We start from the raw sequence: 140817 nt of genomic DNA, 5'->3' as shown, positions 1-140817 counted from the left end.
TTGATAAGGCAACTGAGGCACAGAGGTTTAGAAACTTGCCCAAGGTCACACAGGTGATTTATCCTGGCATTTGGCTCCAGAATCAGAGTCACTTTTTTCTATTGGCTGGTCACAGACCTGGAAAATTACAGCCATTCCTACAAGCATTCACAGATGCATGGAGCCCCATAGGAACACAGCCCTTCCAGATGGCAGACCCACACAGAACTCCCTTGTGTAAGAGAGACAAACATAGTCCTGGCCAGCGGGACTCAGTGGTTAGAGCATCGGCCCACGCACCAATGGGTCATGGGCTCGATTCCCGGTCAAGGGCATGTACCTGGGTTGCAGGTTCTCCACCCCAACCATGTGAGAGGCAACTAACTGATGTGGCTCTCTCACATTGATGTTTCTCTCTGTCTCTCTCTCCCCCTCTCCCTCCCACCCTCCCCCCTCCTTTCTCTTTTCTACCCTTCCCCCTTCCTTCCAAAAATGTATAAAAGACACAAACTTATACCACCTCTGGGGTCCCCACATGGTTACCACAATGATTTTAAATCAGCCGAAGAGGAGCTCCAAATCCCGCATGTCTGGAATGGGGTAGGGATCAGACACTGTCAGCCACTGAGGAGGAGGCGGAGGGCTCTGTGGGCTGAGGAAGAGCCGTGGCGGATCCGACACCATGGACAACAGGCAGCAGGGTCAGCTCTCAGGGCTTTGCACTCTAGACCTGAAGGGGACCAGGGCCCGGGCCTAAGCCTGACCCTCTGGGCACCAGTATGTTGAGGGGGTTGGAGGACGTGGGGTGAGGGTGTGGGGCACAGCGTGTGGCATCTGCATGGCCCCAGGCAGTGAGCGGGCCACGCTGCATGTGACCACACTCATGTGGCTGCCTCAGGAGAAAGAGATGGGGAGAAGTAAAAAAAGAAAAGACAGAGATTGAGAGACACAGGAAGACATAAACACAGAGAGACAAAGAGAATGCCAGTGTGATGTGCTGGTTGGTATACCGACTCTTAAAGGAAAAACAAGAGGCCCTGATTTGTAGCCTTTGCTGATTTCCACGGTGTCAATATTCCCACCATGGCTGATTGCAGGTTACTGAAGTGACTTCCTGAACGCCGGGCTGGAAAGAGCTTGGCAGATTCAGCTCCCCAGAGCCAGCACTAACCCGCTCCAGCACGTCATGCCAGAAGAAACAAAGAGAAACAGAGACAGAAATGAAAAGTAGAGAGACAGAGACAGAAAAGGGAAAGGGACCTTTGGAAAGCAATCCGGCTCCCTAGGAGTCTGGGAGGCAATGACCATCCGTTTACAAATGCGATTTTACTGAACACCTATTCAGTGCCTGGTGTCGATCCAAGCAATTCCCACGCGTGACCTCACTCAGTGACCCCAGGAAGTGGCTTTTATTATCACCCCTGTTTTGCAGAGAGGGACTTGATTCTGTTCGTAAATATGCCTCTTGGACATCTGGTTGACAGGAGTCAGTTACCAGAGGCTCAGCTCGGCCAAAATCAGGTTGTGGATGTCAGAGCTGAGGTCTGACTTTCAGCATTTCCTCTGTGCGGCCCTACCCAACGGCGGGACCTTGGATGAGTGACATGTGCCCTCCGAACCTCAGGTTTCGCACCTGTCCCGTCCGTGCGGTTGTTGGGAAGGCTTGAAGAAATGTGCCTGCCGCCCAGTGTGCAGTGGCTAAGTGAGGCTGAGAGCCACCAGCTTCCAAGCTGAGTGCCCCCAGGGACCACTCATCAGGCCACCTCCCACCACCCCACCGTGTGTGCAGGGCGAAGTGACTTGCTCGAGGTCAAACAGCCGGACAGGGGATTCAAAGCCAGGGCTATAAATCCAGGTCCAGAGTTCTGTTCCTGGAACTGTGGCTGTGTCCTCCAAAGACTGAGCAGGAGAACGTCATCATTCCTTCCCAGCCCCTGGCCAACTGCACATACCACCCCCTGCCATATCATATGGCAGCTGGCCACCCAGCCCGGAGCTTGCCTCCCTCCCACCCTTACTCCTGGACATAGGAGCCGAGGCCTACACATCCTTTCTTGCGGGCCACGCTTCCCAAAGCCAGGTCAGGGCTGTGATATAGAGCCAGGATATCCTGTTCTTTCCTCCCAACCCCCCATCCCCTGCCAAGTATCTGTAGGATCTGAAGACAAGTTTAGGGGCAAATTCTCCCCGGCCTGACAGCTAGCTTGAGACGTTAGGCAAGTCAGCCAGTTCACCTTCCTGAGCTGCAGTTTCTTTGCCTAGAAAATAGGAATAGAAATCGCTACCTCATGAGGTTGCTTCTGAACATCAAGTGAGGTCGAGCCCCTGCAAGCACCTCCAGGTTGGGGGAGGAGGAGTAGCAGGGCTGAGGAGAAGGAGAGGTTCCCAGGGGGAGGGGGAGGCCTGAGCTGGCACAGCTGCCTGGGGGATTTCACCAAAAGGGAACTGGGCCTTTGGGCAGCCCAGGAAACCACCATCCTGCAAGAGTTCCGGCTTCTCCTCAGGCCTCAGGGCTCTGGGCTCTCAGCCCCACGGCACCCCCTTTGTCACCGGTCACCTAGACCTGACCCCCCCTGACTTTCATCCCTCGCTGATACCCTCCACCCCTCCTGCTCCAGTGCCCTTGCTGAGCCCTGATCTCCTTCACTGAGGCCTTCACCTCTCCCTGAACCTCCAACCATCTCACACCGGTTTTTTTTGAGGCCCTTACATTCTCCACCCATGAACAGCCAGGGGTGGAGAAGACATACCGCAATCTGAGGCTGCTACCCTGGTGTGGGGAGTACAGTGGGGGAAGGATGGGGCAGGGGAGGGGAGGGGAACCTATCTTTGCTACACTCGCTTTACCCTCCATATGGTCCTGAGGGTGTCAGCTGAATTTTTTCCACTTCTTGTGGGTAAAAGTGGTTTTTCATCTGTTGCTGAAAACACATCCATCAGCCTCTAAAGCAGTGGTCTTTAGGGACTCCGGTTTCTTGGGTGGCTCGGAGGAAGCGGAAGGAATGAGTCTACGTTCCACAGTGTGGCCAGACAGGAAAGGCCCTGGCCCCCCCTTCCCTGGCTCTGGAGCCCCCCTACCCAGCCTCTCAAGGTCTGGCAACTTCCTTTTCCACATCAGCCCCAGGTGGCTGCAGAGACACCCGAATACCCACACAGATGCTTACATGCTGATGCTCATTCACTCAAAGCCCAAACCTTACACACACTCTCACACTTCATGCCCACCCTCGCACCCCCCCTCACGCCTCCCCCTCATGCCCCCCCCTCATGCCCCCCTGGGAATCAGGAGCCAGCCACAAAGCCCATGGAGCCCAAGCCTTCTTCCCCCCTCCCCCTTGCACACATTCCAGAGGGGCAAGTCGGTTCACCTTCCCGAGCCACAGTTTCTTTGCCTAGAAAATAGGGATAGAAATCCGGATTTGGTAGGAGAGGGGGGAACTCAGCCCTCTGGCTACTTCCTTCATCAGGGACAAGACTCCCCGGACTCTGGGTCCCTCATGCTGGCCCTGTCAGTCACTGACTCCCAAACCGCCGTCCTCTCGTCTGTGAGGTGGGAACACAGCCTCGCTCTCCCAGCACAACCACAGATGGAAGGAGGCCAGGGACCATGGGAATCGGGGACAGACCTCAAACATTCATGTATTTGTTAGATGTCAGCTATGTGCTGGTCCCTGGAGGCCCTGTCAGGCTTCGGGTGCCCCTACATGCTTTTGAGAAGGTGAAGGGAGGCTCCGGGTCCGTGATAAATCACTCTGAACCCTGCCAGGACACTTAGCAAACACTGCTTTCTGCACCCGATGCTCCTGACTGGGGCTGGGAGGGCGGTGGGGGCTGGCAGGGGCAGAGGTGATGTCCGCATAGGTCACAGGAGGAAAATGCGGCCAGAGAAGCCTCATAACCAGCGTGAAGTCACACAGCAATCAAGGGCCCCGTCTGGTCACGTCCCAGAAACTGCAGACCACCCACCCTGGGGTCCCTGAGCACCGATCACCGTCATCTCACTCCTCTGGCCCTACACCTCCCAGGTCCTCCCGGACGAGGACCCAAAACAGGGGCAAAGCCCTGGTTGCTGCGGCTCAGTTGGCTGGAACTCCTCCCGTATATCAAAAGGTGGTGGGTTCGATTCCAGTCAGGGCACACACCGGGTTGCGGTGTCCCCCGGCCGGGTACCAGAGGCAATCGGTAGATATTGCTTCTCTCTCTCTCTTTCTCTCTCTCTCTCTCTCTCTCTCTCTCTCTCTCTCTCTCTCTCTCTCTCCCCCTACCCCACCCCCACACCCTCTGCCCTCCTCTGTCTCCATCTCCTTCTTTTTCTCTCGTTCAAATCAATGAAAGAAAAAAATGAGGGCGAAGCGGGGAGCAAAGTGGGCTGCGAGGGCACCGCGCTACAGCAGCCAAGCGCGGGGCTGAGCGTCTCCACCCTCTCGTTGCCATGGAGACAGCCCCTCCCAGCGATCGCGGTCAAAGGCAGGATTTCCGTCGGGGCGGCCAGCAATTCCCGGATCCCGAGAAGAACGTGGAGCGAGACCGCCGCTCCGGGCAGGGAGGGGGCACCCAGAGAGGCCCATCCCTGCCGAGGGCGGGGACTTCCCCAGGAAGCGGGGCCCACACCTCCAGCGCCCAGAAGGAGTCCCCTGCCTCCGAGGCCCGCCCACCGGTGCGGTGCGGGGCGGAGGGTCCCGGGGCTGGTTCGCGAGCGCCTCCGCTCCCTCTTGGCTGCGGGCTTCGCCCCACTTCTGCCAAGGCCAGCTGGGGGGACTTAATGGCCCTCCGACTGCACCCCACATTCCGGTCCTCCGGAGGTGGCTGTCCTACCACCTCCCGCAGACTCCTCCACCTGCTCCTCCCGGACCCGCCGGGTCCCCTCGCTCAGGCCCCGCAGCTTCTCCCCAGACTCACGTCCAGGTCCCCCCGGTTTCTCCCCGCCCCGTCGGTCGGAGGTCCGCCGGCCCCTCGCCCCCCCTTCAGCCCTGTTCCCAAAGCCTGTCAGCCGCACTCCACAGGTTCCTTCCGTTCTCAGACCTTTCTAGGGGCGCTGCTTCCCCAGACCCCCTAGACCCCTCCCCATCAGTCTTACTCTGGGTTTTCCTCCTGAGGTCCTTTTCGGGGTGCGGCCCCCTGGCCCTCCACTCCTGGCTCTCAGTTCCCTCAGCTGCCCTCCCTAAATTCAGGCTCCCCCCTCCCCCCCTTCCTCCTGGGCCACCCGAGGGCGGGGGCGGGGCACGCAGCCCCTCCAGCCGCACCTGACCACCGCCTACCTGGTTCCAGCGGGCCGCTTCCGACGGACCCCAGGTGAGTGCGCGGGGCTCCCGGCAGCCCGAGTGTCTACGGGGTGGGGGTAACGGAGGGGCTGTGGCCTCTGACCGCCGCCCCCTCAGGGCAGAGAGGAGGAAGCCGCCTCGGACTTCTCTTATTGCAGCCGCAGCGGCGAGACGAGACGGCGGTGGCGGCGGCGGGGAGAGCTCACAGTCCCGCCCCAGCACCAAGCCAGCTGCCCGCCGCGGGGAGGGGCCCTCAAATCCCAGGCCCGCCCGCCCCCACTTCCCGCCCCCCCTGGCGACCGAGGGTCGGCCCAGCCCCGTCCCTGCACCCCAGCTCCTCTCCGCAGACCCCAACTTCCAGCGCAGCCTTCCCAACGGCTCCCTCCAAAGGGGCAGGTTCCTCCCTCCAGAAGCACCTGCTCTTTTAGAATCGCTGCGTTTGAGGTTCAGAGGGGCTTCCTTCTGTCACTGAAGCCCCCCACCCCCTCCTCTGCCAATACCTCTTGCAGCCCGGGACAGGCCTTACCCAAATTCTCACCGCCAGTTGACCTCTGGCTGCTGCACAGGCGCCATGCAGATCTGGTCACCAAGCCTTGCCGCCCCCCTTCCTCGGCTGCCACCCCATCCCCAGAACACTCGGCACCGTCTTAGGGTGACAACTGGTTCTTAGAATGTGGGGTGTACAACGTGTTTTCCTCAAGGGCAAGGACTGGTCCTGGCTCTTGTCCATGCCCCCAGTGCCCAGGCAGGGTCTGGCACAGGCTCTTCAGGCATGGAAATGCATGAATTATCCAGGAACAAAGGAATTCTCAGGTGCACAGATGAAAGCCCAATGAAAAAACAAATAATCGAAGGTAAGAATTAAAGAAGGAACTGGCCCTGGCCGGGTAACTTGGTTAGAGCGTCGTCCCAATATGCCAAGGGTTTGGGGTTGATCTCTGGTCAGGGCACATACAAGAAGCAACCAGTGAATGCATAAACAAGTGGAACAACACGTTGATATTTTCTCTCTCTCTCCTCCCTTTCTAAAATCAATAAAAAATAAATAAGAAAGAATCAAAGAATGAATGAAGAAATTCAAGAATCAATGACTAAATAAGCAAATAGACAGAGAAGCAAAACTGCTTCTTCTTTAAAAATACAAACTGGGCCCGGCCGGCATGGCTCAGTGGTTGAATGTCAACCTATGAACCAGGATGTCATGGTTCAATTCCCAGTCAGGGCACATGCCCAGGTTGCAGGCTCAATCCCCAGTGTGGGGCGTGCAGGAGGCAGCCGATCAATGATTCTCTCTCATCATTGATGTTTCTATCTCTCTCTCCCTCTTCCTTCTTCTATGAAATCAATTTTAAAAATTAAAAATATCTACACTAATAAAAGAGAAACATGGTAATTGGCGTACGACCGCTACCCTTTTCATTGGCTAATCAGCGAGATATGCAAATTAACTGTCAGCCAAGATGGCCGGCTGGCAGCCAGGCAGCTTGAAACTAACATGAGGCTTGCTTGCCTCAGTGAAGGAGGACTCCAACGTTCCCCTCCTGCGGCTGCAGGCCTCTGAGCCTGCAGTTTCAAACATTGTAACAGATACTGCCGGACTTCAGCCAGCAGATTCGCAACATTGTATGCAAAGGCCAGAAACCTACTTTCAGCCAGAGGCCTAAGAGCTGGAGCCAAGCCTCAAGCTAAAGCTGGCCCAGAATAAAAAAAGAAAAAAAGGAGCAGTTGGGAGCTTCAGTCACTCACAGCCTGAAAACAGCCCTCAGCCCTTCACCCGGATTGGCCAGGCACCCCAGTGGGGACCCCCCACCCTGATCCAGGACACCCTTCAGGGCAAACCAGCTGGCCCCACCCATGCACCAGGCCTCTACCCTATATAGTAAAAGGGTAATATGCCTCCCGGCACCGGGATCAGCGTGACGGGGGCAGCGCCCAAACCCCCTGATCGCCCTGCGGCTCTGTGTGTGACAGGGGGCGGGGCCACAACCTCCCTATCCATCCTGCTCTGTTCGTGACAGGGGAAGGCGCCCCAACCCCCTGAGCAGCCCTGCTTTGTGCCTGATAGGGGGGAGCTCCCCAACCCCCCCCCCCCCACGGGCCCTGCTCTATGTGTGACGGGTAGAGCCATAACCTCCCCATCGGCCCTGCCCTGAGTGTGAGAGTGGCGGCGCCCCAACCCCCTGATCGGCCCTGCTCTGTGGGTGATAGAGGGCGGTGCCCCAACCCCCAGATGGGCCCTGCTCTGTGTGTGACAGGGGGCGGTGCCCCAACTCCCCTATCGCTCCTACTCTGTGCATGACGGGGCAGCGCCCAACCCCCTGATTGGCCCTGCTCTGTGCGTGACAGGGTACAGAGCCCCAATCCCCCTGATGGGCCCTGCTCTGTGCGTGACAGGGTACAGAGCCCCAATCCCCCTGATGGGCCCTGCTCTGTGCGTGACAGGGGGTGGCGCTGCAACCTCCCCATCGACCCTGCCTTGAGTGTGACAGGGGACGGTGCCCCACCCCCCCAATTGGCCGTACCCTGATCGTGACTGAGGGTGGCATCACAACCTCCCAATCTCCCTGCTCTGTGCATGACGGGGCGGCGCCCCAACTCCCCAATCGGCCCTGCTCTGAGCCCGACCAGGGGCTGCACCTAGGGATTGGGCCTGCTCTCTGCCACCCGAGGGGTCCCAGACTACGAGAGGGCACAGGCCGGGCTGAGGGACCCCCCCACCCCCGAGCGCACAAATTTTTGTGCACCGGGCCTCTAGTATATATATATAAACTGGGCCCAGCCAGGGTGACTCAGCAGTTGAGCATTGACCTAGGAACCAAGAGGTCACTGGTTCATTCCCTGTCAGGCATAGGCTCAAATTTCCAGCTTGATCCCCAGTAGGGGGCATGCAGGAGGCAGCTGAGGCCTTGATGTTTCTATCTCTCTATCCCTCTCCCTTCCTCTCTCTCTGAAAAAATAAATTAAAACCTACATTTTTTAAAAAGTACAAATTGGGCCCTAACCGGTTTGGCTCAGTGGATAGAGTGTCGGCCTGCGGACTGAAAGGTCCCAGGTTTGATTCCGGCCATGGGCATGTACCTTGGTTGTAGGCACATCCCTAGTAGGAGGTGTGCAGGAGGCAGCTGATTGATATTTCTCTCTCATTGATGTTTCTAACTCTCTATCCCTCTCCTTTCCTTTCTGAAAAATCAATTAAAAAATATATTTAAATAAAAAGTACAAATTGGACCAAATTGCCCTGGCCGGTAGCACAGTTAGTTGCAGCATCGTCCCAATGTGCCAAGGTTAGGTATTCAATCCTGGGTCATAAGTGCATCAATAGGTGGAACAACAAAAAATCGATGTTTCTCTCTCTCTAAAATAAATAAATAAGTTTGAACCAACTTGCTTAAAACTCTCTAGTGACTTACCTCCCACTTTACTTGCATAATAAAAATAAAATAAAATAATAAAAAAGAATAAAATCTAAACTCCTTGCCATGGCCTCTCAGGTCTGTGTGCCTACCCACCTCTCCAGTGCCACTGAGCCATCTTCCTTTTCAGCCACTGGAATCGTTTCCAGTTCCCAGAATACCTTGAATGTTTGCCTCAGGGCCTTCTGTTCCCTCATCCTAAGATACTCTTCTTTGCTCCTCACAGTACTGGCTCCTTCCTAGTCTTTGCCTGGAGTGCCACCTCCTCAGGGAAGCCTTCCCTGACCACCCCAACGAAGGAAGTCTGCCCATTCTTGTTCTTGGCCCTCAGTTTGTCTCCTTCATGGCAGTTGTCCTGACCTAGAATTGTGTATTCTTCAGTTCATTGTTTATTGTCTCTGGATCTCTCCACCAGACCAGGGCTCTGACCTCCAGAAACCTGGCATCACTCTGGACAGAGCTTCTGACTCTTATTTATCCATTTAGAATAACCTGGTGGTTAGGAACATGGACTCGGCCTCTTTCTAGCTCCACGACCCTGAACTAATTATTTTACCTTTCTGTGTTTCAGTTTCTTCGTCTGTTAAAATAGGGATAATAGTTGCCGAAACCGGTTTGGCTCAGTGGATAGAGCGTCGGCCTGTGGACTGAAGGGTCCCAGGTTCGATTCCAGTCAAGGGCATGTACCTGGGTTGCGGGCACATCCCCAGTAGGAGATGTGCAGGAGGCGGCTGATCGATGTTTCTCTCCCATCGATGTTTCTAACTCTCTATCTCTCTCTCCCTTCCTCTCTGTAAAAAATCAATAAAATATATTTAAAAAAAAATAGGGATAATAGTTGACCCCACTTCACAGGAATCTTAGGAGACATCAGTGAGCTGTTAGACTAGTGCTTGGCACCTAGTAAGTGCCATATAAGTGTTTGCTATCCTTCATTCATTCAGTGAAACCTCAAGCCTTCGCTGTCACTCCTCTGTGCCAGGTTGGGTACTGGGGGCTCAGATAGGAATCGGGTCCAGTCCGTGTCCTCGATGTGGCACTCACTCTTTATATGGTACAGGTGATGGTGGGCACAGGGCAAGGAGGCCACAGGACGGGCCTCCACTACCCTTTCAACCTCCATGCTTACATGCTTGTTTAAATCAATTTTGAAAACTGATACCAAAACCAAAATTCAAAGCCCAGCAAGCTGGCTGAGACCTTCCACCCCATTTCCCATCTAGCCATTACTCTCCTGCTCTCACTTCTGTTTTTTTTTTAAACATAAACACTAGAGGCCTGGTGCACAAATTCATGCCCTGGTGGGTTCCCTCAGCCTGGCCTGCAAGGATCGGGCTGAAACCAGCAGTCCAACATCCCCCAAGGGGTCCTGGATTGTGAGAGGGTGCAGGCCAGGCTAAGGGACCCCTAGTATGCATATAAAATCTTTGGTTGCCCTATCCAGTTTGGCTCAATGGCTAGAGCCTCGGCCTGCGGACTGATGGGTCCCGGGTTCGATTCTGCTCAAGGGCACATGTCCAGGTTGCAGGCTCGATCCCCAGTAGGGGGCGTGCAGGAGGCAGCCAATCAATGATTCACTCTCATCATTGATGTTAATCTCTTTCTGCTCTCCCCCCTCCTCTCTTCCCTCTGAGATTCATCAGTCTGTTCCATGTTTCCATGCCTGTTTGTGGAGCATTTGCCCCCTGGTGGTCTTTGCATGTCATAGCTACCTTCAAATGGTCGAACGGTCGGACACTTAGCATATTAGCCATATATATATATATATATATATATATATATATATATATATATATTTTTTTTTTCTTAATAGAGAATGGAAGGGGGAGACAGAGAGAAAGAAACATTGATGTGAGAGAGACACATTGATTTGGTTGCCTCCCACATGTGCCCCAACGAGAGCTGGGAATCGAGCCTTCAACCAAGGTACATGCCCTTGACCAGAATCAAACCCGGACCCTTCAGTCTGCCGGCTGACGCTTTATCCACTAAGCCAAACCGGCTAGGGCTCACTTCTGTTTTTAACCAGGCTAATTTCTGTCCTCACTCCCTATAGTCCTCCTTCGACAGGACCCTGCACTGCTCGCCTCCCTCTGCTCTGGCATACTCACCTGGAAAGCCTAGGCCTGCAGCAATCCAACCAGCCACCTTCTCTGGGTGTGGAGGAGAAAACTGCCTGCATGCAGACATGGTCACAGCTCCCCGCCTCAGCAGGACACCTGCCATGCCCTGGTCCGTGTGGCTCCGCTGGTGGAAGTGTCGTCCTGTACTCCAAAGGCTGCTGTTCAATTCCCAGTCAGGGCACATCACCTGGGCTTCAGGTGTGATCCTCAGTGGGGATCACATCATTGATGTGAAGTAAGGGAGGCAACAGATCGATGCTTCTCTCTCTCTCTCTCCCTCTGGTGAGGATTTTTAAAAGCACACTAGTCAGGCTCAACAATCCTCCAGGGCAGTTTCTTTCTTTCTTTTTAAATGTTTTCATTGATTTTTAGAGAGAGAAGAGAGGGATAGAGAGATAGAAACATCGATGAGAGGGGATCATCACCAATCGTACACGGCCCCCCCCTTGAGGATCGAGCCCACAACTGGCCAGGTTTTGTTTTTTTTCAGGGCAGTTTCTTAGTAAGTTGGCCGTCTGTGTCTGCCCAGATGACCAGCTCACACCCTTCCTTCTGTCCCCTAAATTCCCACCTCTTCTCCTCATCCCCTACTAGCACTCCAAATCCTCTCACCTTTTGTGGACTTCACACCTTCTGTAACTCCCTCTCCTGCACTACCCTTTCCATAGAATTAGTCCCTCAGCATTCAAACAGGTTCTAAATATTTTCATTTAAAGAGAAAAAACAAAAACCTTCCCTTAGAGAATGAAGCATTTATTGTGCCTTTTTGGGAGGAACTGTAGTTAGGTTCATTTCTAGTTGATGAGGGAAAGTTTTGGGTGGTTTTTTGTTTTGTTTTGGTTTGGTTTTGGTTTTCTTGTAGAAAAATGCTAGCTAACCCACTAGAAGGAATGTGAGAACTAGAAAAACTCCATTTTGCAGCCCCAGTTAGATCATTGATTTAGGCAAAAATCACCAATGTACCTACCATAGATTGGGTGGGTCAAACAACAAACATTTATTACTCACGGGAATAAGTTCCGGAAGCTAGAAGTCCCAGGTCAAGTTCTGGCCGCGCTGGTTTCTCTGCCTGGCTTGTGGAAGACACCTTCTCGGTGGCAGAGAACCAACTCTCTGCTGTCTCTTCTCATAAGGACACCTGTCTGGTTAGATCAGAGCGCCACCTGCATGGCCTTATTTAACCGTAATTATTTCCAGAAGGGCCCTATCTCAAACACAGTCATCTGGGGAGTTCAGGCTTCAATATAAATTTTGGGGGCAACATGATTCCATGCACAGCAGACACCAAAACCACTAGGTGAAATGGTTTTTGTTTGTTTTTAAATATATTTTTATTGATTTTGGAGAGGGTCAGAGAGATAGAAACATCCATGATGAGACAGAATCATGGATCGGGTGCCTCCTGCAAACCCCTCCTGGGGATGGAGCCTGCAACCTGGGCATGTGCCCTTGACCAGAATCAAACCTGGGACCCTTTAGTCCACAGGCCGACGCTCTATCCATTGAGCCAAACCAGCCAGGGCGAGGTGAAAGGTGTTAAAGACCAGAACTGCACCCGGTGCTGAAGGAGCACTGCCCGCTGATCTGGTATTTGCCAAGAGGCTCTCTCTCTCCTTTCCCACAGAGAGATGAGCTGTAACTGGTGTCAGCAAATTATGGGTCAGCAATGGCCCTCTGCCTGTTTCTGTGCAGCCCGTGAGCCAAAATGGTTTTTACGTTTTCAAATGGTTCAAAGAATCAATGGAAGAATAATATTGAGTGACAGCCCTAGCTGATTTGGCTCAGTAAATAGAGTGTCAGCCCGTGGACTGAAGGTCGATTCCAGTCAAGGCCAGGTACCTCGGCTGCAGGCTCTGGCCCAGTCGGGGTGCATGCAGGGTTGGGGATAACCAATTGATGCGTCTCTCTCACATCAATGTTTCTCTCTCTGTCTCTCCCCCTCCCTTCCACTCTCTCTAAAAAAAGAAGAAAAAAAAATCAATGGAAAAATATCCTCAGGTGAGGATTAACAAAAAAACATATTGAGTGACAATATGAAAATTATGTTTATCCAAATTTCAGTGTCCATAAATAAAGTTGTATTGAAACACAGCCACGCTCCGTTTACATATTGCCTATGGCTGCTGCTACAATGACAGAGCCAAGTAGTTGCATCACAGACCATATGATCTGCAAAGCTAAGAATATTTACTTCTGGCCATTTACAGAAGTTTGCCAACCCCTGCTCTCGACCTAACTTCCCGGGACAAGAGACCCCGGGTTTAGAGGAGTGAGGTGAGTGACACTCTGAGGGAACCTTCAGGCTCACCTTCATGTGGAACATTCTAGAAGACAACTGGCCGGGGCACTTCAAAAGGTTGTCATTTTAAAAAAAATAAGAGGCAGAACGGGAATGACCCTGCTCTACTGAAAGACATCACCACCAAATGCCATATGTGCCGTAAGCCTTGGTTAGATATTTCTGAGGGAAAACCCCAGCTATCACTGTGTGTATTAGTCAGTGTGTTTTTTTCTCTCCCTCCTTAAACTTTCAACTCCTCTAGGCAGGGATTTTGTTGCTTAATCTGCCTAGCACTTTGCGAGCACCTGGCACCTGGGTGCTGTTTGAAAACAGGAATGAAAGGAGGAATAACCTTTGCTTGGGGGGAGGGCTGACTAACCAGAGGAGGCTCTGAGGGGTAAGTCGGAGATTGACCGCAGGTGAGGTCTGTGCTAGCGTTCCCCTCCCCCACCCCTCCGCCTCGGTGGCTCTGGGGCCGGGGCTGCCACTCATTCTGGGATCCCAGACAGCAGAACGACCAGCAGGCGGAGGCCCAGGCCGGCAGAATGTCAGCTCAGGAGCAGGAAGAACTGCAGCCATCAGAGCAACTGAGCAGCAGAATGGCTGGTCTCAGGAGGCGAGCAAGCAGAGAGCCGCAAGGACTGACCTCATGTGTGGGCAGGGGGCATGGGCCTCCGTGGTGATGCACATCGCAAGCCCCACCACCAACCCTTTTCCCAGAGGTTCCCCCACCTCCTGCCCTCCCCCCTTTTGTGTGCCTAGGCTGTCTTTGAGGCCAGTAGTATTTTCTCTGAACCTTGAGCATTTCTTGTCTGCACCACAAGGGGGTCTTTGTCAGTCTTTTCCTATTACGGGCAGGCAAGACGTCACCTGCGTAAGAGGCAGGGCCTCTGTGGGTGTGACCTTGAGCAGATGTCAGCCCATCTCTGTTTCCTGATCTGTATAAGGACAGAGCAGGACAAGATGCCCTAGGACCGTGGTCGGCAAACTCATTAGTCAACAGAGCCAAATATCAACAGTACGATTGAAATTTCTTTTGAGAACCAAATTTTTAAAACTTAAACTATATAGGTAGGTACATTGTTATTAACTTAATTAGGGCACTGGCTCACTCAACTCGTGCATGAATCGCGCGCCCCCGCCCCAGCTGCGTATCCCACGCCCACCTGCACCGTGTCCCGTCGCCGCCCGACAGACACCCCACTTCTTCTAATGCCACTTCAAAATAGACTCGCCCAGGCCGAATACCGACTTCTGCGCATGGGCCACGAAGTTTCAATCGCACCTTATGTGCGCGCCTGCATGTGGTATTTTGTGGAAGAGCCACGCTCAAGGGGCCAAAGAGCCGCATGTGGCTCGCGAGCCACGGTTTGCCGACCACAGCCCTAGGAGGCCTGTTCAATCTCCAGGTGTCTTGCTTGGAGTCCAGTTCTCATGCCCTCTATCAGACTGGGGACTCCTGGAGAACAGGTTGGTACAAGCTGAGCGACGCAGCCCCTCCCCACCCCCGCCCCCTCCAGGACCCCTAATAACAGACCAGGCTCATTTACCCACAGCACAGGAGCCAGGGGGCGGGAGGTGAAGGTGGAAGAGGATTGTAGTGATGCTCTGACATCTTTCCTTGTCAAAGGCAGTGTGATCTAAATGTAGGCCCCACAAGTTGCTAACTTCATTGTCTTAGGCAAGTGACTTCACAACTCTAGGCTTTAGTTTCCACGTCAATAAAACCAGAACAGTAATATTTGTCTCCCAGAATGAGGAGTGAAGGAAATGCTGGCTTTAAAAGTACCTTGTACATCGCAGGTGGACAAAAAAATGGTCAGGAGCCAGAGAGGGAGGTCTGATAAGGAGTTCTGTTTAAATTTTATTACTATTATTTGTTGTTGTTGTTGTTGGTCCTCACCTGAGGATATTTTTCCATTGACTTTTAGGGAGAGTGGAAGAGAGAGGGCCGAAACCGGTTTGGCTCAGTGGATAAAGCGTCGGCTTGCGGACTGAAAGGTCCCAGGTTCGATTCCAGTCAAGGGCATGTACTTGGGTTGCGGGGATGTGCAGGAGGCAGCTGACCAATGTTTCTCTCTCATCGATGTTTCTGGCTCTCTATCTCTCTCCCTTTCTCTCTGTGAAAAATCAATAAAATATATTTAAAAAAAAAAAAAGAGAGAAGGAAAAATAGAGAGAAACATCAATGCGAGAGAAACACATCGATTGGTTGCCTCCTGCATGGGCCCTGGTAAAGGCTCGGGCCGGGGAGAAGACTGCAACTAAGGTATGTGCCCTTGGCTGGAATCAAACCTGGGACCCTTTGGTCTGCAGGCCAATGCTCTATCTACTGAGCCAAACTGGCTAGAGCTAATCAGGAGTTTTAGACTCTTTCCCATCATCAAACTGCGGCTCGCGAGCCACATGCAGCTCTTTGGCCCCTTGAGCGTGGCTCTTCCACAAAATACCACGTGCTGGCGCGCACGTACAGTGCGATTGAAACTTCGTGGCCCATGCACAGAAGTCGGTATTTTGTGGAAGAGCCACACTCAAGGGGCCAAAGAGCTGCATGTGGCTCGCGAGCCGCAGTTTGCTGACCACTGAACTAGGGTATGGAGTGATGATGGGAAAGAGTCTAAAACTCCTGATTAGCTCTAGCCAGTTTGGCTCAGTAGATAGAGCATTGGCCTGCAGACCAAAGGGTCCCAGGAATATTATGGAGGTAAAGTCTTCTGGGGGAGCCTGGATTATTTCAGAGGGAACAGGATTACTTCAGAGGAGGCTGGAGTCTTTTGCAGGGTGGGCTACCATATTTCAGAGGTGGGCGAGAATGGTGCTGGGTTGGTGTGTGGCCTTGGAGGCTGCCCAGAGAGCCCCCTTTCACCCTGAGTCTTCAGTCCAAGGATTCTGGGGTGGGGATGGGGGTCTCTGGGAATCCAGTCTCATGCTCTCTCCTGCCCCCAGGGCAGGTCCTCACCCTCCAGGTAAGCCATAAGCAGTCCTTCTGTATGGGCTACAAGGTGGTGCAGTGACCATGGCCTTGGGGGCCAATGACTCCTGTTGCCACCAAGGAGAAGCCGGCCCTGGTGCAACATCCTGCCTGAGTTCTGGGGCTTCCAGATAAGGGTCAGGTCACCTTGGCCCTCCCCCTGCTTCTGGGAGGACCCCCTTTCCTTTCCCAGCAGCCCTCTCCCAAGAATGGACGCCCAGGGAGCATTGCCAGCACAGAGCCCTGTGCTCCCAGGGGTCTCTCTGCAGTCTAGCTGCAGTCCCTCCTGCTTCCGTGGGGGCTTGCTTTCTCCTGAGTGTGGGCGCCCTGTTGGGGAGGGGGGCCTACTCTGCCTTAGTGGTTCCTGGTAACTGCTGCAGCCTGTGTGATCCGAGGCCCTTGGGGGCCAGGAGTGCTCAGGGTTGGAGAGGGTGTCAGTAGGTGGTGGGCGGAAGAGCATGTGCCAACTCTGGGTGGCCTCAGGCCCCCAGGGTACAATTCCTGTTTGTTCCACCATGCACAGCGTTAGCTACCTAAGGGGCTGTCACTTCAACAAGTACCAGCTGCACTATGCCAGCTTCTCCAGTTGCTGCCCACATGACACGTCCCATCTTCCAACAGGTGAGTGACCCCAGCAGCTCTCACTCTACACCGGACAGAGCCCCAGACACCTCCCTGCCAGAGCACCAGCACTTCTGCCTCTGGTGCCCACACCCCACCAACACGGCCTGTGCAGTGAGGCGGCCCAATGCTGTGGTTTCTCACTCAGTGTCAGGCCTGGGGCCCGTATCTCCCCTCTCTGATTGGACTGTGTCTCCATCGGACTGGGGACTATCCCCTCCCCGTCCTCCTTCAGGGAGGAAGACTGAAGCTTCCTGGGAATGGAGAGACCCTGGGTGGGGGCAGCAGTCCCCCAGGCCTTATTAGTATGAGTGGAGGGAACACAAATATTGTCTCTGAGACAGCGAGGCCAGCCTGCCCTAGCGTATGCCCAGGGCTGGAGGCCCTACCGGAGGAGGGAATGAAGGAGGGGAGGAGGGGACATCCTTTATTAAGCACTTACTGTATACCAGGCCCTATTCTAGACATTCCCTGTGAAGTAGAGTCATTCCTCCTGTTATAGGGGTCGGGAAACAGGCCAAAGAGCTCCAGACTTGCCCAAGTTCACACAGCTAGTGAATGAGTGAAAGAGCTGTGGTTTGGCCCAGGTCCTACCCGAACTGACTAACCCCACCTTCCCTGGGCAACTCCTGACTCCCCCATCTACTGTCTGGGTGACGTTGGACAAGTACTAGGCCTCAGTCTCTTCATCTGTAAAATGGGTATGTTAATAAAATCGATGTTATGTGATGAACAGAGATAATGTGTGTGAATTGCCTGCTGTGTGATATTACTGAACACAGTAAATGTGAGATAATACCAACCTCTGGAACATATGGAAGAGGCATAGCCCTGCCCCGAGTTTGAAGAAAGAGACACAGCTCTACCCTCAGAATCCCCCCAGTCTGGAGGAGAGAAAAAGTAAAATGGCAGCAATCACCTCACTTATACCTTCACCAGGGCCAGGGGAAGGGCGAGGGCATTAAGCAATGGACCACAAGCTAGAAAATGGGACAGGTTAATTCGGAAAGACTCTCCAGGTCAGTCTGATTGTCCCTATTTTACAGAGAGGGAAACTGAGGCTCAGGAGCCGGAGCCACTTGTCCAAGAATGTAGTGACTCAATTGCTGAGCAGGGCCAAGGCCCTGCCCTGTCTATCCAGCCCCCTCTGGCCCAGGATTGGAGCGGATGTGATATTCCAGGGGTCCCTGTACCCCCCACCCTCAGATGCGCTTGCATACAAGACAGCCTGAGGCGCAGCACATCTGGCGAAGCCCACAGCAGACTTCTTGGGACCTGGCAAAGGCCCGGTGCTGGGTCTCCAGCCTCTTCTCGCACTATAGCCAGCCGCAGGAGAGGAGCTACAGAGGCAAGGAGGCAAGGAGGACTGCGCAGCTTCCAGCTCCAGGTCCCCCTTGTTGTGGAGGGAATTCCTCCACAACCTCAGACGGGCTGGCACGGGCTCTGCTCCCCCACAGGCTCAGCACCTCAAATTCGCCATGTGTTCTCTTCCTGCATCCTCACAACCACCCTGCCCCTCATGTGATGATCCCCTCTGTTCAGGGGAGGAAGCTGAGGTTTGGAGTGGGAGGGCTTGCCCTAGGGCCGCGGTCGGCAAACTCATTAGTCAACAGAGCCAAATATCAACAGTACAACGACTGAAATTCCTTTTGAGAGTCAAATTTTTTTTTTTAATATATTTTATTGATTTTCCACAGAGAGGAAGGGAGAGAGATAGAGAGTTAGAAACATCAATCAGCTGCCTCCTGCACATCTCCCACTGGGGATGTGCCCGCAACCCAGGTACATGCCCCTGACCGGAATCGAACCTGGGACCTTTCAGTCCGCAAGCCGACGCTCCATCCACTGAGCCAAACCGGTTTTGGCAAGAGAGTCAAATTTTTTAAATTTAAACTATATAGGTAGGTACAGTGTTATTAACTTAATTAGGGTACTCCTAAGCTGGCCTTTGCTAAAAAACGTCCTCAATCTGATTGAGGTACATTCGCTGAGGTCGACCCCTTCCAACTCTCCCATCCACACCCGTCTTGTATTCTTGTTTCAGATAGACGAGTGTGGATGGGAGAGTTGGAAGGGGTAGACCTCAGCAAACGTACCTCAAAACAATGTACCTCCCCCGCGCTGGGTATGCCCGCCTGCGCAGCGTCTCCCGTTGCCCGACCGACCGACACCCCCCCACTTCTTCTAACGCCGCTTCTTCTGCGCATGGGCCACGAAGTTTCAATCGCACTGTACGTGCGCCCGCACGTGGTATTTTGTGGAAGAGCCACACTCAAGGGGCCAAAGAGCCGCATGAGGCTTGCGAGCCGCGGTTTGAGGACGCGGCCCTAGGTCATGCTGGAAGGACCTGGCAGGGTGAGATTGAAAAGCAGGGCCTGTTGGCTCAACCCCAAGTCCTTACTCCTATCCTGCCTTCTTTTAGGCATCAGTCCCCATCCTAACTTTTGTCTTCTCCCTGGCAGGACTAGAGAGGGTGTGCCTTCCCCAAGGCCACCCAGCAGAGCAGCAGGCAGGTGGGGTCCCAGCTCCACCCTGTCCCCCAATACCCAGTTGCTTGGACTTTATTTTATAAGCATCTGCTTTATATCTGCCTTTCCCACTGCACCCATGAGAGCCTGACCCAGAGCTGGCATCCCTCAGTGTTGATTAAATTGAAACATGTTATTGAGTATTTGCAATGAGCCACGTATTATGTTAAGGGCTTTATATACAACTAGAGGCCTGGTACACAAATTCATGCACGGGTGGGGTCCGGCCGGCCCCACCCCCTGGTCGAACTCCCGCTTGAACTACCAGTTGAACTCCTGGTCGAGGGGACAATTTGCATATTAGCCTTTTATTATATAGGATAAACTCATTTAATCTTCACAATGACCATATAAGTAGGGTACTATTAGCCCCATTTTATAGACAGGGAAAGCAAGATTAGAGAATGTAAGAGCACTTAGGAGGTGCTGGCAATAGTAGGCTCCTAACTTTTACTCTGAAAGCCTGAGTGAATGGATGGATGAATTAAAAAGGGAGAGGTGGGCCCTAGCCGGTTTGGCTCAGTGGATAGAAGGGCCCCGGGTTCAATTCTGGTCAAGGGCACATGCCCGGGTTGTGGGTTTGATCCCCTAAGAAATGGGGGGTGTGCAGGAGGCAGCTGATCAATTATTCTCTCTCATCATTGATGTTTCTATCTCTCTCTCCCTCTCCCTTCCTCTCTGAAATCAATAAAAATATACTTAACCAGTTAACTGCCACGATATTTTTAATTTAATTAAAAAAGGTCCGTCGCCTGCGTCTATAGAGGCTTATGGCATACAAATGGTTAAAAAAAAGAAAAAGAAGGGAGAGGGGGGATCGAGGTGGTCAAGGTCACAGGTGTTCATTTTCCCCCTCATCCAGCTTCATTAACTACCACAACAGCTCCCACCACACCTTGGGTCTGGCCCCCAACAACCTGATGGACCAGGTGCTGGCGGCCCTTGGAGGCCTGCTGAGATCCTCTGAGCTAACGAAAGGAGAAATCTTTCCTGCTGAGCAGCTGGCCAGCGTGCTCTGCCTGAGGGCCTGGACTGAAGACTCCATGGCGAGGGCCCACCCCGAGTCCCTGACAAGCAGTGAAAGCTGATGGGAAGAGCTGGCCAACCCCCTGCCAGCAGCCCTCAGGCCCTGAAAGGAAACTTTCTTTATTGCAGCAAGAACGGTGTCAGTTAGACTGAAGAAGGGACTTACTGACAGAGCGGGGACAAGCCTGGAATTCCTTGCCAGAGTCAGGAAATGACACAGTGGTCCCTGTGGGTAGCCCCCCAGGCTGAGCTCTGGGAAAGGAGTTAGCCAGAGCGAGGCCAGACCACAGTTCCCACAGCTCCTGCACAGGGGAACCATTGTCTAACAGAAGAGACAAGTCACAGCCCAGGTCAGCAGCTGAGTATAAGGGTCACTTGGAGATGAGAGGGTACAATTGGGTGAGAAATGAGGTCCTGAGAGAAGGCACCCATATGGTCACAGGGGAGGTGTTCCTGGTGGGGGTGGGATAAGAAAAGAGAGGAGATGTCCAAGAGAAGGGAAAGGAAGGGAAGGGAAGGGAAGAGAAGGGAAGGGCGTGCCAGGCACCATGCTAAGCACCTTACATGTATTATCTCATTTCATCCATTCATTCAACAGATATTTATTGAACGTGCCAGGCTCTGTGCTAAGGACTGCAGATACAGCTGTGAACAAGACAGACACAGTCCCTCCCCATTGGAACTCAGAAGTGGGAGGAGACGACAGGTATCTCAAGGGGCTACATGCTGTGAAGAAAAGTAAAGCAGAGAAGGGGATAGAGCCTGTGGCAATAGGGATCGAATTGCTTTTGTTTTAGGTGAGAGAGGCCTCTGCAGCAGTGATATTTAGCAGAGACCTGAATGAAGGGAGGGAACAGCCAGTGCAAAGGCCCTGCGGTGGGAGTGTGCCCGGCAGGCTCTAGGAACAGCAAGGCCACCTTCAGGCTAGAGGAGCGTGCATGAGGGGGAATGAGCCAAGAGCTGTGCAGAGAGATGCTCACCTTCTGGTGGGTGTCTGTCAGCACAGTAAGGACATTTGATTTTGTTATAAATGTGATGGGAAACCACTGGAGGGTTTTGAGCAGGAACAGTAATATGATTTGTGTTTTTAAATAATTTTTAAATAGATAATATATTTATATGGTTTAGAAAGAAAAAATATATGGCTCTGCAGAATCTTTCTCCCATCTGTCCCTCATCTCCTAATCCCGTCTCTTCTACCAACCACATGTATCAATTTCTTGGTTGTCTAAGATTTCTTTATGCAAACACAGGCATATATTTAGTTAATATTTATATAGCACCTGCTATGTCTCAGGCCTTGTTCTAAACTTCTAAGTTATTTAAAAGATTAACTCATTTAATCCTTATAACCTCAACTCTACGAGGTAAGTACTGTGATCCCTATTTTATGGATGAGGAAACTAGGGCACAGAGAAGCTAAGTAACTTGCCCAAGATTGCACAGCTTCTGAGTAGCTGTATTAGTTCCCTAGAGCTGCCATAGCAATTGCCACAACCTGGGTGGTTTCCAACAACAGACATGTATGCTCTCACAGTTCTGGAGAAGTCCAGAACTGAGGTGTGGGCAGGGTTTGTTCCTTTAAGAGGCCCTTGGGAGAATCTGTTCCATGCCTCTGTCCTAGATTCAGGTGGTGGCCAGCAATCCTTGGCTTGTAGGTGCACCACTCCAACCTCTGCCTCTCCCTTCATATGGCATTCTCTACCGCGTGTCTGACTCTGTGACCAAATTTTCCTCCTCTTGTAAGGACAGCAGTCGTATTGGATTTCGGGCCCACCTCACGTATGAGCTCATGTAAACTGATTACATCTCCAAAGGCCCTATTTCCAAATAAGGTCACGTCCACAGGTTCCAGGTAGACATGAATTTTGACGGGACACTATTCAACCCAGCGTAGTACCCGAATGTGTACTAATATTTGAACTCAGGCAACCTGGGTCTGAGTTTGCGCTCTTTTTGTTGTTATTGTTAATCCTCACCCAAGGATACTTTTTCCCATGGATTTTTAGAGAGAGTGGAAGGAAAGAGAGGGGGAGAGAAAGAGAAACATCCGTGTGAGAGAGTCACATGGATGGATTGGTTACCTCCTGCACACGCTCTGACGGGGCCTGGGATCGAACCTGTGACCCTTCGGTTTGCAGGCCGATGCTCTAACCACTTAGCACACCAGCCAAGGCTGAGTTTGTGCTCTTAATCACTGGTTATGTTGCCATCAGTAAGATTATGAATATATGAATATATTATGAATATATGTATAATTCCCCCTTTTCTGACAAAAGGTGAACTATCATACGCCGCTCTGCACCTTGCTTTTAAAATCTAATATTTACAGAACTTTTCCAGTCAGGACACACAGATCTCCCCCCTTCTTTGCCACAGTTGCATAGTATTCTGTTTAATGGCCAGACTGTGCTCTATCTAACCTAATCCCTTACTAATGGACAGTTGAGTTGTTTCCAGCCTTTTGCTATTGCAAACGGTGCTGCAGAGAACAACTTCATAGAAACCTCATTCCTCACTTGTGCAAGAATATATGAAGGATAGGGTGGGAGTGGCCGGGGAGAGGTCAATGGGGGAAAGGAGACATATGTAATACTTTAAACAATAAAGAATTTAAATTTTTTTAAAAAAAGAATATATGAAGGATAAATTCCCAGAAGTAGAATATCTGGATGCTTTCATAATTTTGATAGATTTTGCCAAAATGCTATTTTGGGGACTTAATACCAATTTATATTCACATATATGAGAGTACTCTGTGAGAACATGTGTGAGAATACTGTTTCCTTACAGAAATGCCCACAGAGCCTGGCTGGTGTGGCTCAGTGGTTGAGCATCAACCTAAGAACCAAGAGGTCATGGTTCAATTCCCAGTCAGGGCACATGCCCAGGTTGCGGGCTCCATCCCCAGTGTGGGGTGTGAGGAGGCAGCCGATCAATGATTCTCTCTAATCATTGATGTTTGTATCTCTCTCTCCATCTCCCTTCCTCTCTGTAATCAATAAAATTTTAAAAATAATGCACACAGAGTGTATTATTAAACTTTTGGACTTTTTACCAGACTGGTAAGAAATGGTATCCCAGAGGGTTTTCCTGATTTTCATTTCTTTCCAGTGACTTTGAGCTCCTTTTAAATATGCTTAGCAGACATTTGTACTTACTTTTCTGGAGACGGTCAGTTCAGATCCTATGCCTGTTCCCATTAGATTGTTGTTCCTTTTAATGAATTTCCAAGTCTTTTTAATAATTTTTTTATAGGTGACCCTTTATCTGTGATCTGAGTTGCTAATATTTTCCTCTAGTTTGTCATTTGTCTTATGATTTGATTTATAGTGTTTACCCATGCAAAAGTTTTTGATTTGTATATGATTGACTTTATCAGTCTTTTAAAATGGCTCTTTGGCTTTTGTGACATAGTTAGACTTTCCCCACTAAGAATGATAGATTCTCCCTTTTTTTCTGTTGCTTATTGATTTTATGATTTTATTTTGATTTTTTTGAACATGTAAGTCTTTGATCCCTTTGGAGCTTATCTTGGTCCTCAATGTGAAGTACAGGTCTGACCCCCAGCCCTCACCCCAGTTGCTACCTAGCTGTCCTAACACTGTGCATTAGGAGTCCATTCTCCACTTTGAGTCTATTCTCCATCTTTATCAAAACTATCAAATACTATATCTCTGTACAATTGGGTCTATTTCTGGAATTCTATTCCAGTCCATTGGTCTGTTTGTCTCTTCCTGCACCCAAATCGAGTTGTTTTAATTATTGAGGCTTTAAGTATGATTATCTGTAGTAGTAAGATTATTAGTATTGTCTTTTCTTTTTTCAGTTTCCTTGTATTCCTCTCCTCTCTCTCTCTCTCTCTCTCTCTCTCTCTCTCTCTCTCTCCTGGGAACCCATGGAGTTCTCATGGGATTTACACTGCTATAGGGGAACAGACATACAAATAATTACATCACTTGGTAGTGTCAAGAAAAAAATAGTAAAGCAGATAAAAGGACAGAAGGCAGGAATGGAGTATTTAGATGGGCAGCCAGGGGAGGCCTCTGGATAAGGTGGAGACACCTGAGTGGAGAGAGGGAGGCCACATGGATACCTGGGGGAAGACATTCCTAGCAGCACCAAGGGCAAACGCAAAGGCCTGAGGCAGGAGCATGCTTGGCATGTTGAAAACCAGCAAGGCAGCCAGTGTGGCTGGAGTGGCGTGTTCAGAGGGGAGAGTGGGAGGCGATGAGCAGATCATGCAGGCCCTGCAGGTCACAGCAAGGACGCTGGCTTTTCCTTTGAGACGGGAAGCCGTGGGAGGGGGCTGAGCAGAAGAGTGGCATGTTCTGAGCTCTGTTTTAACAACATGGCTCAGCCTGCAGTGTGGAAAGCAGACTGTACCGGTGCGGGCCGTGGCAGGGAGGGACACAGGATTTGGGGTGAGTGAATGAATTGGAACTTGGTTTCCTTGTCCGTCTCCCTGCTACCTGTAACTTTGCAAGGACAGGACTTATTCGGCGATCTATGCAGAGTAGGCATGGTAAACATTTGCGGGAGGAAAAGGAGGGAGGACGTATAGGAAGAGGCAGGAGAGGCAGAGTGCCCGGGGAATGGCTCTGCAAAGGCCACAGAGAGTAAAAGGAACAGACGTGAGGAGAGAGGGATGGAGGTGGAGAGGGGCTGAAGCTGGGGAAACCGGGCCCCCCAACCCGGCGCCCACCCTACCCAGGATCTGTGACCCGCATCAAGGACGAGGCTATGTGCAGTTTACGCTGGATTCCGCCCCCACAGGGACCCTGGAGGGGACCTTTATTCCTTAGGTTCAAGGGTGAGGTGGCTGAGAGTGAGCAGCTTTCCTGAAATCTGGCACATGAGGCCCTGGGGAGGGATATATGCCCCCTTCACAGGTGACAAATTGAAGTCCCAAGAAGGGAAGGAACCGAGCCAAGGTCATACAGCAAACAAGTGGCCACGCTCTCAGGAGCTTGGTGTCTATAAGACAGCTCCTTGGCCATGACCTGATTTTGATCTGGGTCCCTCTGCAGTTTGGGGAATGACCAACAGCAAAAGGAAGGATGGCTCCTGGCATTCAGGCAGCCCTTAGCTGCTGCCCAGGTACAGCTGCTGAGGCCCCAGTGGGGGTGGCACCCAGATGTGAGGAACAGGAGCCATGGGACCCTTCAGGACCTTCGGGGAGGGCAGGTGGAAAGAGGCACCAAGTTGAGGGGCAGAGGAAAGAATTTGGGGTTTTTAAAGTATATTTTTATTGATTTCAGAGAGGAAGGGAGAGAGAGAAATAGAAACATCAATGATGAGAATCACTGATTGGCTGCCTCCTGCACGCCCCCTACTGGAGTCTGCAACCCAGGCATGTGCCCTTGATCAGAATCGAACCCAGGACCCTTCAGTGTGCAGGCCGACGCTCTATCCACTGAGCAAAATCGGCTAGGGCAAGAGGTTGGGTTTTGAAGTTCAGCCTAGTTTTGCCCCTAACCCACTGTGTGACTTCAGGTAAATAGCATCCGTCCAGAAACCTCAGTTTGTGCGTCTGTAAAATGGGAACAGTGTCTCCCACCTTACAGGGCTGACCTGGGGGTTGAATGAGGCAGTAAGAATCCAGTGCTTCCTCCCTGGCTGCCCCCAACCCACACTAGGTTGCTGGCCTCTCTGTCCCCAGAGGTGACTGGCTGCTCGTAGGTGAAGATGCATATGAGCTATGATGGTGTCTCAAGTGCCAGGCCTGCAGGTGGACCCAGGCTGTGAGAGGTCTGGCCAGAGCTGCTGCCGAGGGGCTCTGTCAGGGCCCGGTGAGTCTGCATGCGCCCTCAGGACAGGTGAATGGATCCTGGCTCTGCACCAAGGCCTCACAGTACTCTCTCACTCTGGGCCTCAGTTCCAGGGAGTCTCCTGAGCATTGGTTGGGGAGATCCTTCTAAAGGGCAGATGGAATAGGCTCTTTCAAAAGCAGTAAGTTCCCTGCCTTTGAGGCAGCGGTTCTCAACCTGTGGGTCGCGACCCCTTTGGGGGTCGAACGACCCTTTCACAGAGGTCGCCTAAGACCATCAGAAAACATATTGAATATATAATTACATATTGTTTTTGTGACTAATCACTGTGCTTTAATTATGTTCAATTTGTAACAATGAAAATACATCCTGCATATCAGATATTTACATGATGATTCATAACAGTAGCAAAATGACAGTTATGAAGTAGCAACGAAAATAATTTTATGGGTCACCACCACATGAGGAACTGTATTAAAGGGTTGAGGCATTAGGAAAGTTGAGAACCACTGCTCTGAGGTATGTAAGCAGACTGACAAGCACTGAGCAAGGATTCGATCACTCACTTATTCGATAAACTCCTATTGAGAACATATCTTGGGCCAGGCCCTGTGCCCATCACTGGGGGACACAGTGGTAAGGCACCCTTACTGTCCCACAGCGTACATTCTGATAGGGGTGAGAGACATCAAATCGTGGTGAGAAGCTGTGTCCTTCATATAGGAAGGACGGATCAAGGGGCCCCTCCCCCCCACCTCTGGGAGGAAGTGATTTCTAAACTGAGATTTGAAGGACAAGTGCGTTAAGTAGGGAAGAGAAGAGTGTTTAGGGAGAGAACAGCAGGTACAAAAGCCCAGGGCAGGAAAGCGCCCTGCGTTTTCAAGTAGTTGAAAGGTCAGCATGGACGGAGGGTAGGAAGCAAGAAGGGCAGTGGTTGAGCTGGGCGGACAGAGTCGAGAGTCACAAGTCCTCACCTGAACAGGGACCCGTCTTAAGGGGCAGGATCAGCTCTGTCCCATCATGGTCAAAGATGAGGAATTGCCCTAGCCCCGTGGTCGGCAAACTGCGGCTCGAGAGCCACATGTGGCTCTTTGGCCCCTTGAGTGTGGCTCTTCCTAAGCCTTAGAAGTACCCTAATTAATTTAATAACAATGTACCTACCAATATAGTTTAAGTTTTAAAAATTTGGCTCTCAAAAGAAATTTCAGTCGTTGTACTGTTGATATTTGGCTCTGTTGACTAATGAGTTTGCGGACCACTGCCCTAGCCGGTTTGGCTCAGTGGATAGAGCACGGCCTGTGGACCAAAGGGTCCCGGGTTTGATTCTGGTCAAGGGCACCTACCTTGGTTGCAGGCTCCTCCCCGACCTGGGCCCTGGTTGGGATGTGTACAGGAGACAACCAATGGATGTGTTTCTCTCACATCGATATTTCTATCTCTCTCTCGCTCTCTAAAAGATCAATGAAAAAATATCCTCAGTGAAGATTAACAACAACAAGAACAAAAAGATGAGGAGTTGGTCGGGTACAAGAGGATGGGCAGGAAGGGAACTGTCTGTGTAAACCCCTGGAGGAGAGGGAATGGGCTGAAAGCAGCTCTGAGGAGCCTGGCTGGGGGGGTGGGGGTTGGCTGATGAGCGACCCTGTGAGTCTTGCTGAGTAGCCTGCTGGCCACAGGGAGACAGAGGAGAGTGACCCAGCCTTGGGGGAACAGCAAGGAACGGACAGGTTGCCTGGGCCACCCGTTAGGAAACCTTTGCAGGCCCAAGACCCTCCAGAGCCTCTGGGAGCCCAGCCGCCTTAGGCACCACCTCATTGGAACCTGCAGGGAGGACAGGAAGCTCATCTGTCAGAGGAACCGCAGGGAAGGGAAACCAGGAAGTGCGGTCTGGTCTCCGCTCATCACCGACTCAAGGAGTCTCGTTCCCAGGACCTTGGGCCTGAAAGGATGGGGGAAGTGAGGTTCAGTGAAACTGCTCCAGGCCACACAGCAAACCAGCGGCGGGGAGGAAAGAAACCACCGCCTCCTGGGCACCCGGGATGTGCCAGTCCGGCACCCGGCACTTGACACATCACATCATTTAATGCGGGTACCACTTAACGTTGCAGACGAGCAGACGGAGGTCCAGAGACATGACTCCTGTCCAGGGTCCCACGGCGCCAGGACTCGGAACCAGATCTGCGCACTCCTGTCCCGAAACTCCTCTGGGTCTGAGTTGGGGGCGTGGGGAAGAGGTGGAGCGTGTCCAGGAGAGAGGGGGTGGGGGGTGGGGCGGGGCTGTGTTCCCGGGACTTTCCTCGCTGAGGTCAGAGGCCCCAAACAGCCTCGCTCCAGTGAGCACCCCAGGCTAGGTCACATTTTCTCAGCCGCGAGCGTCCCCTCTGCGGCCTCATCTCCCAGCAGAACCGGGTGAGCCTCGCCACGCTCCGTGCCCGGCCACGTGAACGTGCCCCCGGGCGCCCGGACGCGGCACAGCCTCGAGGCCATCTGTGGGGACACCCCGCTGCGTTCCTCTTCGACTCCTTCCCGTTTACCGGGTGCAACCCCCGCGCCCGCCCATCAAAAAAGCAGAAGCTGCCGAAACCGGTTTGGCTCAGTGGATAGAGCGTCCGCCTGCGGACTGAAAGGTCCCAGGTTCGATTCCGGTCAGGGGCATGTACCTGGGTTGCGGGCACATCCCCAGTGGGAGATGTGCAGGAGGCAGCTGATCGATGTTCCTCTCATCGATGTTTCTAACTCTCTATCTCTCTCCCTTCCTCTCTGTGAAAAATCAATAAAATATATTAAAAAAAAAAAAAAGCAGAAGCTGACTCCGGACACACCTTCCTCCGTGACGTCATGCAACTGGCCCCGGAAGCCCCGCCCAGTGGCCGCGTATGGGAAAAGCCAAGGGGGAACCTAGGGGTGGAGGGGGAGCTCTTGAAGGGGGAAAATATCTGTGAATCACCCATATTATTACCGGCATGCAGGGTGAATAGATTCCTAATTTTAAATGTATGTATTCACTCAATCACGCCTCCGCCACCCACTGTTCATCTATCTGTCCGTGCACTTATCCAAAGTTATTAGGCGCCTTCGGTATGCGAGGCGCTGTGCTGGGTGCGGGCAATACATCACCGTGAGCACTGAGTGAATCTAGAAAGCCTAACAGTAGCAAATGCTTGCATCAATCATGCTTCTGTTATAATTGTGATCAATTCTGGGAACCCAAGGAACAGGCTGCTGGAATAACCGAGTGTTTAATTTATTTATGTATATACTTATTTATTTATTTTTCATTGATTTGAGAGAGAGAGACAGAGAGAAACATTGATGTGTTGTTCCAGTCATTGGTTCATTCCTGTATGTGCCCTGATGGAGACCAAACCCTCAATCTTGGCGTATCAAGACGACACTCGAACCAGCTGAACTACCAGTCCGGGACCCAGAGTGTTTAATTTAGATCGGGGCTCAGGTCTCTGGAGAAGTTACATTCGAGCTGAGTCCTAAAACAAGAGTGCTCTCGGCAAAGGAAAGAGCTTGTGGAAAGGCACTGGGATTTGCAGGCACTGGAGGGTTCTGGGAAGGAAAGGAGGCCAGCCAGCATGGCTGGGAAAGCGTTGGGAGAGGGGAAGCAAGGCGAAAGAAGACTCTGGAGGTTTGAGCAGATTATTCAAGACCTTGAAGGCCAGAGTAAGCAAGTAAAATTTTATTCTAAATGTAATGGGCAGCCACAGGGGGGCGGGGGGGTGGGGAGTGCTTTAAGCAGGGTGGGAGGGTCACTTGATCTACTTTGTTTTACGATCTACCTTGGTTTTCTGTGGAGATTGACAAGAGTGGACACAGGGGGCAGGAGTAGACATAGGGAGACCCATTAGGACAGTGGTTCTCAGCCTTCTGGCCCATTAAAACAGTTCCTCATGTTTATACCCCCAACCATAAAATTATTTTCGTTGCTACTTCATAACTGTAATGTTGCTACTGTTATGAATCGTAATGTAAATATCTGATATGCAGGATGGTCTTAGGCGACCCCTGTGAAAGGGTCATTCGACCACCAAAGGGGTCGCGACCCACAGGTTGAGAATCACTGCATTAGGAGGACCTTGTAGGTGGCCTCCAGCCTGAGGGTATCAAACTAGATGAAGAAACTAGATGAGGAGAGGGGGGCCATGTGGGCAGACAGTCATGCGCAGACTAAAAAAAATAATTAGAAGCTAGAATCTACTGGCTGGCTGGTTATGGGATTGAATGTGGGAGTTGGGTGAGGCAGAGGGAGATTAAGATTAAGTCGTTCCTTTATTGAACAATTATTTATAGAGCCCCCCTGGCCAGACACTGCTCTAGAGAGACTATCTGGGTTCAAATCCTGGCCATCAATTGCTAGCTGTTTGCCTTAGGGAAATTATTTAGCCTCTCTCTGCCTTGATCTCTTCATCTGTAAACTGAGGATCCTAAGAACACCCAAGGAGCCCTGGCCAGGTAGCTCAGCTGGTTGGAGCATCATCCTGATACACCAAGGTTGCTGGTTTGATCCCTGGTCAGGGCACATACAAGAATCAACCAATGAATGCATAAGTAAGTGTAATAACAAATCAATCTCTCTAAGAATCAATCATTAAATTTTTTTTAAAAGAACACCCAGCCCTAGCCAGTTTGGCTCAGTGGATAGAACATCAGCCTATGGACTGAAGAGTCCCAGTTTTGATTCCTGTCAAGGGCACATGTCCAGGTTACGAGCTGGATCCCCAGTGGGGAGCATGCAAGAGGCAGCCAATCAATGGTTCTCTATCATTGATGTTTCTATCTCTCTCTCTCTCTCTCCCTCCCCCTTCCTCTCTGAAATCAATTTAAAAATATTTTTTTAAAAAAAGAACACCCAAGAAGATTGTTGTAAGGATTAAAAGAGCTAATATATGTAAAACCTTGGATCTGGGTGCTTAGAGCTGAGTTCTGAGGTTGAGGACTTGGACTTGGACTTGGACTTGGAGCTGGGTGCTTGGGTGTGATTCTTAGAGTAACCAAGCTCCATTTCTTCACTGGCCTTTCACAGAAAATTAAAACAGGGTGATATACTACAGCAGTGGTTCCCACACTTGTCTGCACATTAGAATCACCTGGAGATTTTTTTTTTTAATTCCAAAGCCCAGGCTGCACCCCAGACCAATTACATCACAGTCTCTGGGGGGGGCACAGGTTTTGAAGCCTCCAGGTAAGTTCAAGGTGCAGATAAGTTTGGGAACTACTGCAGCAGAGAGCAGCAAGGAGACTACTTTAAAGTAGGTAGTCAGGGAGGGCTTCTCTGAGGAGGTGACATATGAGTGAAAACCAACAAGTGACGTAGGAGCTGTTATTGGAGGGTCATGAGGGAAAGCCTTTGAGGAAATGTCTGGCCTAGGTATCTGCATGCTGGACGATGCCTTTGCCGAAAGTGAGGAAGCTTGAGGGAGTAATGGGCTTGACTTGATGGGTTCCAAGAGAATGGGTGAGTAATCATGGTTGAGCGAAGACTCTCTTCTTCTTCATCAGACTGGTTCCTGGGGCCACTGAACCATACTGCTGCTCCTGGTAAGTTATGGGTGCTTTGTCCTTCTCCTCTTGAAGGAGGCAGCAAGGGCTGCCCACTGGCCAGACAGAGGCTGGGCAGAGGCCCAGATGGAGTCATGCATGAAGGCTCAAGGGTGGTGAGCCCCAAATCAAGCCCTGTTTTCTCTGCCTAGAGCTGGTTTCTAGAAGTCTCCCTGGCCTTGACCTGCTTCTGTCCCTGTTGGGGAGAGCTGGTTCTCCATCAGGTGGGGGTGTGAGTGAATGAGGATGGGTACTTCCCTGGACAAGCAGGTATATGCAAATAGAACAAAAGCAGTAAAATTGTACCAATTTGGATTTTGTGATTATTCATCATGGTTGGGCTGGCATTTCCCTTAGTGCTGGTTACAGGGAAAGAGAGTCCAGTAAATATATCCTGGGAAAATAATTTGGAACCAACTCTCTTACAGGGCCACTCTCCTGTGCAATGGAAGAGCCACTGGGCCCCTGCCAAGCTCTGCCTGGGCACTGGACACCTCACTGGGAGCCGGTGCTTGGAGCTGGGAACTTGGGGCTGGGTTCTGAGGATGGATGGGGACTTGGACTTGGGTACTTGGGGCTAGGTACTTGGGCTTGCTTCTTGGAGTAACCAAGGCTCCATTTCTTTCTCTCTTTTTATGCATGCATTGTATGAACCCTGCCCGGGGATCGAACCCACAACCTGGGCATATTGGGACGATGCTCCTACCAACTGACCGACCTGGCCAGGGCATGGCTCCATTGCTTTACTGGCCTATACAAATGAGCCTGCCTAACCTGACTCCCCTCTCTGTGGCCTCACAGCACCTGAGGAGGGTGTGCCCTTGCCTGTCTGGGCTGCCTGCTCCATGGAGACTCCAGAGAGAAGGGAACTAGAAGGGACTCTGGCTATCATTGTGGGGCCTTCCTGGGATTCCCTTCCTCCCACCCCCCATCCCCCTCTGCACACCCCTCAGCCAGAAAGCCCCTGCTTCCTAATCCTCGCCCCTCCCCCACGGCCATCTGCTGAAAGGAAGTGGCTCTTCAGTTCTTCACAGGAAGCCACAGGCCTCCTCTGCTTCAGCTCCCTCCCACTGCCGCTGACCAAGCCCTCTGCAGGCCCAGGTCCTCTCCCAGGCTGGGTCCAGGGACGCCCTGCTCCTAGCATTACCCTCTGCTGCGCAGCCAAGTGTCGTATGCGTGTGAAGTGCTTCCCTCATTTCGTGATCATCCCTGTGGCTCAGGCCTGGCAGCACAGGCGGTGGCCCCGCAGGTGAGACCTGATCGCAGAGGGTCCGGAATGCCGTGCTCAGGAGTGTGGAGATCCCCGAGAGGAGAGGGCACACCCTGCAGTGCCTCCGGATTGGCCGCTCTCGTGGGCTTCCGGAGCTCCTGCGCAGACGGGGGCAGGGTTGGACTCATTCCAGCTCGAGCATCCGTGTTAGGGCCTGACCCAGGGAGGGCTGCGCTGCGCAAGGATGGTGCAGGCTGCGGAGGAGTCCAGGGTGGGACTGCACTGTCACCTGGTGGCCACACCAGCACATAGCACCATGGAAGTGTGGGAGGCCTGCCAGGATGGGCAGTGAGCTGACTTTCAAGGGTCTTAGGGGCCAGGGAGGACCTTAAAGAGTAAAAGAAGCCCAGCCGGCGGGCGTGGCTCAGTGGTTGAGCCTCGACCTGTGAACCCAGGTGACAGTTGGATTCCTGGCGGGGGCTGCAAGCTCAATCCTCAATGTGGGTCGTGCAGGAGGCAGTTGATCAATGATTCTCTCTCGTCATTTATGTTTCTCTCTTTCCCTCTCCCTTCCTCTCTGAAATCAATGAAAATATGTTTTTTAAAAAATAATAATAGCCAAGACCGGTTTGGCTCAGTGGATAGAGCGTCGGCCTGCGGACTGAGAGGTCCCGGGTTCGATTCCAGTCGGGGGCATGTGCCTGGGTTGCGGGCATATCCCCAGTGGGGGATGTGCAGGAGGCAGCTGATCGATGTTTCTCTCTCATCGATGTTTCTGGCTCTCTATCTCTCTCCCTTCCTCTCTGTAAAAAATCAATAAAATATATTAAAAAAATAATAATAATAAAATAAATCACTAGATAAAGGGGTCTTATTGAAGAGCATGACAGCTCTAGTCCTGGCCGGTGTGGTTGGAAGGTAGGGTTTCAGGTTCGGGTCCCCTGGTGGGGCGCTTACGGAAGGCCAGGCAGCCAGTGCTCTTCTCTCTCACATGATCTCTCTCTTCTCACCCTTCTTCCTCCCTTCCCCTCTCCGGAGTTTGTCCTCGGGTGAGGATTAAAACAGAATACAAACAACAACAAAAAACAGCCCAGTGGGCGGGCTCAGTGTTTGAGCGTAGTCCCATGAACCAGGAGGGAGGTCACAGTTGGTTCCATGGTTGGTTCCGTTCATTCCAGGGTCAGGGCATATGGCCGCCTTGTGGGCTCCATCCCCAGTGGAGATGTGTAGGAGGCAGCCTATCAATGTTTCTATCTCTTTATCCTTCTCCCTTCCTCTCTCTAAAATCAATAAATACTTTAAAAAAAAAAAAAAGAGCATGTCAGCTCTAACTTGAGCACTCAAGAAAGGCATTCTAGGTCTAGATGAGAGTCCAACTCTTGCCCTCCTCTGTTTTATAGTCTAGGAGAGCGATCTCAACCTCTTTCATCTCACACAGAAAGTGATTAATAACATTCTGCGGCACACCAAAAATTATTTTTTGCTGAAATATATATTTTTTTGCTGATCTGACAAAAAATTAGGTATAATTTTGAATCAGTCACATCAGACGGCTATTGGCGTGTTGGCTGTTGTCATTTTTAAAAAAAATTTGACAATCTGAGAGATAAAAGGTCAGTACCCCTGACTAAAGAGTCAGGTTTTGCATGTCTTAAAAATTCTTGCAACACATCCATGTGCCGTGGCACACAGTTTGAAAATTGCTGGTCGAGGACATAGAGGCCCAGGGAGAAATGATGACGACAGAGGACCTCAGCATTGTTTTCCATCAAGTCAGCCACACAGATGGATCTATTTTCAGACTTGTCTCGGGGTGTGGTCCCAGAGTGCCCTGCTAGTTTCTAGTCACCCTCATTTGTGACCAAACATGGCCTTTCTCAGCACCATCGCCCACCTTAGTCCCAAAGTTGGCAACCAGATTGCTTTTGTCAGCTTCAAAAATAAAATCTACTCTCCGAGGGCTGGGATCTGACAGGGCCAGGGGGGTTCAGAAGGATGTGCTTCAGGCTCAGCAGTTTTAGAGGAGGAAGTGTCCTGGAGAATATGATATCCAACCCCACTGGTTTGCAAAAACAAGGAAGAAGCTGGGACCCAGGGAGGATAAGTAACCTGCCTGAGGCACCCCACCTGGAGCTGGGCCAAGACGCCGCTGTGTGTCTTTCTGAAGGCCATTGCCAAGGAGGAGTCTAAAAGTGCATTAGCATCTCCTGACTTGTTGCATTAGTGAATTCTGGCTGCGTTCATCCTTCTGCCTCATACTTTGTAGACAAGGTGACTGTGGGCTGTGAAGGCTGACAAGGGCCACGGGAGGTGAAAGGAGATGGGGATGAGGGGGTGGTGACAGGGAGAGAGAAGGGGGGTCACAGATGCTTTTGAGGGCTCTCAGTTTGTGCACTGTGGGCTCCAAGTAGGCAGGAACTGGGTCTCTACCACTGTAGTGTCCTCAGCATTTGGCACGGTGCCTAGCACAGACTGAGTGCCCAGTAAATGTCTGGAGAACGAAGGCAAGGAGTTACCTGCACAGGCCCAAAGAGACCCTGGAGTAGGTGGAACCTCCCCATAAAGATGGGTCATTTCAATGTCATTCAGCCTGAGAACTGCTGAGGCCTCCGATCTAAAATGTGGGGGCAGAGTTGTCCATCTTCCTTTAGCCGTGATGCTATTCAAGGGAATAAGATGCCAAGGGAATACGTGGAGGACACTTGGGAGAAAGACAGAACAGAGTCTGTGAGCCCCCGAAAATAAATCCTGACTCCAAAGTTAAATTACCTAATTCCTAGTAGGCATTCGGCTATTTCCTCTTTGCTTTATGCAAGTCCTAATCATAATAGTCACCGACATTAACAGAGCGCTCACTATGTGCCAGGCACCATGCTAGACTCTCTTTGTTCACTAGTTCATCTAATTTCATAACAAAACCCCCGTGAGGTAGGTGTTATTACCATTCAGTTTATAAAGTAGGAAGCTGAGTCAAGGAGCAGTGAAGAAACCCGCGCGAGGGCACAGGGGCAGGAACTGAACCAAGGTCTGCAGGACCCCAGAGGAACATTCCTGACTGCTATGCTCCACGGCCTCCTCTGAAACTCATCTGTGTCAGAGCAGACTGAGTAAAAGGGAAGGGGCCTGTGTTTACTTGGACCCCAGTGTTAAAGGGGGTGCAGGACCTCCTCTCCTAGGTCTGCATGTGGTGACAGTGGGTATTATCAAGGGAACCCCAAGGAAAGAACCAGAATTCCAGTCACTCCTTCCCATGAAGATTGGGGAAGGTTTAGGGACAGGTAGATGGAAGTGGAGGTTCAATTCTGCTCACATATATTGAGCACCAACTGTATGCCAGGTCTATTCCGGACACTAGGGGGAAAGGGTAACTTAGATACAGTGCCCTCCCTAAAGGGGCTGAAGGACACTGTCTCTGGGATCTCATCCCTCTAGACAAACTAGGGTGCAATTCATAGGCCTCAGCACAGTGTGATGCTTGAGACCGTACCTCCTTCTGTGGGCAGAAGTCCACTGTATCGCTCCCCCCACCTCCCATGGATGGCTCTAGCCAAGGCAGGACTCTGCTCAGGCTTGTATGGTGGCAGGTCCGGGGACTCAGCCCAGTTTCTGCTCTTGGATACAAGCCATGGAGACAGTATTTGAGGTGCAGGAGGGTGCCTGTCCCACCTATGCAACTCTTCCACAAACAGTGCTCTCCGGTGGTCTGGGGCAAGCCGGCTGAGGCAACCATCGGCCGAGGTGGCATTGGACCTGGGGACAGGAGGAAGCAGGATGGTGCTCTTCTCCACCCGTCCATACACATTCTTAACGGAAGAACTTGTGGATTAGAAATGAGGACAGCTGGCTTGGCCCTTTTGTGAATCACCAGGTATTGTGACTCCCATGTGGCTACTTCCCAGGGGTGCAGATCTCCCTGGAGCGTGGGCTGGCATTGAGGCTGGTGCCCACTCATAGACCAGGACCACAGCGTTTTTCTCTTTTTCCATTATTGATAGAACCAGCCCTACCTTGACTGACATTTGATTTCTAAGGTCTCTTGGCCCTCCCCTGCCTAGGTCCTTGCACTCTGCCCCCAAACTTCAAATCTCCCCACGGGCTTGGGTTGGCCTTCCCTTCCCACTCAGAGGCATATCCTCCAGATGTGAATTGCTCAACCTATCCCAGATTCCCTGAGGGAAGGGAGGCCTTGCTGAGCCCTCCAAAAGCTGCTGCTAACACACTTTCTTCAAAGAAAAAATCTGGCCCTCTATTCTCCACCAGAGGTAGACCACTCTGGTGCTGCTCAGAGAACAGATCTGGTTTCTACGTTTCTGCCAAATCAGAGAAGGAGCTGGAAGCTTCTCTCACTGAGACTTAACTGAGCTCTGCCTCCCTGGTCCCCGGCGACATCCAGCCTGAGCATTCACAGTGTGATGGGGCAGCAGACAGCTCTGCTGGGAAGGAGTCTCAGGGTAGGGATGTCTGAGCTCTGGCTTATGAGCTTCAGAAGGACATTCTAGGCAGAAAGGACAGCACATGCCAAGGTCCAGGGACAAAATCAGCTGGGGGTGTTTCAGGAGCTGTGGTTGGCTTTAGGGAGAAGGGAGGGTGGGGTGTGTGGATGAGGCAGACCAGACCCAGATCTTGTTGGGCTTCTCCTAGGAAGAATGACTCACAAGACAAAGTGTTTTCCGAGAGAAGTTTATTCTCTTTTTCACCTGGTCGTTGACGAGTGTCACAGAGAGAGCTATGGGCTTCACCTGGAAGAAGTAGGGTGGGGGATGGGTGTCCTGGAAGCTGCTCACTCCTCCTCCTCCTCCTCTGTCCCCTTGTTGTCTATCTGCTTGTGGACAGCATAGCCTACAGCGGCACCAACGTTGGCCATGAGGGCACTGCCACCACCCGTAGCCCCTGTAAAGCAAGTATAGCCAGGTCACGCGCAGCCCAGGCATCAGGCCTGGGAATCCAAGTCTGGAAACCAATGGTCAAGTCCAACCTCTTCATTTTCAGATGGAGAAATGGTGGCCCTGAGAGGGAAGAGGACTTCTGCAAAGTGAGTATTATTTTTACCACCTCCCAACTCACCACCTCAAATCAGAGCTGTGTTTCAGAGATGAAAAAAAGTCAAAATAACAACTCATTCTCCTCATGGCTTCCGTGATATTAACAATGCTAACAGCAGCCACCTTTGTGGAGACCTCTCTGTGGGTGCTGGAGGGCTCACAAGTAAGAGAGGACAGCCATCTCATAACACTGGACTGTTGCTAGCCCTGCCCAAGCCCCTTACTTCCCACTGCTGGGGTATGGCCTGGCCTGTGTTCCCCGCTGCCCTCCTGAGACGGGCTCTGTTCCTCTGGGCTGGTCCATTGGGCTTTGTCATCCAGAACTGAGAGAAGATGGAGGGCTCAGAAAGGCAGAGTTTGTCAGGAGTGTTTTTTTCTCTAGGATTTTGACGGGGGGTGGGGGGGAGAAAGAGAGAGAGAGAGAGAGAGAGAGAGAGAGAGAGAGAGAGAGAGAGAAGGGTGAAGGAGAGAGAGGGGGAAAGAAAGAGAGATTCATAGAGATAGACATGAATGCCAAATTTTTAGAAGGATCATCCTGAGCTCTGTATCAATCCCCTTCATGGTGTTCAAGAAACCCAAGTCAAGACCAGAACTGGTGTGAGATTGAAGTGAGCTGCTCCCCTCTGGGTGTTTGAGAATGAGCAAATTCATAAAATGTTACACTGAGGAAGACTGTCCTGGTTAGCAGATGAGGAAAACAGGCTTGCTGTGAAAGCCACCAATCAGACTGTCTGGGCTTGAATCCTGGCTCCAGTGCAAGCCAGCTGGGAGCAAATGACTGAATCAGTCGGTGCCTCAATTCACCCACTGTACGAGGGGGCTTATAAGAACACGCACTTCAGAGAGCTGAGCTGGCCTGTGGAAAGGACTCGGAATAGTAAAGAGAGACGACCTGTGGCCCTGGTGTCTGCTCCAGGGCCTGGCCCCCAACTCACCCAAACTCTGCAGCGTGGCCACCAGCCCTCCAGCGGGCACGCCGCCCCCGTTCGCTACGGCGGAACAGCTCATCAGCCAGGAGGCCACCGAGTGGGCAGCGATACCGGTGCTCGTGAAGCCCAGAGCGGGCAGCCCGAAGGCCAGGACTCCTGGAGGAAGAGGAGACAGTGAGGGAGCACCCGGGGCTGGGGTCGCCCCACCTTGTCAAGCTCCCACCTTCCAGACCCACCTGCTCCGATCGCCATGTAGGGCAGCGCGCCCCAGATTCCGGAGTCGCTGTCTTCCGAGTCTTTCCTTTTGCCTGTGGGGAGAGCGGACAAAGTGGAGTGCAGTGGGGAGCAGAGTCCCCTACTCTGTGCCTGATGCCCACAACACCCACAGAGCTGGGGACCACCATCCTCCTATTTCGGAGAGCCTCACTAAAGGGAAGAGACTTTTCTAAGGCGTCGTGCCTGGCGCATAACTGGCATTGAATAAATGTTAGAATGGAGGAATGGACCGATTAGGGATTCGAATCTGGGGCTCTGGCCACGACAAGCCTGAGCTGTCCATTGTAATAGCTCCTCTCATTCAGAGGCACGCCTGAACCTCTAAACCAGCGGTTCTCAACCTGTGGGTCGCGACCCCTTTGGGGGTCGATCGACCCTTTCAGAGGGGTCGCCTAAGACCACCGGAAAACACAGATACAGTGGGGCCTTGACTTACGAGTGTCCCGACTAACGAGTGTTTTGAGATACCAGCTGCCTCTCAGCCGATTTTTTGCATTGAGTTGATAATTGAGTTAACGAGCTCAGTCTCAGAAGGAATTAAACTCGTAAGTCAAGGCCCCATTGTATAATTACATATTGTTTTTGTGATTCATCACTATGCTTTAATTATGTTCAATTTGTAACAATGAAAATACATCCTGCATATCAGATATTTACATGACAATTCATAACAGTAGCAAAATTACAGTTATGAAGGAGCAACGAAAATAATTTTATGGTTGGGGGTCACCACCACATGAGGAACTGTATTAAAGGGTCACGGCATTAGGAAGGTTGAGAACCATTGCTCTAAACCAAGGATCCTGAAACTTTCCGCTTCTTTCTCCGGAGATCTTGCCCTGCCCCAGGATCCTTACCTGCCTCCACCGGCCCGCAGGCGTAGAGCAGCAGGTAGCACAACAAGAGCGATACCACCTTCTGCCGCATGGTGGCAGCTTTGTCGCTGGACCTGGGGATGGGGAGAGGAAAGAGATGATCCAGAGCCATTTTAAGCCAAACCCTCCAGGCTGTCATCCTTTCCGACTGGAGGAAGAGTCCATACAAAGCAGCGAAGTGCTCTGGACTGAGCCCAGGACCCCTCTCAGGTGCTGCGGGATTTTCGTTTCTTCGTGGCAACAGGAGCAGTGATGTTCCTGCCTCACCCGCTGGTCCTGAGAATCGGTGAGGGAATCCTGTTCTGGTTAGGTGCCTGGCACGTGGCGCATGCTCAATGATGTCAGCTAGTATCCTTGCCGTGGTTTCTGTTCTTGACTTTGTCCTCACTGCCTGCCTGACCTCGGGCAGGATACTAGCACCTTTTCTGGGTCTCGATTTACTTATCCTAAGATGGGTTATTAATAGAGCCTATTTTAGAGGGTGGCTGAGTTAGAAACTATTCATCACTATTCCCTAGCACTTAGAACATTATGTCACACAGAATTTTCTGGGGGGGGGGGGGAAGGTTGTGGATCAATTTATTTTTCCAATGCATTGAATAGTTATAGGCACCCAACACTGTCCTCACACCAGCTTCATTTTTCAGAAAGCAAGCACAGAGTAAGGTTAAGGAGGTTGCCCAAGGCCACACCGTAAACTATGCAATCTAGACACACACTCATGACTGTTGGAATTCAAAACCTACGTTCATTATTCCACAAAATAGGAAAATATACGTGCCCCCAAATTCACCTGTAATGCACTTTTTGTCAGTTCAATGCAATTTTCTTGAATCAAAAGCAAGTAAACATTGCCCAGCTGGTGTGGTTCAGTGGTTGAGCATCAACTCATGAACCAGGAAGTCATGATTGGATTCCTGGTCAAGGCACATGGTCGGGTTTCAGGCTCGATCCCCAGTGGGGGCTATGCAGGAGGCAGCCTATCAATGATTCTCTCGCATCACTGATGTTTCTCTCTCTCTCTCCCTCTCCCTTCCTCTCTCTGAAATCAATAAAAAACATATTTAAACAAATAATCAAACAAACTCCCCCCCCCCCCTTGTATTGAGCTAGGCGCCTACTCAGCCCTTTATGGCACAAGGTCATTTATACCCGTAACAACCACGTGTTATAGATAAGAAAACTGAAACTCAGAGAATTTAATATTCCCATGCCTGCCCAGCAGGGAGAGGCAGAATCCCAACATTACTGATGTCCAAGCCCACATTTTTAACCATTCCAGATGACTCTATCAGCCACGATGAACTCACTGTCACATTCGATCCTGCAACAAAAGGGGTTTCTGAAATCATGCAGGCAAGGTGGCTTGATTATCCTTTTGGAGCTGAGGAACTAAAGCTCAAAAAGGCGAAATGACAGAGCTAAGCCACAGATTGCTGAAAGGGCATCTGTTATGGTCAGTTTCATGCCTCTTGAAGTTTTGTACCTAAACGCCCCAACCATCCCCTCAGACCAGTCTTAGCCCAGGGCAGTAAAAGAGACTCAGCCTCCCTGAGGAATGGGCACCCTGGCTTTCTGGGCAGCCTGGCAAAAGGTGACCACTTGACACCCATGCCTCTTAGTTTCTGGGTTTACCTTGGAGGAGAGAAGAGAAGGAATCTTCCTGCCCAGAGCCTGCAGATGAGAGCAGCAGTGAGGTATAGCAGCAGCTCTTCCGGGCTGCAGGCTGGCTTTTATCATCACATTCCAATTACACCCCCCTTTCCTAATAGCCAATCCCTGTCAGAGTTTCCATTTCCTACACTCTGCAGAGTTTCCTTTTCTCCTCCGTCTCCTGCCAGTAACACCCTCTCTGCTGGCAGCAAAATGTGATTCTAGCTGGAGGCTTTGAACAGCTAAGAGTATTCAAAGGTCATGCTACAGTGCTTAGTGAAGCCCAACCACTAGTTCCTCTTGGGGCCCAGAGGCCCTTCACAATTAAATTCAGTCTATAATAATAAAAGCGTAATATGCTAATTAGACCAGATGTCCTTCTGGACAACCTTCCAGAAGCCCGGGTCCTGGGTGCAAGAGGGAAGCCAGTGCTGGCAGGGGGAAGGAAGGCCTACTCTTGAATGAATTTCGTGCATGGGGCCTCTAGGTAATAATGATGCCTACCATTTATTGAGTGCCGGCTACATGCCAGGATCTGTGCAGAGTGCTCTATGTACAGGATCTTTCCAATCCCACAATAGTTTCGTGAAGTACATATATTGTTTTTTAAACATTATTTTAAATCCTAATTGTGAGTTTATTTTATCCTATAACTAGTTCAGATTTTCACATGATTAAGGATTTGTCATGGCTACCAGAACAGGACTTGGGCTGCAGAGTCCCTGCAGACATCTCCTTCCACAGCCCCTCAAGTCTTGGTTTAATCCACATAGTTATCAGCTTTAGTTGAGAGCTCTTCGAGATGGCCATTTTCTTGGCTTGCAGCTTTGAAAGAAGCATCGTGAGAATCATTCCCCTCTGATAACCTAAGAAGGAGATTTGGAGCCAGGATGCATTTCAGGAGCACTTTAATGCTGAAAGTAATTTATTTCTTGTGGAGTTTTGACATTCCCTTCAGTCTGGCCAGATGAGTCAGAAGAAGGACTCTGTTGAGGCATTCCTGGCAGGCATTTCTTCTTCAAGGCCTCCTTTTCAAGGGGTTTTGTGTTCTTCTGCATGGCTATGGTCTTCTTTGTGGAACTAGCTACAGGTATCAGTGGTTCTTCTTTTGCTTTAGTGATTTTCCTGTAATGATAAGCCAGTGGGGTCACTGGGCTGAACCTTCTCCACCTCTACCAAGTGCCTGGGCAAGGCACTTTCCAAAGCACCTCTTCAGATAGTCAGTTTGCATCTTGTGAGAAAGTTCCAGTCCTGATTCTGCCATTTATTAGCTGTGTGGTCTTCAGCAAGTCACCAGTCTCTGTGAGCCTTGGTTTTCTCGTCTACCCTCATGTGTGTTCTCTCCTCTACAATATACTGTTTATAATCCTCATTTTGCAGAGGAGATTAAAGCTTGTGGAAATGAAGTCATTCTATACCATTGTTCTCTCAAGCTGGCTAATCTGGAATGCTGAATAATCTGGAATGGTTAAAAATGTGGGCTTCCCTGGTCTTACGGTATACCTAGCAGCAGCCAGCTTGAGAGAACAACGGTATAGAACAGGGGTTCTCAACCTGTGGGTCGCGACCCCTTTGGGGGTCGAAAGACCCTTTCACAGGGGTGGCCTAAGACCATTGGAAAACACATATATAATTACATATTGTTTTTGTGATTAATCACTATGCTTTAATTATGTCCAATTTGTAACAATGAAAATACATCCTGCATATCAGATATTTACATGACGATTCATAACAGTAGCAAAATTAGTTATGAAGTAGCAACGAAAATAATTTTATGGTTGGGGGTCACCACAACATGAGGAACTGTATTAAAGGGTCGCAGCATTAGGAAGGTTGAGCACACTGGTATAGAATGACTTCATTTCCACAAACTTTAATCTTCTCTGCCATAAAATGGGTGCTCTGGCCTTGGGCAATGGATTGAATGTTCTTTAAGCCTTTGCATGGTGATACTTGCAGGAGCACTATAGGTAAGAAATATAAGTTCTAATGAGGATGAATCATTGCCTTCTCCAATGTGGAAGAGAGCTGATACAAATGACCTGCCAGGAGCCCAGAAGGTCATGGTTCAATTCCTGGTCGGGGCACATGCCAGGGTTGTGGTCTCAATCCCCAGTAGGAGGTCTGCAGGAGGCAGTTGATCAATGATGCTCTCTCCTCACTGATATTTCTCTCTTTTTCTTTCTCTCTCTCTCTTTCTCTCTCTCTCTCGCTCTCTCTCTCTCTCTCTCCTTCTCCCTTCCTCTCTGAAATTAATAAAAATATATTTTAAAAATAAATAAGTAAGTAAATAACCTGTCATTAGGTGGCTGGCTGCTCTCCCTGACCAATGTTGCTAAACTGCTGCCTGCTGCTAGCTGGTTAGCTATTTGTTGGCAATTACTAGATCAGCCTTGGCAAGAGAGAGCCCAACTTGTTGGATCCTTGCAACCATAGCCACTCTTTATATATATATATATATATATATATATATATATATATATATATATATATATATAATTTATTGGGATGACATTGGTTAATTAAACTATTTGGTTTCAGGTGTATAATTCTATAATACATCATCTTTGTATTTTGTCTTCACCACCTCAAGTCATTTATCCCACCTTTACCCTCCTGACTCTCCCTGGCCCGCTTTCCCTCTGGTCATCACCATACTGTTGTCTGTGTGCATGACTTTTGTTTTGCTTTATCCCTGCACCTTTTTCACCCAGCCCTCCAAGTCAGCTCCCCTCTGACAGCTGTCAGTCTGTTATCTGGATCTAGGAGTCTGTTTCTGTTTTGTTAATTTATTTTGTTCATTAGATTCCACATGTAAGTGAAATCATATTGTATTTGTCTTTCTCTGACTGGCTTATTTCACTTAGCATAATACTATCCAGGTCGATCCATGCTGTTGCAAAGGGTAAGATTCCCTTCTTTTTTTACGGCCAGGTAGTATTCCAAAAAGTGTACCACAGTTTGTTTGTTTTTTATCTACTCATCTACTGATGGGCATTTGGGCTGCTTCCAAATCTTGGCTATTGTAAATAACGCTGCGGTGAACATAAGGGGACATACATTCTTTCTGATTGGTGATTCGGGTTTCTTCAGATATATTCCCAGAAGTCGAATCTCTGGGTCATAAAGCAGTTCCATTTTTTTTTTAACTTCATGGTTCAAAGTATTACAAATGTCCCCTTCTCTCCTCCCCCCCTCACCCCCCACACACACACCCCTCCAACCCCTACCCCAGGCCTTCTCTGCACTATGGCACTATCGTTTGTCCATGGGCTATGCATATGTGCTTATAAGTTCTTTGTTTCATTTCATAGCCACTGTTTTATGGGTCTTTTGCAAAACGATAGAGTGACTAAGTTTAAAGGCTGGCTGACATCCACAGGATGGAATATCTGACCATCTGGCTGAGAGGTTCCTCCTGCAGTAGATGCTCTTTGGTGAGCATAAATGTTAACACAAAAATCTGCATGCTTTGTGCCCACTCCTACAGCTCCATCCACGTGCCCCTTACCCAGACCTCATTGTCTGCAAATTCCAATCTTGCTCTTTCCATGCCCTTGACCAACTAACCAAGTTGCCACTTATCAGAAATTAATGTGTATCTGAATCTCAGTCCATATCTTCCTCTATACAAAGGGTATTCTGCCCCCTGGGAGGATTTAGCACTGTCCTTCAGGGCTGCCTCCGACTGGGGCCATAATAGAGCGGTCCATTTCCAGATGGTGCCAAAATATCTCACTGACCTATCTGTGAAATGGGTTCAACTCCTTTCCTTCTTTATCCGTTGTTTACAGGGAACCCTCCATGAGGCCATAGGTATGGGTTACAGGAGAGGGGTCAGATCAACAGATTTAAATGTAGGCGCCGTGGGAGTCTGAGCTGCCTGTTCATTTGACTTACTCATGCCTCTGGACTCTTTGAGCCCAGCCCTGAATGTACCACTTCCATCATATTGGATTGCTGCTGTGCCTGTCTGATAACATCTAGCTTAAGACATATAGTCACCTGGCATCTAGTGGTCAGATGCTCAGTCACTACTGGGCCCAGTGACACATCGGGATCTTTTTGTTCAAATGGACCATGGTGAGTATGGCCTTACTTCAGAATTCGAGGGCTCCTCACTGCAACCCTTCAGAGCTTTCAGAGGCTCCCTACAGAATGTTTATCCAGGTGGATTCTTCCAGCAACCTTGTATCTGCAGGATAACATCATCCAAAGTGTCAGCAGAGCCTGTTTTATGGTTTGAACCTGCTGTACAGCCCTTTCTGGCTCTGGGCACTACTCACAATTGGCAGCCTTCGAGGTCACCCAATAGAGGATTAGAGAAGTAGTTCTAAGTGTGTGTATTCTGCCTCCAAAATCCGAAGAGGCCCACCAAACACTGTGCCTCTTTTTAAGTGGTGAGATGTTTGAAGAGAGATAACTTGTCCTGCTGTGCTCCAAACCACTGAAGTCCTAAAAAGTTCCCAATGTGGCAGGACCAGGAATCTTCATGTAATTTATCTTCTACTCCCTGGCAAACGTGGTGCTTTTACACTTCCTATTCATGTACAAGAGTATGATGTCATTAAGGTGGTGGACCAGCATGTTGTTCTGTGGAAAGTCACAGCAGCAATCAAGGTCCCTGAAGGCTACATTTTAAGAGAGCTGGAAAGTTAACAAAGCACAGAGGGGAGAGAATGCAGGTGCTATTATCGTGCCACTGTGAAGTAAAAGCAAACTGCCTTTCATTGTCCCTTCTCATGGACATTAAGAAGAAAGCATTTGTGGCCCTGGCCGGTGTACACGGGAAAGTTGTGGGTTCGATTCTGGTCAGGGCACATACCTAGGTTGCAGGTTCCATCCCGTTTGGAGTGTATACCATCACACTGAGGATTAAGTTTCAACATATAAATTTTGGAGGACATATAAACATTCAGTCCATTGTGATTATATAAGAGGAAAATAAACTTCTGTCTTGGTAAAGCCACGGAATAATTGTTCGTTCTCTTTGCTACAGCAGCCTAGCCTTACCCTAGGTGGCAAACCCCGTGGTGATCTCCATGCCCAACATAGTCCAGGAGCAGCAGAGAGGAGCAGTAACTCCTGGGGTTGAGGGTGGCACAGGGAGCAGTGGCACATTTTCTCCAATGGCCTTGAGCAGAGCACATGTTGATGGCAGATATGAAGAGGCCTTGTGATCTAGATGAGAAGGACACAGCAAACCACATGGACAGATGACTTGACACCAGATGGGAAAGAGGATGTCACTATGGACAAAGACTAGATATTCCATGACCCCTCCCCAAAGACTAGACATAGTCATAGAAATTCAATTCAGTTATGTGTCAAATATACCTCAAAAAGGCTGTGGAATTATTTTTTAAAAGTAATTAAATTCAAGTATTTAAAGTTTTATTTTTGAGTTTGTGGACCAGTAATTCAGAGATCATTTTTATCAACTCCCCCCTCTCCCACCCTGGACTTACACCATCCTCTGTAACATGAAGATTTTCTGAATAGGAGGCATGCGATGACATTTCGGGAGAGCTGACCCAATTGAGCTGTGTCCCCTCTCTGGATTTCCATGATACCCTGAGCACAGCACAGTTTATTCATCCTTTTTTGTTAGTTTGTGAATCCTCACCCAAGGATATTTTTCCACTGGTTTCTAGAGAGAGTGGAAGGGAAAGGAAGAGACAGAGAAACATCGATGAGAGAGAAACACATCAATTGGTTGCCTCCTGCATATACCCCGACCAGGGCCAGGGAACCTGCAACCAAGGTGCGTGCCCTTGCCCAGAATCAAACCTGGACCCTTCAGCCAAACTGGTTGGACCCCACTGAGCGAACCCGGCTAGGGCTAGTCATCCATTATTCTGTTAATAGTTATTTCCCTTTGCTCCTTCTTTTGCTACTGTGAATAATACTGCTGGCCTGCCCGACATGGCTCAGTGGTTGAGCGTCGACCTATGAACCAGGTGGTCAGGGTTCGATTTCCGGTCAGGGCACATGACCAGTAAGGGAGCATGCAGGAAGCAGCCAATCAATGATTCTCTCTCATCATTGATGTTTTTCTCTCTCCCTCTCCCTTCTCTCTGAAATCAATAAAAATATTTTAAAAATAATAATACTGCTGGAAATATTCTCTTCTATGGCTCCCTCAGGGGCATACCCAACTGCTATTGCCAGAGAGATGTGGGAAGACTACATAAGAGAAGAAGGGACATGTTTTGACAGGGCAAATATTCAGCAAACACAGGTGTGTGTTCCACTCAGTTCAGGAAACATCAGTCACTGTCCTCACTTTAGTCTCCCAACCAATAGCTAATGACACTGTTGACTAAGTCTCCTGCTCTTCTCTTGGCCTCTAGGAAAACACTCTTCCCTCTCTGCACTCTCTTGCTCATAGCTCCTCTGCAAGCATCTCCAGAGAAGGAGACATCCAACTGCTGGATGAACTTTCCCTTGAATCAGGAAGGGGCACTGCTCTCCTTCTTCTATGGACTTCTAAGGTAATATCATCCAATCCCAGGGCATTCAATAGCACATATATACTGATAATTTCCCCAAAACTCTATCTTCATCTTAGATCTCTCTTCTAAGCATAAACAGAGTCCCGCTGTCCACATAATGTCTCTTCCTAGATATCCATAAGCATCTAGAACTTAATATGTCAAAAATAAGCTCTTGGTGCCCAGCCGCTGTGGTTGTTGGTTCTATTCTCGATCAGGACACATGCCTGGGTTGTGGGCTTGATCCACAGTAGGGGGCGTGCAGGAGGCAACTGACCCATGATGTTTCTCTCTCTTTGGTGTTTCTCTCTCTCTCTCCCTTCCTCTCTAACATATTTTTTAAAAAAACACAAAAATCTCTTGGTGCCTTGGCCACACACCAAAGGGTTGAGGGTTCAATTCCCAGTCAAGGGCACGTAAGTGGGTTTCAAGTTCACCAGGTCAGTTAGGGCACATGGGGGAGGCAACTAATCGATGTGTCCTTCTCATATTGATCTCTCTTTCACTCTCCCCTCCTTCCTTTTTGCTCTCTCTAAAAATCAATGGGAAAAAATAGAGTGAGGATTAACAAAAATAAATAAATTCTTGGTTTTGTCTCTGAAACCTGTCCTAGTCTTTCCTTTTGCTGGAAATACCACCATCCACATAGGTGGGCACATTGACCATTATTTCTTCCTTTCCCTTATCACTTCCTAAATCTAATCCATCCCTAAGTCCTCTTGGATCCATCTCTAAAACATCTTTGTATCGTGCCAGCACAGCCAAGGGTTCAGTGAGCCTGAGGAAGGTGGTGAATGATTAAAGAAAAGACAGACAAAGAGACTATAGCTGGGGCTGGGTGGACCTCTTGTGCCTGGCTGAGGCCACAGAGAAGGATCCAGCCGGCAAACCAAGGCTTTATTTTATTTTATTTTTATTTTTTACCCCATTTGCCCCCCCTCCACCCAACCCCTGCCCTATCCCGGACCTTCCCCATGCTTTTTTTTTTTTTTCACCAAAAATTTTGGTTGCCTCCCCCCCAAAAAAAATTGGAAGAGAGAGAGAGAACCAAGGCTTTATTTTATAGTCAGAGAAAAACAAGGTAATGGTCAACATAGTTACAATGTTCTTGTGAGTTTCACTTGTTTTGGCAGCACTTGCTGCACCTCCGACAGCCCATTAGCTACCCCGGAAGGAACTAGGAGGCAGCCATAAGGTCAAGCTTAATTATGCTAAGAGGGCTCTGCCCTCCAAGCTGGGACTTGTTTGTGGCTCTGCCACAGGTCAATCCGAAGCTTAACTCTAGAGCCGCTCCCTACATATCTTGAATCTGTTCACCTCTCTCCACTGCAACCTTTTTTTTTTTTTAAATATATTTTATTGATTTTTTACAGAGAGGAAGGGAGAGGGATAGAAAGCTAGAAACATCGACGAGAAAGAAACACTGATCAGCTGCCTCCTGCACATCTCCCACTGGGGATGTGCCCGCAACCAAGGTACACGCCCTTGACCGGAATCGAACCCGGGACCCTTCAGTCCGCAGGCCAACGCTCTATCCACTGAGCCAAACCGGTCAGAGCTCCACTGCAACCTTTTAATCATCTCACCTGGACAGCTGCAGTAGCTTCCTCAGTGGTCTGTGCACTTATGCCAGCCCACTATAGTCTGTTCTCCTCATAGAAGCCAGACAAATCTTTTTTTATATATAACAAAGGTGGAAATTTATTGAAGAACAAATACAGACTCCCACGTGGGGAGGGGGAAAGAGTCCCCCAGACAAATCTTTTAAAACTACAAATCTGTCACTTATCTGCTTAAAAACGTTGGCTTCTTTCCCATTATACTTCATACATTGTACTTTGGAAGGAAAAAAACTCTACATCCATATCAGGTTCTACAGGCTCCGTACATCTGGCCCCTGCCAACCTCTCCACTCATCCTCTGTCCCCTAGCTATACTGGCCTCTCCTCCTTTTCTTGAACATGCCAAGCTCTGTTATAACTCAAGGTCTTTACCTTTCGCTCTATTTAGAACATTCTTGGCTAAGTCATATGGCTAAGTCCTTCTGGACCTTCAGGTTTGGGTACCTCCTCAGAAAAATTTTCCCTGACCTTCTCTACCTAAGTGATTTCCCCTACCCCGTTCCAACATTGTCCTCTGTCCCTGTGGCATGTCTTTCCATTCATAGTCCTTACTATTTGGCTGTCTCTGACACTAGGCTGTTGGCTTCACAAGGGCAAGGATCACATCTGTTTCACACACCAGTGTATCCTTAGTGCCTAAGCTTGAGTCTAGCACAAAGTAAACACTCAATATAGTTTTGTTGAAAGAATGGATTAATTAGCAAATTAATTCATCATCAACACTCAGAGCCTAAAGAAGGTGGAGGGGCGGAACTTGTGAGAGGATACAGAGGTTGATGTTCCAGATATGGTCCTTCTATTCCATGATGCCATAACCTGATTTATGAAAAATAAGTAAGTAATGCACTGGAGATCAGAACTGGAACAGAGAGAGGCCGATACCCCAGTGTAGGGTATGTATGTAATTAGAAAGAAGGCTGTGTTTACATGATCCAGGGCACCAGCATCTCCCTAAAAGAAAGTTTCTTCTTGTATTAATGAATGTTTATCTAAAAACCAAGTTCCATGTACTGTTTCTTGTTTGTTTTTAACGTGTTCATAGTTATAGAGCTTCTAAGTCAGTGGTTCTCAACCTTGGCTGCACATTAGAATCACCTGGGAATCTTTTTTTAAAATCCTGATTTCTGGGCCTCATCCTCTGGAAATTCTGTTTCTTTGTTATGGGGTGGGGCCACAACATTAGTAACGAAACAATTTCCGGAGGATGAGGCCCAGAAATCAGGATTTTAAAAAGATTCCCAGGTGATTCTAATGTGCAGCCAAGGTTGAGAACCACTGTTCTAAGTGCTAGAGCTAGGATTCAAAGCTAGGTGGTCTGGCTCCTGAACCTATAACCTTTTTCTTTTCCACTAATTTGAACTGAAATTCAAATAACATAAAGTTAACCATTTTGAAGTAAACAATTCAGTGGCACCTAGTACATCCACAATGTTGTATAACTACCACCTCTATCTAGTTCCAAAACATTTCCATCACTCCAAAGTAGAACCCCTTAACCATTAAGCAGTTTACCCATCACCCTCCATGTACTGTTTTTGATCCTCATAGACCCAGTTGTACAATTGTGGAAAGTGAGGCTCTGAGTTTAGTGATAGGTCCAAAGTCACACAGCTAGTAAGTGTGGAGTAGTGATTTTGAACCTTAATTTTCTGACTCCAGAGCATCAACCGTTGATTAATACACATCTTTGGGCAAACTCACAAGAAGGGGGCTGGACTTGGGTTTTAAAGAGAGTGAATTTTGTTGGGGCAGGAATCTAGAAGTCGTTAAGTGCACACTCAATTGTAAGAAATTGAGCTGGCCTTAGCTGGTTTGGCTCAGTGGATAGTGTCGGCCTGCGAACTGAAGGGTCCCAGGTTTGATTCTAGTCAAGGGCACATGCCTGGGTTGCAGGCTCAATCCCCAGTAGGGGGCGTGCAGAAGGCAGCCAATCGATTCTCTCTCATCATTGATGTTTCTCTCTCTCCCTTCTTCTCTAAAATCAATAAAAATATACTTTAAAAAAGAAAGAAAGAAATGAGTTGAGGTAAACTAGTACTGCACAGGCCACCAGCAAAGCAAACAGTAATGTAAGCCCAAAAGCAACTCTAGGGCGGGGACATGGAAGGTCAGCCTTACAAGCTTGGCAAAAGCCTCAAGAACAATAGTTGGCTAATTCCCGGGCAGCCCCTAAAAGGGCCAAGCTGGGCGCTGAAGAGCAGCAGAGTCGCCAGGAGGGTGTGGCTTGCCTTCCGCAGCCTGCCAGGCCCAGCCACGAAACCCCAGGTGCCGAGAGAAGCTGGGTGCAACTGGAGAGCACAGGGTAGGAGGCAGCCGCAGGCCAGTGCACCCACTCTGAGGGGTCCTCCAGGGCGAGAGGACCCCAAGGAAGGCCTCGCCTTGTATTTGTCTTCCCCCTCCCGGAGGGGCTGTCACCACCCTGCATCCCTCTTCCTCCACATAGGGGTGTCCTCTCTGGGATTTCCCCCTTCCTCCCTAGAGTTCTTCCATTTTAGGGGTCCCAGACAGAGAGCACCCCTCTAAGTTGCCTCTCATGGTTTCCCTTTACCCCTCGAGTGACAGTGCTACGGGCCTCTCCTGCCCCGATGATGGAGGGATTCTCACACAAGCCCCGCCTTTTTCCAGCTCGGCGGTGCGGAAGTTCTACAGCAACAACGTGCCGCGTTCGGCCCGACGGTGCCCCTGGGGCTCCCGCAGAGCAGTTCCAGGGGAAACAAAACAGCACAACTTCGCGGAGGTATCGCGAGAGGCGCGGAGGAGGCCGCGGCCCCGGCGCCGGCCCCGGAGAGGAGGAGCGAGGGCGGGAACAAAGCGTGAAGGGGGCGGAGCCTGGGCGCTTCCGAGGTCGAGGCGGCGGACGGTCCCTCCCAGCCGCGTCCCCGCGTGACTGTGCTTTTACATAATCAAGGCCGCGCGCGTCATAAGTGGCGTACTCCAGTCCAGACCCAATCAGAGTCGTCGGGAGCTCCGTGTCCCGCCCCTTCGTGCTTGATGGATGTCGGAACGACCAGTGAACAGGCGCCCAGCGTCGCCGCGCCCGCCCAGGTCCGGCCGCACCCGCCCGTCCGCCCGCCTGCCGCAGCCCGCAGCCTGCCGCCGTTGCCGCCGCCGCCGCCTCCGTTGCCTCTGCCCGGTTGTGCCTCAGACTGTCAGATAAAGCGGCGGACTGAGCCGGCGGGGCTTCGAGCACGGCCCGGGCCGGACATGGCGGCGCTCTACGCCTGCACCAAGTGCCACCAGCGCTTTCCCTTCGAGGCGCTGTCTCAGGGGCAGCAGCTGTGCAAGGTGCGCGGGCCGGGGCGGCGCCTGGGACTGGGACGCTGGAGGCGCGGGCCGGAGCTCCCTGTTCTGCGGGGACGCCCGGCGGGGCCCCCCGCTCAGGGCGTGGCGGGCTCGCCTAGCTGAGGAGCCGCACCCTTCCCGCTGGGGGCTGGCGGGGCGAGTGGGGGAGTCCCAGCCCCGGCCCAGGCCCCCTTGGCGGCGTGTCCGGCTGCTTAGCAACCGCGCGGTGTTCTCGGACCCGGGGAGGGCGGGGGAGTGGACAGCGGGTCCTCTGCTTGGCCCCAGCCAGCCGCGCTGGCGACCCTTCTTGGGCTGGCGGGCCCCCCGCCGTGGTCTGCCGCCCGGTTGCCGGCTGGGGGACCCCCTGCCCCGCCCGGGACCCAACTCCAGAGCTCGGTGCTGCCTGAGAAGAGTGCCTCGAACTCGGGCGCCTCCCGGACACTTGTCAGCTAGTCTCAGAGTCGGAGGCGGAGAGGATTTTAGAAAAGGCCCGCCCACAGTCAAGCGCAGGAAGCCCAAGGGTGATGGTCTCAACATCCAGTTGCTGGCCTCGGGCCTCATCCTAACCAGCTGGGGGTCAGTTTTTACCCCTGAAGGTTTACGTTCCCTTTTTTTCGTTGACGTTGCTTCATCCTGCTTTACCTCTGTAAGGGGAGAGAAGAGCTGTGAGGCCACAGATAAAAGTCGCCAAGCTGGCTTCCAAAATGACATTATTAGACAGCAGTTTTATATACGTAAGCAGTGATGAATTTAATGCAGCACTTGCATTTCACAAGTGGACCTGCTCAAAAATCACACAGCGGTAGCGGCAGCACGAGGCCAGAGCCCAGGGCTCCTGACTCCAGCCTTCGGCTTATTCATACGTACCTTTGTTTTACAGTTTATGACCACAGAGCAGTTCCGTGTAAAGGCCGGCTTACCGCCCATATCCCCGCAGGACAGTGATGCCGGTGTGGCAGAGGGGAAACATGAGGCCCGGCGGGTTTCAGTGACTCACGGAAGCACCGTGGCTGCGCGGGGTACTGAAGGCTGTTTCCATTTCTGACCGCCTATTAAAATTACATCCTCATTTCGTTGCAGGAATGTCGGATTGCACACCCTGTTGTGAAGTGCACCTACTGTAGGACTGAGTACCAGCAGGAGAGGTACCGTTTTTGTTGACCGTGAAAAACGTTCATAGGCTTTTTTTCCTCTTAAAACTTGTAATCAATTTCGCTTTACACAGATTCTGCAGTTTTTTGTTCCTCTCCATGGGCATCTTTAGTAAAAGGCGAAAGATTTAGCTCTGGCTGGGTGGATTAGCTGTTGGGGGCCTTGTCCTGTACACCAAAAGGTGGGGGCTTTGATTCCCAGCCCTGATGGCAACCAGTGGATGTGTGTCTCTCACATCGCCGTTCCTCTCTCTTTGTCTCTTCTCTTCCTTTTCACTCTCTCTAAAAATCAGTGAGGAAAAATATCCTCTGGTGAGGATTGATTTAAAAAACAATAAAAAAAACATATCCTCAGGCGAGGATTTTTTTTAAAAAGGCAAAAGATTTATGTGATCTGAAGGGAAAACAGTATGATTCTGCAGTTTTTTTTTTATTATATTTTTATTGATTTCAGAGAGAGAGAAACATCAGTGATGAGAGAGGATCATTGATCGACTGCCGCCTGCATGCCCCCCACTGGGGATCAAGCCCACAACCCGAGCATGTGTCCTTTGTGGGAATCCAATCTGGGACCCTTCAGTCTACTGGCCCACACTCTATCCACTGAGCCAACTGGCTAGCACTGTAGTTTTTTTATTATAACACGTTGATGGGTATCAAATACACACGTTCCCTAGTTATGTCTAATTTTGATGGCTTAAAAAAAATTTTTTTTAAGAAAACATTTTTGTTGACTCTTAGAAAGAGAGGGAGGTAAAAGGAGAGAGAAACACAATGTGAGAGTGAAACATGTCATGGATTAGCTACCTCCTGCACCCTCTACCTGGGCATGTTCCCTGACTGGGAATCCAACTGGCAACCTTTCAGTAAACCAGAGGGCATCCAACCAACTGAGCCACCTAGTTAGGCTTAAATTTTTTTAAAAAATATATTTTATTGATTTTTTACAGAGAGGAAGGGAGAGGGATAGAGAGTTAGAAACATCGATGAGAGAGAAACATCGATCAGCTGCCTCCTGCACATCCCCTACTGGGGATGTGCCCGCAACCAAGGTACATGCCCTTGACCAGAATCGAACCTGGGACCCTTCAGTCCCCAGGCCGACGCTCTATCCACGGACCCAAACCGGCCAGGCGGCTTAAATTTTTTTAAGTAAACTTTTGTTCAGATCCTTGATCATTTTCTATTGTGGTTATAATCTTTATGACACTCGGAAACCACAGGAGTTCAACATGAGCCTTATGCTCCAGTATGTCTATATACAGAGTTGGAAGAATTTATGAGCCAAAAGAAGATACTTTTGGAAATGTGGCAATCCTGGAAGAGGATTTGTTAGCCCTATTCACATTTGAAACTTTTTTTTTAAAGTGTGAAAAACATGTAGGTACTTAGGTATGAATAAACACATCTTTGTGGGGGAGGTGCTTTTCTATAGCAGTAAAGTGCTTTGTGGTTTATTAGTTTAGTAAGTTCAACCTTTGTGGAACTGCGCGTGTAAGTAACAGTGCCTTAAGCATGGTGGGGCCTATTTGCTAGCTCACACATGGAAACATACAGAATATACTCTAGAAGCTTTAATTTTTAGCTTTTATATTTAGGTTTAGGTTTCGTGTGTGGGGTAAGATAAGAAGTATGACCCTTAATTCATACCATACATAAATGTTAATTCAAGATGGATCATGGAAATAGTTTCACTTTGCATATTTTCTAAGATGTTAGGAACACTTGTATATATTGATAATATATCCCACCTCTTCAATAATAAATCTAAGTATATACCAAAATATTTAGCATCACAGACTTACTGATGCCAATCCTTTTTTTAGAAGTCTCTCAATGTACTTCGCTTCTTGTACTGCCTTCGTAAAATTGCAGAAAGTTGCCCTGGAAAATATTTTTTTTGAATATCTCGTTTTAATTTAAATGTTTTCTACTTTGAGGTTTTTCTTTTGTCTGTTTTAACGTTATGGTCACTTTCATAGGAACTGTATGGTAAAATAATCATAAATAGTGAATAGGCTGGATTTGCTATATTATAATTTGTGTGATTTTATTTTTATCTCCAGAATATTGTTTAAACTGTTCTTGCACACCAATCACTTGTTTGTACATCCCTTTTTGAAGCGTTAGACTTTATTTAAAGATGATTTTTTCCCCCAAGGCGGTTCATCAGTTCAGGCATTTAGGTAATATTATGTATGAACTCTGGCAAAGGACATTTTTATTTCTGTCAGTCTTTGGCTCTTAGACAAATTGGAAATATTGACAAAATATTTGGTTAGAGCCCTGACTGGTTTGGCTCAATGGATAGAGCGTCGGCCTGCGGACTGAAGGGTCCCAGGTTCGATTCTGGCCAAGGGGGCATGTACCTTGTTTGCGGGCACATCCTCAGTGGGGTGTGTGCAGGAGGCAGCTGATCGATGTTTCTCTCTCATCGATGTTTCTAACTCTCTATCTCTCTCCCTTTCTCTCTGTAAAAAATCAATAAAATATTTTAAAAAATATATTTGGGCCCTAACCGGTTTGGCTCAGTGGATAGAGCAGCCGTGGGCAAACTGCGGCCCGTGGGCCGGATCCGGCTCAGTGGATAGAGTGTCGGCCTGTGGACTGAAGGGTCCCGGGTTCGATTCCGGTCAAGGGCATGTACCTTGGTTGCGGGCACATCCCCAGGAGGGGGTGTGCAAGAGGCAGCTGATCAATGTTTCTAACTCTCTATCCCTCTCCTTTCCTCTCTGTAAAAAAAAAAAAAAATTTGGTTATAGTATCTATATCCCCACATCTGGGATTTTTATATTCTTTTACTTATAGAGAGGAGCATAGATAAAGAAAAGTCAACGTGGATACAATTTCTGAGTTTCTATTTCAAACAGATATATTTAATATTAACCTCAAATTTTTCAACTATTCATCTGAACTAAGGAGAATTAATTTATTTTCTGCTAGTCCAATTCAGTCTAACATAACATTCCTTTTAAAAAGTATATTTTATTTTTTTTCTTATTAACTTGGGAGAGAGAAACATCAATGTGATCGGCTGCCTCCTGCACGCACCACAGTAGGGGATCGAACCTGAAACCTGGATATGTGCCCTGACTGGGAATCAAGCCCGCCACCTTTTTGGTGTATGGGATGACACTCCAACTGAGCCACACCAGCCAGGGCTCTTTGGTTGATTCTTTTTTTAAATATGTTTTTATTGATTTCAGAGAGAGGAAGGGAGAGGGCTAGAGAGAGAAAAACATCAATGATGAGAATCATTGATTGGCTGCCTCCTGCATGCCCCCTACTGGGGATTAAACCCACAACCCGGGCATGTACCCTGGCTGGGAATCGAACCATGACCTCCAGGTTCATGGGTCTATGCTCAATTACTGAGCCACACCAGCCTGGCCTTTGGTTGATTCTTGTATGTATCCTGACTGGGGTCAAACCCACAACCTTGGTATATCAGGATGATACTCTAACCAACTGAGTTACCCAGCCAGGGCTTTAACATTATATTCTTTTGAGGTTCCTCTCCATATCTGATAATTTTACTTAGAGATGTCATAATCAGAAATAACTCACTATTTTAAACCAAAGCCTCATTTATCTGAGTTAATAAAATTAATAACTACAAAATAATTAAAAGAGCTATTGGCCAGATACTCAACCTTCAGATAACCAGATGTCCAGACTATATTTCACCTTGGCACAAAGCAATGAGCAAATTCCTTGGGCTTAAGGAGGAATCAGTGTTCAGATGTCCTAACTAAAATAACTTTTTTCTTATAGAAGCCTTGTGTCTCTTTCTTCCTTTACAGTAAAACCAGTACAATATGCAAGAAATGTGCTCAGAACGTGCAGTTATATGGAACGGTAAGTAGTTTTCTGTGTACCTAACAGTAAGTGCTCAGGTCTCTTGGAACCTTACATTCTGTGGACTATTAATGTAATTACTATATTTTTATTGGAAGAACTAGTTATGTGTAAATACTTTCTCATAAAAATATATCTAGTGTTTGAATTTTCAAACTCAGCTAATACTCAGTTTTGAGGAGTTCTGTATTTATAGTCACTGTTTAGGATTGTGATTATAATTTTCCCGGAGGGTACAGCAACCAGTATGGAGAAGGAGAAAGATGGATTCCATGACTTGACCTCTTTGTTTGGTAGCAGTCAACTATTCTTTTTTACCCCCATTGATTTTCAGAGAGAGAGTGGAAGAGAGGTGGGGAGGGTGGGGAGAGAGAGAGAAAGAGAGAAACATCGATGTGAGAGAGACACATAGATTGGTTGTCTCCTGCACGTGCCTGGACTGGGACCAGGGATCACACCTGCAACCCAGGTAACTGTCCTCGACTGGAATCAAACCCAAGACCGTTGGTGCACAGGCCAACATTCTAACCACTGAACCAAGCCAGCCATTGATGAGTGATATTTTTTCCTCTCAGGGTGAGGGGTTCAGGATACTATGGTCTTCCAGGCGTTTCTTCCAACGTGTTTATACAATGACTAGAGGCCCAATGCACGAAACTCGTGCAAGGGCCTTGGCCCTGGCCCACCACCACCGCAGCTGGGGGCCTCTCCCACCTCTGTCTCGGCCCCACCTACCGCAGCATTGTCCGGAAGGAAGGAAGGACATCCGATCTAATTAACATAGTATGCTTTTATTATTATAAAGGCAAAGAGGCCTTTTCCAGAAAATTGGAAGTACTTGCTGGTTTCTTCAAAGAGCTGGTTCTGTTGAATTTCTCAAAGAAGTCCCAGCATTGACACTAATGAGTTTTTGGTTTTTTTTTCATTTATTTATTTTAAAATTAATAGTCCTTCACATAAAAACACTTTACATAGTGTTAGGAATTGGACTGCACTTGATCCATCAATATAAAAGGAAACTTGGGAAGTTTTACCATGACTATGTAATACGAATAATTGCTTTAAAAAAGGCATTGGTATTTTATAATATACTTACTTGACTCTGTTTTTTCCTCTTTTAGCCCAAACCGTGTCAGTATTGCAATATAATTGCAGCATTTATTGGCAACAAATGCCAGCGCTGCACAAATTCAGAGAAGAAGTATGGACCGCCATATTCTTGTGAACAGTGCAAGCAGCAGTGTGCATTTGACAGGAAAGATGACAGAAAGAAGGTAAATCTCTGTGTTTTTCTTTTTCTTTCAGAGACATGAAGGTGAGCCAATTGTGTTAAAAAGACCTATAACAGAAATAATGTATGATAGAATTGTGCACCTGAAACATATATAACTTTATTAACCAATGCCACCCCACTAAATTCATTAAAAAAAAGAAATAACAGAGAAAGGTTTCCCACTTCCACTCCTAGTTCTGTTATTGACCTTGAAGAAGATACTCAGCCTTTGTTTACTTCATTATCAAATGTCTAACATCTCATGAGTTAGTATCTCATGAGAACCTGAATTATAGTGGTCAATATCCCACATAAGTGAACTGGTGATTGGCAGAATTCTATAGAACTCTGTAAAGGAGAGATTGTGACTCAAGAGAGTCGTACTAACAGTTTTATTGTCTGGCTATTTATTTATTTTTACTCCTCACCTGAAGATATGTTTGTTTTTATTATTATTATTGGTTTGGGAGAGAGAGAGGAAGGAAGAGAGAGAGAGAGAGAGAGAGAGAGAGAGAGAGAGAGAGAGAGAAAGAGAAAGAGAGAGAGAACATCGATGTAAGAGAGAAATATTGATCGGTTGCCTCTCTTACGTGCCCAACTGGGGACCGCACCTGCAACTTGGGTATGTGCCCTGACTAGGAATCAAACCTGCCACCTTCTGGTGTATGGGACGACACTCCAACCAACTGAGCCACACTGGCCAGGCTTACTGTCTGGCTCTTTAATTGTTTCTATCTGTTGAAGTTAAGGATCACAAGAATATGACATAAAGGGAAGCTATATGTGAAATGATGGTATTTTGGTGGAATCAAATGGCACATAGTGTGTGTGTTTGTTTTTCTGTTTAAAGCCCCCCAGTGAGTTCCAGTTGCACTTAAAATAAAACCCAAACTCCTTCCATGGTTTACAAGGCCTATATCTGACTCTCAGTCTAAGCTGCCATCACACTCACCACTTCTTACCTTGTTCCAGCCATACTGGCCACCTTTTAGTCCATCAGACATGCCAGTCTCATTTTCACCTTTGCCTGATACACCCTTAACTGGTTTCTTATGTCACATCTCAGCTCATCAGCTGCCACTTCCTTACAAAGACCTTTTACTAATTCCCTCAGTCACTCTTTATCATATTACCCTGCTTTATTGTCTTATAGCATGTAACATTATGATAAATTATCTCATATGCTTAAATGTTTGTCCACACCCACTAGAATGTGAAGTCTTTTTTAAAAAATATATTTTCATTGATTTCAAAGAGGAAGGGAGAGGGGGAGAGATAGAAACATTAATGATGAGAGAGAATCATTGATTGGCTGCCTCTTGCATGCCCCATACCGGGATCAAACCCACAACCCAGGCATGTGCCCGACTGTGAATTGAACCATGACCTCCTGGTTCATAGGCCGACACTCAACCACTGAGCCACACCAGCTGGGCATAGAATGTGAGGTCTTTATCTTTCTTGTTCTCTGCTATATTTTCTGCATTCTGGCATATAGTATGTGTGTGCTCTCTTTCTTTCTGTGTGTGTGTTTGTGTGTGTGTGTGTGTGTGTGTGTGTGTATAGATGGAGATAGATAGATTTTGATAAGATTTTACATTATTGAAAACTATCTCCTCTCCCTTTTAATTGTCTTACCTAGCAAGGCCAAAATATTAATATGTATCTTCTAGCTTAGTTATTTATTGAGAAAAATTATGGTTCTCTTTTTCTACTTTTTAAAAAGTGACTAAACTGATTGTTTAATGAAGTGTAATTGACATACAAAATTATATAAGTCATAGGTGTATAACAATGATTTGAAATTTGTGTATATTGTGAAATGATCACAATAAGTCTAGTTAACATTCATCACTGTTGATAATTACAGAATTTTTTTTCTTGTGATGAGAACTTTTAAGATCTACTTTCCTAGCAACTTTCAAATGTACAATACAGTATTATTAACTATAGTCACCATGCTGTACATTACATTCCCAGGTAGGGGCTACATTTAAGTCAACATAGGCCATGATAAAAAGTTTAGATTTTATATTATATACGATGAGAAACCATTAGATTTTAAAGAGAGAAGAGATATAATCAGATTTACATTTAAGAAGCCCTCTTTTCAAAATAAGTCAGTTGGGGAGAAAGATAAATATCACATGATCTCACTCATTTGTGGAATATAATGAACAACATAAACTGATGAACAAAAACAGATCCAGAGTCAGAGAAGCATCGATCAGATCGTCAAACCTCAGAGGGAAGGCAGGGGAGGGTGGGGATAAGGGGGAGAGATCAACCAAAGGACTTGTATGCATGCATATAAGCATAACCAATGGACACAGACACCAGGGGGGTGAGGGCAATGGAGGGGATAAGGACACATATGTAATACCTTAATCAATAAAGAAAAAAAAAAAGAAGAAGCCCTCTTTGGTAGCTAGGTGGAAATGGTTTTATAAGAGCCTAAGAGTGGAATTAGCTCAATTTGGATGGCTCTTGCAGTTGTGAGAGAGAAGAATAGCTTTCCTTGGGTAGAAACAGTGAAATGGAATAGATTCAAACTCATGGACTGCTAATGGGTTAGAGGGTGGGTGCAAATTGGATTTTGCTAACAAGACAATATTTTAGATAAATGATGGTATGACCTACCCATATTCAAGATGGGGCAAGAGATCTAGTTTCAGGAATAAAAACATGAAAATTAAAATTCCATAAATATCAGCCCACTCCCTCCCTACCCTGATGCATTCCAACCAGCTCTGTTGCCCTGTCACCAGCACTAGGCTGTCCCACAACCCGATTTTTTAGTTAATGCTGCACAGAGGCACCCCAGCTTCAGAGGATTTTGGAAGCCCTTCTGCTTTCCTAGCCCGGTGCTCTTCTCCCTGCTGCAGAGCAGTTTCTGCTCAAAGGGACTAACTTTTTCTAATTCTGAGTGCTACTACCAGGGACTGGGGCCCTCGAATCTACTCATTTATTGGTCTTTTTCTGGAGATATTCTATCTGAGAAAAGATATATAGCATACCATTTTGTGAGCCATTTATAAGGTATTAAAACTGAAATGTAAATTTTGTTTTATCTCCTGTCTTCTCTCTGCTGAATTTTCCTAACAAGCACCAGGGAGTTATTTGTATCTTTTTAAATTCTTGGAACTTTCCTCTGGTCTCTGTTTGTTGAAGAAAACCCAACAAAAAGATACATAAAATTAGCAACTCATATTTATTAAGCAATTTTTTATGCGCCTGGCACCATGCTTTACACACATTATGTCACTAATCCAGCAGCCCTCTGAAGTAGGTACTATTACCCCCCATTTTACAGATGAAGAAATTGAGCCCCAGAGAGCTCAAGTGACTTGCCTGAGTTCACACAGCTCATTAATGGCAGAGCTGGAACTCAGCTCAAAGGTTCTAGCTCCTTATGTTCGTGTTCTCTCATATCCATGTACATGGTTTCATCTTCTTTATCTTTGTCTCCTTGTCTTCCAGGTAGACGGGAAGTTGCTGTGCTGGCTGTGTACACTCTCATACAAACGGGTCCTTCAGAAGACCAAAGAGCAGAGGAAGCACCTGAGCAGCTCTTCCCGCGCCAGCCACCAGGAGAAGGAGCAGTACAGTCGATTGAGTAGTGGCAGCCATTATAACAGGTAACCCCCTGATGCATAAGATAGGCCTAGAGGTGCTGATAGGTCAGATGGAATCGCACACAATTAGTCATAGAAGATATCATTATGTATACATTTTTCTTGGTGTTTTTTTTTTTTCTCTCTCTCTATTACTAGCCTCTGGAGGAATCTCCTTTGTCATATTTTACAATTCATATGTTTTCCAAGAACCACGGTGACTTCTATGAGGTGTCAGAATTTTCTGACTTGGTTTGTATTGTGCCTGAAGAGTTTGTGAACTTAATCCGCTTTCACATGTAATGTTCTCCTCACCCTTAGAGTGGATTATTTCCCTGGAAGATTGGTCCTTCCACTTTCTGAAGGATGCAGCTGTTTGGCCAGGAGGCTGATAGTTGTTCTAGGTTTTTCCTGGTAGTGTTGTGAAGAGTTCTGGCTCTGGATTGAATCATGGCTTTTCCAGGTTCTCTACATGAGAACTTGGACAAGTTTTTCTTTTGTAGAATGAGATAAATAATAGCATTATCGCATGGAGTTGTTATGAAGATAAATTATATAGTTCATGCATAGTGATTAGTTTTATAACTGGCATATAGGAAGCTTTTGATATATTTTAGTTACTCCTGTTTATTATTACTAGTATGATTTTATTTATTCATCTAGCAAACATTAAGCACTCTTATGGGCCAGGGACTCTGCTAGGAATGCAGAGATGAATAAAAGAATCATGCTGCTCACCAAAAGAATGCAGTCTGGTAGGGAAGGCAGACCTGTAATCAAACCATTGCAGTATAGTTCTGTGGAAGCATGGAAACATTAATTCCACAGTGGAAACGTCACGATACAGGCCTGAGAGGCAGTGGTAAATGACTGCCTTAGGAAGGCTGGAGAAGAGCTGGTGGTGGAGCTTTATCGTAGGATGTCAGAATCGTCAGATAAGCAATGGGCAGAGGCGTTCTAGGCTGAGGGAATAGCATTTACACAAAGACCTAGAGGATGTGGAACTCTGGGGAATTGAAAATCCTTTTATGTTATTGGAGCTTATGTTAGGAGCTGGGAAATGGGAGGAAAAGGGATTCTGCCGATCTGGTAAGGAACATGAACTGAATCATGGAGTCAATAAAAAAATTAACCCTGATTATTATGGAGAATACATTAAAGGAAAAAAAGACTGGGGGCTAGTTAAGGTTTCTTTTGGTTTGTTTTTGTAAAGTCCAGGTGAGAGATGTTAATACAAGAACCTCACTGAGGCCCTGGTCACTGTGGCTCAGTTGGTTGAGTGTCGCATTCACCCAGTTTCCTGGTTCTACAGCCCCAATAGATGTCTGTCTGTCTGTCTGTCTGTCTCTCTCTCTCTCTCCCTCCCTCCCTCCCCTCCTCCCTCCCCCCTCTTTCTGTTTCCCTTCTACCCTCCCTCCCTTCTCCCTTCCTCTCTCTCTAAAATCAGTAAAAACATATCTTTTTTTAAAAACAGAACACAGACTTCACTGAGGCAGTGGCTCCAAAGAGGCAGATTCAGGAAGATACTTTAGAGCAGGGGTGGGAAATGTCCAATCCCATCATTTGGTCTGGCCCTGCCAAGGCAAGAGGGGTGAGTTAATTAAATGTTTGACCAAATATAGCAAGCTAATTTTTAAGTTGATAATTTTGTATGGCCCACAAATGATGTTATAAGTACCCAAATGGCCCTTGGCAGAAAAAAGGTTCCTCACCCCTGCTTTAGAGGGAGAGTTAGATGATTTGATGAACATATAAATGGGCAGGAACTGGGTGAGTAAAGGATAATTCTCAGGTTTCTTAGATTCTTAACTTACAGAGAGTATAGGAAGGGGAGAAGAGAAGTTCCGTTTTGAAAGTTGAATTTGTTGAAGCATCAAAAAGAATTATTTAGTGGGAATTTAGCCTAGAACTCAGAAGAGAGGTTAGGATATGGCCATACACTTGTCAGTGAGACTAGAGGTTATTTAAAATGCAGATTCCTGTGGTCCCACCCCAGGGTTTAATTTATAGGGTCTAGGATAGAATTCAGGCATCTGCATTGTTTTATAAATAGCCCAGATGATTCTGTGCAGGTGATCTGAGGGACACTGTTTCCAACGGTTATGAGAGCAGTTTTTGATGTAACTCATTTTGGAGGCTGAGAACAGAACTCTAGAAGCATTCAAGAAGGGTGGGCCGAATATATTTCATATCCAAAATATGTAAACATACAACTCAATAGCCAAGAAGAAAAAAAGAATACAATTTAAAAATGGATAAAGGACCTGGATAGACATTTTTTCAATGAAGACATATAAATGGCCAATAGATACATGAAAAAGTGCTAAATATCACTAATTGTCAGGGGAGTGCAAATCAAAACCACATTGAGATATCACCTCACACCTGTTAGGATGGTTATTATTAAAAAATACAAGAGAACAAATGTTGGTCTGATTGTAGAGAAATAGGAACCTTATACACTGTTATTGGGAATGTAAATTGGTACAGCCACTGTGGCAAAAAATGTGGTTCCTCAAAAAATTGAAAATAGAACTACCATATGATCCAGCAGTCACTTCTGGGTACAGATCCAAAGGAAATAAAATCAGTATCTCAGAGAGATACCTGCATCTCCAATTCATTGCAGCATTTTACACAATAGCAAAGATATCCAAACAACTTCAGTGTTTTTCAACAGATGAGTGGATAAAGAAAATGTGGTATATTTATGGAACATTATCTATATACTAGAGGCCCAGTGCACGAAATTTGTGCACTTGGGGCAGGGGGGTGTCCCTCAGCTCGGCCTGCACCCTCTCGCAGTCTGGGACCCCTGAGGGCCAGATCCCCCCGGGGATCAGACGTCAGCCAGCAGCCAGACATCCCTCTCAGAGTCTGAGGCTCTCACAGTCTGGGACCCCTCTTTCCTTACCGCCCACCTACAGCAGAGATGGGAGAGGCTCCCACCACCGCTGTTGGCACTCGCCAGCCATGAGCCTGGCTTCTGGCTAAGCGGTGCTCCCCCTGTGGGAGGGCACTGACCACCAGGGGGCAGGTCCTGCATTGAGCATCTGCCCCCTGGTGGTCAGTGTGCATCATAGCGACCACTCATTCTGCCATTTGGTCAATTTGCATATTAGGGTTTTATTACATAGGAATAAAAGTCAAGCGACCTACCGAATGACTGGAACAACCAGAATGACCAGTCGCTATGATGTGCACTGTCAGGGGGCCAACCAGCCTGATCAGGGGCCCCAATCAGCCCCTCTCAACCTCCCATGGCCCCTCCCGTGGCCCCTCCCCCTGCCGGTGCCGCCCCAGTTGCGCCCCCCCCCCCAATTGGGGGTGGTGACTGCTGGCCAACCTCCCACAGGCCATCCCCCCCCCCCCAGGCCTAGCCCCTACCTGTGCACAAATTTGTGCACCAGGCTTCTAGTTCAGCCATAAAAAGGAAGGAAATCCTGCCATTTGTGAGAGCATGGATGAACCTGGAAGGCATTGTGCTAAGTGAAAAAAGAGAAAGACAAAGAAAGTATGGCACCACTTTATGTGGAATCTTTTATTAAAAACCAATTTCATTGAAACAGAATAGAATGGTGTTTGCTAGGTGCTGGAGGAGTGGGAAATGAGGAGATATAGGTCAAAGGGTACAAACTTTTAGTTATAAGAAGAATAAGTTCTGAGGATCTGATATATAGCAGTGACTATAATTAATATGGTATTATACACTTGAAAGTTGCTGAAAGTAAATCTTAAGCATTTTCATCATAAAAAAAATAAAGTTAACAATGTGAGGTTATGGATGTATTAATTATCTTGATCTTGGTAATCATTCCATAATGTATATGTATATCAAAATGTCACATTGTACATTTTACATATACACAATTACATTTGTCAGTTATTCCTTAATACAGTTGGGGGGATAAAAGTATGGCATGGTCAGTGGTGTCAGATATTGGAAAGAGAGCAAGTAAGAAAGGGTCTCACGTATCCTTTAAGCTCAGCAATGGTGGACAACTGTTAAAGCAAAAGGGTTGCAAACCAGTTTTAGAGGATGAACTCACTACTTACAGCTAAAACTGATTTTTAGCGTTATTGTGGGATTCAAGACACCAGTAGATTCACAGAGACATAATGAAGAAAAATGAGTTCAAATATGTCAACCTGGTGTCTAGTCCCAGCTTTACTGTTAACTAGCTATATTCTTAGGTAGCTCAATAACATTGATGAGCCTCAGTTTCTGCAAAGTAGAAGTAATATCTTGTATATACCTCACAGCATATGAAACATTCAATGTAAAAGTACTTTTTAAACTGTAAGATAGATTTATACTTATTAAAGTTTTATTGACTGTTCTCCGTAATTAATAAGGCAGGTATTAATTTTATATTTAATTGAGGCAAAGAATTTTGGGGGCCTATGGAAACCAACCACCCATACATCCAGAACCTATGAAATCAACACCTTGGTGAATTTTGATAATCAAGAACAAATAACTCTTGCAAAGAAGAGCTATATTATTATTGGTCCCATTTGGCACTTTCATTGTGATATTTTATTATTTTTTTATTTCTAACGTGTATCTCTCTGTTTTTGCCATTAAAAGCCAGAAAACACTTTCTACGTCTTCAATTCAAAATGAAATCCCAAAGAAAAAGCCCAAGTTTGAGTCAATTACAACCAATGGAGACAGGTGAGCCAATTGGAGTGTGTGTGCATGCTTCCATTTGAAATGCATACACAGTTCCTGAAACAGGAATATATTTTAGGGTGTGCTTGGAGCTAATGTATGGTTTTCAGTGAACCTCTTAGGGTCACTACACCAGCCACTTGATATCTTATAAATAAGCAGTACTGATATTTATTTATAAATCTAACCTTGTTATTAAGTAATAGGCAGGAACATATAACTGGATTTAATAGCAGTTAAATTCTGCAACCCACAAATAACTCACCACACTAATTCTAAGACGTCACCAGTGGGATGCCTTTCATTATGATCTGTGCCTATGGCCTCCTCCAGGCAGGATAGAAGACAGCCTTGAGAGGCAGAGCAGAGACAAGTTGGAGTTAAGGTAGTGTTATTCAGTCTAAGGGATGATCCATGCTTCCTTAGCCTACAGAGAGACAGTGCAATGCAGATGCAAGATCAGGAGAGACGGGGATGCATTTCAATATTTTTGTTTCATTTTAAGCCTGTCTAAATGTATATTTTTATGCCTTTCATCCCTCCTTCTCAACGATACTTTCTTTTACAAACTCCACTGTCCTAATACCTAGAGTGTCCCATCTGTGTTGGTGCAGTGGATTGCTTCCCAACAGAGTATTAGACCCAACCATTTTTTTTGTTTCTCCATGGGCCCAGCATCCTGAAGTGTTACCAACTAATATACTGTTCCCTGAATCCTTGAAATTATTTCCATTCTTGTCCCAATCTCAGCTCTCCCTTCCAGCCAGTGGTGGATTTGGGAACAGACCAGCATATAGGATTACCAGGGCTGAATTTTGCTTATTTAATGGGGTACAAAGTGTCTGTGAAGTTTACTCTTTCTTATTACCTCTGCAAGGTATCTTTTTAACAACTAGCATCATTGATTTTAAACTTCTCAGATAGTGTTAGTGGGAGGAATCTGTTGAAAACCCATGTTGAGATTGACTTGGGAGTTTGCCACTTCTTAGTTCCTTTCCTAACTAAATGTCCAGAATTCATGCCCTGGCCAGGTGGCTTGTTTGCTTGGAACATCATCCCAATGTCCCGAGATTGTGGGTTCGATCCCTGGTTGGAGCACATGCAGGAACCAACCAATGAATGCATGAATAAGTGGAACAACAACAACAAAAGTCACAGAATTCTTGATAATGGAAGTGTCAGTTAACCCACCAGTTGTAGTGTAGGGAAAATTGGCTTCCTTCCTATTAAATTCATCTTCTTTTTATCATTTTTTTAAAAGGACTGACTGTTCATTCCTGAGATGGAATGCAGCAGCTTCTTAGCAGCTGTACCACATCACAGTGCTTTGGGGCAGAAAACAGAATCAAAAGAGGAGCTCTCTGGGGAGCATTAAAGAAAATGCATGTGCTTAAACTTCTTGATCATTGGTCCGGTTTCTAGGGAAATTATCTAATCACAAAAAAATGATGATTTTCACCCATAAATAATTGGGGCTCCTCAGTGAACCTGAAACAGAATAGGTTTGCTCTTGTGAAATGGCATTTATTGTAGTCCTGAATGTGAGAGGAAATGCTGCAGGAATGCTGTGGGTTGTAGCTTGGCTATCTGATGATCAAGGTACCTTGCCTGCGCAGTTTAGCAAATGCTGTTGAGTCTGACGTGGGTGGACATTGTGCTTAATGCTGGGAATTCAGATAGTGGCTCCTCCCTTGAGCTTGAAGTCAGTGGCCTACAGTGTGTTCTCAGGTAGAAAAAAAATTTCCTGAGCATTTATCTCTGTCTGTTGGGACCTTGCTGCCAGGTGTATCTTCAATTTGACTCAAACTCATAAAAATTAAGAGGGGAAAAAGAAAAAAGTTTATCCATCCAAGTTATGATTTTTTTCTATCCATTTTTCTACTCAGCTTTTCCCCAGACCTGGCTCTGGACTCACCAGGCACTGACCACTTTGTCATCATTGCCCAACTGAAGGAAGAAGTGGCCACTCTAAAGAAGATGCTGCATCAAAAAGATCAAATGATTTTAGAGAAGGAGAAGAAGGTATGATTTAATTAGTGCCTCTCAGGCCAGAATGATGACAGGGTAAGCTATGTGGACTAGGGCACGATGCTAACTCTATTTAACTGTTCTTAGTTGGGTACTTAACATGGATGCTTTGAGAGAGAGCCAGTGGCAAGGTTGGGATATCCTGGGGAGAGGTTTGTTGTCTGCCAAGGTAACTCATGGCATGGTATCACTGTAATGGATCCATCTCATTCAAGTGGGTTTAGAAAGTTGATTTTCTCAGCATTTGGAGGGAGCTTTCATTTCTCAGGGAGAACTTGTGTTAACCAGGCTTACAGAGAAAATGTATAAAACCACAGTGCTTCCTCTTAATTTACAATACGGCATGTAACTGGATATTATTTTTCTCAGTATGAGCTTCCTTGGAAGGTTGTAATGAGAAAGTGCTAAATGAACATGGAATTGGGATAGGAGGAGGTAGTTATGTAATTGGAATTTTTAATGCTCTCAGGCTAAGAGAACCTGATGCCTCCATCTCTGTTATTGGGATGGCATGTCCGTGGGACAGTAATACTCACAATATGTGGGCGAGGTCTCCCTTCTCCCTGGACAGTGTTCAGGTAGGCCTTCCTTTATGACTCTTGTGTCACTTCGCTTCCATTGCTGACAACCCCCTTCCTGAGTGACCCACTTATTAAGCACACTGTGCTCGCTTTGGCAGCACATACACTAAAATTGGAACGATACAGAGAAGATCCGCATGGCCCTGTGCAAGGATGACACGCATATTCATGAAGCGTTCCATATTTGAGAAAAACAAAACATTAATATCTTCAGTAAAGTCTTATTCTGTTGTCCTATGAGTCATCCTTCCTCTTTAAGGGGACTTTTTCCATCCTTGTTCTGATTTGTGTCTAATATTTATTTTCACATTCTTAGAGAGTATCTAATTTTTGCCTTAATATATTAATGAAAATAATAGTAGCTAACTTCTGTTGGATGCTTACTATGGGCCTGACTCTATTCTAAGTACTTTATACATATTAACTAATGTATCTTCATAACAACCCTTTAAGGTAGGAATTATTATTATCATCTTATTTTTTAAATGAAGACTTTTAAAATTTTCATTTATTGATTTGAGAGACAGAAAGAGAAGTATTGATTTGTTGGTCCACTTATTCGTTGTTCCACTTAATGGTTGATTCTTGTGTGTACCCTGACAGGGGATCAAACCTGCAGCCTTGGCTAATTAGGCTGACACTCTAACCAACTGAGCTACCCGGCCAGGGCTATTATCATTATCATTTTATAGATGAAGAGTGCCTCCAATATTTTTTCTCTTAGGGTTCCAATTCCTTCAACTAGCTGTTTTTCTCCTGAGCTGTATATTATCTTGTGCCGGGTTTGGAATGCTGTTACTCATTCCAGGAGCTAACACAGACATTTATAACATTAAAACCTTCACATGCAGCCGAAACCGGTTTGGCTCAGTGGATAGAGCGTCGGCCTGCGGACTGAAAGGTCCCAGGTTCGATTCCGGTCAAGGGCATGTACCTGGGTTGCGGGCATATCCCCAGTAGGAGATGTGCAGGAGGCAGCTGATCGATGTTTCTCTCTCATTGATGTTTCTAACTCTCTATCTCTCTCCCTTCCTCTCTGTAAAAAATCAATAAAATATATTTAAAAAAAAAAAAAAACTTCACATGCAGTCTTTCAATCTAATTTCTACCTCATTTTACAGATGAGAAAATGGACCTAAAGAAAGTAAATGATGTGTCTGATTCACATAACTAAGTAAATGGCAGAGCAAAGGAATGAACTCAAGTCATTACCACTATACCGTTCTTTCTACTGTGCTGTGCTTTCTTCTTCCAGTAAGATGGAGATTCATGGGAGAAACCAATATTCTCCCACTTTACCACATGACTGTCAGATGAAAGTAGACTCAAGTATATTTTCTTCATGGACTAGATCAGAATGGCACATAAAAGGATTTTTGCAAAATAGAGACAAAATGAACACTTGTTTCTACTGCTTTGCAAAGTTAGGGTTTAAAAGGAGCAAAAAACAAATAGTAGCTTGTTCCCTAAAACTTTCAGGATCAAAGTCACACTCCTTGGCTTGGAATGCAGGCTCTTTCATGTCCTGCCTCCCTATCTCTAGCCTCATTTCCTGTCATTCCCCATGCACATCAGCCATTAGAACAAGCTCTCAGTTATCTCATTCTCTCTGCCTATGCCCTTGCTGTACCCTTTGCTTAGGTACCCTTCTCCTTTGCTCATGTTCCAGTTGCTGCTTACACCTCAAAACGCATCTTACACCTGATTTATCTGATTTAAGTAGCTTTTCTCTGTGCTTCTTGAATTGCATAGTCAACAGAAGAAGGCCTGGGGTTTGAATTTTAGCTCTGTTACTTGCTAGCCTATATGATCTTGGCTATGTTACCTAGCCCTTTCTAAGCCTTAGTTTCCCATCTATAAAATGGGAAGAAGAATATTACTCCCCACAGGGTTATCATAGTATTGAATGAAGTGATTCATCAGTTTTATTGGAGCAGGGTAAAAATTCAGTACACGGAAGCAGCTATTATTCTCATGGATATTCTCAAGTCATCAGTCAGCCTGGCCAGTGTGGTTCGGTGGTTGAGCATGGACCCAAGAACCAAGAGTTCACTGGTTCCATTCATGGTCCGGGCACATGCCTGGGTTGCGGACTTGATCCCCAGTAGGGGGGGATGCAGGAGGCAGCCAGTCGATGTCTTTCTCTCGAAGTTTCTATCTATCCCTCTCCCTTCCTCCTTCTCTAAAATCAGTGAAAACATATTTTAAGAAAAGGCGTCAAAGTGTATTATAATCACTAATTTTTTTGAAGGTATACATGAAATTTTTCAAACCTGCTAGTGGTTAAGTGTCAGAAATGCTACTACAGGATTTTATGTCATTTTCAGGAAATTCTTAGAAAAATAGGATATGGAATTCTCTGGCTTTGATTTAGGTATGGATCTTCAGGAAAGCCCTGGACTTTATTAATTTGGGGTACTATTTAGTTCTCTGGTAATGAAACATTTTTTATTGCGCAGAAATTTATTCTGGTTACTTTGCCTTTTCCCTCAGATCACAGAGTTGAAGGCTGATTTTCAATACCAAGAATCTCAGATGAGAGCCAAAATGAACCAAATGGAGAAAACCCACAAAGAAGTCACAGAACAATTGCAGGTGATGACTGCTCATTTTATGTAGTAACTCGTGTGTTTAATTGATTACATTTTAAGTGATCATCTCTTAGATTTATTTTTTTTCCAAGTATTGACAAGTCTAATCCACCTTATACATGTCTTCTATTGTTTCGTTCTTAGATGTGTTCTGATCTTTCCCCCTCAAAAACAGGAATTAATAAATATTTTCTTTGAATTTGGGATAAAGTAAATGTGATTCCAAATTTCTGAATTATAAATTCTGTTTATCCAGCACATTAGGGCACTCCATGGTTTGTTTGTGTTGCATAAAACATCCTTTTGTAACGGTGGATCCCAGGAGATTGAAGTATCTTGATTAACCTCCAGCAAATATCTTCTTTCCCCCAAATATAGCTCTAGAGCTTGCTGTTGTTTTCTCTAAAATATGTTCATCTCTTGCCCTAGCCAGTTTGGCTCACTGGATAGAGCATCGGCCTGCGAACTGAAAGGTCCCAGGTTCGATTCCGGTCAAGGGCACATGCCTGGGTTGTGGGCTCGATCCCGGTGGGGGACTTGCAGGAGGCAGCCGATCCATGATTCTCTCTCACCATGGATGTTTCTATCTCTCTCTCTCCCTCTTCCTTCCTCTCTGAAGTCAATAAAATATCTTTTAAAAAATAATAAAATATGTTCATCTCTTTCTGACCATCTACATCTGCCTGCATCTGCATGAAAAGTGTATCCTATCCTGTTAAAACATCCTTCTTGCACTGTTTTTTTGTTTGTTTGTTTAAGGCCAAAAACAGAGAGCTTCTGAAGCAAGCAGCTGCCTTGTCCAAGAGCAAGAAGTTGGAGAAGTCAGGAGCTATAACCTCTCCGTGAGAGACCACAAGGAGGTCCCCAGCAACAGCAAATGGATTCCTGGGTTAGGGTTGGCGACTTGGGAACTGCAAGTTTTCTTAAGAAATCTCTATTTTATTACAGTTAGCCTTTGTGTGATTGCAGTGGGCTGAATGGAAACACCTGTTTTTCACTGTGTTATGATTGCATGCTTGAATGTTTGGAGTTTCAGGCTCTTTTTCTCTCACTCTCACACTCCCAATCCTCTCTCCTCCCTTTCCCCCACCTTCTCACAGTACTACTAGCTCTGTCTCTCTCTGTACTGCTTTTTTCTTCTTCTTCTTCTTTTTTATGGTGGTTACTGCTCAGTGTTATGTGCAGAATGATTTTTTTTGTCCGTTGTTGAATCCTGCCATACCCATGAACAAATAGTTTGGCATTAATTTCATATCACTGCCACCCTCTGAACTTTGAAAACTGCCACCTTAAGACTTGGTATAATGGATGAAGCTTTCTCTCTCCAATAAACCTTTTGCTTCAGGGTATACCCTTGGGTTTATTTCCAGGTATATTACGTATGAACTTTGTACTATGTATAGCCAGAATTTTATTTATTTAAAAAAAAAAAGAAATTTTCTTGGCAAAGGAATAATGGTAGCCTAGCTTGTTCTTCTTGTAAAAGTGATGCCTCTTTTTTTAAAAAAGTCCTACTCTAGCTTTTAGTAAAAGAATCAAATCTTTTCTTTCTTGTTATCTTGGAGTCTTAAAAACTGATTGTTAAGGTGAAACAATTCAGTGCATAAGAATGGAGTTAAGTGCCTTTTGGAGGATTTCTTGGAAGAGCATTTAAGAAGATACTTAGGGTGGTAGCAGAGATTTGAATGGTCTGTCTTTGTAAGTAAGGGCAGAAAGAAAGGTTGTCCAGGTTGTACTGGACACTTCCCTCCCCTACCCCTTTCCTGATCGTTTTTATGTGACTGTTTTAAATTCTCACACTGCCACTTCTTTTAACAAAAAACCAAAAACCCTTACTTGGTTAGATCAGTTGTCATACTTGGCCATTGTCAGAGAACATTTTTTTTTACATGAGCAGATTCAAAATGGGATAATATTTAAACTACAGAGCTTTTTGGGGGGTCAGTACAGCTGCTCAAGTATGAACTCTGAGTCTGGTTGAAAGAAATGATATCACTGTAACTTCTCCCCTCCTCACCTTCTCCAGCCTGTATACTCCCTATTTTTAACATAAATGCATTGAAAACAGGTGCTGTTCTCAGAAGCAGTTTGGTCTTAGCCAGAATTGTTCATGTCCTATTCTCTCTTCTTGACCCAATAAACAGGCACATGGTTTTACTTTTCTAGGAGAGGGGATAAGTTTGCATTTCTAGCCTTACTCTCAGATCCTCTATATGATGTTTGTGAAAGAAATTAGAGACATGTAGTGTGCCATGATACAGTAAAACCAGTTATCTTGGAATCATTAACGCAGAGGGGTACTTGAGTTAGAGGAAATCATGAGGGCAGAGGACATTTGTACCTCAGGCTACCAATATTGTAGCAGGAAGTTCAACTTACTAGGCATTTCCTAGAAGCAAACACTTACCAGTGTGATAGCATTCTCACAAGGGGACCCAGGCATATAAGGGGCAGATGTGGGAATGGGAGGCTTCCTTCTGATAAGAGAAACAATAGGCTCTGCTGTTTCTATATCACTCTAGGAAGGGTTGTAATGTTTCCCTCCAAGCAAGGGAAAAGGCAGTGCTAAATAGTTTTCTAACTTTTTGAATGAGAAACTTTTAGGTAAAGACAAACTGTCAGATAATATTTTTCAAATGCACATATGTTGACTGTGGGGAAAAGATTGTAAAAAAAAGTTACAGTCTGGTTTTTGTTTAATTTTAAAGACTTGAGAAATTCTGTTACATGAAGTGACAATATAAAAGCATATTTTATACTAAATCTTTTTTTAAGATCTTGGCACTTATATAAAGCAAATTCACGCATTTTCTAACTTTCTACAAGTTCTAAAAAGGGAAGGAAGAAACCTCAGTCTTGCAATTTTGGTTTTTAAAAATCATGACACTGTTTTACCATGAAATTGAGTAGCTAACTTTTGGTAACACCTTTTGTTTATTTGTATGTTTGTGATAATGGACATTTTAAAACAGGAATGTTTTGGTTTGTACAGACTTTGACAAATGTGCATTAATAAAAATTCATATTGAGTCAAGTATAATCATTGGTGTGGCTTTTTTTCTCATTTATTTTTTGCTGGTTCACCAGTAAATCCTATTATTCCCTTCAACTTAGAAAACAGTCAGTTTTGACCGGTGGCTGTGGCACAGCAGTTGAGGACCTAGGAACCAAATGGTTGCCATTTGATTCCCTTTCAATTACCAGTCAGAGCACCATGCCCTGGTTGTGGGCTTGATCCCTAGTAGGCAGCCCATCTCTATGATGTTCCTCTCTCATCGATGTTTCTATCTATTCCTCTCCCTCCCCTCTCTCTAAAAACCAATAAAAAACCATATATAGCCCTAGCTAGTTTGGCTCAGCAGATAGAGCATCCACTTGTGGACCAAAGGGTCCCGGGTTTGATTCCAGTCAAGGGCACATACGTTGGTTGCAGGCTCCTCCCTAGCCTGGGCCCTGGTCAGGGCTTGTGCAGGGGGTAACCAATCGATGTGCTGCTTTCACATCGATGTTTCTGTCTTTCCCTAAAAATCAATGGAAAAATGTCCTCAGGTGAGGATTAATACACACACCCATATGTAAAAAAAAAACAGTTTGTCTTGCTTGTCAACCTAAAATATTTGAAGTCTGCCCTGTCCAGTGTGGCTCAGTTGGTTGAGCATCATCCCACACACTGAGGGGTTGCTGGTTCAATTTCTGGTCAGGGCACGTTTCGGTTGCAGGGGGCAGCCTCTCATCGATGTTTCTCTCTTACTCTCCCTTTCCCTCCCTCTCTAAAAAATATATTTAAAAACAAATTTAAAAGCCTAACTATGCTAATAGAGAGTTTCACGTCCATCAGAGAATAGCTCATTCTCTTTCTTTTGTGACTTTATCCAGTTTAAGTGCTTGCTTTGTTATAAGCACTGTGCTAGGCAATGAGTATACAGCAGTGAAGAACATCCACAAAGTGACTGACCTCATGTGGCTTCCATTTAAGTGGGATATTGCACAGCTCCATTGTTCCTTGATTTTATATTTTATCCTTATTCAAAATATAATATAGGAGGAGCTTACGGTATGAGTGAAAGGTTTTTGAGATACCATCTTAAGGAGAAGAATGTGTTAGTTTGAAACCTTGGTGTTAGTTTAATAACAGGTACCTTTCAGATATTATCACTTACATCCTAGTCATTCTATTTTATAGACTCCATGACAACTTATTTTCTCTAAAGAAGTTTAAGATAGTCTTATTTTGTAGGTGCTATGGTCTGAATGTTTGTGTTCTCCCCAAAATTCATGTCAAAATCCTAACCCAAACATGATAGTATCAGGAGGTGGGGGTGCGTAGGCTCTGCCTTCATGAACGGAATTAGTGCCTTTATGAAGGAGGCTCCAGAGAGAGATTCCTTTGAAGCTCTATTACGTGAGGTCACAGCCAGGAGGAGCTGGCTGTGAACTGGAAAGAGGGCCCTTATTATAAAGCAACCACGCTAACATCTTGATCCTGGACTTCGCAGCCTCCAGAACTGGAAGAAATTTCTGTTGTTTATAAGCTACTCAGTCTGTGATTTTTGTTACAGCAGCCCCAACAGACGAAGACTGTGGGCTATGTTTATGACCACCTTTATTGTGTAAATCATCTTAATTTATACATTTATTCAGCCTTACACATTTATTTAGCAATAAAAAAGACCAAACCCCTGACCAGTGTGGTTCAATTGGCTGGAGTATCGTCTCATGTACCAAAGGGTTGTGGGTTCCATTCCCGGTCAGGGCACATACCCAAGTTGCCATTTGATCCCCAGTTGGGGCACGTGCAGGAGGCAACCAACCAATCTCCTCTCTCTCTCTTTCTTCTTCTACCTTCTTCTCTCTCTAAAATAAATACATACATGCACATATCCTGGAGGACTAAATGTCATACAGCTACTGATATATGCAACATTATAGATAAATCTCAAAAACATGTAAATTGAAACAAGCCAAACTCTGAAGAGTACACGAAATATGATTGCATCACTATGAAGTCCAAGAACAGGCAAAACTAATGTGTAAGATAAAAATAAAAAAGTGATTTCTGGGGGTAAGTGGAATTGATTAGAAAGGAGCATAGCTCAAAAAAACTTTCTGGGGAGGGGTGGCGGGCCGCGGCGGCGGGCGGAGGTGGGGGCCCGGCGGAGCTCCCGGAGCCAGCCTCCTCCGGGGCGCGGAACCCGGCGGCCCCGCCTCCGCCGGAGCTCCCGGTGGGGGCGTCCCCGGCCCGGCCCGATCCTCCGCTCCGGGGCTCGGTCGCGGCCCGAGAGTCCCCGCCGGCTCCTTTCTCCTGACCGCGGCCCCGCTGCGCGAGCCCGGGCTAAGGCGGCCCAGCGGAGGCTCCGAGAGAAAAGGGAAATTGCAAAGTTCCTATAGTCAGCTTGACAGCATCATTGTCTAGGAATCAAGAATCAACATTGGTTATTTCCTAAGATTAAACCTTGAAAGCCCACTCGGAGGCTGCACAGCCTTCTGCACACTTGAACATGAAGAATGGCCTTCTTCAGCTAAATCATCAGAAGTGGTGAGAAGGAGAAGGGACCCCTACCCGGCCAGACTCATCCAAATGAAATCAGTCTTTTTTAAGAGCAAGCTGCGCGAAGATGGCCAGATCTCCATGCTCTGCTCGCACCAGCACTGAGCAGCCCCGTCCAGGCCTGCCAGCCACCTGTATGCAGGTGGTGCCATGAACAAGGGCACCTGGCTGAGGCAGCCAATGGGAGCTGACATCCTGCTGAGCTCCACTCACCAAGCAGACTGGACTGGTGCATGGTGTCTGCCCAGGCAATGCGGCTCCTTCTGATTTGCGCCAAGGCACCCTGTACGGGTTAGGAGCAACTAGGACCCTCCCACCCCCATACACCAGTCCTAGCCAGGATTATATTCCTTACTTCAGATAGATTAAAGGTTCTCTTGAACATTTTAGGATTATTGTAAAAGATGAAATATTTGACACAATTGAAATTGAATTGGTAAAGGTCCAAATATTACCATGTATATGAATTATGTATCTATATATTTATATATGCACACACTTATAGTATGTTGATACTTCTATGCATCAGAAGTTAGCACAACTTAAATTTGGTAAATGTTTAAAATAAAATTATTCGGGTTATTGCAAAAAAAAACAACTTTCTGGGGTGATGATGAAAATTTTCTATATCTTGGTTTGGGTGGCGGTAACATGGGTATAGACAAGTGTCAAAATTCTCTGAACACTTAATATCTGTGCATTCTATTGTATGTCAATTACAACAACAGTTAATACAGAAAAGTACTGCTTAATCCTAAAAATTGCTATTTTGAACATTCCTATACTTGGTTTTTGAAACACATATACGTTGACTTTATAGTTAGGTGTAGAATTGCGGGGCCATAAACTATGTATGAATTAGCTCTGCAACATAATAGCTGTATGACATTGGGCAAGTACGTCCTAGAACCTCTAGAGAGAACCAGTTTCCTTATCTGTAACCAAGGAGCTAATCTCATCTTGATGGGTGCCAACCATGAAAACTGTTTTTATCAATTAACAAAAGGACATAATGCTGAGAAACTTATTCTTTAAAATCACAGAGTTCAAGAAAACTTGCAAATTGAAATATCAGGCAGAATGGAACATTCTTGCTTGGAGGATCTGAGTTATTTTGACACAGAGAAGCAGCCTCAATTTCCAACCCGGATGCAAAGCTTCAGATAAGGAGTTTCCAGATACAACATTCCATATTTATCTTCACCTTGTAGTTTCCAAGGAAACAGATCTGAGTCCTCTTATCAGCTCAGGCCTGATGAGAATATCTTTACAAATAACCTGGTATGCTTTGAGGCTATCCTGAAACAATTCTTTTAAATTTTACCTACACTCCATTCCCCCCCCAAATCCTAGAATAACTATCTCTTACTGTGCTTGATGTGATGCTCCGAGATTCCTCTGGTGTGCGGTCTCCCTTACAGCATTCAGTTAATAAACCTAACTTTGTCAGACCACAGGTGATCTTTATCTCATGGGCTTTATCTTGGGTATTACTGATAAATGTTTGTAAAATTTGTTCACATCGCCTGAGAAAGCATTTAAGAAACTGTGATTATTTTTTATTATTCATGTGTAAATTCGGTATATGTTCACTTGACATCTAGTATTTGCAAGGTAAAAATGTATTGCTATGAATGAATACACAAGGCTTTGGCCAGGGAGCTCAGCTGGTTAGAGCATCACACTGAGAAGGAAAGGTTGCAGATGGTTAGGGCACACACAAGAAGCCATTTTCTCTTCCATTCTCTCTAAAAATCAAGTCAAATAAAAAGTGGCTATCCATCTGTGTCCTGTGCTATCCTTTCTTTTCTTTTTCAAAATTTGATTTTAAAGAGAAAGAGAGAAAGGGAGGCCGAGAGAGAAACATTGATTTGTTGTTCCACTTACTTATGAATTCATTGGTTGCTTCTTGTATGTGCCCTGACTCGGGGTCAAACTTACAACCTCGGTGTATGGGGACGATCCTCTAACCAACTGAGCTATTCAGCCAGGGCAATAACCACTTTTTATTTTATTTTTTTGTTAAGCCTCACCTGGGGATATTTTTCCATTGATTTGAGAGAGAGTGGACGGGAGGGAGAGAGACACACAGTGAGAAACATTGATGTGTCTGTGAAAGAGACAGACACAGTGACTGATTGCCTCCCACATGCGCTCCAAGCACTGCAACCGGGGCCCAGGCCGGGGATTGAGCCTGCAACTGAGGCATGTGCTCTTGACCGGAATGGAACCCAAGACCCTTCCGTCTGCAGGCCGGTGCTCTATCCACTGAGCCAAACCAGCTAGGGCCTACTTTTACTTTTAGATGGAGAAAGAAAACAATAACAGCAACCACAGTGTCTTCCATTGCTATGAGAAAAATACCTTTATTACTTCACTTTACAGAGTAAAATGTAAATGAAAACATTCTAAAGGCTCTTTTATAGTTTTAAAAAAGTACAGTTTACTATAAGATGACATAAAACCATGGATTCTAGAAAATGGTAGGGCTTTAACCAGAGTGAGAGTCCCCAAATGTTACTTGTCTCTTTATAGAGAAAGAAATGCTCTTATAAATGTTCCAACAAAAATACAGATAACCCTAGCCGGTTTGGCTTAGTGGATAGAGCATTGGCCTGTGGACTGAAGGGTTCCAGGTTTGATTCCAGTCAAGAACACATGCCTGGGTTGCGAGCTCGAGCTCCAGTAGGGAGCGTGCAGGAGGCAGCTGATCAATGATTCTCATCATTGATGTTTTTATCTCTCTCACTCTCTCCCCTCCTCTCTGAAATCAATAAAAATATATTTTATTTTACTTTATTTTTTTTTATATTTTATTGAGTTTTTTTTACAGAGAGGAAAGGAGAGAGATAGAGAGTTAGAAACGTTGATGAGAGAGAAACATCGACCAGCTGCCTCCTGTACACTCCCCACTGGGGATGTGCCTGCAACCCAGGTACATGCCCTTGACCGGAATCAAACCTGGGACCTTTCAGTCCGCAGGCCGACGCTCTATACACTGAGCCAAACCGGTTTCGGCAATAAAAATATATTTTAAAAAATAGAGATAGACTAGTTTGCAAAAGCTCTAAGGCTGAATGCATTCACCCCTTTGGGGTACCCTCCAGCAAGCAGCTTCCTCTCTTTACCATTCCCCAGAGATTGGAAAGCAGGCTGGGGTGGGGTGGGGTGAACACAGGAAACAAACACTACCAGTTCCCCTTCACTTCTCCCTATCTGGAGCTCCCTATCCCAAATCCTACCCATGTCTTTCCATTTACCATAGTTCACAAAATGCCATCTTCTTTTTTTTTAAGTTTATTATTATTTATTATTGTATTATTTTCCATACAAACAACTGTAAAACTACTTTTGTCCCACCCAGTATAATGGTGATTCAGAGAGGGAGAGAGAGAAACATTAATGATGAGAGAGAATCATTGATCGGCTGCCTCTCACATGCCCCCCCCGCACTGGGGATCAAGCCCACAACCCAGGCATGTGCCCTTGACCAGAATCAAACCTGAGACCCTTCAGTCCTTAGAATGCCATCTTCTATGGGAAGAGGTCATACACTACAAATTACAGAAATGATTTAAACATTTTGAGGGTCTAGTTCTCCAAGAAATCCTGGTTTGGGATACAGACGAAGAGGCTATTTGGATGAGATTTTGAGGAAGACTGAATTTGGGAATATGAGAATGCGTTTTAGGAAAGTAGTGAGATGACAATGGAGTTAGCTTAGTGTTTGGGTTTTACAGTCAAATTAACCTCTGTGGTCTTAATTTTGTCAATTGTAAAAGGGAAAATAATGACGCTTACTTTGTTCAGTTACTTTACTTCAACATTTAAAAAATTAATTGTAGCCGAACCGGTTTGGCTCAGTGGATAGAGCGTCAGCCTGCGGACTCAAGGGTCCTGGGTTCGATTCTGGTCAAGGGCATGTACCTTGGTTGCGGGCACATCCCCAGTGGGGGGCGTGCAGGAGGCAGCTAATCGATGTTTCTCTCTCATCGATGTTTCTAACTCTCTATCCCTCTCCCTTCTTCTCTGTAAAAAATCAATAAAATATATTTAAAAATAAAAAATAAAAAATTAATTGTATAAAAAAATTAATTGTACATTATCTGTTCTGAAGGTAAAAATATAGTTAGAACATGGTCCCTTGCTGTGAAAGAGCTTATGAACAACTGAATTGCAGTGATGATTCACACATAGTATTGCTCGATAAATCTTATATTATTTTATAGTTTTGATTAGAAGAGGGGTGGAAGGAGAAATGAAAGTGGTTTGTAAACCATAAAAGTACTCCAAATACTAACAAAGCCATAGAGGATGGAAGTAGAATGAGGAATTTCAGGAGTTTGGTTAAGGATCCGATTTTCAACGTTGTCTAATACTCCCATATTTGGGCCTGAATTCTCAGAATAGAACAGAAAAGGATGTTAGAGCTGAGGTCATCTGGCACAATTTTATGCTAATCGAAAATTCTTGCCTTCTGTCACCGTGCTCTGCTGAGAAACAACACCGCACCCCCAGCTCCTCCAATCCCAGCTCCAACGACGTGACGTCATCGCCCCGCCAGGCATTCCAGGCCCAGGCTCTTGGTTCTCAACCTTCCTAATGCCGGGACCCTTTAAGTTCTTCATGTTGTGGTGACCTCCAACCATAAAATTATTTTTGTTGCTACTTCATAACTGTAATTTTGCTACTGTTATGAATCGAAATGTAAATATCTGATATGCAGGATGTATTTTCATTGTTACAAACTGAACATAAAGCATAGTGATCAATCACAAAAACAATATGTAATTATATATGTGTTTTCGATGGTCTTAGGCGACCCCTGTGAAAGGTCGCTGGATCCCCAAAGGGGTCCCGACCCACAGGTTGAGAACCGCTGCAAGGGCACTCGCCCAGCCACGCAGGCGCATTGTGGGGCAGGGCGGGGCAGACGCATGCGCACTGCGTGGGGGTGGGGTAAGTGCGCACGCAGCCTCAGCCCCTTCCCCGCCCTTTCTCTTCCCGGTTTCCCAGTCAGCCTGCGGTTGGGTTTGGTGGCTGCTTCCGGTGGGACCGCGGTGCAGGGCGAGTCGGTCTCAGCTCCTCGTCATGTCCTACGGTCCCTTAGACATGTACCGGAACCCGGGGCCCTCGGGGCCCCCGCCTCGGGACTTCAGCAGCATCATCCAGACGTGCAGCGGCAATATTCAGCGGATCAGCCAAGCCAGTGAGCAGGGGGACGAGCTGGGGGGTGGGGGCCATCCCAGGAACAGGCCTGGGGGAGGCTGCTGGGACGCGGAGCCGGGTGCGGCTGCGGCCAAGGCCACACCTGAAACCGTGTCGGGCTTTCCACTCTGGCGATGGCGAGCTGTCATCCCCCAGCCTTGTCAGGCCCGGACTCCCCAAGGGTCCCGAGCCCCAGCTGGAAGGAAGCTCGAGTCTCTTCTTAGAGTTATGCCCTCCTGGTGTTGGGGCCAGAACAGCAGGCTGACAGCCCCAGGGTGGGAGGGTGTGTGTGTGTCACCTGGAGATGCAAGAGTGAGGTGACTGGGCGCAGTGGTCAGCCGAGTATTTCCTGTCATCCGCCTCCACCCCGCCCCCGCCCCCCCACCTCTCTTTCCTCTTTGATCAGTTTGCATCGGTTGTTGTTTACTGATTTAGACTTTAAGTTTACATTCTGCTCAGTTCCAGCTCCTTGGAAATCAGCAGCTTTCAATTAAGGGAAGTGGAGAGTGCTTGTGTTTGGGTGACTTAAAACAGCTCTTCCTTTAATAAATTTGGACATCAGATACAGTGACTTGTATTTGAGGAGGAAGATGACTTCTGTTTTAACGAAGAGAATTCACCGAAAACATTTCAGTTGACATCTGCCTTTTGTAGCAAAAGGTTTGCATATACATTTGTATTTCAAGCCTGTGAGGCAGTTGTTTACAAACCCGATACATAGAGCAGCTCAGGGACTTGGCCACAATCACATAAGTAAGACACGGTAGAGCCCGTGGTGGATTTCAGAATGTCATTGTTCGTCTTAAAACAACATCCCCACAAGTAGGTTCTGAGGGAGACTATCTGAGTGAGTCAAATACTGGCCATTTCTTGTGCCTGGAAATCAGCTCAGAGCTTTATCAATAGGAGGTCATCAGCAGCAACTTTACTTGGAAAATGGTGATCCTCAGCCTTGTTGTTTGTTGTGTTTTTGGGAGCTTGGCTGTACTGTATTAGGCAGAACTAGTTGGTCCTGAGTTACAGTTATTTTCGGTATTAAAGAACAGTCTATCACTTTGCTTTTAAATTTAAATACACCATGTACAATTTGAGAAGTGGGAAGTTTTCGATGGGAAGGGATTGAGACCGGGTGATTTGAAAATGGAAAGAAGAGTAAGTGGCCTGTTTAATCCAGGCATTAAAAAAAAAAATTAACATGACCACTGGCTAGGAAATACAGTACTTTGTGTTGCAATTTCTCTTCGTGAGGGAGCTGTAATACAGGTTAGATCAGAAAATTCTGGTTCAACGATGAAAGTTTTCTGTTGGGGCGAAATCTCATTTTAATGTCTGTGAAATCATTCTACGTTTGAGCATGAGGCTATGTGTTAAATACTATAGGAACTGGCATGGATCCTTTCAAAAGGGTTTCTATGGAGCACATAACTGAAATATAAGGTTGAAAGGGATCACAATTTTAGAAGAGGTATAAATAACATTATGTAGGTATTCCAGGGGGAGAGAGATCTTTTTCAGTTGGGAATGGTGTAGGAAGGCATTATGGCATTTGAGCTAGGTCTGGAAAGGTGATGGAAAGGATTTGAACTTTTTCTTTTTAAAAAAATATATTTTATTGATTCTTTACAGAGTGGAAGGGAGAGGGATAGAGAGTTAGAAACACCGATGAGAGAGAAACATCGATCAGCTGCCTCCTGCACACTCCCCACTGGGTATATGCCCACAACCAAGTTACATGCCCTTGCCTGGAATCGAACCCGGGACCCCTGAGTCCGCAGGCCGATGCTCTATCCACTGAGTCAAGCTGGTCAGGGTGAATTTGAACTTTTGACAGTAAAGAGCGGAAGAGCATCCCAGGAAAGAATAAAATGAGTAAGTCATGGTAGTGGGACAGCATGAGTTGTATATAGAAAAAAGTAAAGTGATTTGGTTTGGCTAGAGTGATGGACTTCAGAAAGTAGTGGAAAATAGGTTTGGAAAGGTAAGTTGGGGTCCAAACAGGAAGGGCTTGAAGTGCTGAATTAGGGGGAGTTGGATTTAATTCTTTAGGAATGTGTAAATTGAATTGGAAGGGAGACACTGGGTTCAGAGACACCATTAGGGGCTGTGACAGTAAAAAGGAAGGAAAGGATAGGAGAGGTTTCTTTGGTGATGGAATTGATAAGGTTTAACTGTTGATTGGGAATTGGGCCCAAGGGACATCGGAGTCAACCATTAATAACATTACTAACTAACATTTAGGTATATACTGGGTGCCAGGCAGTATGAAACATTCTTTACATGCATTATATTAATATTATAACAACCCTGAAATACAGCAGGTCACTGTGAGGCCACTGTGTGGGTTGTTGTAGGTACAGCTAAGGTTGACTGCTCGGTACAGAGGGTTGTTGTTAGTATGTGTGGGGTACAGAAGAAAAACACTTAATTCTGCCTGTTGTGGAATGACGGGTCTGAGCAGGTATTGCTGAGGCAAATATAGGAAAAATAATAATAGCCTCTAAGTTATGAAGAATAGATAACTAATTTATTGATATTGAAGAATAGATCACTAATTTATTGCTAATTTTTTGATATTATTTTGATATTATCCATAAATATTGATATTTATTGATATTATTTTGTCTACAAAAAATAAAAAACAGTTGAACTCTTAAAACTGATTATCATGGAACTCTGTAGGTTTTTCTTTCAAAGTTATTTTCATACTTGCCCTTTGCTTTTTATTTTATTGCCACCCTCTCAAGTTTTCATGATCTCAGCATGTGTATTCCAACGGCATTCTCTCAGTGTCTCTGTTCTCATTCAGGCGCATCCTGATAATGCTATCTGCAGTATATCTAAAATCCTGTTTTCATTATACCACTCACCTTCTCAAGCGCCTGAGTGGCTCTGAATTTTTGCTGCATCAGATCTTAACATTCCTCCTTGCTTTTACCCTCTCTGTCATCTTAACCCAAATTAGCCATATTGTCTTCTTCTCTACACCCTTTGCTGTAGTCAGGCTTTCCTTCTTAACATACCTAATCACTAGCTTTTGCTCATTCTATTCTTCTTTCTTTAATATCTTTTCCTACCTCACTAGCTACCCAAATTATACACATTGGATAGCTAGTGGTACTTAACTCCTGCCACTTGTTAACTAAGCCTTCCTTTGCTTTTGACAGTGAAATCAGAAAGCATGAGCTTTAGGGTCAGTAGGTCTGTGACTGAGTCTCTGCTCCTCTGTGTACTGCTAACCTTGAATAGGTTATTTCCCCTTTTTATCTGTTATTCCATTTTATTTTATTTTTTTTTAAATATATTTTTTATTGATTTTTTACAGAGAGGAAGGGAGAGAGATAGAGAGTTAGAAACATCGATGAGAGAGAAACATCGATCAGCTGCCTTCTGCACATCTCCTACTGGGGATGTGCCCGCAACCGAGGCACATGCCCCTGACTGGAATCGAACCTGGGACCCTTCAGTCCGCAGGCCGACGCTCTATCCACTGAGCCAAACCGGTTTTGGCTGTCATTCCATTTTAAAAATGAATAGTATTGTTAAAATGGGATGTTTGAAAGTGCTTAGTATAGTGTCTGGCACATAGTAGTCATTCAGTAAATGGTAGTATTTTTGGTTTAGTTCCCTGCCCAACTATAGTTTATTAGTTAGATGAGCAGGCTCAGGAGTCAGGCCACCTGTATTTGAATCCTAGATCTGCTTCTTATAAGCTATGTAATATGTTACTTTACCTCTCTTTTTCTCAATTTTCTCATTTATTAAATGGAGTTAATAATATCTACATAAGGCTATGAGGATTAAATCTCATGCGTTTAAAACAGTACCTGCAACATAGTGTTTAGGAAATGTTAGCTATCTTTTATTTTTCTTTGAATTTGCAGGCAATTTGTTTTCACAGTTTCACGCTTGCTTATATTCTGAATTCTTTAATTAATTTATGCTTTTTGACCTTGTCATTCCAACTAGAGAGATCGCTGTTAGTTTTATGGGAATAGAGAGACCATACATTGTACGTTTCTCTTCAATTAGCTACAGTTCCTGGCACAGCAGTGGATATATAATTGGCATTCAATATGTCCCTAGTTGATTTTATTATTGCCAAGTACATTTTTCTTATTCTTGAGTTTGATAATAATAGCCATCTTTAATTGAGTTCTTTTATATGCCAGACACTGTTCTAAATTTAGCTTCATATTATCTCATTTCATTCTCACAACAACCACATGAAAATTCTCTTGTTATTCTCATTTTTAAGGTGAGGAAACTGAGGCACAGAGGAGTGGACTTTATTGCTCAGGATCACGAAGCTAGAAAGTGGTGGAACCAGGAATAACACATAGGCAGTCATAATTTAGTCTTTGCTCATTACATATACTATCACTGTTATGGTAAATGGAAGATCATACCTTTGATATTTAGTATTCATTTTCTGTTTAGTCTGGAGCTGTACTATTGTAATATAGTGGTTTATTTAAAAAATATTTATAGATTTGAGAGAGAGAGAGAGAGAGAGAGAGAGAGAGAGAGAGATACTCGAAGGGAGAGAGAGAGAGAAATATTGCTTTGTTGTTCCACTTATTTATGCATTCATTGGTTGCTTCTTGTATGTGCCCTGACCAGGGATGGAACCTGCAACCTTGGTGTGTCGGGCCGATGCTCTAACCAGTTGAACTATTTGGCCAGGGCTTACAGTTAATTTTTAAAAGTCAGGTCAATTTCACTGAAGCTATATAAAAACAATGTAAACCTAATTTTCAGAATAAGACACAACATGACATCATTTTCATAAGCACCTCATAGGCTAGCATTTTCTTTTTTTTTTTCTTTTTTTTTTAAATACATTTTATTGATTTTTTACAGAGAGGAAGGGAGAGAGATAGAGAGTCAGAAACATCGATGAGAGAGAAACATCGATCAGCTGCCTCCTGCACATCTCCTACTGGGGATGTGCCGCAACCCAGGTACATGCCCTTGACCGGAATCGAACCTGGGACCTTTCAGTCCACAGGCCGACGCTCTATCCACTGAGCCAAACCGGTTTCGGCTAGGCTAGCATTTTCTCATTTGTTGTAAGTAATGTGTTTTTGGTTGAATTTTATTTGTTTTTTTGAAGTATAAATTAGAGCATTAGAGTCTGTCAAATGAAGAGGATCTTACACCCCCCCCACCCCCCGCCATGATGCTTTTGATATGACTAGACTTTGATTTGATTTGGATGGAGATTCAGATTTTGCTTAAAGCTGATATCAGCTAAAAGCACATAAAGAGTGTTCAGTTTAGAGTAGTTCCTAGTGTGGATGTTAGCTGTAATGACAAATAAATTGATTTGCTCTGTAGTCTTTTAAAAGTTTTAGCTAGGACATCCTTTAAAAAATGAAAAGTCACAAAGAAAAAAATGTCAGTGATAGGAGAAATTGAAACCTAGTTTTTTTAAAATATATTTTTTTATTTATTTCAATAAAAGGAAGGGAGAGAGATAGAAACATCAGTGATGAGAGAGAATCATTGATCAGTTGCCTCCTGCATGTCCCACACTGGAGCAAGAGCCCGCAACCCGGGGATATACTCTAACCAGGAATTGAACCTTGACCTCCTGGTTCATAGGTCTATACTCAACCACTGAGCCACACCAGCTGGGTGAAACCTAGTTTTATAAATAACAAAATTGCTTACATGGAACTAGAATGCTTAGAAAAGAGTTTTCTTATTAACCAGGTTGAGCAGAAAACCCTTTTAGATTCAATTCATTTTGATAAAAATCTTTTCAAAAAGTATCACTTTACTTTTTGACATTTTAAATACACTCAAGTGAAAAGAAGTGTATATGTAAACATTCTATTTATTTTTGTGCTTTAGGTTTATTAAGGGACACAATTCTTAGATGTAAAATAAATGGGTCATTGTGACACTATTTTTGAATAAATCCCAGATGGTGGTGGTTATGGAGGGCAGTATGCAAAATATTCTGCTTCTTTAGATTCCAGTAAACTATGGTCCTTATAATTTGAAATTTGGGGTATCTGATACTTGAATCTTGATAAAAACTTTTTTAAAAAATTTAAATTCTTTATTTTGTAAAGTATTACATAAGTCTCCGTTTTCCCCCTTGACTTCTCCCCGGCCGCCCCCACCCCCCAGCACATCCCTGTGCCCATTGGTTGTGCTCATGTGCATGCATACAAGTCCTTTGGTTGATCTCTTACCTCCCGATCCCCCACCTTCCCTCATAGGTTGGACAGTCTGTTCGATGCTTCTATGACTCTGGTTCTATTTTTGTTGATCAGTTTATGTTGTTCATTATATTCCACAAATGAGTAAGATCATGTGATATTTATCTTGATAAAAACTTTTAGGAAGATATCTTTAAAATATATTCATAGGTTGACACTCAACCACTGAGCCACACCAGCCGGGCTAGGAAGAGCTCTTCATATTTAGGAATTTAGAAGGAGTTGATGGAGGCTTGGATTAATTCTGGTGCTTAGCTAGCAAATGATCCTATAAGGTCTCCCTCTCCCATACTTCCCTGACTCCGCTGCCTTCCCCCAACACACACACACAAATTCAGGTAAGCTCAACAAAAGAAGTAAAAAACAATCTACATGAAAAAAGTTCTCAGATGGGAATACAGAAATAACAATTGATTTTTAATGGATTTTCTAAATAAAAATTCCCATTGCTCTCTAGGATAATAAGTTTGGATAGATGATTAATAACTTGATGTTTTGACACATTGCTATAGTTTCTAAGGAGAGTGCTCTGCTTTATAAAGACAGTCAATAAAAGGAGATGTTTCCTTGAACTTTTGTAAGATCTACCTTTATGTGTCATCTAGAGGGATGTGTGTGCGAGTGTGTGGTTATGCAAATACAAAAATGAGAAGAATGTGTTTCCTGCTCTCCAGCAGCATATAATCAACCCAGTCCCATTTGTACACTGGTAGAGCCTCTCTAAGCCAAATTCTGGCTTGCAAAATAATTCCTTGGTTACACAGCATCATTCTGGGACTAGAGCTTTTTTAAATTTTGTTAGAGCGTCTTTGTTATTACTGAATTTTAGCATTGAGCAGTGGTGGAGTACTTAGAGATCATTTAATCCTCAGAGTTGTAAAGATTTCATGAGAAAAACAAATCCACCCACACAAATAAAAAGTACAATGGCAAATAGTAAGTACGCAGTATATGGTAGTTCAACCTGAATGTCATGTACAGTTGGTGAAAAGAGACCCAGCACATGAAATGACTTGAGTGGTGCCACATACCTAGTTAATACCTAGTCAGGTCTGGTTTAGAGTTCAGGTCTCATTGCTAGCTCATGTTCATTCATATCTTCTGCCTTAAAGACTGTCATGATATAAAAGGAAGGCTAACTCAGTTAATCAGTAATTACTTATATACCCACTGAGTGTCACTCTGCTGGACTCTGGTGAGCACACAGGAATATTCTCAAAGGTGGGAGGAAGTTGGGAAAGGAGCAAGTTAGAGAGCAAGGACATTAGCCTATCTAGAGTAGAGAGCTATTAAGTTAGGGAGGTATCAGATAGGCAAGGTGGGGCTAAGTGGAACACTGGGATATGGAGGCCAGCCCTGTGTCACTACAGTCTATTTCTTTTAAGCGTTAGCCTTTTGATAACATAACATGGTACAAAGAATATAACCATTTAAATTAGTCTTGGGTTTGAATTCTGGTTATTATGACACTCTGCTCAAAACCCAGTGGCTTCTCATTTAAAATCCAAAGTCCTTGCACTAGCTTATAAGGCCCTATACCAGCGGTTGGCAAACTGGCCACTTGAGTGTGGCTCTTCCACAAAATACCACGTGCGGGCACGCACATACAGTGCAATTAAAACTTTGTGGCCCATGCCACGGGGCCAAAGAGCCGCATGTGGCTCGTGAGCCGTGGTTTTCCGACCACTGCCCTATACAATCTAGCTCCCCTCTGCCTCTTTGGCCATTCTGTTCTCTTTCTCTAGTCACACTGGCTTCCTCTCTGTTCCTCCATCACACCAAGTGCTCTTGCCTTGGGGACTTTGTACATGATACTCTTTCTGCTAGAAAACTTCTCCCCCAGATACTTACATGGCTGGATCTTTTACATCCTCTAAGATCTTTGCTCAGTGTCACCTGGTCAGAAGTCTTCTCTGACCATCCTATATAAACTGGTACCCACTCCCCACCCCCTGTTATTCTAGCCCTGACCTGAATTTATTTTTCTTTATAGTACTTATAACAACCTGGTATACGCTATTATTTATTCTTTTCCTTAAAATGTAAGTTTATTGAGAGCAAATGTCTTGACTGAACTCTGTACACAATGCCTCCCCCACCCTCCACTTGTTTATGCTGTCTGAGTCCACCACAGCGGGGAAACCCTGGTTTTAGTCTTTCTACCAAGGGACTGGGACCTGCCCAGTTCAGTCAGAACTATGCCAATACTATCCTCATTTGCATCTATACCAACCATTCATAACTGCATGATTTAGGCCAATCAGAACTGTACAATTTGGAAACCTCATTTACGTGAAACAGGCCAAAATGAGAGGTCCCTGGGTCTGGCTGAAAGTTCCAACCTTCTAATCATTTGGTCACTGTGGTGACCAGTCCCACCCAATCTAAGGTTATCTAGAGGCCCCACCCAAGTCACCTCATTAGCATAAACTTGGTGTGCTCAAAGGGGCTCTTTATTAATAACCAAAGACACTCCTATCACTCAGGAAATCCCAAGGGTTTGTGCCAAGAACCAGAAACAAAGATCAAATATACTTTTTACTATATCGAAAATATAGCCCAATAACACATAATAAATGCTCAGTAAATTTGAATGTCTGCTTTCTTTCATAAATTATTTGTTTGGCTAGCCAGCTGATACCTTTAGTGATATCCTGATTCCCATTTAAAAGAAATTGATGTGAAAAATTATAGCTTATATATGTGAAAAATTATAGCTTATATAATGCTGTAATTGATTTTATTTATTTATTTATTTATTTAATTGATTGATTTCAAAGAGATGAAGGAAGAGGGAGCAAGAGATAGAAACATCCATGAGAGAGAAACATTGATCAGCTGCTCCTGCATGCCCCCTTCTATGAATCAAGCCAGCAACAGGGCATGTGCCCTGACTGGAAATTGAATGGGCAATCTCCTGGTGAATGCTCAACCAGCTGAGCCACACCAGCTGGTCATATAATGCTATCTTAGCAGAATGCAGTGATTATAGTGATTACGTCTTCCTATAATCAAGTGAATCCTATATTTCCATTATAAAATTAGTTACATTTTTGCTAGAAAAACATGATCTCAAAATAAGATAAAATCATAACTAAAAGTGCTGTAAACCTGCCCTAGCCAGTTTTTCTCAGTGGTTAGAGCATCAGCCCATTGACTGAAAGATCATGGGTTGGATTCCCAGCCTGAGTCAGGGTACATGTGGGAAGCAGCCAATGGATGTGTCTCTTTCATGTTGATATTTCTCTCTCTCTCCCTCTCCTCCATCCCTTCCACTCTCTCTAAAAATCAATGGAAAAATATCCTCAAGTGAGGATTTTAAAAAAGTGAGGGGAAAAGTGCTATAAACCTATATGTTCTTGACTTTAGAAATTTTGGATTCACACATCCATGATATAGTGATTGTTTTGGCTAGGGAGAAGTAACTTGTGCATATTGCTAAGGACTAGGTTGTTCAATTGCCACTTAGGAGTAGAGTCACCCAGCAACCAATTAGAAGATTTTGCTTAATCATTGTTTCTTATCAGAGTTAGAGACTGTCCACAAAAGAAAGTCCAGCTTGAGAAAAAGTCTTGTAGAAGCGTTTACTTGAGCCAAACTGATGACAATTGCCAGGAAGCAAAATCTCAATGAATTGAGAAAATGCTCCAGGTAATGGCAGTTTTACAGCTCATTATTATTTTTAAGAATGCCCCTAGAGGCTCTAAATGTTTAATTTTCAATGTTCTGGGTAAACCATATTTCTATATATTTAAACTGAATATTTTGGCAGAAGTCACTAATTAATAACAGGTGCCTCAGGGGCTTACAGCTTATTTTATACATTAGAATCAAAGGAGACTTGCGGGTGGGTGGATGGGGGGATTACATGAAGTCCATTGTTGGTAGATTAGAGATGTGGGAGAAAGCAAAGCAGGGAAATCTCTGAAATTGGATAAAAAGTAAAACAAAGAGACACATACTTCTTTTACATTGGTAGGTACACGATAGTTACCAATTACAACACAAAGATGGTGTGTAGACAATAAGATAACAAGGAGGGGTTCTGTGGCCTCATGTTCTGGTGTGATGGCTGTGTCCTGAGGGGTCTGGAAAAGATAACTTTGACATTCCAAAGGTATGTTATTGTAGATGCAAAAAGACAATAGATAGGAGACTTCCCATCAAGATGACTGTAGGTAAATGCGGTCCTCTCATCCTCCCACAGCCACATCAAAATTACAGCTAAACTGCATAATAACCACTATTCAGAACACCTGAAATCTAGCCTAATGGAAGTCCTACAACTAGGGATTTAAAGAAGCCACATTGAGATCGGTAGGAGGGGCAGAGACGCAGAATGGGTTGGTCCCACACGTGTGGTGGGTAATAATCAGGAGGTTTATTTTGGCTGCAGAGGTCCCTCTGAGGAGTGAGGGATCCCAGCCTCACACCAGCCCCTGATCCCAGGGTTCCAGCGCCAGGAAGAGAAATCCCCATAATGTCTGGCTGTAAAAGTCAGCGGGGATTATGGCTGAGTGGGACAGAAGGCTGCTGGAGCCCAAGGCAGTTCCTCTTAAAGGGCCCACACGTGGACTTACTCTGATTTACTCCCTCTGTGTTCCAGCTCCGGAGGCAAGCAGCTTGAAAGGCAGCTGGGACATGAGGGGAGGAACTGAATCGTTTGTTTTCAGGGTAAAAGCTGGGGTGGGGGGGCTTTCTGTCACACAAAAGTGCTGGCAGAGGCCATTGTTCCTTTTCTGAGACCCCCAGAGCTGGCAGGCAGGCACCATATCTAAGTCTGCATCCACCAGGCTCACACTGTTTGCCCCACCCTAGTGATTCTAGAGAGCCTGCCCAACCCAACCTGTGGGGCCCACCCTGGCTTTTTTTTTTTTTTTTTTAAATAGGAATGGCTTGTCTTGGCTCATGCTTTGACTTTCCTAAAATCTCTCAAAAGAGCAGCACATGGTCTCGTGCCCATACTTCATGAAAAGTGGCCCCACACCGAGCACTAGCAGCAGCTGGCCGTGATTCACAGCTTGACCTCACCTGGGTACCTCTAAGCCCAGAACAGGTAGCAGCCATCTGCAGATCACTTTGTAGCTCATGCTGGGTCACTCTAGGGCAGAGATGGCGAACCTATGAACTCATTTTTTTGGTTGATTTTTCTTTGTTAAATGGCATTCAAATATATAAAATAAATATCAAAAATATAAGTCTTTGTTTTACTATGGTTGCAAATATCAAAAAATTTCTATATGTGACACGGCACCAGAGTTAAGTTAGGGTTTTTCAAAATGCTGACACGCCGAGCTCAAAAGGTTCGCCATCACTGCCCTAGGGCCTAGGGCAGTGGTTCTCAACCTTGGCTGCACATTAGAATCACCTGGGAATCTTTTTAAACTCCTGATTTCTGGTCCTCATCCTCCAGAAATTCAGTTTCTTTGTTACTAATGTTGTAGCCCCACCCCATAACAAAGAAACAGAATTTCCGGAGGATGAGGCCCAGAAATCAGGAGTTTAAAAAGATTCCCAGGTGATTCTAATGTGCAGCCAAGGTTGAGAACCACTGCCCTAGGCAGAAAGTAGGTGGCACTGACGTTGGCCTGTACCTTCAGGAGGCCCAGTACACCCAGTGGACAGCTTCAGACCATTTCGAAGCACCACCCAACCACCTCAAGTGACACACTCAAGGGGTGTACTCAGTGGGCACCAAAGCCCCGCTGAAATAAGTCCTGCTCCATGGGGTGGTCCCTGCACAGCTGATCCTGCACAGTGATCAGGGATTGGTAGTCAGTGGTTGCAGCCAATCCTTGCAGCCTACTGGCCTGGGGGTAAACCCCTCCCATCGATGTGCCAATAGCAATCCAAGCTCAACTACAATAGGAGGGTGTACTCAGCCCACATGGGGTGGAGGAGGAGCGCCTGGAGTGCCCAGCTTGGGTGATCAGGGAGGCTGTGGCACTAAGTCCTACACAACACTTGTTACATTAGGCCACTGTATCAAGCCCCAGAGACATGGCAGCTCTACTTAATACATGGAAGCAAACACTGGGAGGCTGCCAAAATGAGGAGACAAAGAAATATGTCCTAAATGAAAGAACAGAACAAAACTCCAGAGGAAAAAGAAATGGAGACAGGCAATCTACTAGATTCAGAGTTCAAAACACTGGTTATAAGGATGCTCAATGAACTTAGAACTTCCACAGCATAAAAAAGGACATGGTAGCAGGACACAAAAGAAATTGAGGGCTCTATTCCCATTGCAGAAATCAATGAGGACGGGTGGGGGTGTTCAGATTCCCAGGCAGGCTGTTGTTAAGAGTGCTCCTTCTTGCCCTAGCTGGTTTGGCTCAATGGGTAGAGCGTCGGCCTGCAGACTGAAGGGTCCCAGGTTCGATTCTGGCCAAGGGCACATGCTTGGATTGCAGGCTCGATCCCTAGTAGGGGGTGTTCGGGAGGCAGCCAATCAATCATTCGCTCATCATTGATGTTTCTATCGCTCTCTTCCTCTCCCTTCCTCTCTAAAATCAATAAAATACATTTTTTAAAAAGTGTTCCTTCTTACTGCTAGATAATCAATTCCTTTGGATCACTGCTGGTTCAGGGCTAGAGGCTTAAACATCCAGGATTCAAACATGATCATTCCTTAGTCTTAGCAAAATATCTAGGAAAAGGTAGAATTATCTAACAAAACCATGTATTTGACTGTAGTTAGCATAGTTGAAAGAACACAGGTATATAACTGAGGTTGACTTTTTTGCCCTTCTACTTATTGTGTACCCTTATATAAGATACTTCTTTATATTTCCTCCCCTGCAAAATGAAGATATATCTGCTTCAGATTTCTTGCTGTGAAAGTAAGATGATGTATACAAAGCTCCTGATATAGTGCCTGGCACACAGAGGTGCTCAGTCAGTGGTAACTTTTTATTAATAATAAATATACATTGCCCAGCCAGTGTGTCTCAGTGGTTGAACGTATTTCCAGTCAGGACACATGCATGGGTTGCAGGTTCAGTCCCCAGTATGGGGCATGCAGGAGGTGGCCGATGGATGATTTTCTCACATCGATGTTTCTAGCTCTCTCCCTTCCTCTCTCTGAAATCAATTTTAAAAATATTTTTTTTAAATATACATTGTCTTTGCTATAAAAAGTGTGCTATAAAAAATTATTGTGTACTAGTGGATTGTAGTTTTTATTGTGAATTGATATTTGGTATTAAGGCCCTTCTAAAGGTGATTACAGCTCTGGCCAGTTTGGCTCAGTGGATAGAGCATCAGCCTGTGGACTGAAGGGTCCCAGGTTCAATTCAGGTCAAGGGCACATGGCCGGGTTGAGGGCTCGATCCCCAGTAGGGGATGTGTAGGAGGCAGCTGATCAGTGATTCTCTCTCATCATTGATGTTTCAATTTCTCTTGCCTTCTCCCTTCCCCTCTGAACTCAATAAAAATAAATAAATAAATACATAAATAAATAAATAGTTATTTCATTTTTATCCAGTACCATGGGAAATCTGGAAGAATTCAGAAGTTCTTTGGGGGTGATGAACAAAACCATCACCCTCTACTTAGAGATGTAGTTACTCTTTAGGACAAAGGTGAACCCCGAAATTTGTTTTTAAAAAAAATACATATTTTGATTTCAGAGAGAAAGGGAGAAGGAGAAAGGGAGAGAAACATCAATGAGAGAGAATTACTGATTGGCTGCCTCATGCACACCCCTTACTGGGGATCAAGCCGCAGCCCAGCATGTGCCCTGACCAATGTGCCCTGACCAGGAATTGAACCGTGACTTCCTGGTTCATAGGTCAATGCTCAACCACCGAGCCATGCTGGCTGGGCAGGACTTTAGTTTTAAAGGGAATGTATATGTATATGCCAAGGTTTTGATCATAGCAAGCTTTCTATTAGTTGCATGTACTTGTTCAGGATATAGAAAGAAACTGGTGATCTTAGATGTAGGGTGCTCATGATGAATCTGTTTTTCTTTAAACAAGTCTTTCTCCCCCTTCTCTGCAGCTGTTCAGCTAAAGAATTTGATGAGCCAACTAGAAACTAAGCAGGACTCCGCCAAGCTACAGGAAAACCTGTGAGTAGCTTCCTAACAAGGCTGGGTTTTGTGAGGGTCCTTCAAGGACACACATAAAGTCATTGGTGCGTGGCTGCTTAGGTGTCAGGCCTATGAAGTCAGAATGAGAGGCAGTGGGACATGAGGTAATAGCTGGATCTAGAAGAGGGGCAACAAAATAAATCAATGGATTGTGATCTTCCTGCCTCTTAAAGTCCTTGATCTCTGGTTCTTTCTTTCCTTGGGCAGTTTAGCAGAACAGCTTAGAAAATAAAGAAGGGAACCCTACTTCTCTTAAACTATATTTTGCCTAAATGAGCCTCCCTGTTGGCAGAGGCCTGATGATCTGCAGAGCTCATTTCATCTAGTTGGATTTCCCAATTATATACATTATTAGGAAAATGTATTCAGAATGATTCCGGGGAAGTCAGAGAATAGTAGACTGGTAGTAGGCACATGTGATTCTTTTTTTAAAAATTTTTTGTATTTAAAAAATTTGATTTCAGAGAGGAAGGGAGAGGGAAAGATAGAAGCATCAGTGAGGAGAGAGAATCATTGATCAGCTATCCCCTACTGGAGAATAAGCCCACAACCTGAGCACGTGCCCTTGACTGGAATCGATCCTGGGACCCTTCAGTCCGCAGGCCGACGCTCTATCCACTGAGCCAAACCAGCTAGGGCTGATTCTTTTGATCATATCCTTCTGAGTACATTTCTGCTTTTAGAAGTTCTCTTCTTGATCTTTAAAAGATATTGAATAATGTTCTTTATTTCCTGTCCTAGACTTTGTGAAATGAGAGAATAACTTACTACATTGAGCGTTTTCCAGGGAGATGTGAAATATCTCTGGATATGTTAGTCCTGTCTGGGATGTTCAGGCTCCTGTGGACTCCCTCTTGTTTTTTATCTTGGAGGCCCCTTTGCAGTGAAAAAAACATTAATAATTAATAGTGTGGTTTCTTTGTCCTCCCTGAAAACCTTTGTAGAAATGGCCAGATGGAGGAAATCATGACTGAGAGGAGCTCTTTTTGTATTTCCACTACTTTTCTTTTTTCTTAAAATATATTTTTATTGATTTCAGAGAAGAAGGGAGAGGGAGAGAGAGATAGAAACATCAGTGCTGAGAGAGAATTATTGATCGGCTGCTTCATGCACATCCCCTACTGGGGATCTAGCCTGCAACCCAGGCATGTGCCATGACCGACTTCTGCGCGTGGGCCACAAAGTTTCATTCGCACTGTACGTGGTATTTTGTGGAAGAGCCACACTCAAGGGGTCAAAGAGTCGCATGTGGCTCGCGAGCCGCAGTTTGCCGACCACTGTCCAAGTTCATAAGTTGACGCTCAACCACTGAGCCACACCGGCTGGGCTATTTCCACTACTTTTCACTTCCACCTAATATATTATATATCCTTGCCTCTTTAATGTCCTTCCCTCTCTACTCCTGATATATGTTTTCACACTATAGGGCTTTTTGTTTTAGAGGGAAGAAGCAGAAAGTCAAGCATAAAGGACTGGTTAGGGAGTCAAAGCTAAAGCTGAAGGAGCATCAGCTTTTAGCAAGAACTTGGGAGTAGATCTTTGGAGCTTGCTCCCTAGGGTAGGAGCTGTGCTTTTAGTGCCATTTCATCCAGCTGCCAGGACTCTGTCTCTAGGCAGTGGACTGTGACAATAGCCGTGCGAACTCCTGGACAACTCATTGAGAGAGTTTTGTGAGAGGGTCCAGCGTGTTAAAACTATTAGATTTAGCTGCGGGGCAGTGGCTCTTCTTACGTTCCTGTCACAACTGCTATATGCTTTTCTTTTCTCCCCAAAGAGTAAAATACCTGATCATCAGATTTCACTGAGTCACGTTCTTTCTACTCGCTAATAGGAGGAAGCCTTGACATGGGTTTGACTGGGTAGTAGTTCTGGAATTTTGTTGTGAACGCAGGCATCTAGGAACCTATTTCTTCGTGTACCCTTTTATTCTCTGCATTGTGAGACACTCGGAGGATAAGCTGATACTACCTATAGCAGCTCGCAAGAAGTGAGAAGATTCTGAAACCTGTCTTTTCTCTCTTAGGCAGCAGTTGCAACACTCGACAAATCAGCTTGCCAAGGAAACAAATGAATTACTGAAGGAACTAGGGTCCTTGCCCCTCCCCTTATCGACCTCAGAACAGGTAGGTATTTTCTGGTTTTTGGTTTTGTTTTTTAATAAAAAAGGAATTTGTTTTAATGGAAATACAGTGTGTGAAACAAAAATAACTTGGCCTTTGGTGCTAGATAGACCTTCTCTAAACCTCAACCTCATTATCAGTAAAATGGGAGTATGTGGCCATTGTGACAAGAAAAAGAATGTGTGCACCAGATCTTGCAAAGTGCCCGGCATTTAGTAGGTACTCAATATGTGGTGGCTGCAGTTACTACTAATAATAACATTAATATACTAATAAAATAGGTTTAGCTGAAGAAGAATCTCAGCGTTTGCATCTTTTTGGGTTTGGGCTAGCAGCTTTACGTTTTCAGGCTTCATCCTAATTTGTTTTGTATCTGGTATCTCTATATTCCAGTCACATGTCTTTTACATTTTGCCTTCACTTTCACGTCCCTTCACAAGTCTTTCATAGGTCTCAGGTTGAGGAAATGCTCAGGAAAAAAAGACTTCTCTTTTCAAGTAATTTTATTCAGTGGCCATTTAAATCCTTAAAAATACACACTTTTAAAAAAAATATATTTTATTGATTTTTTACAGAGAAGAAGGGAGAGGGATAGCGAGTTAGAAACATCGATGAGAGAGAAACATCGATTCAGCTGCCTCTTGAACATCCCCTACTGGGCCTTGACCGGAATCGAACCTGGGACCCTTGAGTCTGCAGGCCGATGCTCAATCCACTGAGCCAAACCAGCTAGGGCGGAAACACACACTTTTTATAGGGATTCATTGTTTCGTTGATCTGCCCTGCCTTTTGTTCACACGTTCATGAAGTCAGATGTGCTCCCTCCATTGTGGCTGGACTCTTACCTGTCATTCATGATCTACCTCAAATTCTCTCTCTTCCAGGGGAAAAACCTTCACCTACCTAAACCTGTTGTGAGTCCGTTCTCTTTTTTAACATTTTTTAAAAAATTACCCATTTTTTTTACATTTTAGGCACTTTTAAATTATATGTATACACACACACACACACACACATTATTTCATAGAGGAAAGGAGAGGGAGAGAGAGATAGAAACATCAATGATGAGAGAGAATCATTGATCTGCTGCTTCCTGCATGCCTCCCACTGGGAATCGAGCCCACAACCCGGCATGTGCCCTTGACTGAAATCGAACTCAGGACCCTCAGTCCACAGGCCAGTGCTCTTTCCACTGAGCCAAACCAGCTAGGGCTGCTTTTAACTTTTATACCTTTCATGGGGGCACTTACCTTATATTATTTTTTTAAAATTTTAGATAAAGGGGGAGAGAGACAGAGAGACAGACATCAATTTGTTGTTCTACTTACAGTGGGGCCTTGACTTACGAGTGTCCCGACTAACGAGTTTTTCGAGATACGAGCTGTCTGTCGGCCGATTTTTTGCTTTGAGTTGCAAGCTAAAATTCGGGTTACGAGCCAGCTTCAGATACCCCACTGCTAGTTGGCGCAGCGAACGTCACAGTGAACGCCACAACATCAGCCCAGCATCACGTGTCTCACTCGTTCACTTTTTGATTTGACATACGAGTAATTTGAGTTACGAGCTCCGTCACAGAACAAATTAAACTCGTAAGTCAAGGCCCCACTGTATTTATACATTAATTGCTTGTTTCTTGTATGTGCCCTGATCAGGAATTGAACCCACAACCTTGGTATATCGGGACGATGCTCTAATCAATTGAGCTACCTGGTCAGGGCTTATTGTTGAACTTTTTAAGTGATGATGTGTTATCTATGATGGCCCTAAATATGAAGTCTACAGGGGTTCTCAGTGAGTTGTGGCTGTTGGAACATAAAATAATATTAGTGTGTTGTTACCATCATTTTGACATAGAGTAGAAATAAGAGTGTGTTGTTGTTACATGAAACTTGTTTCATATATACTAGTATGTATGTATATGATACTGGATCAAGATGTCACAGTCTTACTGTGTGCCTCTAAAGTTTGAAGATCACTAGTTTAATCTGTACCTGACAAGCTATTTAATGAAGTGTATGTTCAGTCTTTAGAGTTTTGGTGCCCCTTGCACAAAAGAGAGGATGCTTTCTCATCCTGCTACAGAGTAGTTAAGATGGAAAATAATCTTCATGTACTCATTCTTTGGTTATCCATATGTGTGCTGTTTTAGTTGTTACTCATGCTGATATTTCAATATGGACAAAGTTCCATCCAATATCTCTAAATTGTTTCAAAATTACCCCTCTTTTCCTCCCAGTTGTGCACTTAGAGAATACACTCTTGTAGATAATCTTAGTAGTAAAAAAGGAGTCTAAGGGTCTGAGGCAAACAGAGCATTGAAAGTACTTAAGAATTAAATAGTAGCCTAAGCGAAATATAATTAGAAAGTCAACTCTGCTAACAAACAAACAAAAAGGATCTAATGTATTCCAAAATCAGATAGAAGTTATTTTTGGATTATGCATGTTAGTGTTCCCTTCCATTATCTTGGATCATAAAACACGAAATAGATCTACAAACATACTGTTTCTAGTGAAATATAATTCCTTGATTTCCTTCCTCCTATTGTGCTGAATACTCTTTTCCTTTCAAGTCTTTGTTCATCTAATTAATCTTAGCCACATTACCCATCTTGTGCTACTGTCCTACGCCTCAAGCCATATACTCTACTTTTCAGTATTTTTTTTTCTTCATATTTATATACTATCATCAGTGATTATTTAGTTGCTAAATCCAATGCCTTTTTGGTTCTTACTCACTTTTCTTCTCTGATTCATTGATCCTCTCGCCCAGCCTGTCTCCACTGAAACCTTCTTCTTCCTTTCATTCTGTCCCTCAGTTCTGGTGAACCTTTTCGGGCTTATTTTCTCTAACCCCAGGTTGCGTCTCGCCTCCTTCTCTGAGTCTGTTGCTTCCTAGAATGGACATGCTCTGCCATCCATTGATCCTGTGATTTTCTCACTCTGCTTTCTCCCTCAGGAGTCCTCTCTACTTTTATAAGCTCCCTGTCATCTTTATGAACATGACCCCCAGATCTTTTTCCAGCCCTAGCCTCTAAGCCTCTATTGCCAACTCCTTTCTGAACTCTCCTCTTCATCTGAAATGTAGTGTGTTGTGTTATATTGAATTCCTCCCATTCCTCCTAAACACCTTAACTAAGCTGATTTACAATATGTATTATCATAGAAAAATTAGTCTTTAGACCTAATATTCCCACTCAACCAGACTTGTCCTGAGGGAAAAAGTACTAAGCGGAAAAAAACAACTATACTCTGGAGCCAAATTTCCTGGATTTAAATTCTACCTGTGCCACTTACTGTGTGTGACCCTGGCAAATTATTAACCAATCTCTGCCTCGGTAAAAGGGGGGACTATAATAGTACCTAACTAAGGTAGGATCTTGTACGGATTAAATGAATTACTATATAAAGTACTTATATCAGTACATGAACATAGTAGGCACTCTGTCAATACGAGCTATCATAAATACTAGCTATCACTTTAGCTTTATTTAGAATATTTAAAAAGTGGGAACAATCTAGAAGGAATGTTTACATAAAATTACTAGATCAGTTTGATGGAATATTATGTAACAAAGACCATAATTGTGAAGAGTATGATAACTTGGAAAGTGTGTATGCTATACTTAAAAGAGTATTTTTGGATAGATTGGGGCATGATGTTTTCCCCCCACTTATTGTTACAATGTTTATGAAAAAATAAAAATCCCAGAAAAAGGAAAAAAAGTTCCTCATCTAAGTTTGCTTTCAGTATTACCATCACTCTCTTCAGTGTGAAATTTGAGTCATTCTTGACTTTCCCCCCTTCCCCCACAGCCACTCACTAAGCCATTATGTTTCTTAAATTTATTTTTTTGTGTTCCCATTACTGACAGAGATGTATCCTCCTAACCTTAAATCTACAATAGACTATTGCAGTAATGTTTTTGGCTTGTTTCTTTTTTTCTGTTCTATCTTGTACAATATCACAGACTAATTTTGTAAGTTACCATTTTGTACCCATTATGTTTCCTGCTCAGAAATCTTTGTTCTTTAGAGATTAAGTCCCAAAATTATTAGCTTGGCACTTAAAACCTGCTGTGGTCAGCCCCTTTCCTGCCTTTCCAATTTCATCTTTTAACTATTGTCGTGAAAAAAATCTTTGCTTCCAGCCTTATAGGTCCTCTTCAGATTCCTACCACGGTGCCTTTGCTCACACTGTCCTCCTGCCTGGCTTTGCCTCGCGAGCCCCTTCTCTCACGCCTTACTCTTTCTTCAGTGACCCCTCCTCTTGAGGCCCTTTTGACTCCTTGAGTTCTTACTGATTATACCTGCCTCTAAACTCCTATAGTACTGATTGGATATAGCAGTTATTTATAATGATTTGTTACTTGTATGTGTACATCCTTTATCTATAAATACATGGTAAGTTGTTGAGATCAGGGATGAATTTTTAAGTTCTCAGCACACAGCAAGTGCTCTCACTATGTGTTTTGTTTTTTTTTTAATATATTTTATTGATTTTTTACAGAGAGGAAGGGAGAGAGATAGAGAGTTAGAAACATCGATGAGAGAGAAACATCGATCAGCTGCCTCCTGCACATCTCCTGCTGGGGATATGCCCGCAACCCAGGTACATGCCCTTGCCGGAATCGAACCTGGGACCCTTCAGTCTGCAGGCCGACACTCTATCCACTGAGCCAAACCAGTTTCGGCCCACTATGTGTTTTTTGAGCCATAGAATCGATACGCTTAGTTAAGGTAGCCTATATTTGTACAAACTAGTTTTCAGATTTAAAACCTCACCATAGTAAAGGAAAATGACCCTAGGGTTTTCAGGGAAGCTGTGAGCTCAGGATAGATGAATACAGTTGTTTTTTTTAAATATATTTTTTATTGATTTTTTTACAGAGAGGAAGGGAGAGAGATAGAGAGTTAGAAACATCGATGAGAGAGAAACATTGATCAGCCGTCTCCTGCACATCTCCCACTGGGGATGTGCCCGCAACCCAGGCACATGCCCTTGACCGGAATCGAACCTGGGACCCTTCAGTTCGCAGGCCGACACTCTATCCACTGAGCCAAACCGGTTTCGGCATGAATACAGTTTTAACACTTTAATAAAAACCAACCCCTGGGTCCATTCTGAGTTCAAAGGCGTTTATTTGGCTTTTGATTATTCAGGGACCCAAAATTCTGAACTGCAGTTCCTTCTGAGATCGCCTTACAAGGTAAATGACACCCAGTTCCCAGGGTTGTCAGAATGAATATTTTCATTCTGATATGGCCTATGGTATTAACCAGGAATTTGAGTTAGCAATGAGCAAATTTATTTATTTAAGGAAGATCCTATTTCATAGTAATTTTCCCAGTAGGAAATCTTTAGGAGGTATAATATACTGCTTTGAGTGGGTATGAAACCAAATGGTTTGAGATTAGTATGAAATTTTAAGTTTTCATTTAATTTCCTTAGCGCCAGCAGAGACTTCAGAAGGAACGCCTCATGAATGACTTCTCTGCAGCCTTGAACAATTTCCAGGCTGTGCAGAGAAAGGTGTCTGAAAAGGAAAAGGAGAGTATTGCCAGAGCAAGAGCTGGATCTCGACTTTCGGTAAGTTTATTCCCCAAAGACCTTTGCAAATTTCAGGATGTTCTTTCCTAAGTTTTTCCCCCTGACCATTAGCCTTTGTTTCTATTTCCCCAAATAATAAATATAGACATTAACTGCTGCAAAATGCCAGATTAGTAAAACCTGTGTAAAAAAAATAATGTGTGCATATGGTCTAAGACTAGAAAGGAATGTTAACAAAGGTTTTAAAAAAATGACAGGTAGGATTATGTACAATTTTCTTTTTTATTATATTGGTCTTTTGTTAAAAACAAAAAAAAAGAAAGAATGAATCTGTTTCTTGGAATATAGTATGGTAGGTTATTTGGACTAGCTTTCTCCTTGAAAAGAATTAACAAATACTAGATTTTATCAACCCAACTTCTCAAAAGTACCTAAGAGCCATGGGTATATTAAGGTCAAAATCTAAGAGAAAGTGAGAACCTGTAGAAGTAAGCAGAGCACTGAAACTGCTTTTGCACTGAGTACATTTACTGAGGATAAACTTCAATTTTTGTTGTTGTTGTTAATCCTCATCTGAGGATATTTTTCCATTGACTTTTTAGAGAGAGAGACAGAGAGAGAAACATTGATTGGTTGCCTCCCGCACACACCCTGACCAGGGCCAGAGATCCTTCTTGCAACCCAGGTTCATGGCCTTGACTGGAATAGAACCTGAGACCCTTCAGTCTATGGGCCAAAACACTAACCACTGAGCAAAGCTGGCCAGGGCTCATTATTTTTAAGCCTCTCTCCTGCCCATGTTCTCTCATCTTGTTTAGTATGCTTTCAGTTCTGAGCACAAACTGGAATGCAGTTTTTTCTTTCTTACCCATTTTCTAGTCAAGACAGATTGCCAGAGCCCTGTGCCATCTTGTAGATCCTGTTGGAGCCAAGGGCTGTTGCTTCTTTACACTTTAGCTAAAGAAAGCTATTGTTTTGTGTGTCTGTGACATGTTTCTGGATAACAGCAGCAATAATGCCCTCTGCTTTCTAGGCGGAAGAGAGGCAAAGAGAGGAGCAGCTCGTCTCATTTGACAGGTAAAGGAATTATTCAGACACCTGCTGGCTACTTGAGATGGGATTCTATTCTTTATACTTTTAACTTTAAAACTCAGTGAAAGGAAAAATAAAGAGAAACGTGAGGAGGTTGATTTATAATCCACCAAATAAAACAATGTCAAAACACGGAATTCCCAAAGATCTTTGAATTATTTAAGGAGTAATATCAAGGTGAATCAAAAATATCAGGAACCCTCCCTAATGTCTATATTTTGAGTAGAGAACCTGGCTCATTAGGAATAAGTATGAAGCCACAAATCTACAGATTAAAGTTCTAAATCATTTTATCTTTAATTGAGATTTACCATTTTCTCACTTAATTCTTCAAAGTTATTAGGTCTCTGTTTACTCATCTCTAAAATGGAGGCAACTCAGTTTCCCTTTTCTTGTTCACACTGAATCAACTACAGTAGGTCCTTCAACACCGTTTTGTTCAACTTTGTTTTTTTTCTGTTTTTGTTGTTGTTGTTTTTAATTTAAATTCTTTATTGTTTAAAGTATTATGTAAGTCTCCTTTTGCCGCCATTGACCACTCCCTGGCCACCCCCTCCCCAACTTTATTTTCTTATAGCCTTGGCGAGATGCCATAGGAACTTAATTTTTGTTTATATCCATTAGCCTATGGTAAAATTGGTTTCATTATATGTCATTTTAAAGTCACAGAACCTATCAACATTGAGTGTTTACTGTAATTCCATAGAAATGTATTTGTACTATTAGTTCAAAACTTAAAATGTTTTGTCATAGATAGATACCTATCTCCCTTCCCTAACCTTGAGATAGGGGTGCTGTATTATTCAGCTTTGTATCTCCAACACATGGAGGAATTTTTTTTCTTAATGTAAGGACAATGTATGATTTATACATACTGGTGAAAACAAATGCTTAATACTGGATTTTCAAAGTGTTGCATATTTAATATAATGTATCACATGCCATTCTTTCAAATATGGTAAAAAAGAGTTACCACATTTCACTAATTTTTTACTTTAGTTTTCTGTTAAGAGGTATTTAACTCAAAGCATAATCTTTTAAAAAAAATATTTTTTTATTGATTTCAGGGAGGAAGGGAGAGGAAGAGAGATAGAAACATCAATGAGAGAGAATCATTGATTGGCTGCCTCCTGCACGCCCCCTACTGGGGATCGAGCCCACAACCTGGGTATGTGCCCTTGACCAGAATCAAACCCGGGACTCTTCTGTCTGCAGGCTGATGCTCTATCCACCGAGCCAAACCAGCTAGGGCTCAAAGCATAATCTTAAGATTTCTGAAAACCAGGAGATGTTTTTCTGTTGGACTGCCAGGTCATTTAGCCTTCCCTTCTCCACCCATTTGGTACCCAAGATACCAACACAGCTTGCACTTTGAGAGTGTCCTGGAAGGGAATGGGCTACTATTCTTCGTTGACTTCAGATCGCTGCCTACTTTCCTTGTCTAGCAAGTCCTAGCAAGATTGCAGAGTGTACCCCTAAATGGAAACAGCAAGGAGTCCCATCCCTCATAATTCTGCTTCATCCCAGTCTTGCCCATGAAAGCTGGGACTTTGTTTTCTTGGTGTTATAAGCGCTTTGCCTCTGGATATGAAAATTGTGGCCCCCGGGCCTTTATATTGATTGATACCAGAGGAGATGGAGCCTGCAGTGTCCTCGGATAGGCCCTGCTGGCAGAAGAGATGCTGTAGCTGTCTCAGGCACACCTTTGAGAGGAGGAATCAACTAGAGTGCTTGTCTCCCTGCAGCCATGAGGAGTGGAACCAGATGCAAAGCCAGGAGGATGAGGTGGCCATCACCGAGCAGGATCTGGAACTTATTAAGGAGAGGGAAACGGCGATTCGGCAGCTGGAGGTGAGAGCCAGGTCATGTTTTTTGTTTGACTTAATGTATCAGTGCTGTATAATCCACTTGCTCCTCCCTGACCTTCATCTGTGGCAGTAGTTGCGAACCCTGACAGCACATTAGAACCACTTGGACTTATTTAAAAAAATCCCCAGCTCTCCTCCCTCACACACCATTTATTAGTTTGGACTATGTGAAACTCCTATTTTTTGTAAGTTAAAAATGGGCAAATATCCACAAGGGGCCCTGGGGGTGGGTTGTGTTTTTTTTTAAATTTTTTGACTTTAGAGACAATGATTTGTTGTTCCACTTATTTGTACATTCATTAGTTGATTCTAGCATATACCCTGGCTGGGGATTGAACCTGTGACCTTGGCATATTGGTACAATGCTCCACCAACTGAGCTAACCAGCCAGGGCATCAGAGATATATATATATTTTTAATTTCCCAGATGATAATATGCATTCAGGGTTGAGACACACTGCCCTGGGTCCCATCAGTGTCTGGTCTTAGATGAGATATTTCATCCTCAAGTTGGATTATTTAATTTCCTTCAAAGATATTGTATCTTTCTTTTTCTCCCCCACTGCTATTGGTTCTCTAACATTAGAAATACTATCATAGCAGGGAGAGAGACATATTGAGCAAAGTAACCTAGTGAATGTAATGGGCACTTCACATTCAACAGAATTAAGTCCAAATTCCTTAGCCCAGCTCGATTTTCATGTCCAGTCATTTCCTATATCTAATATACAATCCCTGTTCTAATCTATACCTATAAAAAGCTAAGTTGACTTACGCCTGCGGAATACACAGAAAGCGCTCGCTGGCGCCAATCGCACACGTGTTTCGAACTATCATTGTCGATTGTGAATTTGGTTGACACTTCTTTATAGAGAAAGGGCGAATAGCGATATTTACAATATTTCTTCTAATTAATTTCCTTTCAGTGTGCATGAATCCATGCACCAGGCCACTAGTGGGAAATAACATACTCTTACGTGTCTCCTGTCTTCTCATACTACACTACACCAAATGTGTAGGTTTTTCCCCACATCAAGCAATTCTGCCACACCAGCTGGATGTCCTACAATCTAACTCAATGCTGACACTATCTACCTGGAGATAGCATCAGATCCCACAGGTTAAGTTTAATCCCACGCTTCAGATACCATTGTCAAGTCCAGGTTGTTATCTGTGCTTCTGACTGACAGGCTCTAAATTGGAGGTTCCTATCACCCCCTCCTTGGTTTTGATTAATTTGCTAGAGTGGCTCACAGAACTCAGGAAAACAAGTTTCTTACTAGATTACTGGTTTATTATAGAAGAATACAACTCAGGAATAGCCAAATGGAAGAGATACATGAGGCCAGCAAGGTATGTGGGAAAGGGTGTGGAGTTTCCATGCTTTCTCCAGGTGTGCATTCTCCCAGGAACACCATGTGTTCACCAACCCAGAGCTCTCAGAACCTATTGTTTAGGATTTCTGTGGAGGCTTCATTTCATGAGCTTGATTGATTAAATGATTGGCCTTTGGGGATTGATTCAGCCTCCAGTACCTCTCCCCGCCCCAGAGTGCAGCTGAGTGTTCCAAACCTCTGATCACAAGGTTGGTTCCCCAGGCAAGCATCCCCCATCCTTAGGGATTATCCAGAAGTCAAGTCTTTAACATAAACTTTGGTGTGGTTGAATAAGGCTTGTTATGAATAACAAGACACCTTTATCTTTTATCACTTAGGAAATTCCAAGGTTTTGGGAGCTCTGTGATGGGAATGGGACAAAGACCAAATATATATATTTATTATAAATAACAATATTGCATCTGTGTTATAGCCAAACTGGGCTATTTGCTCTTTAACTCAGTTACCTTTCCATTTAGATGGCTTCTCTTTTGCTTTAAGGCACAACTCAAGTCCTACCTCTCCTGCAGTCTTTCTCCTCTACACAATGTTCTATACTATTTATTAGTCATTTCCCATATAAAAGCCCTTCTTTTTTATCTTGTTGTGTGCTGATCCCCTCAATTCCTACTTAGCTATTAAGTCCTTTTGTATCCACAGCAACTAGTAGTTTGTCCCAACAAAAGCAAACTCTTAGCAAGTAATTGAGGGTGATAGGAAGAACTATTCTTGTCAAGTTATGATCAGGAAGTCATTGCTTTCAAGGTATCAGTTTTTATTGCAGCGTTCTGAGAGGCAATGCATTGCAATAAAAAGAGGGTGGGCTTGAGAGAGGTGATCCTAGCTGCAACACTTAGTTTTCTCACTGAGGGCTATGTGACTAGACAAGTTACATAATCTCTCTGCGCCTCCTTATCCTCCAAGATACTTACTTCATAGAGTTACTGAATGATTAATTTAAACTCTTTAAAAAAAATGTTTTTATTGATTTCAGAGAGGAAGGGAGAGGGAGAGATAGATAGAAACATCAATGAGGGAGAAACATCAACATCTATTGGCTGCCTCCTGCATGCCCCCTACTGGGGATGGAGCCTGCAACCCAGGTGTGTGCCCTGACTTGGACTCAAACCGTGACCTCTTGGTGCTTGGGTCAATGCTCAACCATTGAACCACACCAGCTGGGCCTGAATGATTCATTTTTTATTTTTTAAATATATTTTATTGGTATTTTACAGAGAGGAAGGGAGAAGGATAGAGAGTTAGAAACATCAATGAGAGAAACATCGATCAGCTGCCTCCTGCACACCTCCCGCTGGGGATGTGCCCACAACCAAGGTACATGCCCTTGACCGGAATTGAACCTGGCTACCTTTCAAACCTCAGGCCAACGCTCTATCCACTAAGCCAAACCAGTTAGGGCTGAATGATTAATTTAAATATAAAGGAGGTATAGTAACATAATGAAAACATCATGAACTTTTAATTCTCAGTTTGGCCAATTGTTGTGAGACCTTGACACAAATCATTAAACCTCTCTGAGCCCCAATTTTCTCTTCTATAGAATGAGGATAAACATGTCTCATTGGGTGTCATGAGGACCAAGTAAGTAATAATTCATAATAGCTAACACTATGAAGTGCTTATTACACAGTTCTAAGAACTTTATGTATGATTTATAAGCCTTAAAAACACATATGTTCTCCTAGCCGGTTTGGCTCAGTGGATAGAGAGTTGACCCGCAGACTGAAGAGTCCCTGGTTCGATTCTGGTCAAGGGCACCTGCCTGGGTTGTGGGCTCAATCCCCAGTAGGGGGATGTGCAGGAGGAAGCCAATCAATGATTCTCTCTCATCATCGATGTTTCTATTTCTCTCCCTCTCCCTTCCTCTCTGAAATCAATAAAAATATATTTTAAAAACAACAACAAAAAACACATGTGTTATGTTAATAGCTTCAGTTATGTTACTAACTTCAGGTAAGTAGAGGAAATGAATCTCTAACATGTTGCCTAATGTTAGTTAATTGTTTTTGTGTTCCTTAGGCTGACATTTTGGATGTCAATCAGATATTTAAAGATTTGGCTATGATGATCCATGACCAGGGTGATCTGATTGGTATGTATTATTAATACCTTCTGGGGCCCTTTGTCACCTGCCTATTCTCTCTTTTAGATAATGTAGAAGTAGCCATCTGGAAATTAATCCTAAATTCCAATAGATATACACAAATGTGAGCGGTCTTTTGTCAGAGCCGGTCCATGGCTATTAACAGGTTAACTATTCTGTCTCTTTTTTGTACCCCATGGCTGCTATAATTTTAATTTAGAGTAGCTTAGAAATTTTTTTCTTGTCGTAGGTGTACATAATTTTTTCTCAACCATTTGTGGGTGAGTTGTATACTTTATAACCCTTTCCTGTAAATACTTCAGTGTTTATTTCCAAAGAATAGGGCTATTCTCTTACCAAGTTAGTAACTTTTTTTTTTAATACTGATTTTAGAGCGAGGAAAAGGGAGGAGGAGGAGGAGAGAGAAAGAGAGAGAGACACACACATTGACCAGTTGCCTCCCATATGCACCCCAATCTACAACCTGGGCATATGCCCTGACCAGAATCAAGCCGGTGACCTTTTGGTGGTACATGATATGATGTTTAACCAACTGAGCCACACTGGCCAGGGCCAGAGTTAGTAACTTTTGTTTTCATGGCTGGATAGTTAGAATGGTGGTGGTGAAACCAGGATCCCCATAACATCAGAAGTTTGTTCAATTTGCTGCCTTGCAAACATCTGAGTTTGGTAAAATTTCCACTGCCCTTCTTTTTTGCAGATAGCATAGAAGCCAATGTGGAAAGCTCAGAGGTGCATGTGGAAAGAGCCACTGATCAGTTACAGCGAGCTGCTTACTATCAGGTAAAAGGAGGTACAGTGGAGCCTTGACTTACGAGTGTCCCGACTAACGAGTTTTTCAAGATACGAGCCAAGCCATCTCTTGGCTGATTTTTTGCTTTGAGTTGTGAGCTAAAATTCAGGTTACGAGCCAGCTTCAGATACCCCACCGCTAGTTGGCGCAGCGAACGTCACAGTGACCGCCACAACATCAGCCCAGCATCACGTCTCACTCGTTCACTTTAAGATTTGACATATGAATAATTTGAGTTACGAACTCCGTCACGGAACGAATTAAACTCTTAAGTCAAGGCCCCACTGTACCAGAGAAAGTCACTCTGTGCTACAAGCTTTATGGGCCCTTAGAAAACACCAGCGATTTTCAACCTTTTTCATCTCATGGCACACATAAACTAATCTCTAAAACTCTGCGGCCGACCAAAAAATATAAAATAGGTATAATTTAGGTTGTTTGGTGTGTTATTATTACAAAAAATAGGTATAATTTTGATTCATTCATACCAGACCGCTACTGTTGTGTTGGCTGTTGTAATTTTTTAATTTGACAATCTAAGGGAAAAGAGGTCAGGTATTGCATTTTTTAAAAATTCTTGCTGCACACCAGTTGAAAATCGCTGGAATACACTGACACTTGAGAACAGCTGCAGCCTTTTTCTTAGGCTTAAGTTGGAGACAAGTAGTCATAATTGCAGTGCCAGTTCCGTTTTTAGTATTTTCCTTTGCAGAGAGATCTACAAAAAGGCATCAAACCTTGAATAAACTTATATAAAAGCTTCTTAACTACCGAGCTAACCCCATATGCTAACATGATACCTAAATTTGGTTTAAGGCTAATTTTATATCCTAAACAGTTGAAATACAAGGTTTCAGTTAGGGTAACAATTGGTACAAAGAAGAACTTTGCAGATACTTTCTGTTGACTTTGCCACAGAGGATGGACATAAAATCAACTCTGACTTCTGTTTATCTATGAATATATAGGGATTTATCATTTGGGGATTATTTATCTATGAATAAATAGGAGTTAATCGTTATACTTTCTGGAAAGTGATATTCTCTTACATATTAGTTGAAACTGGTTTTATTACGTGTCTGAGTCTTTATCGGTGTACAAATATTGTGAATGAGGTCCTTCTCATTTCTCAATTGGGTGTTGCATGACTTTTTAGAAACAAATAGCATTTTAATAATTTTCTATATTCCTAGGATAGCTGTATTTTACCTGGGAATGTTCTTAAAGAAGTTTGTTTAATAATAGTGTTTCCTTTTAAAAACTGAGTGATGACTTTAGTATCTAACGGCAAATGAATAATTAAGTAAATTATCTATATCCACTCAATGTTATATTATGTGGAAATTAAAGGAGATGTTTATATGAAGAGTTTATAATAACAAAATTTTTATGCTAAAATGTTATGTGAGAAAAACATCAAACATCATATAGTATGATCCCAATTATATCAGATAACAATTTGCATATCAAATGAGGAACTATAATCAAAATGTCAACAGTTTTATCTGTGGGTGATTATTTTGTTTTCTTTCTGCTTGTCTGTATTTTTTACATTGAACATGAAATGTTACAATAGGTATAAAACCTTTATTAATATATACATGCACAAATAACTTACTTCATTGCACATAATGCCTAGCAGTATTGGTATAAACAGTTATTTTGATAAATTGTATTTGGGAACCTGGAATTAAAACTTGCACTAATTCCTAGCTCTGGTAACTGTTAAGATTTTGGGCAGGTCTCTGCATATTCCACTCATGGATAGAGTTGATTTTGAATTACCAGGAGGCAGATTTATGAAGCACTCTTAGAATAAAAAATTTCACCTGTTTCATGAGTGTCTTCTTAACTTATTTCTCTTCTCAGAGAAAATCTCGCAAGAAGATCTGTATCCTGGTGCTTGTCCTGACGGTGATTGCTGCTATCTTCGGACTTATTATGTGGTTAGTTTATGGAAAGTGATTGCCTCAGAGCTTTCTCCCACGGAACTGTTTTCAAGGGCAAATGCTTGCTGGAGTCTACCAGAACAAACGGATCACAGAAGAGAGCATACATCAGAACGTCCTGGAATAACTTAGTTAGAAACTAACTACTAACCAGTCCTTGGAATCAGTGACCTATGGAGACAGTATTTATCAATTTATGTATACATTTTATTGATTTCTCAAATTAGGAATTAATTTATGTAGATTTTGCTTTCTCTTCTATTCTGATTTACCCTTCATCCTAAGTATTTACTGAAAATTCCATTCTAGATATTCTTGTTTTAACAGGGACACTACAGTTTGTAAATTTCTTTTTATGTGTATACAAGATTTACCTTTTTACTAGCAACTGACATAGAAGTACTTTTTAGCACCCAGCATATTGGAGTCTGTCAGAAACTGTATAATAAGCTGGCAGTTTTTATTATTTAACATTTTAATTTGAATTTGTAAGAAGCCTATTCTCTGTCTGCTTTGAAAGATTTTGGCAATGTATTTAACTAGAAGGTAAGAATTGCACATGTGATCCAGATTAAATGAGAAGTATCGATTTGAGCTGGCCAGTTGTGGGTTTAACGTTTACTTTATTATCTGCTAATGTCATCCACAGTAGTTCATCCATATACACACTAACCCATCATGTTCACTTTTTGAAGAGATTAATTTAATTGACATTACTATACTCCAAGGAGTTCCTTTCCCACCTGCTTATATAGAAAGGGATAATTAGACAAAGCATGCTTTTGGAAAGCAAGTAGGAATTGTTTGGAATGATTTGATCATTTTGTTGTTGTTCAGTTGTGGTTCTGCATTCCTGGTGAATGATGATGTTACTGTCAAAACACTGTCCTCCCTTATAAGGGTCACTGGGCATTTGATGGCAGAAAGATTTGAAAGGCTAGACTGTAGTTGGTTTAAAATTTAGTCCTGTGAACCTGGCGATAAAGCAAAGAAAAGGTTCATTTTTGTAAATAATACTGGTTTGGAATAGTGATATTAGACTTATCTTAATTTATGAACAAGAAATTAATCTCTCTATGCATAGTTTTAGACAAAAAATGTTTCAATAAAAGATTGTTGTCTTGTAATATAAATATTGTTCACTTCCCTTTTTAACAGGTTTAGAACAGTTAAAGGGAATGTAATTTCTTCAGGCTCTCACATGATTTATGTGAATTGGACCAACAATTTCAGTTCATCTTTTAGTGAATTAGAGGATTTGACCACGCTGGATATATTTATATTAATTTCTTCCAATCCCTTTAATGTTCCTTAATCTTCGTTTACCAAGCTAATGTGAATGGTAGGGAAACAAGAGCCCAGATGCATTCTTGCACCATTCTACCCACTTAATACAAATAAACATTTAAAAAACTTTCGTAGTAAGTTTTTATGAGTTAAACCTCCTAATGTGGTAGATTTTAGGTAATGTGCTATTCTTTAGAAAAATTGAGACCTGCAAGAAGACTGGGAATCAGAGGATTGATTTGGGGTGGAGTTGGTGTTGCTGCAATCCTTTCCTTGGAAAACAGGATAGAGCTATTGGGGTGTCACAGTGGCCAAAGCAGCAGCTTCAGAGCTAATTTCTTGGTTCTATGATCACTGCCCTTTAAGCTCCAAATTACAGCTGGACTTGGATACATCATTTGTAACATTCCAAGCAAGAAAAAAGTCTTGATCGTGAAAAACTGTTGCACTCTGGGTAAAATGAAGCCACCATAGTTCTGTTCTGTAATACTATATAACCCGGTGGTGGTGGTAATAGTGGCCATAGGTAGCAAAAAGAATTGGAATGGCCTAGAATTTGCATGGCCTGAAATTTGTAGCAGTTACCAAGAGGTTCTGCTAGATGGTCCTAAAAACCTATTTATTTAAAGACACCTTATCTATGTTTTATTCATCATTAGGGGCACCCTGGTCTAGGACAATTGTTCTGAACCATGGCTTCACATTAGAAACTAGAAAATTACTGATACCTGGGTGCCCCTGCTGTAAGATTCTAATTTTGTTAGTTTGGAGTATAAGCGAGGCATAGGGACTTTGAAAGGCTCCAGATAACTCATGAGAACCATTGGTCTTGAGGTAAAAAACTAGACTGGGACACTGCGGGCCTGGAGAATCTCAGCTCTGCCATTAACTTGCTGTAGGTATTTAGACAAGTCATTCAACCTATAGACCCCCAAGTTTTCTCAACAGCTCTCTTCTAGCTGAGAAATTCTCTGATCATAAGGACCATAGGAGTTTGGTCCAAACATGCAAATTCTGTTTGCCTCTGTATTCCTTTCCTTTTTCTCTTATCTCCTTCCTTTATGTAATGTTTTAGAAATACTGGACAGACCTAGCTGTTCAAGTGAATTAAAATTGTAGTACTATATACGGTAAGGTAGAAATGTTGGGCTGGCCACTTTCTCTGGAAATATACCAGAATAAGAACTTCTAGCTGATGCCTCCAGGGTAGGTTTGTCTTGTTTTGCTAAGGGTGGTGATATACTGCCTTACCATTGGGCAAAAATATCAAAATGAAATTATTGTTCAGTCAGTTCAAAGTAAAATAACCTGAGTCTCCTCCATTCAGTTTTGTCTTGTCTTCTTTTCAGAGGCTGTCTTCAGTCATGCGAATGAAGCATTTGCTTTTGGTCATTAAATGCAGACGGGAGCCCTAGCTGGTTTGGCTCAGTGAATAGAATGTCAGCCTGCAGAATGAAGGGTCCCAGGTTCAATTCCAGTCAAAGGCAAATGCAGGGGTTGTGGGCTCGATCCCCCAGTAGGGGGCATGCAGGAGGCTGCCGGTCAATGATTCTCTCATCATTGATGTTTCTCTCTCCCTATCCCTTCTCTGAAATCAATAAAAAAAAAAAAAAAAAAAATGCAGACCAGAACCCAGTTCAGATTTCAGTCTATCCTGTTTCCTAGGGCTGGGCTAGGTATCACCTGCTTTCTTCTGGCTTTTCTAAGCAGGTTATTATATCCCTAGGTTTCAAATAACTTTTCAGTATTGCCTTCCAGTGCTATGAAATACAACTACTTTAAAATCTACGCTTATCCAGGAGTTTGAAAGGTTTTGATTCCCAACCTGCTTTTAAGCCAATTGAATAGTTCATTTTAAATACCTAACATGAAATTTGATTGACAATGTCGCACTTAATTTTTATTATTTTTTTATTTAAAAAAAATGTTTTTAATTGATTTTAGAGAGAGGGGAAGGAAGAGAGAGAGAGAGAGAGAGAGAGAGAGAGAGAGAGAGAGAAGAGAGAGAGAGAAACATTGATGTAAGAGAGAAACATCAATAGGCTGCCTCCCACATACCTCTTACTGGGGATCGAGCCCAAAATCCAGGTATGTGCCCTGACTAGGAATCAAACCGGAGACCTTGTGGTGTATGGGACAATACCCAACCAACTGAGCCACACCGGCCAGGACAGCACTTAACTTTTAAATATAAACTTGAAATAATAGAGTTTTTAATGTTGGACTGTGATTAAGGACCAAGCTTTTACCAGTCCATGGAAAAATGAGAGAAATGATATAGTAGGCTTTTCAAAGTACCATTTTTGAGGTTGAGCTAATGACCTTTCAACTTACTTATTTTTCTTTTTTAAAATTTTCTATTTTTTTTCTTTCAACTTTTTTTAAAGGATATTTCAAGATTATAAAAATGAAAAGGTGGTGATATTAGATGGCAGTCTTCATTTTAAAATCTTATTTGGCAAAATAAAAGTCGACATTCCTATAAATTTTTTTCCTGGTCCATGACATCTCTAATGTTTAAACAACTCATTTAGAGTAGTCCCATCACTTGACAACTGAAGAAATTGAGGCTAGGAATGGCAGTCTACTACAAGAACTAAAAGGCTTAAGGAAGTGCTCTCTATATGTGAATGGTCATTTGTAGGGTCATTTTTGACTCTTGCTACCAGCAATTTACAATGCTAAATGTTAAGTGTTTTACATTTTATGTTTAATATCTCATATCCACAAAACCAACTAGGAGATATGTTTTCTTGTCCGCTTTGTATGGATTAGGAAAAGGAGGCATAGTAAGTAACCTGTGCATGGTCACACCATTTAGGAGGGATGGAGACAGGATTTGATCTCAGACTTCAATTCCACACCTTCAGATTCTAGACATTGTCTCCATGCATCACTGATACAAACTGTCCTCATCACCTCTCTCATGAAGCTTTCTCTTAAAATCTGGAGTAGTGGCAGTTTCTACCCTGTTTTTCATGAATGTCTTTTCTTTTGTCAGTACCTTGTAAACTTTTCATTAACCACCCTGATAAATGAAGCCTCCTGCTTATACTATCTATATACACGTTTTGTTTTTAAGACAGTTTTCTAACATCAATATGCTAATGTCTTTAGATTTGAGTCTAAGGAAGTCTCGGTGTCTAAGAAATGAATCTATCTTTGTTGAGATACTAAAGTCCAAAAGCAGCTAGTCTATCAGTCTTCCCATTTCAAAAAATTAAGGGTCTAGACTGCTGCCCTCCAATTCGCTGATCTATACTGACATCATTGGTGCCCAAACAAAGAACGTTTTGCTTTATAAGGCCTAGGTAAGTATAAGGTGCCATTACATCACATGCTAGTGTGAATGTCAGCTGTGCTGAAAGCAGGGAACACAGACCAAGGAGTAAAGACAAGGGTAAGAATCTAACTTCAAGCTTTCTTGGGTGTATAGTCAGCAGTAGGAGGGATTAAATAATGGACCACACACAAAAGCTGAGACATTGAAAGGCAAAGTTGACATAGGTGTTATCAGGTCACTCAAAGCTAGAAATGGCTTCAGCAGCACCTCATGCCTGCAAGGGGCATGGAACCTCAGAGGCCTGCACAGTCTCTGTAGATAAAAATGAACGTGTTCTTTTCTGTTACACTGAAAACACTTTTGAGACTATTTAATTCCTTCTCAAGAATCATGTCCTTGTGCTCAAGAGTCAGCCAGGCCGGTGTGGCCCAGTGGTTGAGCGTTGACCTATGAACCTGGAGGTCACGGTTCTTTTCCTAGTCAGGGTATATCCCAGTTGTGGGCTCGATCCCCAGTGTGGGGCATGCAGGAGGCAGCCAATCAGTGATTCTCATCATTGATGTTTCTCTCTCCCTCTCCCTTCTCTGAAATCAATAAAAAAATTTATTTTTTAAAGGAAAGAGCCTCTTTTCTTGAGACCAAGTTTAGAATTTGTATTTCCCCCATCAGCCTAGTCTTTGGAATCAAGATTGGAAAGGAGGCTATACACAGGTCAGCGGATAAGTCATCTGATCAGTTAGCATCCTTGCTGGATAAATTTATTGTGCTTTTGAAAGCCAGAGGAACGTGATTCTCCTACCTGCCTAAGAGTTGATAATTTCAAAATCCAAGTTAATATTATGTTGCAATTAAATCTTGATTCCTGGAGAGATGTCATTAAGGACAAAATCTTTTGAACAGGTTGATGTTCAATTTAAAATCTAGAGGACCAGCAGCAAGGAAATCAAGAAAAGAAATTATGTGCAGTGCCTCTTTCTGGTTAACAATTTTCAATTTAAAAAGAAAAAAACAGCCCTGACCAGTTTTGCTCAGTGAATAGAGCGTCAGCCTGCAGACTCAAGGGTCCCAGGTTCGATTCCAGTCAAGGGCATGTACCTTGGTTGCAGGCACATCCCCAGTAGGGAGTGTGCAGGAGGCAGCTGATTGATGTTTCTCTCATCGATGTTTCTAACTCTGTCCTTCTCCCTTCCTCTCTGTAAAAAAAATCAATAAAATATATTTTTTAAAAAATAATTAAAAATAAAAAAAAAAAACAGGTCAGATAACCCAAACTTTCTACAAAAGTGAAAAGGTGTTGGGCATCATTTGCATGATAATATATCAGGATCTAATTGTGAGACAGTGGTGATTAAAGAGCATGGCTGGCCTTTGGCATCATACAGATTTAGGTCTGAATCCCACTCACCCTCTAGGGCAACGGTTCTCAACCTGTGGGTCGCGACCCCTTTGGTGGTTGAATGACCCTTTCACAGGGGGCGCCTAAGACCATCCTGCATATCAGATATTTACATTACGATTCATAACAGTAGCAACATTACAGTTATGAAGTAGCAACGAAAATAATGTTATGGTTGGGTCACAACATGAGGAACTGTATTTAAAGGGCCAGAAGGTTGAGAACCACTGCTCTAGGGTGAGGCTGGGCCACTCAATCTGTTTGAGCGTTCAGGGATCATACCTACCTCAAGAGTGTTGTGAGGATTAAATGAGATGATCCACATAAAATATCTACTTGCCCAGAGAAGTAAGCACCCAACAAACAGCGATTACACCTAGAGCACTTGCTCATGGTCTCTTTCAGGCAGCTGTTGGCCTAGGGCAGGCCTGGAATCCTAATGCTTCCTTTCACGATTCAGTCACCACGACTAAAATCCCGAAGGGGCCACGCCTTGATTAGCCATTGAAGATCTGGATGTCTGCCTCTGATTGGATCCTTCTTCCCCAGCACATCCAGACTTTTCATAAATAGACGAGATGGCCCCTTACAGCAGATTCCCAGATAATACACATAAATCCACAAGGTCCCGATTTGGATTAGGAAGAGGAAGCGAGCATGCAACTCTGCAGAGAAGGACCGTAAGAGAAACAGAATGAGTGATTACTGTAATTTCTAAGCTCTGCGCTCTAATTCCTCTCTAGCCTGTAGCAAGGACGGAGTCACATAAGCACCTTTTCTTCAGCCACCTCCCAGCCAGGAGAAACCCTAGTCTTCGGAGACACTGACAAACACCCCAAAATCCCATCCCCGTTTCCACCGCCCCTAGAAGCGCCCCCTCCGTGCGTGCGTGTGTGCGCGCGCACGCGGGCGCGCACGCACAGGCTACTGGGATGCCGCTTCTCCCCTCCGAGTCTTCCAGTTTCCCGGCGTGCTTCGGGCCCGCCAAATGGGCGGGGGAGACGCAAGATGGCGGCAGCCACGAATTCCGGCTCCAGCCTCCCACTGTTCGACTGCCCGACTTGGTGAGTGGCGAGGAGACCAGGGCTGGAGTGGCCTGGGCTGGCTGGGCGGCCCATTTCCCACAGCGGGCCGAACGGTTTAGACGTTTTGGGACTGACTGAGGGAGAGCAGTTCGTCGGGCCGGGCAGCGTGGGGAGGAACCGGGAGCCCAGGCCCAGGCACTGAGGAACCCAGAGTTGGGGGCTCTGAGGCGCTCGCTGACGCAGCCCCCCCGGCGGTGCGCCGGTTGCCTGGGCGTTTCGGGGCCGTGGCCCTGAACTTACCTCCACTCCCGACTGGATCGAGTGCTCTTGGGGAGCAGCGGACCGCGCCCCTGCTCTCTGTCCCGAACGCGCGCGAGCCGGCTTCCCGGACCGAGCCCGCCGCGGAGCCCGTGCCCCGCCGCGGTGCTGCTCCCCTGGTCCCGCACTTGCCTCTCACGGACCGGGAGCCCCCTGAGCGCAGGGACGGCGCCGACCCACCCCTGCATCCGCAGCGACCGGCGCTGGGATTGTTGGAAGGAACCCCTTCCATCCTTTCTCCAGTTCTTGGGAAGAGTGGGATAATTTCATTTCGCCTTGGAGTAGAGTACAAGATGAGCAATTATGCATGGCCTTGAGTTAGAGCTATTTCAGCAGTAACTCACCGGTGGATTAATAATGGTATTCTTCTCTGCCTCCCGCTATGTTGAGATCCCCAAGGGCAAGGCGTCTGATGCATCCTTTATATTACCAGCGCCTAGGCCTTAGCCAGGCACATAGTAGGAGTTCAGAAAGCATGTTTTGGATGTAACATTGCTTTTCCTCTTTCCCAGAAAAAAAAAAAAGGCTTTTCCCAATGCACTGTTTTCAGCAACTGCCGTAGAGGAGTTGGGGCAGGATTGTGAGATAACTATGTTGCTCTTCAAATGAGAGGGAATTTGGATTGCATATTTTATGCAAATATGCAAAAGGACTGGCAAGATTGTTCTTTTTTTTCAAACTTCAAAGGAGCAAACACAGGAAGCAAGTGAATGTGTGCCTGTTTTCTGGGTTCCTTTGCATTTTGTAACACCCAGTTGCTTCAGTCTACAAATTTTATGTCCATTTTGGTTCCCTGCCACAGTGATTTCTGATGTTGGATCAGGATAGTAAACTTATAGTTAGAAGAGACATATCACCTACCATTTCTTCAGTCCTGTATGCACCAGCTCCTGTGTTAGGTGCTTTGACATGTATCCCTCTTGGATGCTGTGGTTATAGAAATACAGAGCAAAGTGCCCTGAACAAGCCGTTATAGATAGAAAGACCTGTTCGGGGGTAAGAAACATCTCTTGTATTCATTGGTACCTGGTTTCATAGGCACGATACGGGATTGCCCTAACTCCCTAATTATATACCTCTGATTTGGTCTCAGAGTTCAGAGCTCTGTTTATTTTGTGATGAGACTAATCTTGGATCAGCACAGAACACCAGCGAGGTACTCAGCCTTTGTATGTTCTTTGCAGTAGTCACAAAGCTTAGATTCAAACTCAAAGGATCAGACTACGCCAGCTATAGACGTGCACTCTCTATGCTGCCTTCTCTCCAAGGTCGATGTTCAGTGTTAAAGTACAGGTTTCTTCGGTGCTGCTCTAATTACAAATCCATTAAAATCTGTTTTAGAGCAATTGAATCACTGGGGAAGCAAGTGTCAAACTTAGAAGGAGCTGTAATAACAGTGAAGTAGATGACATTTCTGCTTGAACATGAGCTAATTATAGGCTGGTAGAGCTGCAGTGTTGAATGGGACAGTAATTGTAAATGGCATTATGAACTCATTCTGAAAATGCTTTTTCCTTCTTATTTTTTAGGGCAGGTAAACCCCCACCTGGATTACATCTGGATGTAGTCAAAGGAGACAAACTAATTGAGGTACAGAAATACATGTCTTTCCTTTTTCCCATCACATTAAAGATTTTTGCCAGTGACTCACTTTTCCACTCCTTCTGCTCTGCTTTGTTTTCCGATGCTACTTTCGTTCATCCTGATTTTTTTTTCTATTAAAAGCACATGGTGATGTAACACATTCAAACCTCTTATCTCCCACAGACACTCAGTGGTTTTTTTTTTACTTCTCTCACCTTTTAAATAAAGGATTTTAATAGATCATAGGCCTATGAGCCCTAATCAGACTGGAAGCCCTTTAATATGGTAAATTCCCTCTCTTTGAGTACAGGAAGTTGTGTGGAAGGTACAAGATATGCAATCTATAATAATAAAAGCGCAATATGCTAATTAGACCGGACAGCCAAACAACCTTCCGGACGAAGCCGCCCTGGCGGGAGCTGAGGCAGGGGGCGTTAAGGGCGATCAGGCAGGTAGGCAAGTGGTTAGAGGATCAGGCAGGCAGACAGAGGTGGTTAGGGACCATCAGTCAGGCAGGCGAGCAGTTAGGGGCAATCAGGCAGGCAAGCAAGCAGTTAGGGGTGATCAGGTAGGCAGGCAAGCGGTTAGGGGTGATCAGTCAGGCAGGCGAGCAGTTAGTGGTGATCAGGCAGGCAGCTAAGTGGTTAGGGGTGATCAGGCAGGGAGGCGAGTAGTTTGGGGCAATCAGGCAGGCAGGCAGAGTGGTTAGGGGCCAGCGATCCCAGATTGCGAGAGGGATGTCCGACTGCCAGTTTAGGCCCAATCCCACAGGGTTCCCTGCAGAATCGGGCTTAAACCAGCAGTCGGACATCCCCCGAGGGGTCCCGGATTGCGAGAGGGTGCAGGTCAGGCTGAGGGCCTTCCCCACCTCCATCCCCACATGCATGAATTTCTTGCACTGAGCCTCTAGTAATTGAAGAAGAAAGTGAATGACATAGATTGAGTTTAGCTTTTAAGTTGCTTTATGATATTCAGGCCTGAGCCCTTCAAAGAGAATGAAATGGTGATGAAATTCATTCATTTACTCAAAACATTGAGTGCTTACTTTGTTCTAGTCATTGTGCTCGCTATAGGGACTACAACAGTGGACAAAACAAGCGTGGTTCTGATCCTCAAAGAGATCTGGTGGGAAAGACACTACATAAAAATTACCTGAAATAAGTTCTATAAAGGAAAAGTTTAGCAGAATTGCAGATTTTCTACAAGTCTCTAGAATGAACACCACATAGAACTTGAAGATAACATAAATTTTGATTAGATACTAAGTTGTGTGAGATTTTATTTTATTTTTAATTCTTACGGCACATTTATTTACCAAGAAATGGAGATTAAACCCACTGTGACTATGGAGCTGTGAATCTCCAGCTCTTAGACCAATTTTATGTTTGCTCGCTCATATAGAATTTAGATTTAAGGTCCCACTTTTGAGTGCAGTTGTTTTTGTTTGGTGTGAATATAAAAACTCCCAAGGGGATACTTTGCATATTAGGCTTTTATATAGAGAGATTTTATTTACTTGTTTTTAATTGATTTCATTGGGGTGACATTGATTAATAAAATTATATAGGTTTCAGGTGTACAATTCCATAATACATCATCAGTGTAGCGTTCTTTTATTTTAAGTTACAAAACTTCAAGATTATTCAATGAAATAATTTCGCTAAATTGTCTGTAAAACCTATTTTATAGACTGTTCCACAGGTACAAAATATTGTTGCTAAATAGCATGAAGCTCTGAAGACATAAGAATCTGTTTTGTTACCAGAATTTAGTAAATCTCCCGTTTGCTACAGGAAGAAAGAAAGGAGGCCTAGCTTTAATGATTATATCATATTCCTTTGTGAAATAATTTATATTTTTAAAGTGCTGTTAGTTGTCAGACATTCCTCTGATTACTGATTTCTATTAACTGATAATGTCTCTGTCTTTCATTGCTCTTAGGTGTGCTGAGTTGCCATACAATTGTCAAGTTGCAGTCTTTAGACATCACTGTGCTGTTTCTGAGAGGAATAGATTTATGTGCTTATTTTTAAAGATTTAGACAGCACTTGATACTAACCGAGCTATCTATATCCTAGCCTTGTGTCAGAGAGGCTTGTGATGTGTTGTGATAGCTGGGTTTAAGAAGTGCAATATTAAAACAAAAGCCGTGAGTCTTTTAGCCCAGTGTGCAAAGACACACTCTGAGTTATAACTCAGTGGCACAGCTGGGTAATGGTATAGCTAGTCAAGAAATTGTGGCTTTGGTGACTATTGAAACACCAATACATTATCTTATTTACTTGGACAGAGAAAGTACATTGTTCAGGAGTTAACAAATTTCCTTAATCCTAAGACATACTGTTTTCCCGCTACATCGTTAATGTTTCTGTCGTTGAGATACCTTTAATAATGAATGTATATATTTAATTTGGAGGACCTTTCACTCCCCCTCGCCCTCTAAATACCTAGATCTCTGGTATGTCTTTGGCACCTTAGAAACATAGAAATTTGGTCAGTGGTATAGTAGAACCCAAGATCTGGTGGTCTTATAGACTGCTTCCTTGAGACTATCCAATGAGCCCTGTGTTTAGCAAATTTAAGTTTGTGAGGGCATAATCTGGGTGCATATAAATATGAATGAGAAATGCAGTGAGATTCAACCTGCGCAGATATTACCTAGAAAGAATAAGATGTTGACATATCAGAACTCTCTCAATTTTAAAACAATGTCTTATATTTAATCCAAGTTTTAAAACTTGAGTCTAGGCCAGCGGTTCTCAACCTGTGGGTCGCGACCCCTTTGGGGATGGAACGACCCTTTCACAAGGGTCGGCTAAGACCGTTGGAAAACACATATATAATGACATATTGTTTTGTGATTAATCAGTATGCTTTAATTATGTTCAATTTGTAACAATGAAATTGGGGGTCACCACAACATGGGGAACTGTATTAAAGGGTCGCAGCATTAGGAGGGTTGAGAACCACTGGCCTAGGCAGACCTGGGGATGATCGTCTTACTGAGCTGTCAGGCTGCTCATTCTTGATGCTGCCTAGCAGTATAGTTGGGCTGGAACAAGCCTTGCCAGTAGCACATGGTCACTGGACAGGGTTTCCCAGCAGTGACCCACATACCTATACTCGCTTGAACTAATTTTGAACCTTAAGGCTAAGCTTTAAAGAAACTGGGTAAGTGATTGTTTAAAGAAAAATGAAGAGTGTGGCCCATCGTCGTTTATTCATTAAAATGTTCCTTGCCATGTAGTACATTTTCTGACGCAGGTAGAGTGAAGAAAATATATAATACGGTTAAAAGAGCTTAGACTCTGAAGTCAGACAGATTCTCTGTCTTTCTGAATTTTTAATTCAGCTTTTAAATATCTGGCTGTGTGAACTTGAATGTGTTAATTTCTTTATGCCTCAGTTTTGTCATTTATAAAAATAGGAATAATAGTATGTACCCACCACATAGAGTGGCTGTGAGGGTGAAGTAACAGCATAGAACACATACCACAGTGTGTGGCTCATAAATACCCAACGGCTGTTACTGTTATCAGTGCATGAGATATATTTCTGGTCTTGTAAGGGGAACACTAAAGCATAAGGGAGAATAGTAGCCCACTGTGAGTGCAATGACATAGCCAGGAATGAAATATAAACCTCTTGATTCCTAGCCTGGAACCTACTAACTTGACTGTGCTTCTCTACTCAGCTGTGTGCTGTCTTAGGGATTTTAGAAGGAGTGCCATGTGAAATGTGAACTAGAGCTTAGTGAAACCTTGAAAGGGTTATTCTTTAAAATGGTCAAATTGTAGACTTTTAAAACTGGAAGAAGTGTTAGTAAAAATTTATCAAGAGTCCTTTATCTTTGACAGCTCAGTTTACAACCAGGCCGTGTCAGGGTTTACTAACCCAAGATTAAAAGAAAAATAAGGACAGTGTTGTGAGTTCTTCATAAAGCTAAATTCAGCTCAGTGTTCCAAAAGTGCTTTGGGGCTATGATAGCATGATTCAAATATAAATAGGTATTGATAATATTTATAACCCCTTTCTTTCCCAACCAGTTGATAATCTTCCTTTGGTTATGTTTCTGAAAAGCAGTCATTACTTTATAAACATGCTTTGTGTTCTTATTTCTTGCTTGACCTAAAGTTACTATCGGTTGAAATCTTAAATTTCCAATAGACAGAGACAACCCCTTTTGCAGGTCACTTTTACGTAATAGAATTAGTAGGAAAACTTCTTTCCATATCAATAGTAAACATTTGACCGCTACATTTGGGGATATTAAATGTCATCTATCCCTCAACATGTTAGTAAGTTTTTCTGAGCTCTTTATCTTAAGAATAATAGGAAATAAACTTTTTTCACTGTGGCAAGGAATTTTCCTATTCAAGATCCTCTACTTATTTGATAAGAAGAATTTTTGCTTAACCCTGTTGAGACTATTTAAGTAACATTTAATTTAATGTTTATTTAGAAACTGATTATTGATGAGAAGAAATATTACTTATTTGGGAGAAACCCTGATCTGTGTGACTTTACCATTGACCACCAGTCTTGCTCTCGGGTCCACGCTGCCTTGGTCTACCACAAGCATCTGAAGAGAGTTTTTCTAATAGATCTCAATAGTAGTAAGTAATTCACATCCCATTCTGTCTCACACATTTCTTTTGGGCAATGTGAAAGTTCTCTTTAAGTTCTTCAGTTTCAAAATTGTGTTTTATTATTCACCAAGGAAGAAGTTTACATTTGATTTTTAAATCAACTCTTCTTGACTCCTGTGATATCGCCTATTTTCCTGAATAATTGATGACTGGAGAGAGAAGAAGGTTTTGGGGAGGACTGTCCTGGAGGAGGCACTAGGTAGATATAGAGAACACCATCAACAAAAACACTCAGGAGCTAGGGACTGTGGGTAGCTAAGTGTTTACAGGACCATGATGAATTGTGGTCTAATTTAGGCAGAAGCTGTGGTGGCTCCATTAATATAGTAGAGTAGTTGTGCAAGACATTAACAACAATGCTTGTTTTGAACAATATTTAATATTTTATTAAAGGTTCTTTATCCCAGCTACATTCTGCTTTGACTAAGTAATAATATAAATTTTAATTTCATGAATATACTCCAACTAATAAGATTTTCAACTTTGCCAAAGATAATCCCAGAAATGCAGTTGAGACTTAACTACATGGAGCCTTGAAGTGTTTCACTTTTCCCATATATAAATACAATGTAAAATAGAAAGGATCCTGCTTCCTGGGCTGACCATGTTCTCCTTCCCCACTTTTATAACACAGACCCCACCCCAGTCTGCTGATAGAATGGTTTTGGAGAGCCTTGTCTCACAAGTACTTACTTGCAAATTTATCTCATCTTTTCTGTCCATTTTATAACATGCCGAAAAATACTCAGACTCAGCAGGCGGATTTTGGCTTGCCTTGGTATTGATATTGCACCTGTTTCAGCCAACCTTTCCTGTGCTGGGGAAAACCCAGCATAACTGCCACCAGGGCCTGTATTCCTTAGACATGGGGCTGGAGAGGTCAGACCACAGCGATGCCTGTCTCCTGCCTTGGGTGGCATGGTTATTGCTGGGTTGGAGCCATCCTGCTGGACCCAGAATGGAGCCAAGCCTGTCTGGCAGGAGAGCAAGCAGTGGTATTTGTTATCTGGGTTAACAGCAGGTCTGAAGATGTGTAAGAATTCCACTGAAGAGATTCAAGACCCAGTGAAGGAGTTTTCCTTTTCATTGTGACTCATGACAAGGGATGCAAAGTGGACTCAGTGTCATTTTTATTTTAAAAAGCAGAACTGATAATGCTGGGAGGAGCTGCTCTCCTACAACTCAGGTTGGTTTTTTCTCTTACATTTTTGATTTGGTTATTCCCAGCACACGGCACTTTCTTGGGTCACATTCGGTTGGAACCTCACAAGCCTCAGCAAATTCCCATCGATTCCACAGTCTCATTTGGCGCATCCACAAGGGCATACACTCTACGTGAGAAGCCTCAGACATTGCCATCGGCTGTGAAAGGAGATGAGAAGATGGGTGGAGAGGATGATGAACTCAAGGGCTTACTGGGGCTTCCAGAGGAGGAAACCGAACTTGATGTAATTCCACGTCTGTCATTATTTTGTCTTTTGGGACTCTAGTTTTTCCATTATGTAGCTGTCTGTGTAGCTTGAAATGCCAAAGACTTAGAAGCAGGAGGTTTTCTTGAGCCCAGTGATGGGCCTTTGCCACTTTGTCAGTTATAAGGTGGTCAACTGTGACACACTTTGGAGAGCTGCATTGTGTGATTTGCTTATGTATGACCAGGGGTAACAAGGAAACTGGTCTCTTGCCAATAGACCCTCATGGTTGTCTGTGCACCTTCACTGGATGTTAGAAGCCAAGGCTGGGAGTTAAATTTTTCTAGAGCTGCACTGTCAAATGCGGTGGCTATTGACTACATTTCAAATACTCAGTGGTCACATGTGGCTAGTGACTTCCATGTTGAATGGCACAAATAGAGAACATTTTCATCATTCAGAAAGTTCGATTGGACGGCACTGACTTAGACTGAAGCTTTCATTCATTTACATTGCTTTCTTGATATTGTCCAAATAGCCCAGGAATCTTCTGAATAGAACTAGACTGCTTTTGTTCTTATGGGCCTGGCTGCCCTGAAGGCTGTGAATTTTACAGTATTGTATTAAAGTGCTAAAGTTTTCCTTTTCTAGAGGCTGACCCCAATATGTGCAGTGGCCGTCATCCTTCACATGTCAGTCACTGCACTGGTGTGACTGGTCTGTTCAGGTAGACCATCTGTGAGCATGTCCTTACCACCCACATGCACTTACTGTTCTAGGACACAAAGGCAGTGTCCCAGCCCTTAGGAAGAAAGGCACCGTGGAAATCTAAAATTTACAAGTTATTTTGTTCTAAAGAAGTAGCCTCCTAGCCAGAGGCCTTGATGGTGGTCACTCTTACCCATTTCTCCTCCAGCCTTCTTCCATGCTTTCCTGTATTTTAAATTAGTATGTGAGGTCCTCTGTGGGTCTTTATTCTCAAGACATTTTGAATATCTCAAACCGCAATGCAGTTTGGAATAAGTCCAGAGGATTGGGAAGAGGCAGGCAGCAGTGCTGAGGCCAACTTAATCATTGAGATGGATGGATAGTTATGAATAGAAATGGGACCATACACAGGAATGGGGAGTGACAAAATATTAATGCCAAGTGTAAGTGCACTGACAGTGTCCTTATGAGTTCTCAAAGAGAGTTACTGGTAAGAAAGCTGTCAATCATCCTTTCTCATCTCTGTTTTGTTACTTTAAAACAATTTTTGGAGTTCCTTCCAGTTACATTCTTTTAATTCTCAGCATAAAGACATGATAACCTTTGTAAAAAAACAACAAGCAAATCTCATCTGGCCAGTGTGGCTCAGTGGTTGAGCATCAACCTATGATCCAGGAGGTCACAGTTCCATTTCTGGTCAGGGCACATGCCCAGGTTGTGGGCTTGATCCCCAGTGTGGAGCATGCAGGAGGCAGCCAATCAATGATTCTCTCTCATCATGTTCTATTTCTCTCTCCCTTTCCCTTCCTCTTTGAAATCAATAAAAAAACAACAACAGCAAAACCTCAACTCAAAGATGTTTGTACAGATGACCTGTTCTCAGCTCAAGGTCCTCACCTTTTGAATATCACTGCCCCACTAGTCAAAGAGGGGCACATTCTGTCAAAGGTGACTTATAAATATTAGCAATCTGGGGATAGTAATGAGTTCTTTCTGAATACAGAGGAGAATCTTGTCTGCCTGGGGAAGTCAAGGTTAGCCCCGAATGCCTTTCTGCCCGTCATTTAATAAGATAGTCTGCTTCACTTTTCTGTGTACTGACTTGTCTTTTCCTATGAACCCTGGCCTAGAACCTGACAGAGTTCAACACTGCCCACAACAAGCGGATTTCCACCCTCACCATTGAGGAGGGGAATCTGGATATTCAAAGACCAAAGAGGAAGAGGAAGAATTCACGGGTGACTTTCAGTGAGGATGATGAGATCATCAACCCAGGTGAGGTGTCTTTCTAGCTTCTGCTGATGAAAAAGCTGTGGTCTCGGAGAGTAGTGTACACAACCTATAGGTCAGTTGTAATGTTTCCAAGGTTTAGAATAACAGGTGCTATTTTAAGGAGAGATAGTTTCTACAGTTCATTGGTGGAGTGCTCTCAACAACTCAGGCATTGTCCATTTGCACTGTGGAAGAAATAGCTAACAGGAGAGTCCATTTAGTTCAGTATCCAGAGCAAGGCGGTAATTCTCTGCTGACCCAGAGTGTCTGTGTCTTAGTGGAGGTTTAAGTTAAGCATAAGTGTTTTCTGTCTTGACCTCAAAGCAGAACGTTATTGTCTTTTGGGGTTCTGTGTACTAGTATGAGTGGTAACTGTAAGATTGGAGGACCTTCTGCTGCTACTGTTAACTGCATTGAAGACTTGCCTCTCTGGAAGGAAGTAATTTATAGTTTGAATGGAAATGTCAGTAAGGTAAGAGCATTGTATTATGGGAAGGCCACTAACTTTACCAATTTGTTCCATCATTCAACATTTATTTATTGGGCCTATGTTGTATCTTAAGTACTCTGGTGGATGGATGACATAGAGCTGGGAGGTATAGTTATACAGTGAAGATGGAATTGGAATTTAAAAAAACCTTGTTTGAAAATAAATCTCAATGGATAGAAGAGACAAGGATCCCAGACTAACAAGTTGCTTTTAATTTCCAAAGTAAAATGCAGTGAGAATTACTTTCAAGTCCTGCATTTAGGTTCAAAATATCAATTATTTAAATGGAGATGGTCTGCTCCAGCATGAAAAAAAAAGGTCAAAGGATTTTAGTTAATTGAAAATGCAGTTTTATGTAGACCCAAGGGTCCCGGGTTTGATTAAGGTCAAGGGTACATACCTTGGTCGCAGGTCCGCCCCGGCCCTGGTCAGGGCTCATGCAGGAGACAACCAACCGATGTGTTTCTCTCACATCAATATTTCTCTCTGTCTTTCCCCTTCTCTTCTACTCTCTCTAAAAACCAATGGAAAAATATCCTTGGGTGAGGATAAAAAAAAAAAAGGAAGAAAGAAAATATAGTTTTAGTCATTAGGAGTATGTGAAAACTAATCACGTGCAGTGTAAGACTCATTAATAGGAGGATTGGGGACAGTAACCCCACTGGTCTGTGTTCTGAGCCAGTGATGGCGAACTTATGACACGCGTGTCAGAGGTGACACGCGAACTCATTTTTTTGGTTGGTTTTTCTTTGTTAAATGGTATTTAAATATATAAAATAAATATCAGAAATATAAGTCTTTGTTTTACTATGGTTGCAAATATCAAAAAATTTCTATATGTGACACGGCACCAGAGTTATGTTAGGGTTTTTCAAAATGCTGGCACACCGAGCTCAAAAGGTTCGCCATCACTGTTCTGAGCATAACTCATCCATAAGTTACTAAATACAAGCATGGCCTTAACCATCAAATGTGATGTAGTCCTGAGGGAGGAGGAGATTCATATATACAGAAAACAGTGCCCTGCATGCTGGGAATGTGGGGAACCATGCAGGAGGGAGAGCAGATTGGAGGGGGCATGGCCACTGTAGTCAGGTATTTGCAGGACTAACCTTAAGAAGGGAACAGTGGGCAAAACCAGAGCTAGTGAGTAGCAAGTATTTGACTCAGCATAAAAAAGCAACAATGAATCTTTATATTTAGAAGAATTAAAAGGATTCCTCTGAAAGAGATTGAGGCATTCATTCTACTGACAAGTTTACTTTCTGATGGTGTGTGAAGTGGAAAGGATTACTCCTAGAAGTAGTGAATGCCCAAGGGGAATTTTTAGGCAGGGGCTGGATAACCAATCTAGGAAACTTATTTCTGGGCCCTGGAACCTCTTGAGTAAGTTTCTAGAGGTTGAGCCTAAAAATTTGTAGCTTCAAACAAGCTCTTAATTATGCTGATGAACAGCCAATAACTTGGGAATTACTGGACTAGACACTAAGTCTCCCTCAGGACTCAGTGTCTGATCTGCTTTGTTTTTCTCCTGGAAAATTATTGCCCCAGAGCTTTATTAAGGTGCTGTATTCAGGCAGAGTATAGCATAGTGGTCAGAGGGCCTGGGTTTGAAATCCACCTCTCCTCTTAGTAGTTGTATGACCTTGGCCAAGTGACCTAAAAGACTACTGGCCTGGCCGAAGCCGGTTTGGCTTAGTGGATGGAGCGTCGGCCTGCGGACTGGGGGGCCCGGGTTCAATTCCGGTCAAAGGCATGTACCTTGGTTGCGGGCGCATCCCCAGTGGGGGGTGTGCAGGAGGCAGCTGATCGATGTTTCTCTCTCATCAGTGTTTCTGGTTCTCTATCCCTCTCCCTTCCTCTCTGTGAAAAATCAATAAAATATATTTTTTTAAAAAAGACTACTGGCCTCACAGGATTGGTGAGGAGAATAAATGATTAACATTTGTAAAAGCACTTCATATCAGTACTTGGGATTTGTAAGCTCTTGATAAATGTTAGCCATTATCCCCATCATGATCTGCCACAACTTTTGCCTTCCACCTGTGCATCTTTCCTAAACTAGAAGTAGACTTCGTAAGGAATCTGTTGGTAGATCTTCCAGGAGCAAGGCTCTCCTAGAACATGCGTATTCTCTATGACTAGAATGAGGAAAGGAGGAGAGGGCCTGACCATCAGCCAACACAGGACAGGGTCCCCCAGAGAGGCTTAGTCTCTCTCCTCTACAGGCCTAGTGCACGCATGGGGTGCATCCCCCAGTAGCCACTCCTGTCAGGCTCCATTGCTTGTGCGCCTCGTTCAGCTTTCCTTGCTGAAGGGATGATTAGAACGGGGCTCCCGTGGGGGTGAGGAAAGATAAGGTTGCCTTTTTTAGAGACCTTGTCTCCTTCCTGCGTCTGGTCATCTTTCCTCTCTTCTTCCACGTAGAAGCCATTTGTTCGTTCATTCTTTGAACAAAGGTTGGTTAATCAATGAATATACCAGGGCATATTCTTTAAAGGCGTCCTAAAGGGAAAAGTCAGACTTAAATCAACCAGGTGTAATTATTCAGATTAAATAGGGAATCTTTATTTTCCAAAGGAATTCATACGAGTGCTCATCTTTAAAATAGCAAGCTCCCTCAATGCATTTAAAATAAGATGGACAAAAAAAAAAAAAAAAAAAAAAAAAAAAAAAAATAAGATGGACAACATCAGTTAGGGAAATAATTCCTTTCCTGTCACTACATTAAGATGAAGGGGACTCGGAGTAGTTTTCTTTAGTAATGCTAACAAGTCAGCCTGCCTGTCTCCATACACACAGCCTTCAGCGAGAAAACTGCTCATCTTAGGCGGCCCAGCGCAGCCATCCTCTCTGCTACAGAGCAGCTCTGCTACCTGTCTTGAAGCACCTCCAGTGTGTTGTAGCCTATCTGGCTTTACGGTGTGAACTCTTTACAGGCAGGGCAGTATCTTGCTCTTATTTCCATGCCTGATGTCTAATAAATGAGGCACAAGAGGGTGGACTGACTGCAAACATGTCCCTTACTTGGTCTTATCTCTTCCTCCCTGCAGAGTGAGTGACGCTAGAAGTTTGTAGGGTATAACAATGTGTGTGAGCTGTGAAAAGGGTGCTGCCCTCCCACTCTGCCTGGACGAGGGCTTCAGATCCTTTAGTAAAAGTCTTTTTTTTTTCTTTTCATATATATATAATTTTATTTATTTATTTTTGTTAATCCTTACCGGGGATATTTTTCCCATTGATTTCTAGAGAGAGTGGAAGGAAGGGAGGGAAGAGAGGAGAGAAGGGGAGAGAGAGAGAAACATCAGTGTGAGACAGACACATTGATTGATTGCCTCCCGCACGCACCATGACCAGGCCTGGGATGGAACCTGCAACCCAAATCTGTGCCCTTGATGGGGAATCGAACCCATGACCCTTTAGTAGGCAGGCTGATACTCTACTGAGCACACCAGCCATGGCAGTAAAAGTCTTGATTGTATACAGTTGTTCAGGTCAAAAGGCCAAGTGAAGTTGGAAGCCCTGGATCTGAATCCTAATTCTGTTATTTGCTAATGAGTGGGCATTACCAAGATAGGTGGTGTGTGACCTCTTGACACGTCATTGTTTTGTCACTATCATGGGATTGCTAATAGATACTCTTTTGTTTCTCCCTCAAAAAAGGGAAGTATATCGAATGCAAAAGAACTCGTGGAAGGCAGCACAGCACAGTGGTCCAGTCCTACTTCTGGCTACTTGGACTAAATCCCGGCTCCTCCACTCTTCCATAGGGTGACTAGGCCCATCACTTTACTCCTCTTAGCCTGAGGTGTTTTCTTGTCTATTGCATGTTTATTGTAGCCCTAGCTGGTTTGACTCAGTGGATAGAGCGTTGGCCTGGGGACTGAAAGGTCCTGGGTTCGATTCCAGTCAAGGGCACATGCGTGGGTTGCAGTCTCAGATCCCCAGCAGGGTGTGTAGGAGGCAGCCAATCAATGATTCTCTATCATCATTGATGTTTCTGTCTCTCTCCCCCTCTCCCTTCCTCTCTGAAATCAAAATAAAAATATTAAAAAAATAAAAATTAAAAAAAAAAATGTTGACTGTAGTCATGCTCTCACCTCATAGGCTTGTTGTGAGGATTTAGCACAGTGCTCGGCACATAGAAACAGTTGACGTGTTAGCTGTATTTTATTGTTTTAATGTGAGTTGTGATTGCTTTGTTTGTAGTGAGCCCTCTTCCCTTAACCCTCACAGGAGAATACCAAACTAATCCTTCCCTCATGTCTTTTTGCAGAGGATGTGGATCCCTCAGTTGGACGCTTCCGGAACATGGTACAGACTGCAGTGGTCCCAGTGAAGGTAGGAAGCACATTGTAACAATATTTGAAATGCCATTTCATACAGTCTGGTTTAAAAATCCACTCTTTTATAAATAGGTTAGGTGTACTTAATTTTAAAACATATTCTTTGCTCCTCTTCCATTTTTTTATCCTGTGGTCATACTTTTACTCCATCTATGTCTAGAGGATTCTGGAGCCCATAATAAGGCTGCAGGTGACCAGCCAGCTTGATGCTGTATGTAAATTATGGTGCAATGTAAATCTACCGCCAGCAGGCTGCTGAGAGGCCCACGTTTCTTTAGCCTTTCCCTTTTCACTCAGAGTTAGCTATTAGGCAAGAAAGGCGTTGTAGTATTTCTGCATGGCACTGCTGCCTTTTGCTGTGCCTTTATTTTTTGTGCCTGGGGGTGGCACAGATAGAAAAGCCAGCCCAAACCTTGATTAGGTTTATAAAGACCAGGTATGTTGAAGAACCAAGAGATGGAAGTTACAAAGATGTTCTAATTGCTAAACATGTGGAGGAACTACTTGACAGCTAGGAATAAATAGTCCTTTAAATATTGGGATCTCTGTACATAGAGGTATTAAAAAAGTAATTGGGCCCTAGCTGGTTTTGCTCAGTGGGTAGAGCATGGGCCTGCAGACTGAAGGGTCCCAGGTTCAATTTCAGTCAAGGGCACAAGCCCAGATTGCAGGCTCGATCCCCAGTAAGGAGGGTGCAGGAGGCAGCTGGTCAATGATTCTCGGCATTGATGTTTCTATCTCTCTCTCTTCCTCTCCCTTCCTCTCTGAAATCAATAAAAATATATTAAAAAAAAAAAGAAATTGGAAGATGCTGGTCCGAGATACTATAGTTTTTGTTTGTTTTCAATGCACAAAAATGAATTATATTTTTATGTACTTGCAATGATAGAGTTTTATTTTTTAAAAGTCTTTAGAATATATTAGGCTAGGTTGATGTGTCAAATTCCTGGTTAGTCTTTAACTCAAAAGGAGTAGACAGGTGAGGGGATCTTTCATGAACTTTCTTTAGTCTCTTGTGAAAACGTACACGGCGAAGTTTTCCTGTGCAGCTCCATAGAGCTCATGTCACGTTTCCCCCTGAGCTCTGTTCTCTTTTGGAATGTTCTGTTGTCATTAAAGTACAAACCAGAAGATATTTTTACTTTTATATCAGATTTATTATGGTATAATTTACATACAGTAAAATGCACACATGGCAAGTGTACAGTTTGAGTTTTGACAAATGTGTACCCCTGAGTCATCACCATTATAATCAACATATAGAAGATTTCCATCACCCAGAAAATTCCTTTATGTCCCTCTGCTGTCGGTACCTGCCCACTCCCAGCCCCAGGCAACCAGTAAACTTCTTTCATTCACTACAGGTTTGTTTTGCTCTGAGAGTAATGTTGAGACATTTGGTGCCCAACATGAAGATAAATACTACCTTCTGATCCCCCCCTCCAAATCTAAATACCTACTACCACCATTATCACCTATTTCCTTAAAGGGCATTTTAACACCAAAAGAGAGGGAGAGGTGTGACAAGCTAAGGATAGTCACTTAACTGGATGAGGTTTACTTTATAAAATGCTCACACACTCTCCTCATTTTTCTCATGTGACTTGGGACGGTAAATACTTCATGTGGACCCATCACCTTAGAGGACCACTGTAAAATCTCTTTAATCACTGAGATTCCAAGACTGGGAAATAGGTTGTTTGGGAAACAAAATAAGCTGGAGGTTATTTTAGGGGCTTTCCCCAGTGTTTTAGGGCTGGAATAGAAAAGGCTAATGAGCACCACCCATGTGCCTCACCTCTTGTCTGCTCTGTTCCTTGTAAAACCACAGAAGAAGCGGATGGAAGGCCCTGGCTCCCTGGGCTTGGAAGAATCGGGGAGCAGGCGCATGCAGAACTTTGCCTTCAGTGGAGGACTCTACGGGGGCCTGCCCCCCACACACAGTGAAGCTGGCTCCCAGCCGCATGGCATCCACGGGACAGCACTCATCGGTGGTTTGCCCATGCCATACCCGAACCTCGCCCCTGATGTGGACCTGACTCCTGTTGTGCCATCAGCAGTGAACATGAATCCTACACCAAACCCTGCAGTCTACATCCCCGAAGCTGTTAACGAACCCAAGAAGAAGAAATATGCAAAAGAAGCTTGGCCGGGCAAGAAGCCGACGCCTTCCTTACTGATTTGATATTTTTGGTCATGGAAAAGGGGTGGGGTTGGGTGGGAATTGGGTGGAAGGGTGATGGGGGAGCTGATGAACTTGGGAGGAAAATTTTCCATGTGTGCAGTATCGTCTTTCAGAACGTCTCCCGGGGTCCTAAACATCTAATACCAAAACTGGGGGTGGGGTTGAAATGTCCCGTAAAGACTGCTCTTCAGAACACTTCAGTGTAGAAGAACGTTTCATACGTCATTTTAAATTGGTGCCCTGGAGCCTCCCAGGCCTCCATGACCTCCTTTTTCTTTCTTCCCTCTTTCCAGGGTTATTTTTATTTTAAGTCATGTACCCTGTGGAGAGACTCCAGGCCCAAAGAGTCGAATTCAGAGCTGGAGAGGTGATGGTGGCATCACCAGCCTTATGGGTCCAGCAGCCTAGTTTATATTTACTATCCCTATAAGTTCCACATAGCAAAAGGGTTGCCATGGATCTGAGGTTGATAAAAAAGAGGGTTAAAATTCCTTAGTTAAGCTAAAGTTTAAATAATGTTTTTCTGGGTCAGTGGTTTTGAGGTCCAGTAGTTAGGCTTTTCTCTTTTGTCCTTTCCGTTGGAATGAGAATATTTTGATTGTGGTCTGTGACCAGTGAATGCCATAGACACAGGTTGATAGTTTTAAACTTATTACTTTGTTTGAACTTTACCTGTTTTTTCTTGTCAAACCTGAGTACTCTCTACTTGCTGAAGTTTCTCATTTGATTCCAGAGTACTGTACTCTCCAAGGCTTTCCTTTTCAAGTGTGGTATGAAGGCAATTTTTAAAGCATTTGACCAGTTAGAACAATTTCAATTAAAAAGGAAAAGATTTCACTTTGCAAGTAACTGATGTCTCTAAGTAGACATTTTAGATGTCGGTTTGGAGGCGCTTCCCCCCTGTGAGAGCTCTTGTTATCTGAAGCTCTAAGATGAGATCTGGCTAATGAACATAGGAGACGAAGGTAGGAAACATCGATAAGAGCTTTGTATAGAGATTTGTACATTTGTGTAATAGGCCTTTTCACGCTTTATGTGTAGCTTTTTACCTGTAACCTTTATTACATTGTAAATTAAACGTGACTTTTGGCATCTGGTGCAGTTGTGGTTCGGTCGCCGTACCGATTCCCGCTGACAGTAGGAAATGTTGCCCAGGGTGTGCTGTCCGGCTTGGGAGGTGGTGCCTGTCCCCATTTTATTACCACGAATGAGAACGCCCCCTAATGAATATAGAAACTAACTAGAGATACTGGTCCCCAGGGTGAAGCCTCATGGAGCCAAGTGGGTTGAGAGATGCCAGTCGCCCTTCATCAGGAGGCAGAACCACAGATGTGACAAAAGATTGGGCTTTGGGGCACTCGGCCTGGAGTGGGCATGGTTTAAACTTGGTCATCCGCCCTCTGGCTACAGCTGCAGCTCAGGTGCCGAAGTTGAGGAGGTTTAGAAGGGATTTCAGCCAGAGTTGGGATTGAATGGGTGTGTCCATTCAATACGGGAGCCTCATTTCAGGAAGTGCACTTGGCGTGTGGTGAGAATTACAGGTGGCTTTGTGATGTGGATGCCAGCTAAGTTCCAGATCCCTTGGGTCGAGAGTGTGGACTTGCAGCAGGAGCAGCCTCATAACAGAGTCTATAAAATCACAAGTTTACAAGAAGCGGACCTCATCAGCCTCTGTAAAAACGAGTGTCTTCATCTTAGGAGAGCACTTTCCCCTCATCTCATAGCAAAGATGACCATTAGACACACATGGAGCCCCTACCTACCCCGCCAGCCATTCACGGCCTGTCGTTTAATTCACATAGCCCTAAGAGGAACACGCTTTTGTCCCCATTTTACAGATGAGGAAACTGGCTGAGACAAAAGAAACTCATGATCCCACTGTAGTGAAGTCAGGATTGAAACCAGTCTGAGTCCCGAGCACAGGTGTACACAGCCTCCAGGATGAGTTGGTGAAGGGTGTGTGTGGCCCACATGTGGAATGCTCTCAGCAGGCTGGGGTTATATTCAGTTGTAGTTAGGCATTTGTTTTAAAGTTGATTTTTTTCCAAATGATAAGTTCCTGCTTATCATTATGGTATATTAAAGGATTTAGCTTTAGTTCACATAGTAAAATAAGTCATTGGTGAGAGAGATCATGCCCTGTACTATTTGGCTCTGGCATTTGAGTTGCAGAGTGAAACTCGCATTTGTGTCTCAAGGCTCAAAAGACTATCCCAGCCTGCAAAGCTATTTA

At 44.6% G+C, this 140817-nt stretch overlaps 4 protein-coding genes across 8 annotated transcripts; 3 read left to right on the top strand and 1 right to left on the bottom strand.

Moving 5' to 3' along the window:
* Positions 1-37403: 37403 nt before the first annotated feature.
* Positions 37404-41571, bottom strand: IFI6 (interferon alpha inducible protein 6). 3 transcript variants are annotated; one of them, XM_081087321.1, is made up of 5 exons: positions 41489-41571; positions 39836-39927; positions 38939-39010; positions 38709-38858; positions 37404-37621 (listed from the first exon to the last, which is right to left on the bottom strand). In XM_081087321.1, exons 2-5 carry the CDS (start codon positions 39903-39905, stop codon positions 37512-37514), a joined length of 402 nt encoding a protein of 133 aa, XP_080943447.1. In that variant the 5' UTR covers positions 39906-39927; positions 41489-41571; the 3' UTR covers positions 37404-37511. The 3 variants fall into 3 exon arrangements, with proteins under 3 accessions (XP_080943447.1, XP_080943448.1, XP_080943449.1); XM_081087322.1 differs by lacking the exon at positions 41489-41571 and adding an exon at positions 40021-40173; XM_081087323.1 differs by lacking the exon at positions 41489-41571 and having other exon boundaries at positions 39836-40170.
* Positions 41572-52640: 11069 nt separating this feature from the next.
* Positions 52641-75718, top strand: FAM76A (family with sequence similarity 76 member A). 2 transcript variants are annotated; one of them, XM_081085712.1, is made up of 9 exons: positions 52641-52910; positions 53988-54052; positions 57862-57916; positions 59038-59190; positions 62670-62827; positions 67395-67481; positions 69365-69500; positions 72581-72682; positions 73438-75718. In XM_081085712.1, the coding sequence occupies exons 1-9, from the start codon at positions 52830-52832 to the stop codon at positions 73522-73524; spliced, it is 924 nt and encodes a 307-aa protein (XP_080941838.1). In that variant the 5' UTR covers positions 52641-52829; the 3' UTR covers positions 73525-75718. The 2 variants fall into 2 exon arrangements, with proteins under 2 accessions (XP_080941838.1, XP_080941839.1); XM_081085713.1 differs by lacking the exon at positions 67395-67481 and having other exon boundaries at positions 52681-52910.
* A 7457-nt stretch (positions 75719-83175) lies between these two features.
* STX12 (syntaxin 12) lies at positions 83176-117239 on the top strand. Its single transcript, XM_081086666.1, has 9 exons — positions 83176-83435; positions 97669-97738; positions 99783-99882; positions 105331-105468; positions 106463-106506; positions 108267-108372; positions 111806-111878; positions 112591-112673; positions 114553-117239. Exons 1-9 carry the CDS (start codon positions 83318-83320, stop codon positions 114646-114648), a joined length of 828 nt encoding a protein of 275 aa, XP_080942792.1. The 5' UTR covers positions 83176-83317; the 3' UTR covers positions 114649-117239.
* Positions 117240-120735: 3496 nt separating this feature from the next.
* On the top strand, positions 120736-139675 carry PPP1R8 (protein phosphatase 1 regulatory subunit 8). Of its 2 annotated transcripts, XM_081085305.1 has the most exons (8): positions 121589-121662; positions 123471-123531; positions 127988-128141; positions 128246-128373; positions 129402-129622; positions 131422-131566; positions 136330-136394; positions 138231-139675. In XM_081085305.1, the coding sequence occupies exons 5-8, from the start codon at positions 129557-129559 to the stop codon at positions 138582-138584; spliced, it is 630 nt and encodes a 209-aa protein (XP_080941431.1). In that variant the 5' UTR covers positions 121589-121662; positions 123471-123531; positions 127988-128141; positions 128246-128373; positions 129402-129556; the 3' UTR covers positions 138585-139675. The 2 variants fall into 2 exon arrangements, with proteins under 2 accessions (XP_080941430.1, XP_080941431.1); XM_081085304.1 differs by lacking the exon at positions 128246-128373 and having other exon boundaries at positions 120736-121662.
* Positions 139676-140817: the final 1142 nt, after the last annotated feature.

Source organism: Myotis nattereri (assembly GCF_964212035.1).
Source record: "Myotis nattereri genome assembly, chromosome: 3".
NCBI classification, from domain to species: domain Eukaryota; kingdom Metazoa; phylum Chordata; class Mammalia; order Chiroptera; family Vespertilionidae; genus Myotis; species Myotis nattereri.
Note: the sequence above shows the minus strand (reverse complement) of the source record. Positions and strands in the feature narration are given on the sequence as shown.

Coding starts and splice junctions, on each gene's coding strand:
- IFI6 (XM_081087323.1), bottom strand. CDS start 39,992: ATGACAGCCTGGAGGGTTTGGCTTAAAATGGCTCTGGATCATCTCTTT. Junction 39,011..39,835: donor CTGCGGGCCGGTGGAGGCAG/GTAAGGATCCTG, acceptor CTCTCCCCACAG/GCAAAAGGAAAGACTCGGAA. Junction 38,859..38,938: donor CTACATGGCGATCGGAGCAG/GTGGGTCTGGAA, acceptor CTCTTCCTCCAG/GAGTCCTGGCCTTCGGGCTG.
- FAM76A (XM_081085712.1), top strand. CDS start 52,830: ATGGCGGCGCTCTACGCCTGCACCAAGTGCCACCAGCGCTTTCCCTTC. Junction 59,191..62,669: donor GGAAAGATGACAGAAAGAAG/GTAAATCTCTGT, acceptor CTTGTCTTCCAG/GTAGACGGGAAGTTGCTGTG. Junction 62,828..67,394: donor AGTGGCAGCCATTATAACAG/GTAACCCCCTGA, acceptor TGCCATTAAAAG/CCAGAAAACACTTTCTACGT.
- STX12 (XM_081086666.1), top strand. CDS start 83,318: ATGTCCTACGGTCCCTTAGACATGTACCGGAACCCGGGGCCCTCGGGG. Junction 106,507..108,266: donor CAGCTCGTCTCATTTGACAG/GTAAAGGAATTA, acceptor GTCTCCCTGCAG/CCATGAGGAGTGGAACCAGA. Junction 108,373..111,805: donor CGGCGATTCGGCAGCTGGAG/GTGAGAGCCAGG, acceptor TGTGTTCCTTAG/GCTGACATTTTGGATGTCAA.
- PPP1R8 (XM_081085304.1), top strand. CDS start 121,607: ATGGCGGCAGCCACGAATTCCGGCTCCAGCCTCCCACTGTTCGACTGC. Junction 121,663..123,470: donor CTGTTCGACTGCCCGACTTG/GTGAGTGGCGAG, acceptor CTTATTTTTTAG/GGCAGGTAAACCCCCACCTG. Junction 123,532..127,987: donor AAGGAGACAAACTAATTGAG/GTACAGAAATAC, acceptor ATGTTTATTTAG/AAACTGATTATTGATGAGAA.